Source organism: Saccostrea echinata, unplaced genomic scaffold, assembly GCF_033153115.1.
Source record: "Saccostrea echinata isolate AGI-Se365-2 ecotype Australia unplaced genomic scaffold, CSIRO_AGI_Sech_v1 ptg000054l, whole genome shotgun sequence".
In the NCBI taxonomy this organism is placed as follows: Eukaryota; Metazoa; Mollusca; class Bivalvia; order Ostreida; family Ostreidae; genus Saccostrea; species Saccostrea echinata.
Window position 1 is genome coordinate 12,845,099 of NW_026889803.1, and position 130,321 is coordinate 12,975,419.

At 32.1% G+C, this 130,321-nt stretch overlaps 4 protein-coding genes across 4 annotated transcripts; 2 read left to right on the forward strand and 2 right to left on the reverse strand.

Moving 5' to 3' along the window:
• Positions 1-20,387: 20,387 nt before the first annotated feature.
• LOC133205545 (probable G-protein coupled receptor CG31760) lies at positions 20,388-64,255 on the forward strand. Its single transcript, XM_061341383.1, has 14 exons — positions 20,388-20,555; positions 22,616-23,312; positions 45,786-45,969; positions 53,684-53,807; positions 54,092-54,241; positions 54,602-54,802; positions 55,323-55,391; positions 55,883-55,992; positions 57,283-57,428; positions 57,708-57,776; positions 59,240-59,378; positions 61,655-61,766; positions 62,651-62,854; positions 63,863-64,255. Exons 1-14 carry the CDS (start codon positions 20,550-20,552, stop codon positions 64,070-64,072), a joined length of 2,421 nt encoding a protein of 806 aa, XP_061197367.1. The 5' UTR covers positions 20,388-20,549; the 3' UTR covers positions 64,073-64,255.
• Positions 64,256-72,937: 8,682 nt separating this feature from the next.
• LOC133205951 (palmitoyltransferase ZDHHC3-like) lies at positions 72,938-86,104 on the reverse strand. The gene is made up of 7 exons (XM_061341850.1): positions 86,018-86,104; positions 83,083-83,431; positions 82,599-82,723; positions 82,187-82,283; positions 81,804-81,885; positions 81,468-81,598; positions 72,938-75,226 (listed from the first exon to the last, which is right to left on the reverse strand). The coding sequence occupies exons 1-7, from the start codon at positions 86,038-86,040 to the stop codon at positions 75,071-75,073; spliced, it is 963 nt and encodes a 320-aa protein (XP_061197834.1). The 5' UTR covers positions 86,041-86,104; the 3' UTR covers positions 72,938-75,070.
• Positions 86,105-86,370: 266 nt separating this feature from the next.
• Positions 86,371-99,682, forward strand: LOC133205430 (exosome complex component RRP42-like). The gene is made up of 10 exons (XM_061341248.1): positions 86,371-86,501; positions 88,742-88,843; positions 90,065-90,159; positions 93,219-93,384; positions 93,500-93,570; positions 93,686-93,806; positions 93,906-93,964; positions 95,944-96,040; positions 97,371-97,520; positions 99,446-99,682. Exons 1-9 carry the CDS (start codon positions 86,445-86,447, stop codon positions 97,473-97,475), a joined length of 873 nt encoding a protein of 290 aa, XP_061197232.1. The 5' UTR covers positions 86,371-86,444; the 3' UTR covers positions 97,476-97,520; positions 99,446-99,682.
• A 7,206-nt stretch (positions 99,683-106,888) lies between these two features.
• LOC133204629 (GTP-binding protein Di-Ras1-like) lies at positions 106,889-107,813 on the reverse strand. Its single transcript, XM_061340381.1, has 3 exons — positions 107,672-107,813; positions 107,373-107,546; positions 106,889-107,235 (listed from the first exon to the last, which is right to left on the reverse strand). The coding sequence occupies exons 1-3, from the start codon at positions 107,811-107,813 to the stop codon at positions 106,889-106,891; spliced, it is 663 nt and encodes a 220-aa protein (XP_061196365.1).
• Between the last annotated feature and the right edge of the window lie 22,508 nt (positions 107,814-130,321).

The following is a 130,321-nucleotide window of genomic DNA, read 5'->3' on the forward strand; positions in this document are numbered from 1 at the left end:
TATTTTACACATATATAAGGAATTTCTTATGTTTTTAAATGACTTTGACCTTGACCTATATTTCAAGGTCAAAGTCAAATATGCGATGCCGTTGGTCCCATGTCTCTAGGATACACCGTTTTAAAGAAAAAGTTCATTAAATGTAAGCAGCAAAAACTTTCAGGGGCAGTAACTCATACAAGGGACCAAAGAATGCTTTTGCAATGATAGAATGAAGAGAGTACTAAATGAGTCGAAGACACTGATGAAGGCTTGGAATCTTTACGTTTTACGGTTTCGGAGGAGTAGCGATAACAAGGTTTTATTGCAAAAGGGGTGACAACTTTTGAATGGGTCAAGCTTTGGGGACAAGAATGAAATCCTTAAAATAGTTTTAGAAGGACATATTATAGATGCAAAGATATTCAGTATATGTCGAAAGGTTTTCTACAGAATCTCTGACAAAAAAGCAAAATCAGCAAAAACTACCATACATGTTTTCAAAGAGAGAGAAGTCATTAGCAACTGAAAAAAAGAGAAAAACAAAGAAAAAAAATTAACTGCCTCCAGCAGGATTCGAACCCCAGACAGTGGGACAAAGTTTGGATCGGTCATATCTTTGCAATAAATGCACGCATCAAAATATTGAATACATATTTAGAATTCTTGTAAGACACTTTATAAACCCTGTAAATCCTAAAGAAAAATATTGAAAAACAAAAAAGTTAAAAAAAATTGAAGTTTTTGAATTCACTTCCGTTTGCAACCGGAAGTGCCGACGACGAAAAATAAAGGTCGTTCCCCATATTGGAATTTAATGTTCTATCTATTCATTGGGTTTCATTTTCATATCTTTAGCCGTTCTCGAGAAAAATCTGGACAAAATGCCATTTAAAAAATACAAATTTCCCCAAAAATCGCGAACGGAAGTGAATTTTGAAAAAATGAAAAACACGTCTGGAGATATTTACATGATGCATCTTCCCTGAAAAAATCTCTGAAATCTGCTTACTCACAGCTGAGATATCGCCATAACTATGAAAAAAAGAATAATAATAATAATAGAAAACAGACGGAAAACAAAAAGGTCTTCCGAAGGAAGTCGGAAGACCTTGATAATAAGAAACAGAGTAAAAACAATATGTTCCCAAACTTCGTTTGGGGAACATAAATATTTATTGCACATACGGTGAGAAAAAAATCCACATATCCATAAAAGGTAATACTTTTTTTTTTAAACTATTTGCCAAAACCATTAGTCTGCTTAATTCGAACAGGCTAAATATGTGATTTATTATAACTCTAATGTTGTTATAGGTTTCATGCCTGCCCCCTTTTTAAAATCCTATTTCTCAATATATACTCTTTAATGTAATTACTCAAAATTATTATTCTCAAGGTACTTTTTTTTCTATAGAATTCATTTAAATTCGTACAAAAACTAGATCAAAGCATCTTTAGATGAGATAGAATTTAATCAAACTCTTTGAATAAAATTTAAAGGGGGAATCCATACTTCCATTTAAATTTAATAATATTTTTTATTTATTTATTCATTTTGATTTTGGGTGCAAAAAGTACAGACTGAAGCCGCCATTTGACAGAAGCGTTTATTGAGTAGAAATAGGCAAACAGAGATGTATTATTTACAAAAACTTATCTCAATATACCCATTCCTTACTTTCAAGTGTCAAACTCTTTAGGACATTTTTTTCAATTAGAAACTTGATAAATTTAAACAATAAATATGGAAGAGGAATATTATGGCACCGGTTCTGGACCAATAATAGACCATTATTTTCTATCTACTTTAGTATGAAGAAAAACTGCTCAAACTAGCTGTTTAAACAAAGATTTTTTTTTATAAAGCACATTTAGTCTATTATTTGTCTCTGAAATATTTCATGTGTTTAGTATAAAATTTTGCATACATTAGTTCCAATGGCCGTTTCTACACATCTAAACGGTTGCAGTATCCATTGTTTTGTAAAAAAAAAAAATGATTTGTTTCAAATAACTCGAACATCTATTATATCAGTTCATTTAAATGTTCAAGAAAATATTTTATAGAAAAACGAAAAAAAAAACTTTTACCGAAGATGTTAACTGTTGGAGATACGACTCAAGTTGAAAAGCAGAATTCAACATTTCTTAGATAATCAGTTTATTTATTTCTTGCAGAGTGAACAATAATTCAAAGAAAAAGCTGAACATAAAAGTGATCAATTTCACACGTCCTATGAACAATACAAATAATGAGCAGGGCAAAACCAGACTCCTGGAAAATCACAAGTAGGATACGGTTCTTAAGAGGAGTAAGCATCCCATTACGACCACTGACACTCGTTGTGTGTCATCTGAATTGATCACGTAAACGAAGTAACTCGTAGTCAAAATTGATATACAAGGACCAAACACTTGGTATGACACATATTAGTCAAAATTCGACCAACAATAGCTTGTACTCGTACTTGCAGTTAAGGTCATTATAATGATCACAGACTTTTGCAAAATCTTTATTTTAAAAGAGATTCTGAAGCCCAAATATCATCAAATTATATTTCAGTAGCCTGTCTAAACTTTTGAAACTGAATGTACTCAAAACATCCTCTGATGTACCGAATCAGTTGGAAGAAAAAGGACTACTTGCAAGGGATAATGGAATATAACTACTTGAATAAGGGAAAAATAAGGGAAAATTAAAGCCTGTGTAATCTGTTTGTTTAGTTGTTAGTTTCTCGTTAGCGTTTATATTCAGTTCAACGTCAAACTATGAAACATAAGTGACAGACTCTGTGTTTTTTAATTTTGAGTTCACAAGGATTTTGTTTTTTGAGTCGACATATAAATGAAACATGAAAATTGTTAATTGATAAAAACTTCTTCAAGTCAGTTTAAAACTTTTATCGGATTGAACTCTAGAGCAAGAGTTTTCTTTTCATATAGAAGTTTTTAAATAAAGTCTGCTTTATAAAAATTCAAAAACGACTGTTACAGGACAATTTTTGCCCATTGGAATTCCAACAGGTCATTCGAAGAACTAGTCTAAAAAAATAATTGAATATTGTCAAAGAGGAACTCTGGCATCTTTTATAAATATCAATTTTGTAGTACCCGTGTGAAGAATCAGAATAATATTTACATAGTAATTTTAAAGATTACAAATCACAGTATGTAAAAGTTCCCGAGTACCTTTACTCGATTGAAAAAGCAGTTGCCTATGATGTCAAAATGCGTGGTCTTTAGTTAATCGCGAAGAAGGGTTATAAAGAGTTGGACAAAATGATTTCAAATGTTCTCAAATTTCTTTGGATTTTTTTTTTTTTGAGAATCTACATTTGATTCGTACCACTTCTTGAATATGTTATTGCACTGTAGGTCTAAAGTTTCTCCTTCACAGCACTTAAGTAGTTAGTAGTAAAGATAGCGGTTTAGTAAAAAAAAAAAATAACATTTTAGGAATCGTGCGAAAATAACCACGGTTTTACTATAGGCAGACAAAAGCTGATGGATATTTGAAATTCAGTAATCAGAAAATTATATTTTGTTGAACTAGAAAAATTAAATGTCGAAGAATTTATGGTCTTCTCTGTTCTCAAGAAGTTGTGGTGTAACACATAATAAATAATTATTTCAAATATTTGCTCCAATAAGCTAATGTGGACCAAAAAACAACAACAACAACAAACAAACAAAAAACAAAAACAAACAACAAACAAACAACAACAGCAACAAAACAACACAAAAAGAATTGTCATAAAATTTCAGAATTCGGAGCCTTGTTCATCCATTTTTCGCTTACCTAAACCAAATGCATCTCTTTACTACATATACAATTACATTTATAGTCTCCCATATCATATACCGGGTATTAATTTTTGGATTTTATGTGCATACCTTTAACACTGCATTGACTTAGATAATGATTGATCACGAAAAGGAGAGCAGACCACGAATTACTGTATAATTTTCAAAATCAAATGAAATGAAAAAAGTAAAAATAACGTGTGATCGATCTAAAAAAATATTAAAAACAATACAAATTAGTGTACCAGGCGTAAAAAACGGACCCCCGGGAATTTCCAGAAGTGGGATCAAGCGTCTAGGAGGAGTAAACATCCACTGTTGACCGGTCATACGAGCTGTGAAAAATGACAAAATCGTTCAAGATTCTTGAGCAGAATCAAAGCTTTGTTTTTTTACTCACTGCCTCTCATGGACGGCACAAACCGACACTAAATTATGTATAGTTAATGACCTGTTCAAAAGCCTTCATGTAGTAAATTTCTGTTTTATTCAATACCAATGATTTAATTAATCACAGCATCAAAACTGCATGCTTTTGTAACTAACTGTATTAAAAACGATAAAAAAGAATTCTTTCTATAGATGCAAAAGCGTGTTCTCTTCAGTGAAACATATTATTATTGAATAATGCACAGTGGCGTGTTTGAAAGTTCATTTCTCTTTCCCTTCCTATAAATTGAATAGAAATTTATATGATTCGTAGGTTTTCCCTACTGGTTTGCCATTTGAGGACAAATGCCGTGATTCCAATGATCTATGACTAAGTATAGGAATTTTGTCTCGAAATAAAACTGTCCGAGAGACAGAAGACGGGAACGCTAAATGGCTTCTTCCTTTCTGCTTAAAGAGATTTATGTAGTTATATCCACAGTGGAGGGTCAGCACCAAAAGTCAAACGTTTCCGGTAGGCATCCAATCAGAGCTTTTCTCCTGACTTGAATGTAATATTCAAGGCTGAATAATTTTTTTTTTAGGATAAGCTATATGATTGTGCAAAAAAGGGTAGAACTTCCGTTCCGTTATTGTTTCGCTCGCAATTATCACAGAATAATCATGAGTCACAATCGCTTTGCTAATTGTTGTTATCTGTCGACAGGAAATAATAATTACAAAGTTTATTTCTTTGCGGTTAATATTAGGTGTCTGTAATGGCCATGTTAAAATATGGTAAAATTACTTTTATATATTCCCTTTGATTTCAGGAAACATGCTTCGTTGTTTCTGATTGGATTGTGATAATAAAGGTAGCTATATTATTGCTAAATTTCAAGGTTGCATAATATTCAGGCTTATTTTACCTAAGGCTTTGTAAACCATAAGTTCGTTTTTTCAAATGTTTTCTTTTTTTGTGCCATGAAAAATTAAGAAAATGTCAGAGTCTGTGCATGTTAAGAAGATCCATATATATTAGAAATTAATGTCAAATTTTTTTGTTGGCTTTAATTTTGTAATGAGGGACCTTGTTTGCATTGGTGGCACCTCACATCTTGGAAAAAACCAAGAGGATTAAAACCGAACACGATTTTTAAATAGAAGAGAGTTAATTTTTCCCGCCATATTTGTCTTCTCTAGATCGTACTTCTTCAGCCCCTATATAAGCCTTAGCTTTGTTCACGATTTAATGTTTTTCGTTTCACAGACTTCACCTGAGCGGACGTCTCTTTTATTGTCATTGTGGATAGACTTGGGTGGGACAAAAATGATTTCTGTGTGTCTCTGCCACGTCAGGAAAAAATTACCGAAGATATTCGATATCATTTGACAGGTCAATCCATTTTAAAGCGTAATATACATAAATGCACGTCCAAAACACAAAGGACAATATAAAGTATAAACATGTATTAAGCGCAGCAGCAACCGCTTAAAAGCAACCAGGTGTAACGAAAGGGAATGGTTTATATATCCCAGTGCTGATATGCACTGTAGGAGATAGGAAAACTAATATGATGTATGTCTATTTTCGAGTCGTGTTCAGTTTTAAATGATGTATATTTTGTGTTTCAAAACAAAAAATACATTTTTAAATGTAAAATTCAGCCGCAGTTGACCGAAACGGAAATGATCATTTCGACTCCCTCCGTAATGCATAACGATGTAACACTTCAAATCTAGTATACTGAATCTAAGAAAGCTTGAATATTCCCTAATAGTTTTACCTTAAAAAAAATACACTTAACACAAAGTATCCATGCATGGCGAAGGACAAGCACATTAGTACACAGTTTAAAATCATCAAAGACTGTAGATATAAAGAAAACAATATCAAATTATATCTTCAAATATTCACAATGATTAAAGTTACTGTTTCATAAATAATAAAGCACATCAAATAAATCACACTGGAAAATGCCTTGACTCTAGAATCTTAAGGACATAAAAACATATTTTAAAAGCATTATTAGTGCAATATTTCAGGTCGTAGTATTCCATTACGTTCTTTTAAACAACACCTACATATACTTATTCGGGTACTTAAATTCTTATTAAAAAAAGATAAGGTAAAAAAGTCATTTAAACACAAATGTATAAGAAACAAAACATTGAAAAAAAAATGGATACAATCATTCAGTTTTGAAGTTTATATATAATGGCCCGTCAACCAAATTCGTTTTTGAATGAAGTTTCATTGTAGTAGCAATACTACTTTTTTGAACCGGAAGTCCTAGTCTAAAAGAAAGATGGGGTATTTAACAAAATAATCCTATATAAGTGTAATTGGAAGTGATCTGTAATTGCTTATTTTTTAAAAACTACATGTAAATGCAATTAAATTAATTACACTGCAAAATGGCACGTAATTCCAATTACATTTCAATTTTCATCTGCTAATTAATAGTCTGATCTTACAATTAATCGAAATTTCAGTGTAGAATCAAAATCTTATTTTTTAAAAAAACAAACAAACTCTAGTTTCCTTTAATTGCACAGTTTACTTTATTAATATGCATATATTTTAACATAAATTAATGTTATTGTAAACAAAAATAAAATATACTTTTCAAGAATAAACATGTGTTTAACAGTGATTAATCCGTATCTGTTTGTTAAAACAAATAATTACTGACACGGGATTACATGGATGACCATTTAATGCACTCTAGAGATTCATGGGCGGTGGTAATTAATAGTTCTCTAAATAAACACAAGTAGAAACATTCATAGACTATAATATTGTATTTTTTGTATCATCTATTACTAAAACACATGCAAATAAATGGTAAACTACTGGAAATAATCTATCGTAATACAAACGAAAAATCAGAGTTCTTTAGGCTCTTGTTAAGAAACCGAAAGAAATAAATATCGGTGGTTTATAAGAAATTTGAGTCCATAAAATATCCAAAAGGGTAACAAAGTTATACTGCTGTTATTTGTGTATTTTCTTACGCCTTAATCAATGACGATGGACATGAAGACTTTCATCATTTAAATTGAAAATACATCTAACAATGGTAAATAAGAAACGACTCTCAAGAATTACAGTTGCTTGATTCTAGTGTGGATTATTTGGTTTGAAACCCACCTTATTAGTAAAATATTCCATAAGTGGTGCGGATCTAAATTCGGAAAATGCAAACCCTTTCATTACTAACCTTTTAAGTGCAAAAGAATAGACGTGTGCATTCACAACAAAATTCAATCTGATCATTCTTCTGTATAGTATGAATGTCATGTTTGAAACCCAACCTTACATGACCAAATGTATTCCTAGATGCTGTATTTATGGAACTTTGGTTGTTGTTCGGTTTTGTTGACGATGATGAGTGCTTGAAAACAGATATACTAACAATTATCCGATTACCAAACCGGAAACTATGCATCATCCGAAAGTATCAATAGTGAATTGCATCTCTAGATACAAATACGAAGGTTCATGATGCACATGCTAGTACTAGTAACTTAGGAATAGCAGCAAAAACATCTCTGATCACTCACCCAAAAAAGGGCATTTAGGATCCGAATCGTAATTGATAGTATGCATATTTCGTACCCTTATCAATACAAATATCATTGACATGGAAATCAAAACCAGTTGGGATTGGGTCTGAAAATTCATCGCAAAATGAAAGTCACTTAAAGCATCCAAAAACATAACAACTTTATCATCATTTTTCCTGAGCAAAATTATAATGCATGACCTCAAAAAATGTAGATTGTGTTCCAAGAACACTTTTACATGGAAGCAAACACGTCTGAGCCAATCATCTCAAACTCAAAACTTACTGCGTGTCACAAGATATTGTGCATCATATGCATCAATACCACTAAAAATGTCGATCAAGATCTGGAAGTTTAACAGGGAGACGAAAATAACAGTACAATATAAAAGGGTTTGTAAGAAAATTGGGAAAGAAACTAAATTTAGATATACAGTCAAAGTCATTATATTTTTTATTTCATAAATCTTTTGGGATTTTGATGAATTGTATCCCTCAGTTTCATCAGATTTCTTTTATGGATTTGCAATATTACAATAATGTTCTCTGAAACTCATTCAAAATTCCTGAAAATATACATAGATTGCATTTTCTAAACAAGGAGATGGGTGAACATATCGTACAGAAAGCCTATAGCTTCAGAAATATAAAAATCATTTCAATTTGTGAATTTAGTATTTAGAGTAAAGTTCTAATTATTGAAATTTATGAAATTATAATAAACATATCTTTTCTGAGGAAAATTTTCTCGGAAAAAAATTATTCTTTTATTAAAAACATAATGTGGTATTCGTGGGGTTCGAACTCTAACAATAAAAATCCTGAGTATCATTTTCTTTCGAGACTAGCACGCTAACAACTAGACTACACAAGTCCTGATGAATACTGGCATTTAAATCATGTTTGTGATATGACCCTTGACTTAATGGACTTCAAGTATTTCTCGAAAAGATGCGAAAGTATATTTTTAATGTATAGTGGGTCTTTGCTCCATGTTTTTGGAAACCAAAAAATGTTTATTTTTATGCAAACTTTGAGGATTAACCTTAAAAAAAAAATTGGAGCGAAGACCCACTCATAACGAAAAATAGTGTTATAGTGTGAGAAAATGACTCTTTTTGCCCTCTTTAGTGTGTGTATAATATTTCATAAGCAAATAATTTCAAATTTTGTGAGATTTTTGCAATTTGTAGAGATTTTACATAAAGTATATTTTAATGTTAGATGAAATATCAAGGAAATTTTTGATATAATTTAAATTTAATTTTTCACCTTCATGTTTGTCACACTATAGGCTTTTCGCTCGTCATATTCACCCATCTTCTTTTAACAATTATTAATAAAAGGCTCACAAAACCTTTAGTATTAGTCGTTAACAAGTACTATTTAATGACTTTCTCTCGATTTTATTTAGTCAAAAGTATATTAGTGTCTGTTTGAATCCCTGATCTGACACTTTTTAGTAAGAGTAAAGAATTTCTTTTAAGAATGGTTTTCTGCTATATCTTTATCCTAAATATAGTGTATAGTGAACTTATATACATGTGTATTTGTGATTTTTGTTGTTGTTTCAATTACAAAGTTCAACATCAGTTCCTTCCAGAACTCTGCACTTTCTTTTGAATTATATAATGTTATGTTATGCACTTTTGCGCTGAGATGCTAATTTCAATCGATTTCATTGTGCAGTACATTTTAACCATAATTTCCCCATAGAAATATCAACATTTAAGGAGATCCACTCCTATAATGCAACTTTTTGCTGAATTTATATCCTTCTTTTTAATCCTATGATATTATTTAAGCATTTCTTGGGGGAAATTTTCTTTTTAATGGTGTAATACCCTCCGTACGGTTCCGTTTGTCATGTCAAAGAGTCAATGAACTCTCCTAGAAGTGAAATTATTTCTTATTGATTGATTTAATATTTAATCCTTTTTTCCCGTACGTTTTGACACCTAGCTAAAAAATTTACCTTTTTTTCCTTATTAATTAAAAGTATGCAAAATTAAAGACTGCATGACTCATGTAATAGTACAAGATGACGTCTAATTGATCAAGATATTGTCTTTAAACTGTTTAAATGATTATTATTTTTTTATTAATATTAATAGTTATATAGGGATTTCAACTCATTAAATTTTTTATATACTTTTTTGTGCGCACTGGTTTGAATGAAATTGAATGAATTTAATTCTTACCCTAGAGTCAATTCTTCGCACCAAGCTAATAGGTTCGTAACTATGTTAATGCTTGATTTCCAATGCCAGTTTAATTTTTTGGTATCTTTATATAACATTTAGTGTATCGGAGATAACTCAAAACGGAAGTCGCTTCGGCACATTTTTCAATATTCTTATTTGTTACGGATTCTAACTCAGGAGTCTCAAAAAGTGCCGTTATGCAGATAACCGCATATATCACCCTACAGGGATGAGAACACATTTTGGTCTATTTATTCACCACTGCTGGTTACATAATGAAACTATTATACAAATTTAATCACCTATTGTTTTTTTTCTGGTATTTGTAACAGTGATGGTCATGGCACACTCACTTGGAGCATTACTCTTTCGATGCGTCTTCAAGAGGTTCGTAAATTGGACGCAGCCATCCTAGAAATTAGATTCCAAATGCCGATTTCAATTTTCTTTAGGACTAAGCTGAAACAAATCGATGTTGTGCGTAAAGAAAGCATATTCCTGCAAGAAAACCATATGTTTGAAACGTCTATTTTACAGACAATGTCAAAGCACTGAAAGGACTCTTTTCTAATTTGATGAAAATGCTTTATTATAATGTACATGTATTACTTATAATCGCTTAGCTACTAGGGCACCCTTAATCTGAGTGCCTCACATCTTCCCTTAAACTATAAAAAATCTTTTGATATCAATCATTTCTAGACGCAGTGATAAAGCTGTAAACTTTGATGTTATAGGTGTAAAAATACTCATCTTTTCCCAAGAAATTTCGAGTGTCCATTATCATAATAACCATATAGCCATCGACCAAACCTATGAAATTCAACTTCCTTGGTGTTATATCTTTCCAGTTTTAAGTTACAGAAATGTTAGACAGAATGCAATGAATTCAGGTATCACTTTGCATATATGTACGAAAAATATGCCCGTAACTCATTGCGCTTATCGGTATGGAACTGCTGAAAATAATTTGTTAAATGCATGAAGTTATTCCCAATAGGAATAAAAGTTATTACCACATATACCGATTTTTTTCTTTTTAAAACCAGCTGATATCTATCTTACAAACGAATTACTTTTATTCAAGATTTTTAAGTAAGTTACTTGTAATTGATGAAAAATGGGACAAGGGATGTGTATGTGAATTGCAATTGGTGTTGTTTTACACAGTTAATATTTTTATGGCGACGACCTACTTTAGTTTGATTTTTTTTTTTTGGTTTCTTTTGCTGTTTCTTGCATTTGATTAACTCTTCTGTTAATATACTAAATTCCTTTAAGCAAAATATATTGGAGCCTGTTGAAATGCAATTATATAACGTAAAATAAAAAACCTTAAGTTGCATTTAAATGTTACTTTCCTGCTAACCTAATTCTTCGAGCTGTGTCTTCAATATTGACAGTTAAAGAAAGCTAGTATTGCATCCTACAGGCAAATATGAAAATGCCTCAAGTTGTTTAAAATTATTAGATACATACCTGATATTTTACCTAATTAAATCTGGTTATTCACAGCTTCTAGTTCTCAACCTTGGCTTTCATAGAAGAATGCACACCGGCGTTGCATCCAGTAAGACTCAGTACAACAAGCAGAGAGAGGTAAAAAGAACAAGGCGACCTTATATTAAATTTTTATTGATTTAAATGAGAAAAAAATTAAAGGAGTGCACCAAATTGCATAATATCTTGATAATGAACATGGAAATATTTCCGGTGTTGGTCGAAAACAAGGGCAAATTTGTGAGTTAAATAAAAATGAAGAATGATTTTTCTATTACTATTGAAGACCGTGCTTCTTCTTTTTATACATTAAATCTTCAGGCCGTAGAGATTCTGTTCAATGGGATCCTCAAACAACGCTTATCACAAATAAAATAAAAGTTTTCTGGAAACACTGTAGAGTTATCTTTTCACTTCAATATACCGTAAAATCACGTATTTTCGTGGGGTCAAATTTTCATGTTAAGTGGAAAAACTAAGGGTTCGAAGGGAATTTGATTACGTAGATGAAGAATTGTTGAGTAGTTATGTATATGGCATTTTACATTTCATGGTGCACATGAATTCGTGGGTCTCTTCGTGCCTCGAAAACAACGAAAATTAGACCCCCTGAAAATTAGTGATTTCACAGAATATCGCTGATAGGTTTTATTTCAAACTAAAGAGCCAGAAAAGAATGACGACAAAAGTTGATGGTGAAATTATTCCGTTTTTCAGTTGGATTGTCCTGCACCAGTGTGCCATGCTAGTAAAATTTTTTCATCTAAATGAAACTTAGTAAGAGAAAAATGGTGTATCGAAAAATATATTTGGACGTAATATATTAACCCTGGTGACGTAAAAGAACAAAACAAAGCAAAGATAGTCCTGTATGAAAAGAAAATATTAGATTATCTTTTATATCACTGTGAGAATTATTTGGAATTCTCCAGAGATATTGTGACGCAAAGTTGCGATTTGATTGCTTGTAAAATGTAGAGAAATAGGTTCGTTGATTTGATAAAGTTGACATTAGAACAAAGATTACGTCACGGATGGAAATGATGAAAAATGTAAGTACGTTTTTTTCCTGTCAGTTTAGTTCCTGTTATATTTTACATTAAGATATTGCTATTAAAAATTTATAATTTTTTGACTGAGACTGTAAAGTATTAAAACTTTTGAATTTGGTTTCAAGAATTAGGGGAGGAGCTGGGGGAATGGGTTGTATTTTTAGCAATTCTAGAAGTCAGATATTCTTCTTCTTCTGGCATGTATGCAGAAATGTAGTCATAATACCGATAATAATAGAAATTTGACAAAAGGTCATTACGGCAAGCACCTTATATGGGAATCAAATATTTAAGAAATCAATCTCCAATGATTTAACAATCACCTCTGTAATCTGCATCATAACGCCGAGTATATAATGATATTTACCTGATAATTCATCGATATATTTATTGGGAATCAAAAGAGATCAAAAGTATAACAAATCAGTCACATCAACTGTTCATGCCGTAAAATTATTAGGTGCTCGGAATTTTGTTGTGAGGACGTGTCTGACAAATTCAGCAGAATTAATATTTTTGCAAATTACTGATAATTTTGTAGCAATTGTTTGATCTTTAATTCAAGATCAACGCTAAGTCATAATTCCAGGAAAATTTAAAGTTTAAAAGTTAAAAGCGTATAAAATTGACATGGCCCTGCTGTTCTGAAGATTATTTTCCTGTACACATACATTATGTAAAATTTGGATGTCTGATTTCGGTCAAACTTAACACCAGTGCTCATAAGCTTAAAAAATCATTCCACACAACTTTAATATGTTTTGCTTATGAATATGATTAAGTGTGGTTTTGCCACTCTTCAAAAGATTTCTTCCTACATGTATATATTCCCCTGTAAAACTCCAATCCCCTATTGTAGCCTCAACCTATTCCTGAAAGCCCTCATTTGAACAATTAAACTTGAACCTACACTACCTGAGGATGCCTTACACTATACCATATTTGGGGATGTAAATCAAATGTGGATCCTCAAAAACTCCAAAGAAATTTTAGAAAATTTAAAACCATAAAGTTTTTCAAAAGTCAGTAACATCAAAACGTATGACTTTTTCTACACTTTATACAACCATTCCGCACGATAAATTAAAGTGCAGACTTTTTTATAGCATAGACAAGTGCTTTCTCAATAAAAATGGATTCTCATATCTTGTGATTGGTAATCTACAAAATTATTTTGTTAAAAAATCATTCTGTCTATACATTCAAGTACTCTGAAGTTGATATTAAAAAGATGCTGGAGTTCCTCTTTGACAATATCTTTGTATAGTTTTTGAAGACCAGGTCCCCAACAGTATGTTGGAATTTCGAAGGGGCACTAATTGGGCTCCTTCATTAGCCGAACTGTTTTCATATTCCTATGAAGCCGTTTTCAAAAGTTTTCTACATAAGAAGAAGAAAACACTTGCTGTGGCCTTCATCTCAACATTCAGATATATCAATGTCTTATCAATTATCAATGGTTACCTCCATTCATACGTCGACTTAATATATCCTGGTGAATCCGAAATAAAAGACAACAAAGAGTCTCAACATATGTTTCATATTTGGATGTTTTACTGACTTTAAAAGGTATGGACCAATTAACAACAAAACTGTATGACAAACGAGATGACTTCAGCATTTCCATAGTCAACTTTCCTTATTTATGCAGCAATATTCCACTATCACCTACATATGGTGTTCAGTTCTCCTAACTTATTCGATACTCAAGAGCATGCTCTGAGTACGACCAACTTTTAAACCGAGACAGGTTACTGTCAAATAGATTGATGTTACAGGGATTTCAACACCTCGTCTAAAGTCATCATTTCATTAACTCTATTCTATGATCGTTAGAATGGCGTTTTTAGCAAATACAACCTATCATTGGGTCGTATTTGGACTGACATATTTTATACCAACTGTTAGGCCTTTTTTTAATACTGAATTTGACTACCTGGTCAAATACATAGGGATCACGGCGGGTGTGACCGGTCGACAGGGGATGCTTACTCCTCCTAGGCACCTGATTTCACCTTTAAAATTTCCAGGGGTCCATGTTTTATGCATGTTTAAAGATTTTCCTAATAAAAAAATACAGTATACAACAGTTTACTATAGTTTTAAAGTTTTTACTTTGCATGTAGTAAATGAAAGTATTTTTACTATGAATTCTTGTTATATTTTATTTTCTCCAAGTCTTATATGCAATTTTTATATTATGAATAAATATTTCTCGTATATCAAATTATTTCTGAAATTCACATCATTGGTGTGTGATTAAAGATGTCTAGATCTCAAAAAGTTCAAAAGTAAAGTTTCACAGTAAATCAAAGTATCATTGTTTTTTATAGTTAACTATAGTGAATTTTTGTTAGGATTATAGATGGAGATCAATCACGGTTCGTTATTGTCACCTATTTCACGACAAATATTGACTTTGATGTTCGGAAGAATTTTACATATTTTCCTTTAATTTCCAATATGTAACTTTGATCTCTTGTTGTGGCCCCTCCTACTCCTAAGGACCATCTGATGTGATCAAACTTGAATCTACTCAACCTGAGGATACCTCCATATGTATGTATTAGGGATGTCAACGAGTACCCGGTTAACCGGGTACTCGATCGAACGTCCGAGTATCGAATACTAAAATTGGTACTCGGTTACTCGGACGTATTTTTTTTCATGTTTCAAAGTGCATAAATTTATTAAAAACTTATCAAGAATTGTGATTTGAATATGCATTGTCTATGTCTACACAGTAATTAGCGTCACCTGTTAATACCCATTATCGCCTGTGGCTGTGTACGTGTATATACAGTGATTACCAAGACCAATCACTGGACACCGTCCACAGCTGTTTTTACCTCTTGTGGCCCTAATTTTTGGAAGTCTTTAATTATTTGATTTCAATGAACATCGTTTAATTATGGTCTATTAATTATCCTTAGAATATTTTTAAAATTAGCATACGGTATACAGAAATCGGACATACATACAAATACAGCTACAAATTCAACATGTTCACAAGTGAAGAAATATTTAAAAATAACCGTAGATTTAAAAAATGATAAAAGTTAGCTGTACATAGTAAATTTAGCAATCTAATTAAAATTAGATCTTTGATCCGCTCCAACACAAAGTAGCGATCTATTTGGAGCAGATGAAAGATCTAATTTTAATTAGATTGTAAATTTAGTGTATAAAGGGGGGGGGGGCATATATTTAAGAAATCACTGTATTATTTGTTGGGTAACGTCAACGGCAATTGGAAACGTGGAATAATTTAACGGTTGAAATTTTGTTAATATCGGGAAATCAACATGCTTAACTTTCAGAGTTATCACAGAGAAAACTTTGGGAAATGTAAACAATATACGACTCGCGAGCACGACAACGTCTTTTCCCAAAGATATTCTCTTTCGCTAGTCTAATCATTACAAAGTTGCGTCTTTCTCTTCCGTTGATCAAATTGTCTGGCTAAACAAGAAATATTATTGGTATTTTAATTGCCAATTGACTTTTGTGTTTGTTTGATACATAATTTAAGTACCAAAAAAATTATTTTCGTTGAGCTCGATGTTTATGTATATGCATTATAAACAAAAGTAAACATCGATGGGATAAATAGGTTTCAATGAAATCAACAAACTTTTAGATGTATACACACTTTTTCCGATTACCCGGGTACTCGATCGGAAAATCGTCCGAGTAACCGATTATCAAATATTGACCAATTTGACATCCCTAGTATGTATGTATTAAGATTTTTCTTATAAGATTCCTACATGTATATAAAAGTTTAATTTATTGTGGTCCCCCTTACCTCCCCCCCATATTGGCCTTATTTTGAACAAACTTAAATCTGCACTACCTGGGGATGCGTCCATTTCAATATGACGTCACCATAAACCGGTGAAGGGCTTCAAATTTTGACCTTTACTCGGCACTCAGGGCCATTGAGCAGTGAGGGTTCTTTATCGTGCCACCGGGACGCCTACCGTGACGTAGGGCCTTGGTTTTTAAGGTCTTATCAGAAGGACCACCAATTTTCACTTCAAAATGCCAAGCGCTTGGCGAAGGAACAGTTGCTACCTATTTTTTTTATCGATCAGTCGCGGCCATGATTTGTACACAAGACCTTCCGATTACAGAACGAGCGCTCTAACGACTGAGCTACCGTGATGGCCGAGTTTGGTTGAAATTGGCTCAGTGATTCTTGAGAAGTCGAAAATGTGAAAAGTTTACAGGCAGACGGACGGACCCCGGACAAAATATGATCAGAAAAGCTCACTTTCCAGCCCAGGTCAAGTCAAGTAAATTTTATTTATAGTCGGCATGTATATACAGTATAACAGAATAACATGAGCTTTGATAGCTCTTTTACCGACTTTAACAATTTACACAAAGATAAAAGTTCGTAAAAATATACATAGTAAGTAAAAAAGCATAATTTAATTGGACAATAAGAAATAAGCACATATACTAGCAATTGCAAAAATAAAAAAGAGCAGCATAAATTATAATGCACATGTATGACTATCACAAGCAAGAAGCAAGAAAGCACAATACAGTACAAACATTTACTGTCACTGATCAAGCTAATGGAAGGAATAAAACTAAAATAAGCAAAGGAGCACAAATAATACTTCACATATATGACTATCACAAGTAAGGACAATCACAAAGCACATTTACTAGCACTGACAGAAGAGAAAATTGAAAAAACAAGGAAAGCAACATAGATAGTAATTATACATATGACTAGCACACATATGGACAATCTTAGAACAGGAAAATAAAACAAAACAAAATATAAAACAAATTCATATTAGAAATAAAAAGGTACACCACAGAACACTTAGAAAGGCTTCTCAGACATAGGCAGCATGGACTGGTGTTTACATTAACTACATTTACATGTCTGATTTCCACACCAAGTAGATATATAGTTTTTAAATAAATTAAAGGATGTTGTGTTTCGAATATCATTATATTAGGAAGAGTATTCCATATCCTTGCTGCCTCATATCTGAAAGAACCTTTTCCATACATGTACCTTGCAGTTTTGGGTTTAGGGATATCTGCGGCTTTAGAATACCTAAAATTATATGAATTTTCTCTAATTATAACCAGATCTTAGAGAAAGACTGGACTCTTTTTATTAATAATTTTAAATGTTTCTAATGCCAGCAATCTCATTCTTCTAGTCTTTAGAGATGGCAATTTGGATCTTTCCAATAGTTGTTCATATGGACTTTTATAGTCATTATAAGTAAAATGCAACGCTCTTAACTGAATTTTCTCAATTTTTGAGTATTTTTCTCACTACATAAATGCCAAGTCAGGGGGCAAATAACTAAAATTCGACATAATAGAACTATGATATATGGTGAGCTTTCCCAATCTATTCAAGTATTTCCCAATCCGTTTCAAAACATTTAGTTGTCTTGCTGCCTTCTTACACATCTCTGAGATACGAGTATTAAAATTTAGTTTAAACTAGAAATGAGTAACATATACCGTATACAGGGTTATTTTCGACCTTTAACATTTGCAAACAATTTTGCCCCATTTTAAATTCGCCTAGTCACAGTTCTGCTTAAGACATTATATTGTTTTTTTTTCTAAATTCGTCACGTTTTAAATTCGCCCAACTCAGAGGAAGGGCGAAAATAAAACGGGGCGAAATTTCCCGTATACAGTAAAGTATATGTTTAATATATTTTATGCTCGTTTTTATTTTTAAAGGAGGGGCATATTGATTTGTACCAATAACATGCTCGGTTTGTCGGTTCTAGACCAAGTGTTGTCCAGTCAATATCTTGAGAAACCTTTGCTTGACAAACATCAGACTTAAAACACTGCTTCCATATAAATAACCCTTACTGATTTTGAGGTCAAAGGTCCATGGTTACGGGTCAAACTTTTCAAGATCTATGAATTAAGTCATTAAGTCATTAAAATGACTGATTTGAAACTTGGCACATTGGTTCCCTTTACAAAGTAAATGACCCTAATTGATTCTGAGATCACAAGGTGGAAGGTAAATGGGTCAAACTACTTTTAACATAAGAAAATATATTATTCATCAATATCTTAAGTCCGCTTAATATCCTGAGAACAATTTGCTTAGCAGACATCAAACTTGGTATACTGGTACCCTCTCAGAAATAAATTATCGGATAGAAATCAAACAATATTTGCCTCTAACTAGTACATAACCCATTTTCAACTATCATTACAGATGTTGTTCTTTTTTTAATCTTGCCACTAGGCGGACATATATGTTTCGAAAACATTTCTTGTTTAAAAATGCATATATATGTCATGGTTTAAATACTTTTTTCATATATATGTATGATTCTTTCGGCATAATTTTAATACATGAAAATCGACATAATTATGTTCAAACACATATTACAAACGTAGAAATAAACGTTTTTCAGTGATAATGGTGCAATGAACATTTACTCTGCAGGCATATTCCATTATGCCCGCTAAAGTGTTTCATAAGAACATGTTCACCAAAACGACGTTGTTTAATTTTTTTATGTTTCCATACCCCCACATTCCCCCCTCGATCAAAGATCATACCGGGTATGATATAAAGAATCCAGGATATGCAATGTTTAATATTAGTTGCATTTCTAGAAATATGAATGTAACTTTGGCTTATAGAATGATGATACTATGGATATACAACCATAAACATATGCTCGTTTTTTTGTATTATACACATGTTTCAATTGTACCTGTGTATGCTACTTGTGACCTTTCGTAGGATTAATTTTGTTTTTGTTTTTAAATTGAATTTACATTTACCACAGTGTACACAATAATAAATAACTTATAGCTATATTTGACAGTTCTAAACAAGGGAACTATTATTCGGTAGACAGTAATATATAATGCTCTTGCTGAAAGTTGAAACTTGTTCAACATCACCCCAACAAAAGTACTATAGTATCCTATAGTTTGCTTTATCAAACTAAATACTTTTATTAACTATAATGAATACTATGGAACGTTGATATATACTATTAATAGTATAAATGTTGATACTTTGATTAACCATAGTTAAAACGTGAATGTAAGAATTTTGATACTTTGATTAATATAGTAAAAAAAAACCTTTGATACTTTGATTAACTTTAGTTTACATTTGGATACTTTAATTAACTATAGTAAGAACGTTGATACTTTTATTAACTATAGAAAAAACTTTGATAAGTTGATTAACTATAGTAAACATTTGGTAACTATAATAAAAACGTTGATATTATAGAAGGGTACTCGATACTTTGATTTACTCTTGTAAAATCTTTGATACTTTGGTTTACTACAATTAGATATAACAGCAGAGTTTAATTCAATAAACTGTAATATTTTTCGCTAGAGCAAGCAGTTAGATAACAAACGTATGATGCATTTGAACTAGCAGTGAGGCAAGGCTGTGTTGACGAAATATTTTCAGCATAATATTAATTTTTTTTCCAGAAATAAAGCATTAAAGAAATGTATTCCATATACAAATTGCAAAGCACTAAGAAAATTAAAATTTTGAAATGTAGAACTTCTTACCTCAGAAAACCTTTTCTCAGGAACGTCTGAAAAGAGTCTAATATGAGAAAAAATAATTCGATTTGACTTGCCTGAAATTCAATAGGGAAATATGACAATCACTTCATATAAATAATAATCATAAAGTTATTTGAAGAACTCCAACATAATTATATATTTAGAAACCAGTGTTTGATGGTATGTAATTGTTGAATATTTAGACAGCGGAAATTTCAGCTTGGGACCGGTGAAGAGGTGTATCGATTAGCACTACTCACTAAAACTCTTACCGACAAGTCCCTGCCATTCACTTTGTTGCATCGAATGTTGCTAGAAAGAGCGGGCCTTACAATTTGTCTATTTTCTTGTTAAAACCGCGAAAACATTTCCCAATTACTGTAGAATAACGATGCTTCAGTATTCATTTCTGCACTTTCTTCGTCTGAAATCGGCGCTCTGGAATTAGGTCTTAATGCATTTTTTATATGAAGGACTATAAGACGCTTGGACAATGTGGTTGATCAATGCAGGTATGTCTTTCCTATAATTTCAAATAAATCTCTCTTACTGTCAACTTTTTCACAAGTTATATTACGACTTTTAAAAAATAAAATCAGTTCAGTTCTAAAAACGTGAAATTTTAAGTATTTCACTGATCAGGCGAAGTTCGAGGTTGCAAATTCAAATCAATTTAAAGAGCCACCAATAGCAAATCTTTTTGATGTTATAGATTACAGTGTTTAATTATTCAATACTCTCTATTCTTTCATGTCCTTTCTTTGATCTTCATTGTCTATTGATATGTAAATGTAATTAATTCAATCTTTTTTTAAATTATAATTTTAAAACTGAATTTGAGATGTAAATCATCAGAATTTTGTTAAAATTCATTCAAAATACAAAGATTAGTAATCGCTATTCGTTGTTGGGATAAATTAATTCGAGGGAAAGAAAAAAAGCCACAAGACATAGGAAAAAAATGTAAAATTGGCTGAGTTGTTAGTTGACTAAAAATACCACTTTCAAGATGATGTTAGAAACTGCACTTTGTGATGAAGATGTCTTTATCAAAAAGAATGTTCTGTATAATGAATGTTTTGTTTTCTTCAGGATCTCTAAATTAATATACGATAATCTTTGTTTTACATAAGTGTAAATGGCAAAAACTGTTAAAATAGGAGAAAAAAATCTTGAAAATGTTCCGATAAAATCTAAATAATCTGAATAATTTTGTTTGCATTCTTTCATGGAAATGGTCGTGTCTTACTAATTTTTCATTCACTTCTTGATGTACACCCCGATTGATTGAATTTTTACGATTGATATAAATATTCATTTTCAAAAGAAGATTAATAATCTGTCGGAGATCATTTTGATATCCTAATTGACGGCCTTGTACTGGTACGACTGATTTATTGGTATTTGGTGCGGACCACCGTATTGGAGCATGATGTATTGATAATTGATTGCTCTGTTTGTCAGAAATGTGCAAAAAAGCAATAATTTTTACTCTTGCCTGACTTGACAACAAACATAATTTTAAACTCGTGGTGTTCATCAGACAATTTAGCTTGCATTATATCTAATAACAAATGACGCTTGTTTGGCTTAAGCTGTTCGATCTATTCATACCTATACACGAAGCCTCTATCAATTTGTGATCAAGAACTGTAAATCCGATTCTTTTTTCTTTTTACATACATGCATTCTTTTATGCCCTTTCATGCGAACTGTTGGTTAGGTTTCTGATTAAAAAAAAGGCTTACATAGATTGTGAGGAAAAAAAAAACAGGAAGACGAATGCAGTTTTGCCTGTTATTGGTTGGAATCTCATTAGGCCCCTACCCTTGATACAGGAGGGGACAATAGGTTTCCTCCCTGTGTCTCTCAGTAAGACTGCCCCGTTCGGTGTGTGGATTATTTTTCACACGCTTGCAGATATTGAGCTGTTTTTTTGGTATGCGAGTGTACTATGTTGAATGCTTTTGGGGGACCAGACTACACATGCTGAATTTAAGTATCATTAATTTTCGATGGGATCAAACTTCGTGGTTTCGACTAAAAAAAAATACAATTTTGTTGACATATGTAAATTCGCGGACAGCTACGCTCCGTTATATTATAAGTTAAAATCGTTGTTTACCTAACTTCGAGGTCTGGCTCAACTGCGAATGCAATGCTTATTAGTGTTCAACGATTGTATAATGTATTGTTTATGAAACATTCTCAGAATGCTTGATTAACAAGCACATCCACAATTACAGAAACATACATGTAATCTGCATCGCTGCCAAAAAAAAAAAAAAGAAGGAAATATATATATAAATTTCATTACATTTCATTAAAATTCATTTTTGAAACTGTGTCCAAAAGTCCTTTTTAATTCTGTATGTTTTATCAAAAGATTTTATTGCAACACACAGGTGTTGCAGGAATGTTAATTTCAATTATACAAATTTTCATGAATAAAATTAAATGTCACATTGATATGTCAAACAAACTGGTAAACTTCTCTGTTATTTTTTTTAAATTTTAAAACACTTATAAAAACGAAGTAAAAATGAGTCCAGAAATCTTTTCATATTTTCAGAAAATCACACCTGGATTTCATGGATTACCTGTCTGTAATGTACATTCCATGAGAATGAGTTTTACAGAGCTGCACAGCATTGGAAGTGTTTATCATTGCTTATATTTTTTCTCATCGTTATCGTACGTTGTTTCCTTTATGTTTAACTACAGTGCCGAATCACCCCCACCTTTTATTAATTTTTCAAACATATCTAAGACTGTGCCACAAACCCCAAATACCTCGATATCTTCCGACATTGACGTTGTGGCGGAATTTTTGAAAATCGTGGCACAATTTGAACAAAATAAAGAAAATTGCAAAGCTGGGCAATACGATTTAGGGGAAGGAGTGATAAAGCAATACGGAAAGAACAGGTTCAAACAACAAGCTTTAGTAGCAGTTAACAGAGCGAACCTTTTAACACGATTGTGGAAAGAAGCCGAACCGGAAGTGCTGAATTCGGAATACCTCTTTTTCACTCAAGTTCGTAATTTTGTTGAGGGGGATGATGAAATTTTTGCGGCTGGGAATTGCTATGACTACATGGAATTTAAGGACTATTATCTATTTTGTCCGTATGCTTACCGAATGGAAGACGGTAGAATTAATGTGAAGGATCTTTCCGTGGAGTACGACTACTTAGGAAATACTTCCGAGTTTTTCTATTCCGCTAAAGTAAATGCAGGAAAGCTAGAGAATTTCAATTTCACGAACGGTAAGTCAGCATGCTTATTTTTCACTCTTTATACAGCTTAAAAAAAATGTTGTGTGTTTGTTTTGTATGTTGTTTAACGTACCTCTCGAGAATTTTTCACTCATGTGGAGACGCCACCAATTGCCGGTGGAGAGCTGCAAATTTTGTCCTATACTCGGCACTTACGGCCATTGAGCAGTGAGGGATCTTTTTCGTTCTAGCACCTACTGCGACACGGGACCTCGGTTTATACGGTCTCATCCGAAGGACTGTCTCCACGTCCCACAGTGGGATTCGAACCCGCGACGTAAGGATTGTTAATTGTAATAAACCCTGAGATATTACTTTTGAGGTTATATGTAACCAGGCATTTTCTATATCACTCTGATTTGGTAACGGTACTTTTTTTAGTTCTAAACGCTTGCAGATATTGAGCTGATTTTTGGTATGTGACTTTACCTTGATGTGCTATAGATCAAGTTTGCATTTCGTTCCGCTTCACTGTTTTTGATGGATTTATGGCATTTTTAATCTTTAACGGGAACCAGATAACTTGCCGGTAGGAGACTAGTATTGCTAATGCAATACTCTCAGAATGCTTGTTGTTTATAGAATATTGTACAATGTGCAGTATTTTTTGTATATTATGTTTTGGGATGAAAAAGATACTACTGTTTCCTTATGATCACACCTTTATCAGGAATTTTTTGAATTCTAACAACATGTTGGTTTACGTTTGGTATTTTAGTGTGCTTGTGTAAATATAAAATTTAATCCGTACAATTTAGTACAGTTGCAAAAGTTTACAATATTTTTTCTCGCATTAGATTAAATATCAGTATTCATTTTGACATGTGCTTGGTATTTCATTTACTTGAGGTCGAAATAATGCACATATACGGATAGAATTTATGGATTGGCATTATTTCTGTGAAGATAATATTATTCATTGCGTTTATCTCTCTTTTAGTTCCATGCAATTTGACCGATGTCAATGTAAGGGGTCTATTTTTATCACTTCGAAGCAAGGCCTAATGTATATTTTAAGCTCTGACAGGATCAACATAGTTTTTTTAAAATCTTATCTGATGTAAAAGATGATGTCGAACCCAACTGCGGTTCAAAAGTTGAGTGATTAGAATAGTGGGTGTTCGCGCTAACTTATGGATCTTGGCGAATCCAACACCTTTGCTAGCGTTAGCATACTTACTCGGGGAATAATACAGAATGGTGCAAATGTTTTGACATTTTTGGATTCCCCACATTTTTCTGGAGTTGTTAGATAATTTTCTTGTCGCCAGTGAATCTCCTTAACCCTCACAACTTTATCTAAACTCAGTTCTGTGCAATGGATAGAAACCGATTGAAAGTGATTGTTTATGAAGTGAAAGAAAATGATTCATATCAAAAGTCAAATTCGCCACCAATGAAATTAAAGTTGCACATTCAAATAAAGAATGTATTTTACTTCCTATTACAACTTCAACTACAGAGGACAAAACAATTTTTCATGTTAAAACGTAGGTGTAGCATTAAACGTAACAATTCTGATAGAGAGTCGTTTTTACAAACAAATTCACCCTCAAGGTAGCAGTACCCATGAAAAAGTCACAGATAAGATAAATTTCATATCCAAATGAGTCTGAAAATGTTTTTTTAAAAGGACCACAATATACTATTATGTTCTTTATAAGAGAAAATAATGTCTCTCTCAAACCATGTGTTGGTTGAGACAGTGGAGATCCACACGACTGTTTAGTTTACTCGGGAAGGAGGACAGAGATCAGAATTACAATTTCCCAGGGCACACCTACTAGTTCCGCCCCATATTTTCGGTAGTTATATATTTTGGATATATATCTGAGCGAGACACTCTGGTATTGTTACCCCCCCCCCCCCCCTCCCCCAAGTTTTTGGTTTTTGATTTATTGCTCGAGCAAGGAAAAATTATATGATCCATTTTCTTCAAAATGCCAGTATCATAATCTCTTTCAGTCTTAAGTTTCTTCACCTGCACAACTCAAATCTGTTTTTTTTTTCATATCGAGAGCTTTTAGATTACTTAATCTTTTTGTTATTGTACAAGAGGATGCCCAGTAGTGGTTCTTCACAGAATTTATGTAAAAAAAGGTTGTAAAACGCGGGAAGATTTCATATATATGTCCTTGCTCACTTCGTGTTTATTAATCAGAAATAAGTGACGCTGGCAAGTTTCTAAATTTGGAACTTAATTAGATATAATAAATTGCAATTTTTGTCAAGGTCAAATGGATTTTGTTCTTTAAGAACAAAAATTCAGACATTAATAACTTACTTGAATTGATCATGGTTTCACCCTAAATCATATGGAAGGAAATCCACATTTTTTGAAATTAAAAATTGCATTGTATTTTGGACAAAAATGCATAAAAGTACAGGATCAATCCTTAAGAATCGTGAAAGAACTGTTTATTACTACAGATGCACAATTTAGACCAGTCTTAATCATAATCAAATGATGCCCGTGTGTCGTATAAACCATGATCGTCATTTCAAAATCTTTACAAATCTCCTGTTTTAAAGTTCCCAGTGTCAGGTTTTTTTTTCTATCTTCAGCCGTCCGTCGTGCATCTTTTGTTGAGTATTAACAATTTACCTCTTACACGTACCTTTTATCTACTAGTCAATGTGAACCAAACCTGTTTCAGGGCACTACATTTTCAAAATAGAATGTGAACTAATTATAAATAGTTCTTGTTTCGTCATAACCTCTTTGGCACATGGTTTTGCCATCGTAAGAATTCATACTTTTTCTTTAAAGACATAAATAAAAAACATTGAATAAATTCACATCATGTAACAATTATACAGAATGTTAATGAATATACAAATGTACCGCTACGGTAGCTCAATCAGTAGAGCGGTCTATCCGTAGGCGGAAGCTCAATGATCCTGAGTGCCAGGTAAAGGTCTAAATTTGAAACCCTTCACTGGTATCGGGAATTGAAGCTTCACCAGTCAGTACATTTGGGACAGAGATAGCTCCTCAGTAAAGAGGTTTTAAAATGTATACAAAGGTACATATTCATGCATCGTCGGATACCCACAGGTGATCTCGTCTTTTACTCATCACCCGTGGGCAAACTCGCCGAAAAACCGTCGTGTGTTAAATTAATATGCGAGGGCTATTTGACTGGCTGCTCCACAGAGTCGCGATGGCAAATCAGCAAATTAAAGTTTACATTACGTATGTATGTTCGGCAAAGACAAAAACTTTTTCGTATTTAACACAAAGATTGCAATTAAATCCACTCACCGGTGCATTTCGCAGTTTGAGAAGGGTAGTCTTATTTGATGCAATTGACCTGCACGCTTTGTCTTTAATCGTTTTAAAATAAAATTTGCACCTTTTAACGAGCTTCAAGATATTAAGCATAAATAGCAACTAATAAACGTATTTTCAAAATTGAAGAGTTCCAATTTTCTGATTGGTTGTCTATAATCAACGAATTAGCATATTTTACGACGATATTTCGGCGAGTTGGCCCACGAGTGATTAATAAAAGACGAGATCACCCGTGGGTATCCGACGATGATATTCATGTCACAAAGAAGTAAAACGTAATAAGAAATATTCTTCTCAAGAACACATAAACCACAAAATGTCAATTTATGTGCAAGCATTCTCATGTAATATGGATCCAAATTTGTTCAAGTCATCCGTTAATATTGGTGGTGCTTGCTTGTTTCGGGTCATTTTGATGTTCACGTTTTTTTATTTAGCAGTGTTTAGACAAAATAACAGAGTCAAAAAAATGCTGCTTGATATACATATACTGGTTAAAACACAAGATGTCTTGAAAAGTCCTAAATGAAAAATATCAAAGTTAACTCTCATGCTTTTTCAAACAAAAGAGGGGGGATTCTTTTATATAGCTAACACGAAAGCTTATCGTTACTTGTATATAGCTTACACTTAAGTTAGCGTCACTTTTCTTCACTTTTTAGCCCCATCAGCAGAACTTGATTAAGCATTTTAGGGCATTATCTATAGTCACTGTGACTTTTTGTGTGTGCTTATAACTGAGGTTTACAAATAAATGATTGTAGTACACTGTATTGACACAAAATCTTAAATTACACCAAGCAGCAATTATAAAATAATTATATTCTTTACATGTTTATGTTTGTAAGCGTGAGCATCAATTTCTAATGTAAATCTTATACGGTAAAAATTTTGATGCACAAGATGCGCATTTCGACAAATTATGTCTCTTCAGTGATGCTCATGCCAAAACGTTGGAAATCCGAAATATTTAAATAAAAAATCTTTAAAGAGCTAAAAAAAAAATGATGGAAACAAAATCAAACAATTATGTCTGACAATTTGCGGCCAAAAAATGTTTAAGATGTCGCCATGCACAATTGAATCCATGTATTCTCTTGTAATTCAAACAATAATGTACTTTTTTTTACACTCGTACAATTTAATTTATTGATTACTCCAATCGAGAGAAACGACCGATCCTTGTTACATGTATATCTAGAAATTGATTCTGTAGACAACAAATTGTCGTTTATGGCGGGAAACTTTCTAATCTCAACGTCTTTGAAGCCACCATAAAAGGCAATGCTGGTGAAATTCACACAGTTCAGTTGTTTTATAAGCCATACTTAATGGTAGGTATAATCCTTGCATGGAGTAGCACCGGTTATGAATACTGTCAAAGGCAGTCAATGGCCTTGTCGCATAATAGAAGTCTATAAAATGATCAGAGAAAAAGTGAGTACAACCATCCAATAAAATGATTAATGTAACAATATGTTACGCTTCAAAATGATTATTGTATTTAACCGTAAGCTTTATTCAGTTCAGAGACCTTGCACGTTGTGTATATGCCAATAACAATCCTTAATAATTATGAAATACTCTTTTATTCACTAAGATCTATATTAATATATCTTTACACCTGGAGCAGAGAAGCTGACTCAATAGCTTTACCGCAGCAATTAGCTAATTCGTCACTTATATTTAAACCTTGAAATAGGAATATCTTTCTCCCCCTGTTTTATTAAACATAGCTAGCATTCTTTTAGAGAGAACAGTTATGCACAAATGAAGTAATTACATTGTTTCATGTGAAAACCAAAATTTCAAATGATTTTTTAAGACTGTTTCTGAAAAAAACTAATTCATGGATGGATGCACAATAATGGCGTCTCCATTAGTTGCTCTGTCGTAGTCTAACTTACTTTTGGTTGATTGATAGTGTTGAGATGGCTGCTTGCTGGTATTCAGCATTCCTTGGTGGTGTAATTTTAAGAATGAACCAGAGACTTGATACAAAAATATTCCTCTATTGATTTTGCATTAGGTGTTTAATGTTACAGCCTGTTTGCACTCTACGATCTAATGTGAGCTTAGCGAAACTAATTAAGCGTTTTTCCTTCATGACTTGAAACAATCCTTACAAGATTTTATATATGAAATAAATAAGTCTATTTTCATTGCGTCATTAATTATGTAGCAATACTCATTCAAGCACAATGCTTCTAGGCAAAGTTGCACCTAAAATGGATCAATCCAACAACAGGATATAGAGAGAGTCAGACAGATCGTCCTCAACATTGCTTCTTCTAATCTTTGTATACAATTTCTTCGTGTCTGAAACCTTTTGTGACAGGCATAAAACCATAATTCCCAAAAGCTTTAAGAAGTCTTTCGAGATATATTATACACCATGGTATAATGATTTTCTCGTTATGATCAAAAGAATGGGTCAAAATGTTCACAGATCTTGTATTGTCCCAGGAAGGATTTAGAAGCTATTCAGTGTATCATCTGTTTCAGGAGAAATCACCTTCTTTGATACTATCATTAAAAAGTGACATTGAAGTGATCCGATTAGCGAAATAATTTTCTTCAAATAGGTCAATTAGTTTGTACTTATAAAAAAATGTTTTTGCGAATCAACTGCAACTTTTTAAAGATTTTGTTAGCCTCAAAAATGAAATTTTCATATTGTGAGTTTCTGCAACAATTAAAAGAAAACAAATTTTGCCATGCAATTATGTTTATTTGTGACGACAAAACAGAAAAAAAAGATGTTATAGCAATTAATATTTCATTCAAATTCAATAAAAAGTGTATCATTCGTTTATAGACTAATGTAGACATTTCATGAAGCAAAAATATCCATCCTTAACTTCATTTTATGCTCATAAAACAAAAAGAGTTTATATGTTTTCAAGACAAATTCGGTTTTCTCCAATTAAGTCAGCTCTTTTTTTGTATATATATTTTCACGGATCTTTTATCAAAATAAAAATAGATTTAGTGTTTTTCCTCAAATATAGAGATAGCTTTTAGTTAATGACAAGAAATATATGTGTTTTTGTTTTATAAAATACAGCTACAGTGGTTTACAAGTTTTTTAGAGAATAAATGAATTTTAGGATTGGACCCTAGATAGTGAGTACTATTTGTTGTAAACTATGGAAAGATTTAGTCTCTTTTCAATCTATATCTCTTATTTATTCAGATGAGATGTGCACTATGCATTTAAACCTTATTTTATTTTTGTCCTAAGTATCAGTAATAGCCATATAATTTTTAACAATGAATGAAAGAAGAAAATACATGTAGTCGAGATAAAATATTCCAGTTAATAAAACCCGCAGATTGGAAAGCATGAGTTCAAATTACGTGCTGACAAAGGACTAAGGCAAGTACAATTCCATATGGGCTTCTAAATTTTGCTGAATATATGATTTTTAAGAATGCAGTATATACTAGTTTGGATGTACAACTGGATATTTTGTTCTAGATTAAATTGCAATTTATTAGCATTTTTACAGAAAATCGAAAAAGAAGATATTAAAAAAAACCACGTTCATTAACAAAATGAAAAATGTCCATTTTTTTTGTTTACTAAAGGTACTGCCACATGTAATATCTTTAGATTAATATCTTTCATAAGAGCCAAACTTCTATCTTCTTAACTGTTTGCCTGCTGTCTATTTGTGACGAGATATAGACCTTAAAGGTCTATCAATCATACAGTTACAAGATGACCAATGTGAACCTCCTAGCAGGCAGTACATGTTGGATATTAATGCCAGTAATATCAAGAACTGCTGCTGACAAGGTCATTGATTCCGAACAACTCAATTAAAAAAACCATAAATCATTAGGTATATTTTTAGTCTAATATTCTCATTTTCTATTTAGATTTCATCGATTATGCAAACATTGCGCATCTAGTGAGAAGCTAAATATTTAATTATACCTACATAACCTCTGATAGACAACAATTTTGATTTCCTGTCCACTCTCAGAATTGATTTAGCTTCATTTATTTTTTATTAAATGTATGCGGCACTCCTATTTATGAAAAGGGGGAAGATAACGATCATAGTTCAAAGTTTATAGATCCTATAAACTATATGAATCGCGAAACAGGACAAAATCTCGGACCCCTGAAAACATCAGATACTAGTATATGATCAGGTGCTTAGGGGAAGTAAGCATCCCCTGTCCACTGGACAAACCCACCGTGAACTATGCTTATCAGGCAAACGGATTATTACGTATTATTAGGTAAACGTAATCAAAATTAGTGTTCAAACAATGGCCTAGCAATTGGTTTGAAATACATGTATGTCAGTCAAAATACGACCAAACGATAGGTTGTCCATGTGTTTGAAAACTAAGTCATTATAACGATTACAAAATTTGGGAAATGATGACTTTAAACGAGATTGTTAAAATCCCTGTATCATTAATAATTTATCAGTAGGCTGCTTCAGTTTTTAAATTGATCATACTCAGAAAATGCTTCTACATACCAATAATTTGCTAGGCATAAAAACCATGCACAGCGGATATAAAATAATGCAAGAAAAATAAGGGAAAGTTGAAAGAAAAGGTGAAGACATCCCTTTTGTCGTTCTTGCTTCTTGGTTTGTCATTATCGTCTATAGTCAGTAAAACATCTGAATATGAAACATATGTGATAAACTTTCTGGAGCTTTTAATTTCGAGTTTTTCAGGGTATATGGAGTCGACGTATAAATAAAAAAGCATAATAATAATGAAAAATAATTGCAAAAAATGAATAATGTTAATTGATAAAGCGTTGTTGATATATGTAAATGTCGAATTGAAGACCAGAGAGAGATTTATCTTCTCATGGATAAGCTCTTGAATAATATCTGCTTCATGAAAATATAGAAAAAACATGACTGCTAATAAAGTAGCACAATTTGTGCATGAACATTGGAAATACAACAGATTATTGGAACACCTCGTCACCAAAGACTACACATATGTATTTCCACTAAGGGCCCGTAACTTTGAAGTAAAAGTTGCGCGTCTTTCGGACGAGATCTTAAAAACCGAGGCCCCCTGTCAGGTTGTTTTGGCACGATAAAGATCCCTAAATGCTCTATGGCCCCCGAGTGCCTGATAAAGGTCTAAATTTGAAGCTCTTCACCAGTATATGGTGACATCTCCATTTAAGTGAAAAATTCTCGAATGTGACGAAAAAACAGCATACAATCAATTAATCAATCCAATGAGGAACTCCAATATCTTTTTGATATCAACCTGATATTTCCTGTTCTTAGAATCAGAAATGCTTTTTTACGAAGTAATTTTGTATTTGACGTTTCGATGCTATTGATTTTGAAAAAAAAAATGTGATTTGAAATTTTCTTTAAGTTCATTGGATTTTTTTTTTGAGAATCCACATTTGTTTTATACAATTTTTTTGAATATGTTTTAGCAAGTACGTCTGTGGTTTCTCCTTCAGAGCAGTTTATATTTTCATGATGAATAAAGAAAGAGACCTGGTAGAACTATTTCTGGACCTTACAATTTATCTGTGTTTATTAAGAATTTTATGAAGTTTCGAAATCAAGAATATGCACGGAAAGCAAATTCACTACCGTTGAATAGGATATTAAAGTATTTAAAACTGAAAAGTGATTATCAACCTTTGAAAGGAACTGTAAAAATAAGATGGATTATCAGCTGTGAATCAAAGTCAAGTTGTTCTAAAAAGCAGTTGTAATAATGAACCTTACAATCTGAGACAGGTATTGTTACGGGCTATATCAGCTTGAAACATTAATAGATCATATGTAATTCTTTCTGTCTATGCAAAGGAGGACGATAAACTTTCATATATTTCTAAAACTCTTTATCCATTTTGTCAAAGTCTCGAGGCCTTTCCTTTCATGTATAGCCTATTGTCAGACATACTTGAAGGATTTCATAATAAAAATGAAGGTCTGTTACTATTTGAAAGATTAGGGCTTCCTAAATTTTGGACCTTTTTAGGTGATTGCTTCCAGTAGTCATTTTCAAACATATTTACGTCAGCAGCAGTGATGTGTTCAGCAGGACTATTGATATAAGAAAAAAGGAAGAAGAGAAGAACAACACTTTGGAGGATTTGTTTTAAATTGCACAGTAGAGTTGGTTTAAAATTGAAAAGTCAATAGGAAATGCAGCGTGTAAACTTGAACTTAATTCTCTGATGCAAGAATGAACTTTTTAAAAATTAATTATTATTATTAATTATAAAAATTTAACTAATGTTAACATTATCTATACCTATAGTTAAGGACCTGATTATTATCTTGGTAATACTTGATGTTCTAAGAGTCTGTCATCGCAAACCTTCAATAATCACAATTTCAGCGTATTGAAGAACTTGCAATAGCTTTTTAAAAGTTTCAAAGGAAAAAAGTATTGTGTTTTGCGAATTTGATGCAGACCTAGTTGTTGTATAACTCAAGATAAAGTAAAATGACGCCAAACCCATTTATACTAAATATTATATTAATGTTTGTCGGTATTTTCCGTGTACATACTTAAAAAATATTTACAATATAAAAATTATGCACATGTGACAGAAAAGCATGTTTTATAAGACAAATGAGCGAGTGTTTGGTGTACATAAGAAATTCTTACTGTGAGATGTCTTTGTTGTAAAGAAATTTTCATGAATTCCCTAAATTTTTGTTCGTTGAAAGATCCCTGTGATACTCAATTTTCTCTATACTCTAGAAACCTTATTCTTCTATTGAACCTCTTTTAATGAATTTGACTTAGTTAGATTATAGAATAGAACAAAGAATTTCTTGTATAATCACTCCATCTAATTGAAATCGTCATAATGACATAATCCAATACGATTAGCTATTAAGAATCTTGATTTTGTAAACGTTCCTTGTCCTTTAATGTGAAATTGAAAGAAAAGGTGAAAGCTTCCAATGAAAGACACGTAGCTACTTAATCTTGACTTCCCCTGACCACATTGTAATTGGGAATCGGAAAAAAATGTAGAAAAGTGGGAAACTAGATGAACGAGGGAATAGAAAATTCATATCGTGTTAACATCAGATTTTTTGATACACCAAAATTTTTCCCTCCAAGCGCCAGATAATTTTAAAACAATCTCAGTTCCACCATGTCTGTTCCTTTAAAGAGCGCGTTAATGTTGCTTGGGTCTGCAGTATTAGTTTGCACCATTCACATGGTATTTAATAATTCAACATATTATACTTATAGCCACTAACAGATATAGGTAGGCATATGTTTAACAGTTAAGTTGATTGATCGTACAGTGATATAGCTCACCGGTGTAATAATTAAGTAAATATAGCAATAGTATTTATTTTTATATTTGACTTTTGTTTTTTGAACAAAAAACATTCATCAATGAACTTTTTTTTCATTCAACTCGCCTTTTTATGACGATTTGCTTTGATATATGTGCACTACAATCAGTTAATCATAGTTTTAAAGTGTCACTGACATTTTTTAATATCGTTAAAGACTGTTTCATGAATATTCTTGAAGCACTGGCTATTATTTTATTTACACTTTTTTCTATGATTTGTATTCTTACAATTTTTTTTTAAAACCCAGATTATCAATTTATTTAAAATTGTACAAATACGCAGATGACATTTATAGTCAATTGCATGTACATGTGGATGAAAATATTGTAAATTGTTACAAAAGTATCATTAAAATTTTACAGCGATGTGTGAGTATATAAGGAAAAAGGTTATTACAAAGAAAAGTTGATTGATATTGCTGGCAATTTCACAATATAGTCTAAAGCATTAATGGTCATTATTGTGGCGGGCGTCCTGTTATGAACTCCAGATGACTGTGGGAAAGCGAACGGGATGAATTTTCTAATTGTAATATGGTCCTCGATTTAACAAATTTTACTTTTTTTCTGACTGAACTTTTATATTTAAGGATATCCGATTCTTAGCCAGGAAGGATAACTCTTAAAATTATTATTTGATTTAAAAAGTCTCAAAATAAAGCTTGAAATTGAAATGTTTTTGTGCAACAATTTTCATTCCATATATCTCATTATGATTTATGGTTCTTTGAAGTCTAAGAAACTGTGTTTGAAAAAATGAAAAAAAAAAACTAAAATGTCGTAGAAGTATGAAGAACATGCAACTTTTTCCGAATGCCTGGATACCTTAAGGTTTTTTTTTTAAATTCTAAAATGTATTTTTTGATCAATTTGCAATTGGAAGATGCATAGCTAATGCTTTCATTCGCGTTTCCTGAAAATATATTTGAGATTTGATAATTTTCCCTACATAATAAGATTAACTTTAATGATGAACTTTGAAGAAATACCATAGGCAAATGCATTTAACTTTATGAATTCAGAGAGATTTTTGTTAGCATTTTCAATATTAACTGCTGAATTTCAGAACCTGAGGATCGGACTACCTTAAAATATACAACAAAATCATAAAACTTACACATGTGAAATTGAACTTTAACAACATAAAGGAGAAAGGAAAAAAGGCAACAAAAAGAAAAATAAATAAAAATAACGAGGTGAAATGTCATCTTCAAATACAGATGGCAATACGACATCAAAATTTCCCTGTGATGTATGATTCAATTTTAAAAACATCATTTCACGAGTACAGAAAACAGATTCCAAACATAGCTACATGTCTAACATTGTCTACCTACATAAACAGCACTTTGATGGAAATATGTGCGTTCTCAAAGATACTTCAAGATGTTTTAAAACGTATTCGTGTCAATTACTAAGCAATACATTGTCTGCTTACAAGTGATGCCTTGATTATCATAGATACGGACGGATGTCAACAGGGGCCCCCAAAGCGAGGAAGTATTTTACTTAAGCATAGATCGATAACTGTAATGTTTAAGGGAGGTTAATTTTTCATGACGTGATCAATATCTGTAATAGATCTGTGATATCTTTGGATTTTGTTCTTTTTTTTCCCTAAGTATTCTACAGTTCAGAATATAGACAATACTATTTTCATTCTCTCAGAATCTTTTAAAAAAAAACCTCTAATGACACTTTCAGTTGGAATGCTTATAAGTATTCTATTGGTTTCTTTTGTCCGAAAAACTTGTATGTATCCTATTTAGATACGGAAACAATCTTAAATCTAAAATAATAATCATAAATTTAAAAAATGAAATTCCATAAAATGCTCATTTAAAAAAAAGAACCATCGTATTCTTTTTTCTTATCCCAATTCAATATTCTCTACACTTCGTTATTTCTACAAAATAGATCATATATCTTAGAGCCATATCAAATCTCATATTTACAATAACGATATCTCTAAAGAATTCTAGTTTATGTCAAAAAAAAAAAAAAAAAAAAAAAAAAAAAAAAATAGAAATGATTTATTTATGTCAAAAAAGCAGACTCCACAAATAATTTCTTCAACTATCAAGAATGTAAAGTTGTGAAGTCATGAAATAATCATATAGTATGGAGGACAATCACAATTTTCTTTCAAAAAGTAATAGTGCACTCTCATAATTAATAGAAAAAGCATGTTAGATAATGAACATTACCTTGAATGTTGAACATTAGGTCGTGTAATTTATCGTAAGTATCAGAACTTCAAAATTCAATAAAGAACATGCATGTTTCATACTAATGTTCGACAAGTGTGATGAATGACATTATCATTGTTAAATATAACCGTTTTTGAAAAGTACCAAGAGCTGATGGGACGTCATTACACTTTTCAATGTCATCCACAGTTTTTTCTCTATGTTAAACTAGTTAGAGACTCAAAATTATTATTGTTACTTATATTTCAGATTATCGTAATTTTTTTAATTTGTTTCAATATGATGAAGAAGTCAAAAAGAGGTAGATGATAAAGGACATAAAGTAAGAGTAAGGGGAAAAATCCTAAAGGAGAAGAATATATGATCAGAATATAATGGGAGTATTGACGTCTTTCCATTGAGTGTCAACGACTTTGGGGGATAAACGAGGTCTCCCTTGACCTCCGCGATTGATCACAACACCATGTCCAGTATCTAAAGAAGATTAGGTGACGAAGAAAAAGAATAGTGGGATGCCTACAGACAGCCACAAAAGAAACACTAATAGGATTTTGTCTGAAGTGATGCTGGATATACCAGAATTGTAAATTAATCTAAGAATTTTGCACCTATTTTAGGTTCTTTTGCTGTTCTCCTGAATCTCGACCATAAATTTTTTTGTGACAAAACACTACATACAATAATGACAATGTACCAAATTAGGTTCTAAACGATAAAAGGAAAAGACTAAAGAAAAAAAAAATAAGACTGAAAATCTTTGGCACTAGATGCTTTTATTATGTAGTTTGTTAAAGTAATTGAAAATAAGTACATTTATTACATTTTCAACAGTGAAATATTGTGATTTATTTATTAAATAAAAGTGAGATTTTGTCACTGTGTGAAAGAATATCAAAGTGATATTTTGTCACTGTGTGAAAGAATATCAGAAGTGCTGCAAAACTCGAGATTTTCCTTCCCTTTACGAGGAATGTAAAAACACTCCCTGGTCTGTTATAAGATAGGGAGAGTAAATAAATCATTCTGACAGAGAATAAAACTACCAAAGTTTCTCCAAATGTGTTGTTTATGCGATGCTATGACGTCTCAACTATGACTTCACAGCCTATGTCAGACAGAGGCAAAGTGAAAATGAAAGAAAATGTAAAAAAAAAAAAAAAAAAAAAAAAAAAAACAGAAAATTTGATGTTTAGTAATTTCATATGGAAAAGAGTACCGTGTGTGCCTATGAGACATGAATTTACATTAAATACAGTCGTTTTGTCTTTTTCTGCGTCATTGGAATTTTTTTTAATTTCGAAATTTTTGCATTAGCCTCCTGTATATTTATGTTTTTGAAAAATATCCTACAATTACCTGCTAGTTATTTATATAAAAAAGTACTTTACGACCTCGTCCAATCTTTAACAAGATTTTGAATTTATTCTTTGCTGATGTCATCGATTTATTTTGGCTTTGATTCTATGTATGCCGAACTTAGAAGTGGCATCACCAAACTCTAAGGCTTAAGTACGCTTTGAATCATACTTCTTATAATTATTTTAAAAAGTTTGTTAGACTTGCTTGCAGGATGGTTCGAATTATCGGATTAAAGAGGCGACATTGTGTAATTAGATTTGCAATTATGCATATAATTTGTGTATTGTTGTCATTCTGGTAAATGCTAGGTATTATAGTGATGTGTCTCGTCAGGCACTTATTTAAAAACATATAGCGATAAATTTCATATTAAGTGGCCTATTCAAGTATATTACATGGGTTCCAGCTACATTTATTTTTTGTGACTTTAGTGAGTGGCTAAACCTCCAAAAGTAATCAATCTACAGTACCAGTGACTAAAAAAGAAAGCCCTTAAGGGTTCTGATAATCAATTTTATTTCATTATTTTATTTGTTATTTGGAACTTCTACAATTTTTAATTTCTACTGCATTGATTGCAAATGGTAGTCGACGTACTTGAAATCATGAACAAAATACAAATTACCATTAGAAACTAGTGCTAGTCACTGAAAGAGTAAGTTCTTAGAATCCCAAACATATAAAAATATGAATTTGGGACACGAAGTGTCAAGAAAAAGAGAAAAGTTAATCCCCAAAGGGTAATACAATATTGCTTTACCTTGAGATTTTAACACATTAAGGAGGAGGAAGTGTAAACGAGAATATTGCCTGTAGAGAGATTAGGCACCTTATTTAAAGAAAGGGCGAGGAAAATGCCAGAAAAATCAGGAAAGAGTGTCTGTAGTGAAGACAGATTCAATCTAGACCTGACAACTTCAGTTATTATTACTTGAAGTGCACTTGAAAACATTGTTGGCCGGTATTTTCAATTGCAAGCACTGTAATCTTGAATATTAACATTAAAATCTGCTTCTGTTTGTTTCTTGCTCTTTAGAAATATGAAGATAACGAACAGTAATCAAGCTTAGAAGTCCATTGTGGAGCAGAGCAAACACAGATCTCTAAATATAACAGAGGTGGGATCCGGTGACATGGAGGAGTAAGCATCTCCTGTCCTGTCCTGACCGGTCACACCCGCCTTGTGTTTTTAAGTCTTAACTAGCTTTCTTCAAAGCTTTTCAATCATACTTGGGAAGCGTTTCAGTCATACTTGGGCAAACCAATTAGATACGATAACAATTTATTAGGAGACCGGGCGGGTGTCGAACGATACATAACCAATCTAAACACAAGTTTCTGGAGAACATATATACAACCATATGAAAATAATAATAATTATAAAATTTGTACTAATATAGTACTTCTTATCATTTTCTTTTTTCCCTATGTACGTATTGGGGTTAATTCTTTACTCTTATTTATGTGACCATTCCGCTACATAATATTCTTTATATAAATCTATCTAAATATGTTTAACAGGCAATAATGAGAATTTAAGCATACTTTGCTTACTAACTTTGCAACTGAACCCAAATTGCATTTTATTTCCGTTTAATACACATAGTATTCTTTCTTGCATTATTATTTAATCAAATAATTTGTTAAATACAAATATATACAACGAATTCTTGATAGGCAAAACTTAACAAAGGAGAGTAATGGAATCTTGAATCCGCCTTCTAATTTGTTAATTTATATATTAAATCTCGAATTTAGAATTTCGAATGTTGAATGAGCCTTCCGAACTTTCATATTTTTCACACATTCCGGCTTGTCGTATGTTATCAAACAAAAAACAAGAAGTCTTGTTTATCTTTACGAAAAATAAAGCTTGTGCTTGATATTGGCAAAACAGCATAGTTTATCTGGAAAGGCCTCTTTCGCAATATAGGCTTCAATATTTATCTCGGAAGATTTTCTTGTAAAATTGTAACTTACTATTTCAAGAACAACAAAAAAATGAAGGTTTATTTTCTTCTGTTATTCATATTTGGGCTGCAAAAACATTATAGAAACCCTGATTAAAGCAAATTACACTTATCGTCTTTCTTGTCCTTCTGTACAAAAATTAATTTTAAGATTTAATAACGTGCAGAATTATCATGATACCACATTTTACAGCAAAATAAAATTCTCAAAAATAATGGTTATATTGCTTTAATCATGTTAATCATGTTATATTTTTACCTGAATAATTTTATGATCTGATTTCAATAAATCGGTAAATTTTCCGTAAAAATCTTCCTCTCTCTATATATATTTTATAATGAATATCATTTGTCCCTGATAAGAGTCGAGTTGATTCAATCCAGTATCTGATCCGATTCCTCTTCATTTCGAAAAATATGCAATGTATTTTTTTTTAAAAGAAACACACTCACAACACCGTCACACCGTTTGTACTAATTGTATTTCATGTTCAGTCATGAAAAGATTCTCATAAAGAATTTCGTGAAATATGTGGAGATAACAAACAGTTTTCGAGTTCAAAAGTCCATTAAACATTACAAAATAGGAGCAGAGCAAACACGGACCTCTAAGACATCAGAGGTGGGATCAGGTGCCATGGAGGAGTAAGCATTCCCTGCCGACCGGTCACACCCAAAAGAGCCATTCTATTTTATGATGTTGATAATCAAGTGTTACTAAAACTTTGCTATTTTCAAGTCATAGCACATATCAATCAAAACTGTCCTTCCTCTGTTTCCATAGCAACGACGGCCATTTTGAATGTTGCAAGCACGACTACACTTGGTGATAATTATTATCACGAGGTTTCATTAAGATTGTCCAAGACATCTGCCAGAATCCTTGTGGACAAAATTAAGTGGAACAATATGCCCCCGCCTTCGTTCTGGGTTCGTAAAATTCTAGTAAAGGTTAATTACTTTTTGCAACTTTTAAGTGACAATTTACAAATTGCTTCTATTTTTGTTCTTCAAAGTGCATTATATATAATCTCTATTCGTCATATCTTCTATTTATCTATTTACAATAGAATAGGCCAGCTAGTAGCAATATTTATTGTCAACACTTTCTATCACATAAAAATTCCAGATAGACTGAGCAAAGACACTAATTCAAAAATAATATTCTTTTCCCAATTTTATTCAATTACTAAAATTGCTCAACGGAACTTACAGATTACTTTTATAGATATATCCGAATGCTCTAAAGGCTTTTATCAATCCCCATACTTATAGATATTGCTTGAGCTATGTTTTGTTAAATCTTGATAGGATTCACATCTCATATATAAGAATACGTGAAGGTTGCTAGATTTAATGCAAAGGTACATGTACTATACTTCCTTTAAAGAGAAGACAGTGGTTGCCTCTCATCATTAAATAAAAAACACCACCATACAAATTAATGGATGTCTTTTAGATAAACGTCAAATTATGACCAAAGGAAATTCATTCCTCATATCTCCCCTCAGATTCGAGATCCTCCAGAGGAATTAATTGCTTATAATATTTTAACCGAGATTTTAAAAAAAAAACATGTGGGATTTTACTACTAGATTAATGAAGTCACTGACCATGTTTTAAAGGTAAAGTATTAAGGATAAAGTTTACTTTGTTAAAGTGCAAGGATATATGTCAACCAAACCCGTCCCGAAATTCGTAGTTTTAATATATTCAATAAATTTTTTTATTATTTTTCCTTGTGAAATATTCTAGCAACATATGTCATGATATTATACAGAAAATTTGAGAAAATATCAACTTCAAATCCTTTGTGTCTAAGCCCCTTTAAGGGATTGTCTCGTGGCTTCACAAACTTGGTCAGTTGCAACTTTCTAACACTAGCCACTTCGTAACTAGGCACATGTCATCTACCGTAAGACCTCTTTTTGTCTCTTAACGAAAGACTTCTAAAGAATACAAAGAATACGAATAACAAGATATCTACTTATCACACCGCCAACCCCAAACTGTACACAAAATGTACACAGTAAAACTGGCCATTCCACCACATAGATATTCTTGATATAAATCTATTATTTCATTTGACAGGTTATAATAAGAATTTAAGCATATTTTGCTCAACAAAACATTCACTTATATTTCGTTTTGATACATATAACATTTTTTCTTGCATTATTATTTAATCAAATGACCTATTAATTACAAATATAAACAACGATTTCTTGAAAGTCAAAACTTAGCAAATGTGAGTAATGGAATCTTGAATCCGCCCTCTGATTGATTTATTAAGATATTGAATCTCGAAATTCGAATTTCTAGTCTCGTGTTTCAAATTTTGTATTTAGAATCTCGAATGTCGAAAGAGCCTTCCGGGCTTTCGTAGTAAAAAGATAGAGAAGTTCCTTAAGAATTGTTATCAATAGATCTTACTTTACTTTTCCATTCTAAGATGGCAAATGTAGGTCATTGTTACATCGAGACATTAGTGCATCCTATTCCGGAAGCTTTTCAAGATTACAAATTTAAGAGAATATAAATCACCTTTTTACATGGAACTTAATGAGTGTTGGTCACGACTTCTTGTTGCGTAACGACATAATTTAAATGATATCATTATAAGCACTTTCATCGACATAATTTGACTGATGCCATTACAAGGACCAAGGACCCTTGAAGTCGTTCTTACAAAGACGCAATCAAAATTAATGGATATCTCTTTTATAAAGGTGATACTCATTACAAGTGGGATATACATACATACATACATACATATATATATATATATATATATATATATATATATATATATATATATATATATATATATATATATATATATATATATATATATATATATATATTCATTAAAGTTTATACATTTGCATGGAGGAGTAAGCATCCCCTGTAGACCGGTAACACCCATCGTGAGTCCTTTGTCTCCATCGGTTAAACAGTGTATTCTATGGACAATTCGGTATACAGATATAAAAATAATGGACTGCCAATGTGTAATGAATTCATCGTCAACATTTGACCAAATGACAGGTTGTTATTACAAACAATGTCAAAATATCGACCAAAGAAGTTGTGAAATGTTGATTTAAAACGAGATTGTTGATATTCTTGAAATATCAAATTATCTGACAGTATCCTGCCTCGGTTGAGGAATTGTTCGTACATGTTCTTGCATATCAAATCAACAGGGGGACGTAAATACCATAAGCAGATGAGAAAGATATATTGCTATATGAGTAAGGGTATATAAAAGTTTTTGAATAAATTCTGCTTTATGTGAATGCAAAAGCAGGTCTGCTAATAAAGGGGCACAATTATAATTAGTTGAAAGGAATTTCAACAGATTGTTGAAATACCTGATCTCCAAAGACTATACATATTATCAATGACGAACTCTGACATCTTTTAATATCAACTTCATGCTCCTTGTGTGTGGAATCAGAGTGGTTTTTATCAAAGTAAGATTGCAGATGACCAATAACAAGATACGGAAATTTCTCAGTTCCATTTTTCTGAAGAAGCAGTTGTCTATGATACTAAAAAGCCTGGTTTTTAATTTATGAAAGAAATGGTTGTGCAAAGTGTTGAATAATCACACGTTTCGGTGATTCTTAATTTTGCAATTTTTTTCATTTCAAATTTTCAAAATTATATAAAAATTCTTAGTTTTTTTTTGTATCTACATTTGATTAACACCACTTCTCAAATGTGTTGTTGCACAGTATTGCTGAAGTTTCTCCTTCAAAGCTGTTAATATTTCCATGGGGAGTGGAAAATTTTCTAGATCCCGTTATGTATATTTGTTTGTAAGGATTTATTTGTTTGGAGGTTTTGGAATCAAGTATAGGTATTATACATGTAATACAAACTCAATTAGGTTGTTGGAAATATATTTAAAATATTTAAAGCTGACAAATGATTTTAAAGAAATCATATTACAGTTTAATAATTACTAATATATTCTTCTTTTTTTATTTCGGTATAGAAATACTATTACTTTGTATTTATTTCATTCAAATTAACATTTTCAATTTTATTTGAAATTTATATTTTAAATCTACTATTTAAAAAACCATGAACCAGGTAAGAATGGTGAAACACTGCACGACATCTCAGGATCTGTCAATATTCTGAACAAATTTAAAATTTGATACTGAAAACAAAAAAAAAAAAAATACTGTAGTTTGCTCCTCTAGTGATTTATTACTTTTGAAATACACTTGCTTAAACAATATTTAAACTTTTCCACCTTCATTGAAAACAATAAGATCTGTGCACTGAAATAAAAAAAAAATCTGAAAAATAGCTGCGGATGTTTGCATGTCATTTTTCTTTCCACGCGTTTGTTTTAAATTGTTTTAGAAACCAAATGTCAAGTAAGATATATTTACATTATTTCATAATTTGAGTAATTTCACATAAACGTCAATTCTAAATGAAAATATGCCAAAAGGATAGGTTTAAAAAATTCGAGTAATTTATTTTGTTTTTTAAGATGATAAATGTTGGAGTTCATTAAAGACAGTGCTACTGTTGATTACGATTTTGCATACTTAGTACGAGGTAACAACATGTCTATTATGATCATGCTTTATTCAGGATTCAAATTTCAGACCTGCTTAAATGAATGGAAGTTTTGTATAGTCAGTAAATACCGGTAATAATAAAAAATATTCAAGGTAAAAGTCTTATCTTAGTTCCTTAAATTGTAAAACATTTGTCCAAATTATTGAAGTTTTCATACACGTGTACATCAAAATAGGTAAACGACATTGTGTGTTGTTTTACTTGTATCTTGCAGAAGTAAATCCATGTACACCAAGTATTGCATTTACATGTATTTCCTATTTCACGAAATATCAATATACTAGACTTAACAAAATTTTAGTAGTATATTTTTACGTTTTCTCACCTCAGTCACAATACATGTGCCTGTTATACAAAGGTGGTTAAAATAAATTTACATACTGTAATGCCGTTGTGGATTGAATCAATCAACACAAGTGAATCTACATGAGCAGTATATAGAAACTGTTACGTTTTGTTACACTTAAATTTTAAGTACTAAACAGTTGGTAATGCAAGTTTTGCTTTTTCCTCTTTTTCATAAGGTTAAAGTACTGGTAACTTTGAGGGAAATTATACACAGGCGTGAATGGTTTGAAAATTACTTAGTAGTTATTAGCTTCAGGAGAAGGAAATTTAACTGGAGCAATTTGAATGTCTAGCAATTCATCAGAGTGTTGTTGTACTAATAGATGGATTTGTGAGAGAAATTCCAATAAAAGCTGTATCTTGACAAGATAATGGACTAAAATGAACTCCAACAGTTTTCAAGCCAAGAATCTTTTATAAAGAGACGTGCTTCGGAAAAGAAGATTCCTGATCTTTTTGAATTCCAATTAACTATTTCCAAGTTTTTTTTTTTTACGACAGCTGACTTAAACATTATTTAAATGCTAAATAACAGTTACATACAGTAATGAAAATAGATTTTCCCCCTAAAAATGCTGTCCCTTTAAAATCTAAATTGATAAATGTTGGCAAAATCAATTCCTTAAAAAAAAAAAAAAAAAAAAAAACTCGATGTTTTTATCAGTACTAGTACATTATACGCCACCTATAGGTTTGTAGTTTTTTGTAGAATTCTCATATATTCGAACAGTTGTATTATGCCATACAATGATGATACGAAATACTAACGAGATAATTCAGTGATCGCAATAAATTGAAAAAAAGTAGCAAAGAATTTTAGAAAATTTCTGATGGATTTTTTAAAAAAAAAATTTTACAAATGCGAAAATATTTTTGATAATGCATTATTTTACAATACATGTATCTTGTCGGGGTACATGCGAACTTAAAATTGTCAGTTATTCATCCAAGGAAAGTAAAATAGAATTATTATTGAAGAGGATTATTTATTAAGATGAGTAGTTTGTTCTAGCCACGAGTCTGTTATACATTTAGAAGACGTGTATACGTACTGAAATTCATGTTTAAGATAGTCAACGAATTCATATTAAAAGTATCTTTAACGCAATAACCGTTATTACAAGAAAAAAAATTCTCCTAGGACTTGGTTAATTAAAAGTAATTTTGATTCTTCATCACTTTTTGTGTAACTGAAGAAGGTTTTATTGGGTATATTACATGAAAATGCTGAAAACAATTGTGTTTTTTATCATAAAAAAATGCTGATCACCAACTGAGGTCATAACATAAAAGAAATGGTTAGTATGATTGTTTCCTTTTATTTATCTCTAGGGACAGCACAGCCAAGATATAACCAAAGTATGCATGGTGACGTCATTAACGACAGTGTCATCACTGTGACATATGAAAATGGTCATTGGAGCAAGCCATACTTTGACTGCGGTGGTGGCGACATCTGGATGATGACCTATACTGTTCCTTTCTTTGGGTACAAAAATGGGACATTTAAATTCAAGTAAGTGTAAATGAAAAAGAAATACAAGATTTTTTGATTTGATTGTATTCAAAATATTTTGTTGATAATTTGACAGTATTTGAAGGGTTTTGATAGATTTGAGACTTTATGACCAAAAACGGACTCGCTTCCAGTCCTTATTGAATATGTTTAACTCAAACACATTGTATAATTATACCCTACACTGAAACTCAATTCCAGTTGCATGATTTTATTTGAAAAAACTTCATTAGTATTTCAAAAAATATTAGAATAATTTTTTTAATACATAATATCGATCGATTTTAGCTTGCTTTTGGAAAGACATGTAGCATGGGGCGTGGACAGGAAAGAACCCTGTCCCCTCCCCACTTTATTCCAAGATTAATTTTTTTTTTTAATTTAGTTTGGAAATTTTCATTGAAAGGCCAGCAACACCCCCAATACATTTTATGTTTTAGGACGGTATAATCCTGTCATGTTATTGTGTCCATTATTTTTTAACCCCACCGAATAGGTTTTACGTGTCTGGACATTTTTTTTTTTTGCTTGTCAAATTTTTTCTCGTTTTTTCTCCCCCTTTGAAAAACGATGCTGCCTGTATGTTTAGAGAATTTAAAATTGCAAATTATTTGGGATTTTTTTCCATAGCAAAACGGCAAATAAGACACGCAAGCTTTCTACAATAGAACAGACTTATACATAATTATCAACAATTACTAATCGCATCCTGATATTTAAGGCTCAGTAACGCGATTATTTTTGCAGACCATGAGAGTTCCTATACCATAAACATCAGAGATGAATTTCTCTGATATCATCAAGGAAGTCAGATACGAAATAAAAAGCAGCGGGAAAACATTGGGTGTTAATGATTCTGTCGGGGTCTGGTGACCTTAAGACGAAATCATTCCATGGCTGTATCGTCCAATGCTATCGATTTTATCATTAGTCACTGAGTTATGCAGCTGTACATGTATATGTAGGAGTGCATTAATGACCGGTTTCTTTTCTCTCTTTTTTGGTACGTAATTTGGGTATAACAGTACAGTATACGTACCAAGCATTTGAATAAGAATGAAAAAAAACTTCACACCCCAATAATTATTTAAGGTCAACGTTTTACAATAATTTGTTTTATAATTGTCACGTTATTTCCTGAAAAGTCTTGAATCACTAAGCTTTGTCCTACGTAGCAAAGCGTTTAATTAGAGCCTTCGGTCATTGACGGGAAAAAGCACCTCTGTAAGAGTTTTATTAGTCAGGAACTGTCGGGAGATGGAAGCAATCCTGTCATGTATAATTAAAATGATTGAACTAATAACACGATTTAATAGGGTTTATTTATACAAATAAAATTTTTATTTTTTCTGTTCAAAATGAAATGTTGAAGGTTGTTAGCCTTTAAACTTAATTCCGAGAAGATATTCTCAACTTCAAGCTGTAAAATAGATTTAAAAAACTAAATGGTTCTGTGTTTCTATAGGTCTATTTGCTGGTCATGCCATCCTCAGATGAGACTGTCTATTTATATCCTTTAAAAAAAAGAACGAAGAAGATGAAAAACAATCAAACAATTAATGACATGCCTTAAAACACAAAAATCGAGAATAAAGTTTTAACCTCTCTCCCTTTTACACAGTTTGGAACTGAATTGGAATTCTTGAATTCCAAAGAAAGTTTTAACTTAAAAAGTTCTTGACACCAAATTAAAGGCTCTCGACGAACGGATTTTCTACTAGAGGGAAAAATCCTTTTACTAAAGTTATACTGTACTATTACTAGTCTCACAAGTGTGAAATCCAAATTTGGATCTTTAGAGAGTTCGTTGCAAATATGAATATCCGATCGAGTTAAAGTTTTCTTGTAATTACACATAACACAGAATTTAAAGCAACAATAATGATATAATCTTTGTATTCTGGCTATCTATTTCAAATCATTACTTTAAAAGACATTTAGCTAATTCTGATCAACAATCTCAATTTTAATTGATAGATATGCTTTTACTTGAAAGATTTATTTTTGTGGAGAGGGGATTTATGATGAAGAAAAATTGCATCTATCAATCATTTGATGAATATACAAGCAGTTGCCCATGTATCACTCCTTTCTACAAGAGATCCTCCAAGACACAGAGAATCCCTAAAGACTTTTCATATATTTTCTTCTTTAAATATAAGGCAGATTAAGTTTGGGTATAGGGAGAAATTGATGCTGTTTTTCGCTTATTTTTATCGCTTTCATTTTCTCTCAAATAATTGTTTCAATTCCAGTCTCGAAGATTCTTTGAATTTATCACGATCCCCTTCTTCCTGTCAAGTAAATGAGAGAATTTTCTGTCATAAATTCGAGAATCGATATCACAACACCTCTGGATTAGTGCTTACAAATAATAGAGCAACTAAATAGACACCAGACTTGTCGAAAATAAAGAACTTCATTTTCATCTGGAATTGTCATCGAAATTGATTGATGTGGGTTTACCGAGGCATTAATATGTTGTTTAAACCGTCTCAAATTAGTTAGTGTTTAGTCTCCGTAGCACTTTGTCAATAAAAAGTTAAAAACTGTATATAATTCCTGGCAAAAAACAAACTAACTGCTAAAGTAACCTATTGTTTAATAATTATCGTGTACTATTGTTAATCAAAATTCCTCAGTTTTCTTTTATCCATTTTATTTTTTTTTTTTTGTTTGTTATGAAGGAAGGTTTAAAATTAATTCCCATAGCAAGTTAAACTTTTTAAAATAAGAAATTCGAGTTGCTATTAAATTTCATTTATTAAAGTTTTCATTTTTAAGGCATTAAACACTAATTTCTGTTTTAACCGTTATTGATTTAAAATTCGGGAAATGTTATTGCTTCAGAACTTAAGATAGTTTCCCAGTAAAGTGTCAAATTATTATAGTAAGGCAAAGTATTTTAGAATTATTAACCTCCTAATTTTATATTGTAAACTATAGATCATTTGAGAATTTTTTAGTTGTATATACTGTTGACCTTTTTATTTTTTACACAAGCATGTTGTTGTCAGTCTGTCATTTATAAATGGCTGAACCTAAGCAATAAGATAAACTCAGTCTACAATTAGTTTTTCGTTTAATTTCTTCTTATTCTCTTTTCCTTGACTGATATTGTCATTGTTTTTATTGGCCCTCGAACTGAATATTATAAATTTGATTTCAAATTGGTCTCATTTAAAAAAACAACTGCAATGTTTCAAATCTAACTTTATTGAAGATGTAATTTTAAAAGATGTTAAAAAGAGAATATTATGACCTCAATCTTAGCATGTCCAAAGATAGTCTAATCTAATCATGTAATAAAGTAAAACATTCTGGCCTTTAACAAACTAAAATATGATTCTATAGTGATTTTTTTTAAAATTCAAAACATTGCTAATTATTTCCCTAAGCAGTTGTCCTTTGTTTTCCCCTGAGTTGCACTTAGGATTTTAAGTGTCTGAACAGTACTCTTCAAAGCTGTTTTTAAAAATTTTTTTCTATCGAATTGGACAGGAAGTGGTTTTTCAAGGTTCTAGGTATTGTCTATTACTAATCAATATCATCCACTAAATATTTTCTCCATTATTTCTTCATCAGAACTTTTCTACACTTAATACAACCATTCCTCACGATAAATTAAAAACTAGGCTTAATGATGTCATAGACAACTGCTTCTGCTATGAGAATGGAACTGAGAAATTTTTGTATCTTGTTATTGGTCATCAACAAAATTACTTTGTTCAAAATTACTCTGAATCTACACAAAAGTACTCTGAAGTTATTATTGAAAGGATGCTGGAGTTCCTCATACACGACATTTATGTAGTGTTCAGAGACCAGGTCTTCCAAATAAACTGTTGGAATTTCGATTGGAACCAATTGTGCTCATTTATTGCCGACCTGTTTGTATATTACTATGAAGCAGAATTCATTCAGAAACTTCTATGTGAGAAGAAAATACTTGCTGTAGCCTTCAACTCGACAATCAGATATATCGACGACGTTTTATCAATTAACAATAGTTACTTCCATTCATGAATCGACTCGATATATCCCAGCGAACTCGAAATAATACACCAAAGAGTCGACCACATCTGTTTCATATTATGACGTTTTAGCGACTATAGACGATAAGGGCTAACTAACAATTAATTTGTATGAAAAACGAGATGACATCAGCTTTTCCATCGCAAATTTCCTTATTTTTTGTAGTGATATTCCCCTATCTCCTGTATATGGTTCCAAACTTTTCGATACTCAAGAGCATGTTTTGAGTACAATCAATTTTTATACCGAGGCAGGCTACTGACAGATAAGTAATGTTACAGGGATTTCAACAATCTTGTTCAAAGTCAGCATTTCGTACATTCTTTGGTCGTTATAATGACCTTGTTCACAAATATAAACTATAATTGGGTTTTATTTTGACTGACGTGTTTCATACCTTTGTTTTTATACTAAATTTGACTACGGAGCATTCCGTCATTACATAGGGCTCATGGCAGGTGATACCGGTCGACAGGGGATACTTACTACTAGAGATTGTTCTTTCTGACGTATCCGTATACGTATCCGTATACGTATCGAGGTGAGGGAGGCATCTCGATCCCGATGTCTAAACTATTTACTATAATTTCCATCGTTATTTGTTTAGTTTTAGAGCAGTCCCATTCATTTAAGAATAGCATATGCTATTTTTTTTCTAATAAAAAATGTATTAAGCTGCTGTAAACGTCTATCATTTCGCTGGAAAATTTCTTAAAAAATAAATGTATTTGTTTTCATTATATTATTTAAAACTTTAATTGCAATTTTGTTTAAAAACATTTATCGGGATCCCCCTCTCTCTCCTTTAACATCAGGCATTTTATTGATTGATGCAATTTTGTTTAAAAACATTTATCGGGATCCCCCCCTCTCTCTCCTTTAACATCAGGCATTTTATTGATTGATTCTGTAATTTACATTAGATGACATAAAATTAACCCCCCACCCCCGCCAACTCACACACACACACACACACAGTAAAATGCAAAAGACGTTGTATCCACACAATCAATAAAACCATGTAGCTGTTTTCTAAAGAGAATTAGATTCCAGACCCTTACCAGTATATGCTTAAAAATGTCAGTTCATCCCCCCCCCCCCTCTTCCCGGGGGGGGGGGGGGTTGAACTGGCATTTTTAAGCATATACTTTCATAGCGTCTGTTAACTTTCTTCATTCTTTTTTTTTTTTAATGAACTAATTGACAAATACCTGTATATCTCCCCTTCCTCTCCCGAGTTGAAATTGCTACTTTCGTGCCTATTCTCATACGGCTTGATTTTGCTTTATATTTTGTCCTTTCAGCAGTATAAACTTGAAAAGACTTCCTGGCGACAAAAAAATAGGTAATGAAATGAAACTGCAATGGTTAAATTTGATTTTCCCTTTTAGTTCTCTTGTTGTCGTACATGCGTATTATAATTCATGGTTTCATATAGAAACTGTTTCAGAATAGGGTATTCATTATCTTAACTCTCTTTTTATAAGAAAGAAAAGAATTATTAGGCTAGAAATACCAGAACAATAGATTTATCTATTTCTTCTATGCTACCTTGTCCATCCAGGTGATTTTTATTTATTTATTCATTTATTTTTATTTATTTATTTATGCATTTTGGCCCAAAAGTGTGAGTCAATTCAACACGCAGTTTACAGAATTGAAGAGAAGAGGCTGCTTCAACGTAGCAGAAAAATAAAAAAAACACAGAATAAAGGTTAAAATTTATACAAAACATTTAACTGATAAAATGTCAGCATTTTTTCAGAGTTTTGATCCCTCTTGTACACAAAGAATTACAGTCATCTTGATTTCAATAAATAAATCATTAAGTAAACTTTAATCAACATGAATATAAAGTAATGTATAAGACATAAAAAATTTTCTCCTTTTATCGACAATTGTTAATTCATCCCCGACAAAAACTGCGTGTAATTGCCTCACTTTCGGAAATGGTAGTCTTCCTCAAGCTCTCTGGAATATTGGATACGGCTATAACCTAACAATTTAGGGAATTTAGGGTCTTCAAACCACCCCAGAATTGCCAGCTTTCCAAAGCTTTTCTGAAGAACTATGTCCATCGAATATAATCAAATGATATACAGAATTTTGATAATGATAATAAGAAAATAAGGATGGAAGTTTTCAGTGACACCCCCCCCCCCCCCCCACACACACACAGAGTATGCAATATGGTCAAGTTAATCTTTCACAGTTAATGTATCCGTAATTATTTTTGTGGAAAAGAGAAACTCAGGACTTAATATCCATACCCCCCCCCCCCCCACACACACATTCCCAGTAATAGGTTTTTTAAAGGTTTGATTAATTTCTACACCTTTTATTGTCAAAGTTTTGCAAAGGTGACTTGGTATTTTTTGGTTTCTCCATGCCTTGGCCCAGCTTCCACCTTCTCCACTTTGTTAATCAATTTTAAGTGTCTGCTTGATGTATACAAACTTATACTCATCTAGAATGTTTGATCTCTGGCAACTCGTACAGTTAAACTTTGTTAACTGAAATCCTTGGATATATCGAAGTTTGAATTGGTCCAATCAAGTTGAGATAACGAGTGTTGACTGTATGCATTATGGGGAATATGTCTTGTACTGGTAAAGGTTACTTCGAGAATGAAACAATAATATATCCTGATATTGAGAGAGAGAGAGAGAGAGAGAGAAGGGGGAAGTCCCTTTTTGAACCTTTTTTTATTTTTAAACAAATGAATAAAAATATACTTACTTTTTTACTAATTTTATTTTTTTTTAAAAATCCTTCCATAAAATGATAGGTGTGAACAGCAACTTGATACGCTTTAGTAGAAATATTACTATATATCTTATTTTCCAATGAATGAGGTTAAAATCAAACAAGAAACGATGGAAATGTTACCCAACGGATAAATCATCGGGATCGAGATGCCTCTCTCACCTCGATACGTATACGGATACGTATACGGATACGTCAGATAGAACAATCTCTACTAGGCACCCGATCCCACCTCTGGAATTTCCAGGGGTCCGTGTTTTTATACCCTGTTCACAAATTTGCATTGTTTATAGATTTTTTTTTTAAATCGATCACTGTTTGCAATCCTCTTCCATCAAGGTAATGTATGGAGCAATAATACAATAGATTACGTACTTTCATCCACTTTATATACGAATAATTTATACAGATATGAATATAAACAATAAGCTGTCTTTATTTATGCAGGAAATAACGCGGTTGAAATCATTGCAGGGAAAAAAAAATTACATAACCCGCTTTCGCGGGTTTTGTATTTTTTCTACAATGGCACAATCGGTATCTTTGCATTAACAATCCAAGAAAACATTTAATTGTTTAATGATCTTTGTCAATCAGTACATGACTTATTATTAGTCATGAACTTATTGAAAATTAAGGATTGCTAATTGATCAAAGATACTATCTAAACAAAAGAAGTCTTTTTATTTTGACTTAAATGAAGGTATACCACTAAAAAGAAATGGTTTGTTACCTGGTTTACCTTAGGAATTACTTAAGCGTCCAAAGCGTTTTTAGGTTTCTGTCCTGTTTTGTCAATGACATGGAAGAAAATCTTAATAGTATGATTTATAGAAATAATATTGCATTCCTGATATGTAAGGCAACATAAGGCTTAATTTTGTTACTATGCATGATTTAATCCTTTATGCAGAGGCACCAGTGGGATAGATATCGCTCTGGACAAGGTAGATATAGACCAATGTCCTCAACCGGAAGATGCCACAGAACCCAATGTTTTTGCAGGATCTGCAAGATGTAAACCAGAAACAACTAAGGTGACAGCAATTTTTTATCGTCAAATTAATGAAGTACAAGTACAAAAAAAATATTCAAATTTAGAAGTCTAATGGATATGACTAAATAAAGAGGAATTGAGAAATCTCTGACATGTCTAGCTGTGCGTTTTAGCAGAGCACTTATAATTAAGTGCTGTTTTTATGATACTTCAACAAGATTTTAAAACATTAAGTGAATCTGAAATCAGATAGATCATAGTGTGATATAAAGTATGTAAACACATGATGATCATGATTTGATCAATTGATTTCTTTTTTTACAGTGTGAGCCATTACGTGGTTTGGGATTCAAAAGAGGATCGTATAAGTGCGTCTGTAAAGACGGGTTTTATTTTCCGTTCTATGATCAGGGACATTTAGAGAAATACTTTAATGGGTCAGAAATAGAAAATGAATATGAAAAGAAAATGAAGGTAACTAAGAGCAGATGTAAAGAGATTTGTACGTCCATTAGAGTTTACTGATCAACAGCATTTGTAAATTAAAATATTCTAATGCAGTTTATTTAGATGATAAATTTACAAGGGTTCGTGTTTGTTGTTTGTAAAAACCCTTGATGATCTGTTGATTTTAAAAACACACACTAGCACCCAAACACATGCACCCACTTAAAAAGAAGAGAGAGAGAGAGGGGGGGGGGGGAAAGAGAGATTTCAAGGGCCATGAGATTTATTGAAGAGTTGTATTGCATTTGTATATGCCTACACAAACACATGCAGTTCTCAATTTATCTGCAAGTGCATGTGCACTTACTTATTACATCAATTTTCTAGGGTGTCGAGAACAAATATGATGACCTGTATTCTTTCCAATGCTTCATGTGTGAACCCGGATGTATAACATGTGATGACCCCAGTCCATGCGTGCTCACGCTTAATTGGATCATGCGCAGTATTCTCTTGGCTATTTCCATTCTCATTCTTTGTGGCATTCCACTTCTAGTCTGGTTCACCGTCCAATACAGAGATGTCAAGGTTATAATGGAACAGTAATTTGCTTATTGATATTTGGAAAGTCAGTAATTTTAAAATATATTTCTTGAAAAAAAAATAACATTCTGGCAAGAGCAATGCAAATCTTCTAAATTTAAAAAATGCAAAATATACATGATTCTTGTACCTGGTGGGAAAACGGTTATTCGTCTTCATATAAAATGGAAATAAATCCATTGTTAAATTGAAACTTAATATTCCTCATATTCTTTTCTTTTAAAGTTTTTTTTTCTGTACATTTAAACGAGGAAGAAAAAATATCGTGCTGAGTGGGGTTATAAAAAATTGCATTCTCTGAAGAAACATGAATTGTTTTACGGGATTTATTGTTTAATTGGAAATCATATAATTTAATAATTAGTTTGACTACTCAACCTTGGCCTATCAATCAGCATGCGAAGCTAACCCTATCATTTAATCAACAATATCGAAGTTATGGACTGAAACACGTGTCCTTTCAACATATGATGTTATTTCAATGTGACAAATATTTTCATTACAGGTTTTGAAAGCAGCAAGTCCAGTTTTGATGCGAATTATTCTTCTTGGTGCATTCTTTTTATATTGTCCGGTATGTTATTAATTATTAATGTTTTTTTTTTATTTATTTATTTTTGCTAAAACATACCAAGTACTAAACTGTCTGCTTATTTAAGTAATTTGGTGATCTGTCTAATCAATGTCTGCTTGATATTTCCTTGTAGTACTAATATGTCATAATTTGGCTTAAGAGGATAAAGACTTCCTCAGGGTTTACGAGTCGTTTTAGTACTTACTAGAGTAGAAGTAATATTACGAATTATATGATAACAAAGCTTTGTAAATGTTTCTTTGATATGTTTCATGTCGAATGCCATCATTAACAGAAGTATCAACCTACTTTCCCTAATTGTTCGGTATAAAAAAAATCAAATTGTATTTCATTAATAGATTATAACCTACAGAATTCTTTCAGAAAATAAAATGCAATTAGTCTTCGAGAAACCCTGAATATCCTTGGCCGTGGGCCGATTTTCTAGATTTTTAGCTGTGCATATAGTATTAAAGTCTATTATTTTACAGTTAATTGTAGGGTACTTCGAGGCAAGCGTCTTCACGTGCATTCTCCGATTCTGGTTCCGTGAAATAGGATTTTCCATCTCCTACGGGGCGCTATTATTAAAAACATGGAGGTAACCCGCTATTTTTCTTTCCAAATGAAGCTCCCTAACCTTTGTTATAGTATTTATTTTTGTCTCACTAAAAGTGAGATAGAGATGCCTCTTAGTTATAATCAAAGAGGAAGGGAGAGGAATATTGAGTGGAAATTCAATATGGCATTGAATCGGTTCTGTCGTCTGTTGAAACCAAACGTCTGGAATCAGTTAAATATTTCTATGTTGAGCTTTTCTGTCACGTACATTCTTCTGAAATTTGACAATACAAATTGCTAAATTATACGAGGGGAAAATGTGTAATAAAGAAAGTTTCATTTACTCATTACGTACAAACCATTTTGAAAAAAAATAACCTTCTATATTGTTTATTCCACTAGTTTATTTAAAACTAGTAACTTCTTTGTGATCTAATTATATTGAAAGTTTAAACAAAAATTAGACAATACAATGAACTAGTGTATTAGTAGCAGACATTTTAACATTATTGAATTATTATATGTTTTTATACAAATATTTTTCGGTTAAAACGATAAATTAGCTACCTGAGGAGTAGACTATATTGAATTTTGTACATGAGAGTTGCTGAAGCATCATATCAACCAAAAACAGAAACACATTGTATTTGTATCGTAAATTTTATGATCGTTATAATGACCTTGTTAGCAAGTACAGCCTATCACTGGGTCGTATTTTGACATATATTTCATACGAATTGTTAGGCCTTTGTTTTTATACTTAATTTGATTGCGGGTTATTCCGGCTACCTGATCAATACATAAGGCTCACGGTGGGTGTGACCAGTCGACAGGGGATGTTTTTTGTCTCCTAGGTACCTGATCCCACCTCTGGAATTTCAAGGAGTCCGTGTTTTTATGCCTTGTTCACAGATTTGTATTATTTGTAATTTTTTTTTTTTGGATGGGGGGAGGGGGGGGGGGTCGATCACTGTTGGTTATCTCCACCTTTATCATTTTATTATATGATTCAATGATGAAGACTTATTCAGAATATTGTGCAATCTTTCTTGGTTGTTTATGTATGCTTAAGTCTAAGGAAAACGCTTTGAGATACTAGTAAAAATCATAATAATTAAAGCAGATAAATTTTGGAAGTTCCTCATATATTTTTGGTCCAATTGTAGAAAAAAAATTATATTAATATGGAAAGACATGTGCAGATGAATATAATTTTTAAAGATTCTTAGTATGTGGGAATTCGGTCAATCAGACAGCTAGGAATCATTTAATCATAAAATTTAGTTTGTCCTTTCAAATTATCTTTGAATAATCTTTTTTTTCTTTACAGAATATCTGTTGTATTCAGAGTACGATCAGCTCAAAGAGTGAAAATTTCAGATGGGGACCTCATAAAAAGATTACTGTTAATCACTTTAGTCTGTGCTGCTTATTTAACAGCAAGAACCATTGCAGGAACTCCAAGAGTTGTAGAAGGTAAACAAATGGTTAAAGTATAAAAAATAATTCGACCAATTAAGTTCCTTCTTTAATCTTTATCTATTTAAAATCTAAATATTTATCTAATTTTATTTACAAAAGCATACATTTTATGACAAAAAGATACATGTTTTCCTCGTTTTATAACAGAGAAAATTGTTTTCTATGAGAATATCGCATTAGAGAAGAGAATGAACCATAGAACTACAAATGTACTTTATTTTTTTTACTGTACAGGTATTTGAATAAAAAAATCATCTCTTTGATTCTTTGCAGGAAAGCATGTTAATGGCTTAAAAACGTATCAATGTTCCTCTGACTGGTGGGATCATTCCGCCGCTATTGGTATGTATTGTCCATTACAACAGTAATGGAGAATACTTCTTATTGCTTTATAATGATATGATGATGTCACAATGTACTTTCAAGTATTTAAAAGCTTGTTTTAACTAAGTTTTTAAAAAAGATTAATGTTATGCGTTTGAACATTTTTTATGTGGAGGGTATGTTGCTGCAAGTTGTACAGATATAGACTGTATGATAGTTCTATGTAATTGAACACAAACATAAATTTACATGACCATCAAATGAACATGTCGGAGAATACTCAGCTTGTAAGATTTACATGCACTCAACATGTCAAATTCATCTTAGGCTGGTGCTTTGTTTGCATTAACGGACCAATGCAAACTGGTTGTGATGAGAAATAAAACTGAAAAGGGATTTCAAGTCAAAGTTACCACGTCGATTAGTTAAAAAGCTGACCGCGAAAGGGTTTTGCTGTAATGATTTGCATCTAAGCTTTAAATACACTTTTCTACGTCAATAAAAAGTTGTATATGGCAGGAATTTTCCATTACCTTACAGTCATTTATTTTAAATCGATACTTTGAGATGTTCCTAGTTTATACCATAACTTGATGTATCAAAATTGTTACTAGTTGAATCATCTAGTAGACACAAGACACCCCTATTGTCACTTTGCTAAACTATACATTATGTTATTTTGTGAATTTCCACTTAAGTATTTTTAAAATTTTATTCTTTGTTTTTTTTTTTAACTCTGTTGATCGATAAGAATGTAAACTGAGTCAAAGTTTTATTGCATACAGATCATTGTAAATGGTAGTTGCTTTAGCCCTAGACTTGAGATGTCATCTACTATAGTATTTCACTTCAGCTAAAATAAGTTGTATATTTTTTTTTTTTTTAGAATATCGTTCCCAATAGGCATTGTGTTTCTTAAAACAACACACATAATATGTTTCATTTAAGATGAACACATAGTTGTTCGAATGCTTAACCACATGGACATAAACCTTTGCATAACAAGCATCCCATCCTTGATGGCATATTCAGATGTCTTTTAATAACTAGTTCACATGATTCATACTAGTATATTGCCGAAAGCGAGTATCTTACGATTCGAAAATTACAAACCTGAAATTGACAACGCTAAAGTTGCTTATGTGTCTTTTAGTAGTCAGAGGAAAAAATGTTACGTTATGAAATAAACTATTTAAAGAGATAGTTTAATTTATTCCCTCTGCGCTGGAATGCTTAAGTGCCCTCATAAAACGGTAGCACCGTATTACTGGTAGTTAATGCAGAAACATTTCAAAAGTGAAGTACACTATATATCTTATCTATTATCTTTCCTATGATAATTGTTAAGAAATTAATCTTTGGTCTATAAGCTTAAGTATCCAACTAAGTGCTTTATCCATTTAGGAGAATTATGGTTTAGTCTGACATAATGCCGCTTAGAATAGAATACAAGGGATTTTACTGTTTTTACTGTCTTGCAGCGGAGTTACTTTTTCTTTTATGGGGCGTTCGATTGTGTATCGTGGTGAGAAAGGCACCATCAGAGTTCAATGAGAGCAGATTCATCAGTTGGGCCATATACAACGAGACCCTGCTTTCGTTATTTCTTAATGTTTCTATGTAAGAATATAAAATCTTCTTTTAAGTTCTTTAGATTTTTTTTTCTGATTACTATTTGTCCTTCGTCTAGCTGTCACATGATATCATCGTTTTACATTCTTTGCTTCTCTGAAATCATCAGGTCAAATGTCAATGGGTAATGGGGATTAACAATTATTGTTCAAACAAGATATAAAATAATTAGTACAAAAATTAGACAATTCATGGTAACATTTCTATTTGTTATGTAAATTAAGCTTTTAAGGCCATGACGTGCACCTCTTCCCCCTCCCCGGACAAGAGTGACGCTGTGTCATCAAATGTTAGGCAAAAGAATGTGCGCAATAAAAATCTTCACGTCATGAAATCAATACACTAACTCATATTTCCGATTCATATTTGGTTATATTCTTACAAAATATTCCATAGGGCCATGTTTGATCACAGGAATGGTCAACTTTTGTGTAAGGGATTAAACAAAAAATAATAATAATCGGAAAATACATTTTTCATGACATTTTGTCAAAATAATTTTCATCATGTACATGTGTAGGTTCCATTTTGTGTAATGTATCACCATTGGAATATGAGTCGGCGGTCATAATGGGAACAAATTAAATTTATTTAGATTACATGTACCATCATCAAAAGTGTAGCTCTTTCTTTTAGAAAAACCTCTCAAAAAAAGAACGCTACTGTAATCCCTCTTGGGTTTTGGAAACCATTTTAAATCTAACTCTACTGTAGTCCCTCTTAGATCATGAAAACCAGAGTTTATAATTATTGACCTACAATTGGAAAAACTTTCATTTATGTTAAAAAAGGATTGGGCATCAGAGGTACAATAAGATTTTTAAAAAGGAATATGAGGAACGAACGTTCTAGTAAGAATAACAAGGTTTCGTTTTATTTCTAAACTAATCATTCTTGCATAAGAAGAAAATGACTCATTTGAAATCTCGTGGCCTATTGACCTCTTGCTCAGTCAAAGAATACTTGCATTCGTATGATAGGGTCTATAATGCATTTCTCTTTGATGTTTAACAACGACTCGTGGCATTAAAATGATTGAGTGATTGATTGTGTGTTGTTTTACGTCCCATTCGAGAATTTTTCACTTATATAGAAACGTCACCATATACCATTGAAGGGCTTCAAATTTAGACCTTTACTCGGCACTCATGGCCATTGAACAGTGAGGTATCTTTATCGTGTCAACGTCTGTCGTGACATGGGACCTCGGTTTTTAAGGTCTCGTCCGAAAGACCCGCAACTTTCACTTCAAAGTGCAGAGAGCTTGGCGAAGGAACAGTTACTATCCATTTTTTATCGACTTTGGTCAGTCGCGTCCGAGATTCCAACTCACGACCTTCCGATCACGGAGCGAGCGCTCTACCGACTGAGCTACCGTGACGGTTGACATTAAAATGAATGTAATATATCATTTGGCAGATGGATCCGCACCAACTAATAGAATATTTGTTAACATTGATAACACTTATACATGTCCAGCGATTAGTAAGAATTATAAAAAACGTATCTTAGTATAAAACTTGTGGTAACTTACTGGTGATAAATACATGTACATGTATATTGCCAATTAATAATATAATATAATATTGCACTAATGGTGATCTTTCAACTGCAATATTAACAAACACAAAAACGTCCAACAATGATACGAACTCTTTCTTTTACTGGAAGCGACGTCATTTATTAAAGAAATAATTCTTTTTGTAAAAAAAAAAGTACAGATTCGTCAAATTATGATTAAAGATAGAAATATATTTTTAATGGATGCAAAACCCTAAAATGAAGCTATATGATATCATTAGTGGAGATTATTATTAATGGTTACTACAGAGTCATATTTTACCATTCACAGAGTTATGAACTGCTTCATTAGATGAGGAATTATAATAAGTGGTTGGTGTGGTGCTAGCTGAAAATTTTATCATTAGAGAGTACAAATTTGCTCATTTACAGTATCGTGTCATTGGTGGGTGATAACTTTATTAATAATTGGAACAAGGCTTGTCGTTTATATCAGAAGCATGATGTATTATAAGTACATGTCATTTATTAAGCAAAATATATGAAAACCTCTTTACTAGTACTTAAATATAAAAGCTTGTTTGATTTTCATAAAAGGTGTATATAACAAGTCTTTCTTTTTTTCAATTTACGACTATTGACCACATTACGTTTTTACATACGTTCAGATTGCATGTCAATAAAAATCAAAAAGAAAAAAGTATAACGAAATGCAAAATTAATTACATAATATGTTTTTATAGGATTTTCCTGCAGGATCCCTTTCCTGCCAACCCTGATTTAATGTATTTAGTGATCTTTATCCACACACAATTAACCACGACAGTTACTCTCACATTTTTGTTTGGGAGTAAGGTAAGACTAGATTATGCTATTAATTTGATTGACATTTTTGTGTAATTAATAAGGACACACGCAACGTAGTTTTGAGCTGTATTTACTCATTCCCTGTATAATTTAAAAATTTCAATAATTGATACACTTTTGTGTGGCTAATATTATTCCTAATGTTTAAGTACACCTCTTCTAAATCAAATTGTAAAGAAAAATCACAAACAACTATATTTCTGTTAATTTTTTGTCGAAAAATACAAGGATTTTTATCATTTGATATCTTTTCAAAATCCCTGGTAATGTATGCTAATTTTTTGTCTACGAACTTGTAATGGTACTATAATTTAAAATTAAGAATATCTTGAAAAATTATCAGTAGGTATGTACGTTGTAAGGTTTGTGTATATGTACGTTGCGTATGTCCTTAACTTCACTTTTTCAATATATCGATTACATTGTATATGATAGACCTTGTCTCTCCCTCTATACGAATTTTTGTTAAAAAAAAAAGCAATGAAGAATGAGTTTGATGTTTAATGGAAATTCCTGAAACTTTTCGCCAAAAAAAAAGATTCCTATTATTTTCGCTGGTGGTGCATTTGTTTTTGTATGAATGTGGAAATGCTACAGCTAAATAAATTATTTGTTTGCAAAATTTTAATCTAAAAGTGCTTCACAAATTAAAGTATAATTGAGCTTCATATACTAGGATCGTCAAAAACAGTTTTACCATGTTTAAAAACACGATGATATTTGACTGCAAATAATACTCTTCAAAAGTCAAATACAAGAAAGACATTCAAGTCTATTTCCATTATCCAAACTTGTATGTGTTCTATATGAAAAAATTATCTACTTCCACAATTTTTATCATATATTTCTTTCACCAATTTTTTTTTTTGCAGATGTATCTAGTGTATAAATATAGAGAAAAGGGTGAAAGTAATGGTACTCACACGACCATGTTGAACAAAGGTTCAAAGTCAACGTTCAACGCCAAACAATCTGTAAACATGGGTAGTGCCCATTCCAATAATGTAAACTGCTACACATATACAGACAGACATGATGACACTGAATGTGACAGTCTGCTGGAAAAAGATATACAAGTAAGTAAAGGATATTCGTAGTAGCTTATTTTTTATACTGCTTCTTTAGTTATCACTGAAAACATACACATTTGTGGATTAGGAATAAGTCCTTTTACTAGTAGCGCACCAACGCGCAATCAAGGTTTGGGTCGATGATGCAATAATGCGATGACGATGGCGCTGCCATGGTTTTAATTTTGAATATGACGGGTGGGAGTAAATAAAAAATTTAGAACATGACAAAATTTTGTACTTACTCCCACCCAGTAAATTCAAGATTTAGAAGATGACAGTGCGATTGCAAGACGGAGCGATAGCTCGACGACACCATAATACGATGGTGATGGTGCGAGGACGATGAAGCGAGGTTTGGCATCGCTCTGTTGCGTTTCATTTCATCGTCATAACATTTATAGCGTCATCGCGCCATCTCACCGGCAGGTCATCGCCATTGCACCACCGTTCCATCGATCCAGTTGTCGATGTGCAATAGTGCAATGGTGAACTACCTGGCCCTATCCGGATTTCATACAATGTACATATATATTGTGCCCTTTTTCATTTTCTTAAATTGTAATTGATGTAAGCAAGAAAAGGGAGATACACAGGGAAAAGGTTTGTAATTTTTTTCAGTCTTAGATTTGCAGGAATGTTTTCGATTGGTCCTGGAAGAAACATTCTATAAATCTCTGCGTTAACATAAAAGTCAAAATTTAGCGGTAAACTGGGAAAACACTGTCGTAAATGTACGAAAATTTAGTATAATGGGTAGACCCCATCCCAAACTTCCAGGATTTCAATAAGTAAACAATAGTGTATTGAAGAGACACTTGATCTGGAGACAACATGGGCTAAAAAGTAATGTTGTATGAGTATTTTAAATTTACTTGAATCTCAGACCTATAGTGTTCCGTTATTTAATGCCTTACATTAATTCTATGAATTGATAGTGTGTTTTTTTTCATTTCTTAGAAATTCACAAATTACATTTATACAAATAAGCTTGTTTTTCAATATTTTTCCCAGGAGGAATTTCGACGTCTTTACACACAGTTAGAAACACTAAAACAGCGAAATATGAAGATAGGAAACCGTCACTTACAACACAAACTGTCGGCCATGACGGAGGCGGCCCAAAAAGAATCTCCGAAAACCTCCCCCACGTCCTCGCCTCTGTTGAATGGCAAACGAGTCATCATCAATCTGGACTTGTTCAAAGAGTCTTCGCCATTATGACGAAATCAATCCAATGGATGGATTAATTTGTGTTTCATTTCTTTTTGTCTTTTTGTCAACTTTACACAAGCGACATAATGTTATTTATGTCTTTGTTTTAACATAATTATATTTCATATTACGACAAAATCATAATTTTTTCGCACAAGTTTTTTTTGAATGCCTTATATGATGTTTTGTCGTCTTCACGGGATTTTTTATTCACTTTTTATAAATTTTATTTGAATTGTTAGATAAGAATCATCTCAATTTTTTGTATATCATTTTAAAACTTTAAATCTTTGTGAACTGGGTATTCTTCGTAAATAATGTGTTCTGAAAAACTCTGAATTCGTGATGTCTTTGATGGGCTTTAAGTTATCATAATTCATCAAAAAATATCTTGCGCAGAGTCGTAGCATAGTATTGTACATGATTTTACTTTCATTTCATTGCTCGAGGTTTACATGAATCAGGGAAATGAATGTTCGTTTTAAATTGTAATCGATTTACCTGTTATAAAATGTTGTTCTTGCCAATTCAATCGAATGGTGCCATAAATGGCAAAAGTATTAGGTAATGACTGCACATGTTTCTGACTGCACGTGATACTGACTTATAGTTTTTGAGTAACTCGGCAGAATTAATGAAAGTAGAGGGGCCAAATACTTAAAATAGATTTCAGAAAATAATGAATGTTATATTATATTTGAATGTTATTATATATTATTATGAAGATCGAACTACAGTTTTGGCCCCATTATTAATGTGAAAATTGATACTAGTATGAATTGGAGACTACGTGTGAATGCCTAGTGTTTCTGAATGCATGCTTTGTTAACAATGTTTTAACTATGGTGTATAGAATCAAAATGGAATTGGCAATAAACTTGAATTAAAGTATTAAAGTACATGTATATATTGTTTAGCTTTTCTAAATAAATAAAGGCAGTTTTGTCCGGGAAAGTAATTAGATATACAAATGTTATACATATGTAATACTTCTTCAAAGCCAAAAGTATTGAAATGCTAAAATTGTCAATGGCCCAAAACTAGTGATAGTTTCCTTTGAGGGTTTGCGTTACCTTTCCAAGTTAAATTTGAAAAAAACGGAGCGTAGACCCTAGCAAAACATCGTTCACAAAGCTGAGCAGAGGTACTTTTTAAAGAATTTGAGCCTGTGATGGGTCTCATGAAACATTCTTTTAAATTGTGTGGTTATCCCTCAATTTTAACAATTGAAAGTAAACTTAACATTTGGTCATATAAGATGTTTCAACAATATACACATTCATGAAATCTTTTACAGTGACATACGAAGATAGCGAACAGTGATCAGTTCAAAGTCAAAGGTCCATTTAAACAAGCCATGGAGGAGTAGGCATCCCCTGCTGACCAATCACACCCGCCGTGTGCTCCTTGTCATGGTCAAGAAAGCAGAAAAATCCTTAGACATAATGGCCTAATCAGTTGTATGAAAGATGTCTGTCAACATTGACCATCGATAGATTGTATTTGCAGACAAGGCGATTGTGTCGACCAGAGAATTTGCGAAATGTTGACTTTAAAGGAGATTGTTGATATCCTTGCATCATCAACTCATTTGTCAATCTAGCCTGCCTCGTTTTAGAAATTATTAGTCATGCGTATCGAATCAACCGGGAGACCTAAACTCACCGTAGGTGATAATGATGTATTGCAACATGAATAAGGGAAATTGATGATAAAAAAGTTAGTCATCAGTTTATAATAAAATTTAATTGTCAGTTTGTCATCAATGTCTTTCTCTGGTAAAATACAAATATGAAACAGATGTGTCAGACTCGGTGGTGTCTTTTAATTCAAGTTCAATGGGATATATGAAATAAACGTAGGAATGAAACTGAATATTATTAATTAATAAAAAGTCGATATATCTAAATGTAGAATTTAAGGTCACAACAAAAGACTTCTTGTTTTTCTGAAGAAGTTTTTGAATAAATTATGCTTCATATGAATACAAAAACATGTCTGCTAATTACAGGGTACAATTAGTACCCATTAGAATTCCAACAGATTGTTGGAAAACCTGGTCTCCGAAAACCACATACATATTATGTATGTATACATATTACATGTATGTATATGTATATTATGTAAATCTTGTCCATGAAAAACTCAAGCATCTTTTTTAAAATCACCTTCGGAGTACCTGTGTAGAATATCAGAATGTTTTTTAAACAAAAGATGACGAATGACTGACAAGGTTCTAGTATGCAAATTTACAAATTCCATTTTTATTGAAGAAACATCTGATGTGAAAAAAGTATGGCCTTTAATTTATCGTTGGGAATAGCTGTATAAAGAATTGAAAAGCCGTACGTTTTGATGCTATTGATTTTGGTAAAATTTTAAATTTCTAAGTTTTTTGGAGTTTTTAAGAATTCACATCTGATTAACATAAGTGCATCAATTCTCGAATATGTTGTTGTACAGTACCCCTGAAGTTTCACAACTGTTAATATTTTTGTGAGGAGTAATGATCGAAAAAGGGTTGGTGGAACATTTGCTAGAATCTGCTGTGTATCTTTGTAAGGATTTTTATGAAGCTTAGGAATTAAGTATACAGTGTAGGTATGGTAATTCAAATTCAATTTGGATATTGGGAATATTTATTTTTTAAAGTGGTCTATGGTTTTGTGTAAAAGTTCCTCCTTAGAAAGGGAACTTCGGGTACAAGTTGGATTACAACATGTAGAATTAAGTCCAAGGTCCTCAAAAATTCAATTGTAATAAAGAGCCTTACAAAGAAAGATTATGTTGTTACCTGCTTTGTCTATGGGGGCCGTTTTGGTATTTACTGCCATTAAGTGTACACCTATTCGAATAGGTGATATCACCTATTCAATTGGTGATATCACCTTTTTGAATTGGTGATATCACCCATTGAGCTTTTGAAATGGGGATATCACCCATTCGAATAGGTGATATCACCCATTTGAATAGGTGATATCACCTATTTGATTTGAATTGGTGAATAGATGATATCACCTTTTCGAATAGGACTAAGGTGATATCATAAATACCAAAACAGCGCCTCATATTTGTCAGATGTGACCAGTACAGATCGTGTAATGTATATTTTTTTTTTCATTTCTGAATTATCGAAGACAAAAAGATAAACGGTTTTCATATTTTTCGGTCCTTCGGATGAGACCGTATAAATTGGCACGGAAAAGATCCCTCAATGCTCAATGGTCCTGAGTGCCTAGTAAAGGTCTAAATTTGCAGCCCTCCACAGGCAAGTGGTGGCGTCTCCATATGAATGAAAAATTCTCGATAGGGACGTTAAACAACAAACACAACGTTTCAACATCCATCTTATACTTTTAATACATTCTGCCAAAGTTGAAGGTCTATTTCAGCATCCATCATATACTTTTAATACATGTACATGTACATTCTGCCAAAGTGTGAAGGTCTTTTTTCATATTTGACCGACCCGTCTGGCATAATCTTCGACAGAATCCATAATATTTACGAAATTTTGACGCTAGTTGAAAGACGGAGAATCCCTAAAATTTGGTACTTTTAAAATAAGTGATTTAAGATAGCCATTGTTAACTGTACTCACGTCACCAGTGATGACCTGTCCAGTAGGACTATAGTTGATGGGAGAAGAACATGAACTCGTAGGAGGATTATGTGTCAGATGTTCAATATCTTTGGCACTGTAGATTTTTTTTTTGTAATTAAAAAATTTGGAAGTAATTGTCGATGAATATTTGTAAGAAATACAATATGTAGGCCTCAATTTGAATTATGTGGGAATACAAGTATGGACCCTTTTGTGATCAAGAATATTATTAATGTTAAAGAACAGACGGATTTCTTGAGAATTCTTGTCTTCCGCAAAAATTTCTATGATTGGCAATAGCCATAATGACAGAATCCAGCATGTACTCTGGTAATGATGAATGCAACTATGTACTTTCTTTGGCCTTTTCAAATATACCTTTAAAAAGTTCATAGGAACAGAGTAAAGTTTGGTGCGGATATGATATAGACCGTGGAGGGATCGACATTAACGGTTGTCCGATTGCCCGGGACAAGTAAATTCTCAGTTCGGGCAAGTGAAATTGTCGACGTACTTGTCCGATCGGGCAAGTTAATTTCTCTCATACAAATGTACATATTTATTTAGTTTACATTATTTATAAATAACACAATAAATTGAACGCTTGATATCCACACGCACCTGGATGACAAGGAATGTTTTTGCATTCGGAATTCCTTGGTAGCGTTTCTGGGTTATACCGTTCATTTAAAAATCGGGTTCGTTATTTTCTTTCGTAGTAAATACGCTCTACGTCTAACAAAATTTTGTTAACTTCTTATTAGGAAATTAGATTATTTATTCACGCACAGAATATAAGTACAGTGTAACACGATGTATCCTGATCAAGATAAGATGTATGTTTCGTAGCAACTATCTTCCTTTAGCGTTGCTTCACAGTTATCTCCGGAAATTTTTTTAAAAATATGAATTTTATGAAAAGGAAACGGAAGGATATTGCTGCATGAAATTGTGTGTTAAAAGGTTAAATTCACAAGTACAGTGGTATATATTTATGTACAGATGCAGCATCAATTTTTTTTCAGGTAGCTCAACTTGCCAAATTGACAGAAGTGTATTCGGTCACATTTTTTGTTATAATAACATTTACAGTAATTAATAATTTTCTTCTTTCAAAAGTCGGCTTGGCCAAGATCAGGTGCCCATGTTGGTTGCAGATTAACAAAAAAAATGAAGTCAAATGAAATGTATTACAAGTATGTTCTATGTAACACTACATCCTTTTGGCAGATTGTCTTAAATTTTTGTCCATTTCTGTCGAGCGGTTAAAAAGATTTCACTCTTACTATAGCAGAAACCCAAGTGGGCTACGGACTATACATATTCAGGCATAACATTTATCTTTATCATATTCAACTTAACAAAAAAGTATAATTCAAATACAAACTCTTCACAAAATATTGTCTGAGCAAAAAAATCACATAATTCATTTCCATTTAAATGTTACCGTATATAGAGGACATGGGTAAATTTGTTAATCTTTGAGAGTTTTTCTACTCTTAATATTTGGACATTTGAAATAAAAATACATTAAAGTACTTTCAATTTTTCTAAAGATACTGTATATGGGGATGAAAATTTCAAACATATTTGGTAATACTCAGAGAAAAACTGTGTCAGATATTTTTTGATTGACTATTTTGAGACCTTGGGCTACGGACTATACATAATAGTATTTTCATTTAATGAGAGACCATAGAAAAATAGTTGCTTTTTTTAGTAAATATTTGTTAAAATTATCATCGTGTTTGATAAATCCTTTCATTTGGATATTAAATCAATTTATACAAAATCCTGTGAAATTTAACAAAATAAAACAAAATCTTTGTATAAATTCACAATAAGAGTAAACTATAAATAGTCAGAACAAAATAATACATGTCAGAATTACATGTAATTGGTGATTTGATAATAAAATATTGTTTAAAACCATCTAAAGACCAAGATTGAGCTTTAATTTAGCATCTAAGAAGGATGAATTTCATGTGAGCATGGGGGCTACGGACTATACCGTTAGATGTCTCTATTGTGGACAACCAACTTAAAGAAAATATAATTGTTTAACTCAATTTTGGGCAATTTTTTTATTAATTGGTTTTCTATAACAGTGCACACCACTTAGTTGGAGTATTTATAATACCATACTTAAAAATCGATTGTTTAAAGTAATATTTACTTTCAATTCCAAATGAAAATCCAGTTCAACTAATCAAAGCATAATTGGTGTTCAAACTATAATGAATAAAAGCAACAGGAGCTGAAATTAAATCAATTTAAGGCATGATGTGTGTGTGGTGGTGGTGGTGGTGGGGGGGGGGTGTTACGGACTATATTGCTTCATATTTTCTTCGATTTAATGTAATGCATATAACTCAAGATGGTCATTCAAAATTGTATCAGTATATAATTTTTCATAATCATATGGTGTAATTAAAAAAAAATTGCAAACATGATTGACCATTTGAAGTAAAAAACATAATAGTACAATATTTACCCATAAAGAATCAATGCTTTTTTTTTAAATTAACAATTCAGTGACAATTAGATTGGGTGGCGTAATTATAAGAGTGAAGGCCTCACTTTGTACTAAATTGCAAAGTAAGGAGTTGATCCTTATGTTTTGGGATCAAATCCCACAATGGGATGTTAAGACTGGTCGATGAGAACTAATAAACCATTGAATCCCCATTTTGCAGTAGATACAAGTAGGAAAAAAAATCTCTTGCTAATCCAGAAGTACGGTTATATGCATGGTCCGTAAATTTGCTAAATTTATTTGTAGAGTCCGTAGCCCTTTTGTAAGTAGGATTTGTGTGGCTAAATATTCTTTTAAAAATATTCCAATGCTAATCATTGCAAATGGATTGATACTATGTATCACAAGAAGGAAAACTTTACCATGTATAATTAGAAATATGTTGTGATCACAAACATAAAAGGACAGACTACAGAAGCAAGCCATAAGTTGAAAAATGTTAATTTTCAGATATTTATTTTTAATTACAGTGGTATTTGAATTTTAAAACATTGCAATTGTTCTAATAAACATATTTTTGTATTGTAGTTATTGTATCAATAATGTATATGACTTTTTCTGGAAGTTATTATATTGGGGCTACGGACTATACAGGGCTACGGACTCCAATCATTCTTCTATAACTTCTTTTGGTGTTAGCGCAAAACCTATTCATTACTGTTTTTTACTTTACTGGTAACTGTGAAAATATTAAACAAGAGCATGATTAATTCTACATTCTTTTGTTGAACACAAGCTATAATGAAATATGGGGCTACGGACTATACAAAATATGAGACCAGTATGGAAAATAAAATATAAAATGCGCACACATTTTACAATATAACTACTATAATTTTCTCATAGTACTTTTTTTCTCAAGTTAAATAAAAATTTTTAAACATAATATATTTGCTCTTTTTTTAATAGAAATCATGCATTTATTCAAACATTGATCAATCTTAAATTACATATGTATATAACAAAGGTATATCTGCACACATTTATTCATAATTTTCACAATTTTTATCCTTTTTCTTTTCTGTAAAAAATAAACTTAACCAGAATGAATTCTCTATAATAAAGTACATTTATTTTGGAATGTTTCATTCAAAATAATTTTAATTAACCATTATTTAAAATGTAAAAAATCAAGTGCAACAGCATAACGCTTCAAAAGTTATGAATCTTTGACTTTATTCTGTTGTTTTTCAAAAATGCAGATACTATATATATGATATTATATACCAATGGAAAGCTCTCATTCTGATCTTTGCAATGCAACAAAAGACATTTAGATTAGATGTAACTAAAAAGAGTTACCTCTATATAACATCATTTAGTTGGGAATGGGCAGCTGATTTTGGCCAAGCCGAAAATGGAATGGTCAGAATTTAAAATGCTTGTAAAGAAGCTGCTGGCCTCCGCTGTTGATTTGAAATTTATACCCCTAGATATTATTTCATTTAGGGAACCCTTGGTTTCAACGAATTTAGTCCATAAAGGAAACATTCTACTCTGTAAACAACATAAGAATATTTGCTGTTCTGGTCTTCCCACGTTTTGGTATAGAAACCTTGTTCAGTGATATTAGTAATAAATAAGTAATTTGTAATCAAAATATCACGTTTTGCAGTTTTTGGCAAAACAATAAGAAATAGAAGACATGGTGTCCGGAAAAGGAACCATCATAATCTCTAATTGAAACTTTATATTCATTCAATTTTTTGTATGAATTGTCGGATTTATACCAAAACTGGTTATCTGATGACTGCACATCGACATACATTCAATATTCCAAAGGATGATCCAAGGAACGCCATACAAACTTACAGAGTTAGTGTCCCTTATAGTCTCAAGAGTGTGGCGCCTTTTTACATGTATACTGGGCGACGCTTCAGTCAATATATATTCGTTATTCTGTGTGCTACTCACAATTGCAAAAGTACTGAATGACAAGCATTCTCCTTTTACGCATGATATATCAAATGTACATATCGAAATCAAGGCATAAGTATGATTTTACAAGACAAAGTTCATAAACAAAATTCATCAACAATATCCATAAACAATCCAATGCTGCGCCACACACAATAAGTACAAGATAATGATAAAATTTTGTAGACTCTAGTCTTGTTTCAAAGCTGTGTAAGAGTCAACAAATAAGCAATATTCATTGTGTAGTCTCAAACGACAAGTCTCTGATGATACTGTAGTTCACTGGTTAGTAATAGTGGACGAAAACATTTGCACATAATTTTTTTCGTAGTTTTACAATTGTGTATCTTTATGTTTTCTATATGTACTTGTACTAAGTTTTCTTGAAATCAAACCAAACCTGTAGGAGGTCAGAGTAGCAATTTGAAAGAGTTTTGCACATTATTCTATTGTTAGTTATAACTTTGGTAATACTTTCACTGAAATTAAAACTAAATTGAATTTTGTGTCCTGTTGCTACGTAGTTAATGTGTATCAAGTAATTTTTTTAAGAAATGCACAAAATCTGAACAAGGAGAAAAGTTTTCAAACAATATCACGTAATTATCTATTTTTACTGAAAATAACATAAATGTTCATCATAAATCCAAATGATGTATTTTGAAGAAGTCTACTTATGTCTGAAGTTTTTATTAATAAGACCAAAACTGCAGACCTGCATTTCAAAAAGGCATTTACAGACAGCTAGATGGATGACAGCAACTTCCCAAACATATAACCTCACAAGTATGCTAAAAAAATAATTCAAGCTGTCTAATACTTTAATGTATATTTAATAAATTAACAAGTTAATTTCACATCACATCAACTTCAATGTTTCAACAGAGACAGCAGTTTTTTTAATATAACAGAAGAATAATTCATGATACACACCACTTATTACATATGACCTGTGCAGTAATATAAACTAATGTAGTGTCTGTGTATATATTTGATGCTCTTTAACTCAGATCTGTTTAATTTTCATGTCTTCTCCTCAAAACAAGTAATCTAGTCAAGCAAACAAACATAAAATTAAGATTATAAACTTATGTTAATTAAGAAAATCAAGTATTAGTAAAATCCAATTCATGTCACATTACACATAACTACAACATTTATAATCTACAATGTGTCTGTGGTATATATTACAAAGAAAAACTCAAATGTATATCTTAACCTGTCACATCTTTAGCTTTTGAAAGGAGTAGCTTTAACATTAGTTAGTGTTGATCTGCATGGATTTGCAGAGAAATGTTCCTGATATATCATTTCTTTTGTCCTTTCATTATATAAGTAAAACTGATTAAGTACATGTAGATATGGAATACAGTTGTACATACCATATAGACCTAAATGTGTGCATATCAAGGATTATTTTAATGATCAGCATTAAAAGAGTAAGTAAATTTTCATGCAAATCCCAATGCTACATATAAACTTAGCAGTTGAGTTGAAACATTTTGGCCCTTTGTTCTCAATTTTCAATGTAAAATCCTAAAAGATCAAATACATACATGTATTACATATAAAACTTCCTATCTTCAATAAAATTGATTAAATAGGATGTTCCTCAGGTTCTAAAAATCAGCAGTTAGGTATGGTAACTATAACTGCTCATAAAAAATGTCACTGAATTCATAGAGTAATGTGAATATACCCATGATCATATCATATAGGGAAAATTATCAAATCTCATTTTTTCAGGAAACGTAAATAAAAGCACCAATTGTGCATTTTCTAATTGAAATTTTATCAATATAAGTATATTTTGGGATTTAAAAAAACCTATAGGTATCCATGCATTCTGGAAAATTTCATGTCTCTTATACTTGTGCGTTATTTCAGTTTTAATAAATTCAATTGTAATATAAAACATTGTGTAAAATTCCAAGATATCACAGATCATTTTCAATTTCACTTCATGCTAATAAACATTGCTGTCTAAGGCAAAATTAAAGGAAATTCGATTGGAGTTCTCTGAACACACATTTTTGGGGCTCGAAGTCTTCTTAAACTTGTTTCTTAGACTTCAAAGAATATTGAATCAAACTAAGATGCATGAAATGAAAATTGTTGCACATCGTCAAAAAATTTTAATTTCAAGATTCATTTTGAAACTTCCTCAATTGAATGGTGATTTTAAGTTATTGTTCCTGGTTGAGCAGCAGGTATCCTTAACTGAGAGCAAAAATTTGAGCTACCTTTGAAGGTAAAACTAAATTTTACCATACATCATTTTTTTTTTAAAATATACTCTGTGAAAAAAAAAAAACAAGGGTAACTATGCATATCTTATTTAATACTGCATCAATATGTTTAAAATTAGATGCTTTTTATAACCTCTACAAAATAAATACTATGGATTCGTTTTTATTTTTGGGAGTTGGAGCAACCAAAGTTTTACTCGTTTGTGGGGATATAATTTTGTGGGTAACTTGTATATTCAGAAGACTGAATGAGTCAATACTTTGAAAATGTTTGTTCATGGGAATGTAAATTTGTACAAAATCTGTGACATTGATCTGCCAAGAACAATGACGGTTCCACAGTAATGCAGGCACAGATTTATTTGCTACAGTCTAATTGTATCTACAAATTCATGTCCCACTGCCTCGATCTGTCTAAAACCTTTGGGAATTTAAGACAATATGCAGCATAAATGTATTGCACCAACATTCAAAATAAAGAGTGAGGTGCTGGGAGATAATTTACATAACAAGATTATTTTGGAATATTTCATTCAGTCAATATATGGTACATGAGTCATGACATGAGTCATCAAAATTAATATGGCAACATAAATATAACCCATAACAATAAAAAATACAAAAATATAAAAATTAAAATAGGACATAGAAAACGTTTGTTTGTAGATTATCTTGATCGATTTGATATGCCACTCCTTTGGTTACACACAATGTAGGTGTGGTGTGGAATATGCAAACTTTGGTGTGCTGAAGGGAGAAAACCATTTCCATGTAAAGGGGTGGCCAAAAGTGGCTTTCAGGCTTAGCCAATAACCTTTCTTTTGATGAGATGTCTCATTCTTTATACTTTCAATTCCCTGTAAAGAACAAGTGATAAAGAACATTTACAGCTCTGTCTAGTGACATTAAATGGGTGAAAAATTGAAATAATAGTGAATCTTTGATAAAACCCACATGTCCATAATTGCATACAAATGTACATCAAGAAGAAATTTTGCTGAAGGATATTTGAAATGATCAATAACTCTGATCTTAAGAGCAGAAAGGTCAATTCAATACTTGGGAGCAATTATGGACAATCTTGTATTTCTTTGCAAGTTTCAGTTTCTTACTATTTTAGAATCATTAAAAAAAAACTATCAATCCCAAAAAAATTAATTTACATGTATTTTATCAAGAAATATGAAAAAAGAGAAAGATTTAGAGTCATGGAAGTCTTACTACAAAAGCTCATTTGCATTTGTGTCTGAGTTCAATCGGATATTAAAAAAACTGAGGTAAAACACTACAGAATAACATGGAACCACTTGTTTGCACTACAAAAACATGGGTCATATCCTTGAAACAATTTCTTTACACACAGACTGCAGGGAACAAAGCAATCAAAATATTTACACACTTCCCATGAACTTGAAAACGATTCTTTTTGGATTAGTGAAAACTGATCATTTTTAGTTCACTGAGTGAAAGATAACTGATTTTTTAAGAGTTAAACAATGAAAATGTTAACCTTTTCAAATTGTGGCAAAAAAGAAATTAAATTTATTTCATAAAATTAACATCTTTCAAGAATTAGGTTCTGATTCTATTACCGGGTATGCAAAATATTTCCTTTCAGGAAATTCTAAATTAAACTGAATAAGTTCCAAATGAGCACACTTATCCAAAAACTATTTACCCAAAGACTATAAATTTATTCTGACATTTTTTTTTTTTCAAAAACAAAAAGAAGAATAAATAATAAAACAAGATGTGTTTGTGAAACACTATGCCCCCGTATGGTAGCTTATGTCGAAGGTTAAAGTTTCTCAAATGCAAGTCAAAATCCAGGCCAAAAGATAAAAAATGTTGATACCCAAAGAAAGATCTTGTCTCGAGGAAAACACCTGTGAAATTTGAAAGACCTAGATACAACTGTTCAAAAGTTATGGTGAAGGTTAAAGTTTTTTAAATAAAAGTCTAACGTCAAGGTCAAGGTCAAAGTGGTTGGTATCCAAAGGAAGATCTCGTCACAAGGATTACATATGTGAAGTATGAAAGCCCTAGCACCAACCATTCAAAAGTTATGGCCAAGGTTAAAGTTTTTCAAAAGTAGGTCAAACTCCTAGGTCAAGGTCAAAAGGTCAAAGTGGTTGGTATTCAAAGGAAGGTCTTGTCACAAGGATTACATATGTGAAGTATGAAAGCCCTAGCTCCAACCATTCAAAAGTTATGGCCAAGGTTAAAGTTTTTTCAAACGTAGGTCAAACTCCTAAGTCAAGGTCAAAAGGGTCAAAGTGGTTGATATCCAGAGGAAGGTCTTGTCACAAGGAATACACATGTGAAGTTTGAAACCCTAAGCACCAACTGTTCAAAAGTTATGGCCAAGGTTAAAGTTTTTCAAAAGTAGGTCAAAGTCCAAGGTCAAGGTCAAAAGGTCAAAGTGGTTGGTATCCAAAAGAAGGCCTTGTCACAAAGAATACACATGTGAAGTTTGAAACCCCAAGCTCCAACTGTTCAGAAGTTATGGCCAAGGTTAAAGTCTCATAAAATTTTGCAAAAGTGGGTCAAACTCCAAGGTCAAGGTCAAAAGGTCAAATATGATGGTACCCAAAGAAAGGTCTTGTCACAAGGAATACACATGTGAAATATGAAAGTCATAGCTCCAACCAATCAAAAGTTATGGGCAAGGTTAAAGTTGACAACAGACAGACAGACAAACAGACAAACAAACAGACAAACAGACAGACAGGACAAAAACAATATACCCCCGGGATCTTTCGATTCGGGGGCATAATAAATAAACATGAGGCCCATGGGCCACATTGCTCACCTGAGCACTTTGGCTAGGAAAAAGTATCAGTACAGTATTGAAAAGTTTAAATATGAATGTGGTTCCGACATTTGATCTTCTATTGTGGCCTTACCCTACCTTCAGGGACATGATTGGAACACATCTGACACTACTCTACCTGAGGATGCTTCTGAATTAGTAAGACTGGGTTCAATGTTCTTGAGAAGAATTTTTTTTTCTTATGTATTCCTATGTAAAACTTTGACCCCCATTGTGGCCCCACCCTACCCAAAGGGGTCATGATTTGAACAAACCTAAATCTACACTACCTGAGGATGCTTCTATATCAATATGACTACACAAGATTTTGCTGTTCTTGAGAAGAAAATTTTCAAGATTTTTTCCTATTTCTATGTAAAACTTTGATCCCCAATTGTGGCTCCAGCTTAACCCCGGCAGTCATGATTTGAACAAACCTAAATCTACTATACCTGAGGATGCTTCCATAATTATATGACTAATCATGGCTTTGCTGTTCTTGAAAGGAAAATTTTCAAGTTTTTTCCTATATATTCCTACGTAAAACTTGGATCCCCATTGGGCGCCCCACCCTACACCCAGGGGTAATGATTTGAACAAATCTAAATCTAAACTAACTAAGGATGCTTCCATATAAATATGATTACATGTACACAAGACTTCGCTATTCTTGAGAAGAAAAATTTTCAAGATTTTTTCCTATGTATTACTGTATAAAACTTTCACTCCCCATTGTGGCCCCACCTTACCCCTGGGGTTCAAGATTTGTATAAATTTGAATCTACACTATATAAAGAAGGTTTAACATAAGTTTCAACTTTTTTGGCCCAGCAGTTCTTGAGAAGATTTTTAAAGGATACCACCAAATGTTCACTATTTCTTAATTATCTCCCCTAGAGAGAGGGAGTAGCCCTTCATTGGAACAAACTTGAATCCCCTTCACCCAAGGATACTGTGCCAAGTTTGGTTGAAATTGGTCCAGTGGTTCTGGAGAAGAAGATGAAAATGTGAAAAATTTACAATGACGGCAACGGACAAATTTCGATCAGAAAAGCTTACTTGAGCTTTCACTTCAAGTGAGCTAATAAACAAGAGGCCCAAGGGCGTTAACGGTCACCTGAGTATACTGTATAGTGGGCTTTCTTGGCTGGTGAAAAATTTGGCATTTTGCCTGCTCAAAGGTATGCCAATAATTTTGGTGTAATTTATTTTAGCGGACACAGGGTTTCAACTTTTTGCAGATGAACACTAAGAAGAGTACGGAATATTTTAGCGATTAAAATTTTAGCGGGCTACTATCTAAATGCCAAAATTAGCACCCTGCTTAAATAACCACTAAACAGTAATACAACACTGTAAAGGATCAATAGAAGTATAAAATAAAATAAAAACAGACAGTCAAAGATACATTGCAAAAAATCAAAAGAAATATGATGATCAAATCGTAAGTCTAGTACTCAGTCATAAATCATATTAAGCAGATCTATTTACGTGCCTGTACTTGCCAATGCAAATACACAAGTGCATTTCCACTATATAACAATAGTGCACTGCCAAACACCAGAACTTCTAACCCAGAGATCAAAAATTTCACAATTTTATGGAAAAGGCATCCTTGCACATCATAAATATGCAGTTAGTTTGTCTACTAAAAACCTAGAAGCAGAGAAGAAGATTTTTAAAGAATTAATGCATTTTCAATAACCCAGGGTCCATGAATTTTGAAAGAGACACCCTTGCTTTTCAAAACCATGCACTTAGTTTATCTGCTTAATACCAAGGAGCAGAGAAGATTTTCAAAGAAATAATGCATTTTTTACAATATGATAAATAGAGCCCCATCCTACATATATGTAACACCAGAACCCCTGATCCAAAGGCCATAAAATTTTTCAATATAGGAAGAGGCAATCTTACCCATCATATCCATGCAATTAGCATGATTAGCTTCCTTAATACCCAGGAACAAAGAAAGAAGTTTTTTTTCTAATAATGTATTTTCATTATATAACCAAAAAAGTCCCCCCCCCTTCCCTGAACACCAAACCCTGGGGCCAAGAAATTCACAATTTTGGAAAAGGCATCCTTGCTCATCATGACCATGCACTTATTATTTTTTTTCCTTTATACCTAGGAGCAGAGAAGAGGATTATGAAAGAAATATGCATTTTTGCTCTATAATCAATAAAGCCTCCACCCACCAGAACCCCTGACCCTGGAGCCATGAAAATCTTAATTTTAGAAGAGGTGTTCTTGCTTATAATAACTATGCAATTAGTTTACCAAGGATCAGAGAAGAAGATTTTCAATGAAATAATACATTTTCCCTATATACCGGTAATTCATATAGCCCCCCTCCTCCCTAAACCCCTTACTATGGGGCTTTGAAATTTACAATTTTGGAAAAAGCATCCTTAGTTATCATAACCATTCACTTTTTTTTCTCCTAATACCAGAGCAGAGAAGGACATTTTCAAAGAATTAATGCAACTTCACTATGTAACCAATAAAGCAGCCCCATCCCCAGCCACCATAACCCCTGACCCTGGGACGACAAATTGCACCATATAGGAAGAGTCACCATTCCTCATCATGACCATGTACCTACAAGTAGTTTATCTGCTAAATATACAGGGGAGAGAAGATTTTTGAAGAATTAATTCATTTTCAGATAGTAATAGGTCACCTGACTCAGGTAAAAATAAAAATAAAATAATAAATTAAATCTGACAGGTCTTGAAGTGCAAGTTTATTTGGTCTTTTTTAAATCATGCACACTCAAGGCTCTACATTTTTTCTCACCATGAACATGATTTTGTAATTTGTTAAAAAATTACAATACTTGGAATTAAATTCCCTAAAACCTATATATCAGTGCTTTCAAAGAAGTAGTTGCAGTTCTTTTGTTATGTTCCCCAAAGATGTAGCAGTTTAAAGTTAAAGTAAATGATCAATTTTTTAAAACAGATACAGAGATTTTTCAATGTTTTTAGTTGGATATGGAAATTATTTTATGAGTAGGACAGGATTTTTATATTTCATGAGTGCAAAGCAACAAAGAAAATACAAAAAAAAATGTGCATGTATATTGTGCCAGTATTAGTCAAGTGGCTAAGCAGGTTGACCATTATACATTGTGATGTTTTTTTATTACCTAGGTTTGAATCCTAGAATAGCTGGTATAAACTAACATGCATTTTTTCATAATTAGGGAAGCTGACATTTGAGATTTTCATTTCAAAGAGGCATGTTTGTTAAAAAACCAATTTTGGTTGATTTTTGTTATTGTTTAGTAGTGGCCCAGATCTGACTTCAAACGACTAAATTGAAGTGACTCAAATGTGTAGGAGGTAGCACCAGAAGATAGTTATAGGACACAGTTTTATTTACTGAAGAAAAAAAATACACACAGTAATTGTCTACATCTTTCAAAAATACTGTTCAAGGTGCTTTATTGTACATACATGTATATAATGTTTTTTTATTGTTCTTTGCTAACTTCCTTCTCATATTATATGGATGCAGTGGCATCTATACAGTATAAACAAGTCTAATAAAGTCCATCAACAGATTGCCTGGCTTTGGTAATTTTTGATAAAAAAATCTATGCATAAAAATAAAATATTGTTTTTTGCCCAAATAAGAATGGGCCCTTCTTGTAAAAAAGATTATATGTAGCTTTATCTATATTTAGAGATAACCTTTCAAGTGCTGTAGGTATCTAAATTTCCTTTTCAATATAGGGAATAATCGCATGTTTCTGCAACACCCTCTTTTAAACACTTGCTAATATTAATAATAAATTGTTCAATCTTCTTTTTCAGTATAGTGTTTGTATATACATGTTAGGGCCATCATCATAATCACAATTGTATGTTTCTGCATTTCCCATCAAACATGTGTTTTATCTTTTCTTTTTGGCACATGTGACAACATAAAGTGGGGTTGCAGATTTGGCAATATACAATGAGCATTTCTTTTCTCAGATGATTCACAGATATGATTATATCAATGTCATATTCTGCATTTTCTCTTTTGCTTCCAGACTAAGCTAGGCTTGGTACATTACCTTTGCCAGTTTATGATTCATTATATTTTTAGGGTTTATGAGATTGATCACTGTCTGTTATATTTACCTTTTACATGAGATACTGAATAATAAAGGGTTTATAAAAAATATTAATTAGGTTTATTTCACGTCTTCTCAATTAAAGTTACTTAATGGATGTAGCAATTGTATGCTGACATTTTATTCAAACCACAGTCAGCAGTTTTAGAAACATTACCGTTTCATCCGAACAAATGGCTGACACCTGTGTGCCACACATAATGGCTGTGAAGATTCCAAACAGTAGAGCTTCAAAAATGAGGAATATAAGAAAAACTGTTGTAGCTGGTGGTGAAACTCCTGAGCAGGCTGAAAAAAAAAAACCCCAATTATTTAGCATTAAAAATGAAATGCTTTATCAAATGAATTTCAAAGTCTCTCCTTTTTATCATTTCTGTCATTCTAACCTTCAATTCTACTGAGGATGTTGATTTCATATTCAGAATATTTATGAATCTCAAAATGAAAATGATTAAAAATGTAATAAATTAAATGAAGTTTATTTCCCACTTACTTTTCCACTCTCTTCCAACACAGGTGATAAAATGGTGAATGGACATATACAGAGCATGACATGATATTATACATATATACATCTGAAAGAAAAAAAAACACCTTGATTTTTACTTAAGTATTTTTTATTGGTTGAAAAAAGGGGGTGAGGTTATTCTCTGCTAATCAATTGATTATTGTTCTAATAGCCCAGGTTCCCAGGTATTAGATAACATTTTATCTAAGATATGATACTAAGAATAGAGTACTACACTACAATTGCCAACTAGTCTTTTTTTTTTCCCCTGTGCACTCTAAGTTCTCAAGAACTTAGAAAGGTTCAATACAAATTTCTGCATTTTAAAAATAAAATAAAAAAAGATTCAGAGAATTCTTTTAACTCACTGTGAATAAAACGAAGAATTTTTGGTTGCTTTCCCCAACACAGTTATTAACCCAGGGACAGTGGTGGTCCATCTTCTTCACACATCTTTGACACACACTGAAAATTCATGAACATGTTAATAAATGATCTGTTTAAATGTCTGCCGATTTCAGTACTATTTCAACTTATCAAACATGCCACTTCTTTCTTTGAAAAAAAAAATCAAAATATAGTTCTGTTCAATCCTACTGATCATGTGTGTATTTTCGTAATGCAAATCAAATGCAGATACTGGGTACTAAAAAATATTGTGTATTAATATAGATGACCATTAATTAAATTTTTTTTTTCTTCATGTGATAACCATGAAGTTATGTACATTATTTTCTACTACAAAAAGAATTTTCTTCTTTTTTATTAAATTGTACTCACCTGCAATGATGAGCCCTGTCTGGTTTTATGGAGACACATTTGGGACACTTAAATACAACTTGCCCATCAGCTAACCCCATCCGCTTGATGTTTTCCTGAGTTGCATTTCCCTTAGGTACAGCACCCTAAAAACATTACCCAATTTCCAACAATTATATACAAAAGATGAGACAGTAAAAATAAAATTTTAAATTTCATTCAGTAAGAAAAAAAAACCTCAAAAAACAAGAACAACAAAAAAGTAGCTATGTTTCATATATTGTACATATTCTAGAGGCATACATCTTAATCCAGCCTTATGTAATTATGATTTTTTTTTTTTGCATTGGATGAAAGGATGCATTTATCTGTCTGCCAGTATACTCAAAAGTATCATTTTTGTTCTCCTTAACCCTAAGTAAAACCAACATAACCAAATGCTCTTCAACATTTTAAATAAAAGTAAACAAGAAATTTGTGCATCTTGAGAAAATATAAGACTTACAGGATCTGTTAACATACATCTCAGATGTGAGGCAACAGCCAAAAAGGCAAAGAACTGGAATATGATGCCATTAATCAAACTCCAGGTTGTATTAGGATTGTGGAGCAGCATGACGAAGTTAACAACGTAAAGAGCATAAAGGACAAGCAGCCAGGTGAAAACGGCACACACCCATCCACAAATGTCCTTGACACACCATAAATGTGGGCTGGTCATGAGCCAAGCAAGACCCAGCTTTCTACATAAGGGACCCAGATCTATAGTTGTGACCCCATCTTCCACTGGACCTTTGTGCCTAGACTTCAGTGTCTTTATGATAGGTCCTTTCGGTTCCTCTTCATCAGTGCGTCTAAAATTAGAAAAAAGAACTATTGATTCAATTTGATCACAATTAGGTCATTGTACATGTACCTAGTTTCTGAAAAAAAAATTTATGCATCATAGGATATTGAGATTACATATGCTAGTTACTGTAATTTTAATCTATTCTACCTTTTAAACAGAAAGCAGGAAATTTGTTACACAGGTGTAACTTACAATCATAAATTTGAGGTCTTTTTTTTTGTATCATGACTTTAAATTCTGTCAGATCTGATCACATAATAAATAAAACCCACCAAAATAATTAAAAGAACAAATCTGGATTCAACTTTGAATTGCTAAATGCATGTATCTTAAAAGTTGCAAAAATACAGAAAAAACAACTTTCCCATCAAAGGCCATTGTTAGCCCTGGAAAAGTGTGAAAATGTGTCATGATACAGCTGTTCACAATTTTGTTTTATTGTTTACCTCTACAGTAATTGAAAATATAAAATGAATATCTCAAAACTGCTAATCAAAGTTTATTACTGGTGGTTTCAAAATCTCAACATTGCAGGGCTTTCAATAAGGGGCATCAGGAGGCAATTTATCACCATTTCAATGATCAGACTCAGCACTTCAAATTTCACAATTGGCAAAATGAACTATTGGAAGTAATTCAAAAACAGCTTCTTCAAATGAATAAATTCACCTTTTCACTTATAAATTATTGAAATTATTCAAAATTATTTTTTGCCATTTGGAACAATAATTTTTTGTTAGGTCTTACATAAATTTCTCAAACAAAGCAATAAAATTAAAAAATTAACTTTTACTGTATCACGATTCACACCAGATGAAACACATGATACAATATGTGTATTTTGAGCCCTTGTGATTAATATAATCCATGTACATGTATCACTGTATACCTCTAACAAGCACATATAAATAGATATTGATAGAATCTGTTTCTAAGTTTTCTTTGCAATGCTTTTCAGGATGAAAGTTGCTTGTGTTTTAGATCCCGATTGAATTTCAAAAATGGTGTTTATTGAAAATGATAATTTTATCAGTTTATCACACAATTTAACAATTCTTTTTCATATTATTTTTTTAAATATTATTTTATGTTATGAGGAACTCTAAGCAATTTATTTTGTTGTAAAACATATTAATAAAATTAATTTCTTATGACTTTTATCACAAAAGGTGTATGATAAAGTCATCATGGATTAGTATTCCATTGAAATTAGGCATAAAACATGGCAATTTATTCTTTTTTTCAAATTTAACTTTGTTTTTGTATAATATATTCAGTGATTCATTTTGAAAATGGTTATCATGGGTCCAAAGGACCCCTCTTAATGACAACAATGAGTCCCGTGCCAAAATCAATGCACCCAAATCCAAGGGTACCGTATATTAGATGTAACAGAGGAAATTCTGGTGAAATAAAAAAGGGTATTGCACGAAAGTGCAAAAGTTTTATTGTAGTTGTGAGTGATTTATATTTTTACTATCAATTGTCCAAGTAAGAGTACATGATTTTGTGTCATAAAAATAACATATTGTCCACTGTACACTTTGGTTCTATTTTTAGATCGTACATACGATCTCACACATGGTATGAGTCATAAAATGCACAGAAGCAGAATGAATTAAAAAAAAGTTTAAGAAGTAATGACAAATAGTCAGAAATAAAAATGATTAAATTTTATACTTCTTAGCTTGTAAGGAAAAAACGAAAAGAAAAAAAAACAATGATACAGGTTACAGCTTAAATACAAAGGTATGGTATTCGCTTCAGAAACGTTCCATGGCATAGACATAATCAGTGATAATCGAACTATGCTATCTAACTTTCAAATATGCTTTTAACTGCAGTTGTGAAATCTGACCTGTTGTTGGCAACCTTATACCTGTTAAAATCGTTCATGCATATCGCTTAGCACGTGGATATGATACACTCGATCAAGTTTTGAATTAGATTATACCTAATTAATTTAAAATAGTATATGTCCTTCTATAAATTTATTGCGTCCATTGGGATGCACATTTATTGAAATAATGCGTCCTGAGCAAAATTTGTGCGTAATTTACGCAGGACGCACACCAAAATGAATCACTGTATATTGGTCATTTAAAATTTCAGTTTACAGACAATAAATAATTAAAAATCATTAGGGTTCTCTAAGGTTAGGAGTTCTCTGTTTAGTAGTACCCGTATTGTATCACTCACATTTTGCAAGCATTTCTACAATTAAATGATAATCACAAGCATTCGTTTATGTAAGAATTTTTTTAAGCCATAGTATATTAATAACACAATGTATCTAGCTCCGAATTACATGGAGTAACCCCCTTCCCCACTTCAAAAGTATCGCAGTAATTATTTACACAAGTTTTCAAAGAATATGCACTGGCAAAGGGGTACTACTAATACTACTAAACATACATTGTGTTATTATTATAGTATGGGTTACAAAAAACGAGTGCTTCTGATTATCATTTAATCGTAGAAATGCTTGCAAAATGTTAGTGATACAATACAGATTCGAGAAAATTCTGACATTTGCTTTGATATGTTAATCTGTTTTTCAGCAAATCGTAAATAATAAAATTGCATTTACTTGTATTGATCCTCGTCATTCATAATCGTCTTTGATATATGAACCAAATAGTCTAAAAAATGATGTTTAGCAACAAGTCATCACTGTCATGTTCTCTCTCCTTCGATAAAAATGTAAAGTGTCCTAAAAATTATATTCGGATAAAAATGGAAACACAACAATAAATAAATGAAATTGGAAATAATGCTGTCATCTGTTTTTAAAATCTTTGGTAAATTTCGTATAAGACTTAATTTCATTTATAATACTCTTCGGTAAGATTTTAACCAAATGAATGCTAATAATTGCAACTGTAAAAAACGGGAACAAAAATAACTCATTTTGAAACCGATTCCTTAAATACAAATTTTGATGACGTATTTAACACTTCCTGTTGAATTATTGCAGGGAAACACGAGTTCTCAAAAACATTTCGTTTAAATTTGAGATGGCAGAGGTTGACTTGAGTGATGCTGAGAAAATATACATTATACATGGCGTCCAAGTGATTATTTTAGATCTGATATTAGTAAAATTTATGTCTGACACTCATAAGATACATGTATTTACATTTGCATATGTTTTCCCTTGTAATATGTTGACGGTGCGACCGTTAGGGCGAGCGCAGATACTGAAAAGATACCTTTTCAGTTTTGATTTAGATCGGGCTCTTCAAACCGCACGTGACATTTGGCACGTCTAGACTCTGACATCACATGACGTCGTATGTAAGTTGTATTACCAAAACAAAGTCTGAACAGTGCTAATTTTAATAAAGGACGTTTAATTTACTGTTTAATATCTGCTATTAATATATCCATTAAATCAATGAGTTTATATTTTTTTCTTTTTGGAACTTCTTGGAACCGCTAGAACGTAGTTTGCGGCGAGATGCAATTCGCAAAGCATTATGGGACCACAGGTTACTGCAGAAAAAATTCATTTGGATCAATGTGCAAAGTCCGAATTTTCTCTTTGCCCAGGTTGCTTTATGAGCTCACAGTGACAAGCAGACCTTCGTACTGCTCACTGCACTCGCTATAACACATATTGAGCTATTTAACAGGTTGAGCACAATTCCTTTTTTCAGTAATTGTTACACTAAAAGGGAATTGTTCTTCTTTTCAGTAAAAAAACATTACTGTGTACGGTAGCCCGAATCCGTTTATTAGATAAAAAGTGCATGAAAAATACGATGTGATGTGTTTAAACTCGATTAAACCTGCAGCCTCACTGACAAAAAATTTCGGTCCTTTAGTGCTGCGAAAGGAGTAACGCGAGATTTAATCGTACGACATCATGAGTATTCTTCCAACCGATATGAATATTTCCCTTATAAGTATATTATTATTTGTTCAAAAATGGAAAAATTCATAGCTTGGTTTTCTGGAGGTGACATCTTTTTGAACATGCATTGGAATTTAAACTCACATGCAGCAGAAATCAACGACCTTTACTTTAATTTTCCCTGTCGATAAATGATACGAAAAATATGGAATCTTATAAGGGCATTTATTCTAAAACCATCTTTGAATGACTATCTTTTAAAATTTAATATTTTGAATTATTATTTTCATCCGTAAAAGAAGCTGTGGTATTAAAAATTATATTTACGATGTCTGAGAAAGAAATGATATAAAATTAAATGAGAATGAATAATTTCATGAACGAGTTAGCAAGTGCTAAACGTATTCAACAATCCTCACAATTTTAACACAGATAAGCTTCCGTAAGAAATCTATATCATAGAAACATTTCATCACTCTTTTTGCAGCGATAAATATTGTAGTTTTAAGCGTACACACACTTAATAGACTATAAATATTTAGAGGATGTGAAAATATTCTTGCACTTAATCTTTTATTCAAAGCAAACATGAGAATAGAGGGTAAACAAGTGAAAATTCCCGTATACAGTAATGTTTTTTAATTACTGAAAAGAGTATATCCCTATAAATGTTTTAAAATGATACTATATTTCTTAAAAATTGACATAAATTGCAAATGTTTTCCTCTATGTATCACTATTTGAACCATCTGTATTAAACCTGTTTAAGGTATCATTTTCAAACATTTTCAAGATATAAATACAGTTTGGTATGTGATCAAATCTACCATAAAGCACTTTGGGCTTTATGGGATTTGATCACATGACCAACCTATACAGTCAAGCCTTGTTATCTTGAACTCAATGGGACAGAGAAATAACTTTAAGATATCCAAGGATTTAAGATATCAGAGGTCAAATACTTAAAGAATAAGTGGTTTGGACTTCCAAATCACTTCGACATATCCATGGTATTCGAGATATCACTGTTCGAGATATCGAAGTTCAACTGTATTTATATTCCAATAAATGTTTTAAAATGATACCTTATTTCTTCAGTACAGCAGAGATAATTTTTTTTTTTCACTTTTGCGTCCACTGTGCAGTAAAGGTGTCATTAAATGTCACCAGTTCCCATTGTCTTTTTAATGTGTTTAAGCATGTGTTTTTGCAGCTGTTATGTTGAATTATTGGCATACTTATTTTGAGAGTATTTTTCAGAGATAATTGTTAAGCTGTGAATTGATTTAAACATATTTATTGTTTTTTAATTACATTATGATACACAGAAGGATCAGAAACAAATTCTGTCAACTAACAAGTCCTTTTCCTGTTAAGCTATACAGTAGTAATTCATCAGACCAACTTTTTACTGGCACATGATGATTTATTTTTTTTGTGTTTTACTTTGTATGAAAGGACAACTGTCGAGAAGATGGGAGAGGATGTGAAGATTACAGACACATTGAATTAGAAACTGGACTGCTTTCCAATACAACAGGATCTGCACGTGTCAGACTGGTATGATACTAGTAATATATTGTAATTAATTTATTTAATCCTGTATAGTGTTATTTTTTTTGCCATACATAATATAAAATAACAGAACAGAACTACATATTACATAAACTGTATTATTATTATTCAGAATGATGCAGCCAATGTGATTGATAGAGAGCATGTCACATGCAGGGAGACAATTCCTGATGTCTCCCTCACATGCAGGGTGACAATAAAATTTCACAAGCAAGAGAACTCTGATACTTAATATATTAGTTAATTAATATGTAGAATCCATAAACAATAAAGAGCTAGGTTCACTTTATCTATAACATGGCCCTGCCCATATACCAATTAACTGATCAAGTCCCAATGTCCCGGCCATTTCAAATATCAATAAAAAGAAGGGACTTACAGTGCTTTCATTTCCCATAAAAAAGGTTTCCTCTGAGAGTCTAGATATTGAAAAACAGGCTTTGTGAAATTGCAATATTCTTGAATTTTGAAGATGGATGTATTTGAGTACCTTCAGCAAAGAATTAAAATATGAGCTCACATACCACTTGATTCCAAAAATATGACATGGATATATCTTTAGAAACAGTTCTTTCAATATATAATTGAACATTTTGGATCAGAGGTTGAGGTTTCTGTAAAATATTGAAAAACAGCTGAAATTTTTGGCCATTTTGAAGAATTTTTTCTAGAGGATAATGACACAATTCATGATGTCATAATACCTGGACTAGAGAAAAAAAAAAATCATTTTTAATAGATATGCAGTCACCAAGGGTCCAAGTAAAATTACATATATATTTTTAACTGAAACTGAGCAGTTTTAATTTTTCAGAAATTCACAGGGCCAAAAAAGGCATTAAGTGAACCTTGTTCTTTTTATGTTGATGTCAGTGTTGTCTGTTGACATACCTGGTATTTCGAAAGTATTTGGTATCAAAGCAGTATGTGGGAAAGAGAACCCAAGAGATTTTCCCAAAATTTAATGTAGTAGGTGTATAAATCATACAATTCCAAATATATTGACTTATTTAATAAAATTATTTTTAAAACTTACTCTAGAGTTATTTTCAAGCATGACATTAATTACTTTATACTTTTAAAACCCATAATCCTTGGTGACATAAAAAATTATTAGGTATGAGTAAGATTGTTATCCTCGGACACAAACACCCTTGGGTTACAACCCTGCTCAGGCCTGATAATATTATATGATGTCTGTTTTAGGCAAATACAGATATTCTTGCTGGAGTTAAAGCTGAACTCGATAAACCTTCACCAGACAAGCCAAATAAAGGGAGGCTTGAGTTTTTTGTTGACTGGTAAGAATAAGGCCCGTTGAAAGGGAAAATAGACAATAACATATAAAACAAACAAAATAACAGAAAATCAGAAAAAAAATACATAGTTCTTAAGAAACCTTTTTTTTTCTAAATAAAAAATTTACAACATAAAATACTTTTTAGCTCACCTGAGCTGAAAGCTCAAGTGAGCTTTTCTGATCACATTTTGTCCGTAGTCCGTCTGTCCGTCTGTCCGTCCGTCCGTCCGTCCGTCTGTAAACTTTTCACATTTTCGACTTCTTCTCCAGAACCACTGGGCCATTTTCAACCAAACTTGCCACAAAGCATCCTTGGGTGAAGGGGGTTCAAGTTTGTTCAAATGAAGGGCCATGCCCTCTTCCAAGGGGAGATAATTAAGAATAAGTGAAAATTTGTTGTCTTTTTTTAAAAATCTTCTTCTCAAGAACCATTGGGCCAGAGAAGTTGAAACTTATGGGAAACCTTCATTACATAGTGTAAATTCAAGTTTGTTCAAATCATGACCCCCAGGGGTCGGGTGGGGCCACAATGGGGGATCAAAGTTTTACATAGGAATATATTGGAAAATTCTTTAAAAATCTTCTTCTCAAGAACAACGAAGCCACAATTAGTCATATTGATACGAAATCATCCTCAGGTAGTGTAGATTCAAGTTTGTTCAAATCATGACCCCCGGGGGTAGGGTGGGGCCACAATGCGGGATCAAAGTTTTACATAGGAATATATAGGAAAATTCTTTAAAAATCTTCTTCTCAAGAACAACAAAGCCACAATTAGTCATATTGATATGGAATCATCCTCAGGTAGTGTAGATTCAAGTTTGTCCAAATCATGATGCCCGGGGGTAGGGTGGGGCCACAATGGGGGATCAAAGTTTTACATAGGAATATATAGGAAAATTCTTTAAAAATTTTCTTCTCAAGAACAACAAAGCCACAATTAGTCATATTGATACGAAATCATCCTCAGGTAGTGTAGATTTGATTTTGTTCAAATCAAGACCCCCGGGGGTAGGGTGGGGCCACAATGCGGGATCAAAGTTTTACATAGGAATATATAGGAAAATTCTTTAAAAATCTTCTTCTCAAGAACAACAAAGCCACAATTAGTCATATTGATATGGAATCATCCTCAGGTAGTGTAGATTCAAGTTTGTTCAAATCATGACCCCCGGGGGTAGGTTGGGGCCACAATAGGGGATCAAAGTTTTACATAGGAATATATAGGAAAATTCTTTAAAAATTTTCTTCTCAAGAACAACAAAGCCACAATTAGTCATTTTGATATGGAATCATCCTCAGGTAATGTAGATTCAAGTTTGTTCAAATCATGACCCCCGGGGGTAGGGTGGGGCCACAATGGGGGATCAAAGTTTTTTATAGGAATACATAGGAAAATTCTTTAAAAATCTTCTTCTCAAGAACAGCAAAGCCACAATTAGTCATATTGATATGAAATCATCCTCAGGTAGTGTAGATTTAAGTTTGTTCAAATCATGACCCCCGGGGGTAGGGTCGGGCCACAATAGGGGATCAAAGTTTTACATAGGAATATATTGGAAAATTCTTTAAAAATCTTCTTCTCAAGAACAACAAAGCCACAATTAGTCATTTTGATATGGAATCATCCTCAGGTAATGTAGATTCAAGTTTGTTCAAATCATGACCCCCGGGGGTAGGGTGGGGCCACAATGGGGGATCAAAGTTTTACATAGGAATACATAGGAAAATTCTTTAAAAATCTTCTTCTCAAGAACAGCAAAGCCACAATTAGTCATATTGATATGAAATCATCCTCAGGTAGTGTAGATTTAAGTTTGTTCAAATCATGACCCCCGGGGGTAGGGTCGGGCCACAATAGGGGATCAAAGTTTTACATAGGAATATATTGGAAAATTCTTTAAAAATCTTCTTCTCAAGAACAACAAAGCCACAATTAGTCATTTTGATATGGAATCATCCTCAGGTAATGTAGATTCAAGTTTGTTCAAATCATGACCCCCGGGGGTAGGATGGAGCCACAATGGGGGATCAAAGTTTTACATAGGAATACATAGGAAAATTCTTTAAAAATCTCCTTCTCAAGAACAACAAAGCCACAATTAGTCATATTGATATGAAATCATCCTCAGGTAGTGTAGATTTAAGTTTGTTCAAATCATGACCCCCGGGGGTAGGGTGGGGCCACAATAGGGGATCAAAGTTTTACATAGGAATATATAGGAAAATTCTTTAAAAATTTTCTTCTCAAGAACAACAAAGCCACAATTAGTCATATTGATATGGAATCATCCTTAGGTAGTGTAGATTCAAATTTGTTGAAATCAAGATCCCCGGGGGTAGGGTGGGTCCACAATGGGGGATCAAAGTTTTACATAGGAATAAATAGGAAAAATCTTTTAAAATCTTTTCAAGAACAGGAAAGCCGTGATTAGTCATTTTGATATTGAAGCATCCCCAAGTATTGTAGATTCAAGTTTGTTCAAGGCATCCTCCAGTAGTAGTGGTGGGGCCATAATCGGGGATCAAAGTTTAACAAAAGAATATATATAAGAAATATCTTAAAAAATCTTCTTCTCAAGAACAACAAAGCCATAATTAGTCATATTGATATGGAAGCATCCTTAGGTAGTGTATATTCAAGTTTGTTCAAATCTTGAACCCCCCCCCCCCCTTCGTACCCCCCAGGGTAGGATGGCAAACATCTTTAAAATTCCGTTTCAAGAACAGCAAAACCATGATTAGTTATATGAATATAGAAGCATCCTCAGAAAGTTTAGATTCAATTTCATTCAAAACATGGCAACTGGGGATAGGTTATGCCTAGAACAGTTGATCAAAGCTTTACGTATGAATATATAGAAGAAGAAATCTGCTGACAAAGAACAGCAGGGCCATATTGACTCAGGTGAGCGTTGTGGCCCATGGGCCTCTTGTATTATTTATCATACATACTTGTAATACAGTATCCACAGTATAAAAATTCATTATGAAGGTAGATTGTTTTTAAAAAATGGTCAATTTTTCTGGGACAAGATATAAATTTCAAATGTTTTTCAGTTCAGCAAATGCCACCCCTGTGTTTGAGGGAAGAGGGGGAGAGGAATTGGCAGCAGAAATTGGAAACATTCTGACCAGAACATATGACTGTCCTAGTTGCTTTGATTTGGAAGCATTGTGCATCATTCCAGAGGAACAGTGCTGGGTTTTATATGTAGATGTTCTTGTAAGTTCATAATAATAATAAAGTTTTTGTAGTGTTTGCTATTTATACAAATAGTTTTGTATTCCATTATTCTATGACATTTATGTTTGATAGTAAAGGAATTCTATACTTTCAGTTGCTAGAATGTGGAGGAAACTTGTTTGATGTTGCATCAGTTGCAGTAAAGGCAGCCCTCTACAACACTAGGTAAAGCTATTAATTTATGTGATGCATTGATCCAATTCTTTAAAAACAACCTGTTGTTATATAATTAAAATGTAAATTTTACTTCTTAGTCTAAGTGTTTTAACTTTTTATCCAGAATTCCAAAAGTGACAGTCAGTAGAGATGAAGGTCTGGTAGAACTGGAAATTTCTGATGATCCATATGATGTACAGAGGGTTGAGGTGCAATCAGCTCCATGCATTGTCACAGTTTGTAAGGTAAATTCATGTTAAATACTTAAACATGTATCAGTTTTGTTTTGACATCTACAATATGTGTGATAAATTGTTAATTAAAACTCAGGTTGTTTTTCACAGATTGGCCACTCCCATATCGTTGATGCCAGCCTAAAGGAAGAAGCCTGTTGCTTAGCCAGGTATCAGTTCTTTTCATAATCACCCTATTTTTTGTTCCTTGTTTTCCCCATCCTTATGTCTGACAGTCCATTATTTTGCCTCTCTGTAACTCTGGTTTCAAGATGAAAAGTCTGAAAGGACTTCAGCTTTTGCTATGTAATTTTATGTATTTTCCTATGACTTGAAAATCAACAAATTTTGGTACATAGCATCAATGGGAAATGGTGAAGAACAAAAAAATTGTGAATTTCATGATCTCTGTCTCCCTGGGGCCTGAAGGTTGTGGCCAACCATCATAATTAATGCAATTTTCAAAAATCTTCCTTACTCCTGGACAACTAGCATCTAACTACTTACAAGATTATAATTGGCAGTGATTAAGGCTTTTACCAAAATTTATGTCCACTGGATTCAGACCTTCACAGTGTGGGGCTTAGTTGGTCATATATTGAAAACACATTACATCTTTGAATATCTTCACTTCTCATGAGCATTAAGCATAAAATATTTTTTCATTATAAATAAACACTAGTCATCTGTGGAATCATGAAATTCATGGCCCCTGGGCCCATAGTTAAAGCCAGCCCAACCATTGGGCTAAGTTGATTGTATATTGAATATACAGTATACCTTTGAAAAACCTCTTCTTTACTCATGGACATCTAGCAGGCAAACTGTTTGCATGGTTGTAATGAGTACATAACCCACAATCATGAAATGTTTTGCTTCTTGGTCCAGTGTTCAACATCTAGCAATCAAACTGTTTGGATGATAAGAATGAGTTAGTATTTAAAGATAGATTTTGAAATGTCCACAGTTCAAGAGGCCCTAGAGTCAGGCTTAGTCAAACTTGTTTATCGAAAATGCTTGTACTTTTGAGACTCTCCCTCTTCAATTTACTTATGTGCACCAAACCATTTGTATGTATGATTCTTAGCAGTTACCTCTCTGCCAAAATTAAAATATGTACATGTATGTCTCCTTGGTCTTGGCACAAAAATATCTTTTTAAGTCTTCTATCAAATTGAAATTTTTTTATTTTATTTAAAAATTTTAGACATTAGAACTGAACTGTTTGCATGACCACATTAAGCTGCTACATGTACTAGATGCTGTCATAAGACAGCAATACCAGCATGCAAGTGTTTGCTTCTACATGTATGCTAGCTCCCTTGTACCTAGGTAGTAAAGGAGCTACAGAAGTTATTCTATAACTTTTGTAAAATATGTATACATGTATCAAATTGAGCATAAAATGTACAGGTGAGCATATGACCATGGGCCTCTTATGTAAGTATTTCAAATAATAAATTCATTTCCAATCTGATATTAAAGATTGTGAGGAAGTAAATTCAGATTTTAAAAGAGGATGTTTCAGAAAAATGTTTTTCTGTAAAGAGAAAAAAAGAAAGAGAGAGAGAAAAAAATGGCCTAAATTAGAACTATGAAATGTTGTTTATCAACACAGGCACTTGTTTCTCTAATAAATTTCTAATGCATAGTATAATAATAATACATGTTATTATATACTATGGGTTAAAAAATTTATTACAGAAACAAGTGCCAGTGTTTATCAAACCCCGTCTGGTCCCAGGTTGAAAATAAAAATTTTGAAACCTTATTGCACATATGCAGAACACCCCCATTCATCTTACAAATAAAGATGAAATACATACTGCTTAAAATGTAGGGGGAGTTGTGGAAATGGTTTTTGAAGGGAAAAGCATCATTTTTTGACCCCATTTTGCCCCCATGACAAAATTCAAAATTCTGTAACCCTGTTGCACATCTACAGGACACCACATATCATCTTCCTTATTGCATCATATTCCAAAAAATGAATTGGTTATTGCTTTAATAAAGTAAAAGAGGACTTTGAAGACAGATGGATGGACAGAGCAGGAAAACAACAATATACTTGAAATTTTCTTTATAAAATGCAGGTATAATTAACCCTGTACTAAAATTGCAAAAAATCCTGACCCCTATTTACTTTTAGATTAACAATGGGTGTAACAGAGAGGGGTACCGTGACAGGACTCAGGAAAGATGGGAGTGGAAGTCTGGACCCTGCCAGTGTGGAGGATATGATGCAGGTATAAATTACCATATCTAAAAGAAATCATGGTCAGTTGGTCATTTTAAATCATGATTATCTTGTTTACTGAAGGCATTAAGCCATGAAATCATGGGTAAACTGACATTGCTAATGCTGATCTTTCAGAATACATAAATCTGGAAATTTTTACTGTCAAGAAATTTTAAGGAACTTTTGCATGTATACTTACATTCCCAAGAATATTTTTCTTTTAAAAATATCTGCAAAAAATAACTAATTATTTATATTTTTGTGATTTTTTTTCTCTTGATTGTGAATGTCTTTTATTGAGGACCACCTAAGTGAAGAGGATTTATATGTTATTCTTGATTATAAATTTCGTACAAATTTTTGGCTCGACTGGTCAAAGTATTGTGTCCATCATATGCCCATCTGTCTGTAAACAATTCTTCAATACACTACTCTTCCTATATAGTTAAAGTCTGATTTTAATATAACTTGGTACACAGGTATATTACAGAAAAATGCATAAAATAATATATTTTTATTCTTTCTGATTTCGATGAACATTGTTGCCATGATTACTAAAAAATTGAATTTTTGTGAATTTCATTGAATACCCTACTATCTGTACAGTTTTAGTTAGATTTCAGTAGGACTTGGTTTACAAGTAGACTAAAATAATTAAGATACATAATTCTATTTATCAGTGTTTGATTACTAATAAAAGAAATTTCTGTAATATGAAGATGATTTAGTATATTATTTTTTTTCTTAATTCTGATGAAAGGCATTGCAATGGTTACCAAACTAGAGAAATTGAATTCAATAAAACTTTGTGCACAAACTAAATGATCATAATTCCTATTTATTGGTGTTGCCATAAGCTACTAGGCTTCAAGTCAGGGTGCTGCTTTTTTCTCATCAGTACAAACTAGTACACCTACAGTCTACTCCAACTAGTAAGAGCCTCAGTTAACGTCCCTATGCTCCTTATGTACCTCGCGGCGCCAAGTTAAAAGTATCTCGCCGTGAACCTCTAGCATGCTGGAGTAACCTACAGTCTAGTCAAAGACTTCTGGTTATAATGTCTGAATCAATAATCTTGGATCAAATATATTCTTTTAAACTCAAATGAACCAGAATGTTTTTATCTTTAATCAATGATTTTTATCAGAACTAAAAGTTCATTTAATTGATACATAATTTTAACCTGTAAATAATTTTTTTTTTTTTTGAATTTCAAAATTTAAAAGTATAAAAATTAATATTTAGCATATTTGGACCAAAAATTGCAACAAAAAAATTGATGTAACAATCTCCAAATTTGCAGTACTTTAATTGTACATGTTTAATTTAAATTTTAGACAGGAAAAAGAGTTGGTGAACTTCTAAATAAAAGTTTGATGGAATCACTATTAGAAGAAGAAAGACAAGGCTCAAAGAGAAAACCTATTGGATTTCTGAAATAAAAGTCTGAAATAGTGTGATTAGAGGTGATGCAAATAACAACACAGGTAGATATGAGTTTTTTCTTTTTATTTATTTTCTTCTTCAAAGTACAAAGATATATGATTAAAGATACATTTAGAGTATTTTTCTATCCATTTGCTTACACTTTTATTCTCACATTTATCCATTTTTGAAGTGAAAGCTTACTTAATTGTTTGATATATTCTAGAGTACTATTTATACATGTACTGATCTGATATACATATATTTAGGATGATAATCTGATATTTTTTTATAACCAGTTAGTCCAAATTTTTCTGACCGAGTAACCGGTTGACTGATATAACTTGTTTGTAATATTATCATGAATTATTCAACATATTTTCTTACAAAGCAATTTGTAAACATAAAAAAGTACTAAACAACGATAATCGTTATTCTTTCCCTTTAAAACAGAGTGAAAAAGGATATTACATGAAAGTTTATTTTGCTATTTACTGCAAACAGAGTCACTTATATTCACATCAATTTCTCTTCTCCACTGCTATTATTACTTTTTCAAAAATGATTCATTGGCCACTGATGATGACTGGTAACTTCGAAAGTTATTATCAAGAAATCACTCTGATGAGATGTTTCAGGAATCGCAAGATACTTTACTGATAAAATAAAAATTTGTGGAAATTATGCTTTTTTATCCTCTCACCACTGAATGGGGGGAAGGGTTCTGGTCACAGGCATAAACTAGTTCTTCTTAAGTATTGATAATCTGTCGATGTCAGAATAAATTTCGTTGAATTAATTGCAGAATAAAAGTTTTGCAGTTATATATATATATATATATATATATATATATATATATATATATATATATATATATATATATATAATAAGGATATCAACATTTGGCAAGTTCTATGGTCAATACAATGACCTTTTTAGCAAATACAATCTATCATTAAGTCGAATGCTGACTGACATTTTTCATACTAATTATTAGGCCATTATTAATGCACTGATGTGTCTGGATTTTTTCATTTGCCCGATCGTGACAAGGAGAACACGGCGGATATGACCGGTCAACAGAGAGGCTTACTCCTCCATGGCACCTGATCCCACCTCCTATGTTTAAGAAGTCTATGTTTGCTCTGCTCCCAATTTGTATTGTTTCAAAGGACTTTTAAGCTTGATTAATGTTCGTTATTCTCCATATTTCATATATATATATATATATATATATATATATATATATATATATATATATATATATTATATAAATAGTGCACGTTTTTGAGGGTAACAGTTGAAATTGACACCCCAAGGAAAACCATTGTCAACCGACGCGTCAGCGGAGGTTGACAATGGTTTTCCGAGGGGTGTCAATTTCAACTGTTACCCTCAAAAACGTGCACTATTTATTTTATTATACTGAATGTCTTATTGATTTCGGATGTCATTAAAAAATTCGGAGATCGTCGTTAACTTCACGCTTAGAAAGCTTTCAAACTCCCAATTTCTATTTTTCTCAATAGGAAAGCTTCGTAAATAATTTACCAACCTCTTTATTATTTGTTTGCTACTCAAAAAGTCCTTTATCACCTAAAGTTTGCACTCGCAAGGATGTTTCGTCTGTCGTTTGTCTTTTTCAAGTAAGCCACATCGGACGCAAGCTTTTATTGACGTCGTTTGTTCGGCTTCTTTCAAACGCACAACCGACGTTTTGAGAATTCTACGGTGAACCGTACGCGCATGATTTGAACGCATGTGATATTTTCGTAATGTTACCCGTTGTCAAGTGTGTTGCTAACGCTGAGGGTAATATTACGGATTGTTAAATGTGTCTAAACCAATCAGATTTTAGTATTTAACATGAAAGTATAATAAATATATATATATATATATATATATATATATATATATATATATATATATATATATATATATATATATATATATATATATATATATATATCATTTTGAATATTAACAGATGTGATCTTTGAGGTCTGAGGTGGAGGAAGCATTTCAAGGAGACATAAGCATGGATCATAATCAGAAGACAGAAAGTGGAAAATGAAACGAATAAAGTGTGACATTAATAAGTGTATTTACTGTTTAGTGCATTGTGACATCAAGTTGCACAATAAGGGCTGTTGATGCAATTATATTGACTTGTTTGTTGTTTATATCTTTATATCATGAAATAAATTGAAAATGATCCAATTCATTTTCTCATGTCAAATATTTTTATAGTCCACAATGAAAATAAATAACTTTTGAATTGTCAGGAGACACTCGGCAAGCCTAGAGTCCATTGACAATTAAAAATATAAGGGAACTCGAGTTAAAACAAGTTAGCTCTGTATTGACCGTGTATTGATTTTCAAGTGACTGTGTATAAGTATTACACTCCCTTCATGTGACAGACTTCAACCAATTTAAAGCCAGGATTTCATCGAAAAATCATCAGAGGCGGGGTAAAAGCAATATCTAGTCCCATACTGTATTCTATTGTCTAGATCTTTAAAACATTAGGGAAGGGGAAAAATCATTAAGAGACATCAGTAGCAAGTAATAAGTCCAAGGGATATGGTTAATATATCAAGAATGACATTCAAACTGTGATCTGTAACTTTTAATCAAATGACTTATAAATATGCATGCAACACAAACTGGCAAAGATTTCATTTGAAGAGTTTAACACACCACAAGAGTTCAGAAAATAAAAATAAAGTGTGCTTTTAACATCTGAATGTTTTAGCTTTAATAGGTTCTAAGATAATTCAGAAAATTTTATCAACTTTGATAAATGTGGCTTTTTTTTTTGGTAAAAGAGATCTGACATTGTAAATTTCGTGGTCATCTCACCCCTGACAGTACTATGCCCAGAGTAATAATGTAACCTTCCAAACTTATCTAATTTTATTACTTTTTTTCCTTTAATACATCTGTCACTATCTAAAATGGACAAAAATAAGCGATCATTAAATCCTTAAAAAGTTTGTCATAGCTTTGGACACTTAGTGCATGAACTACTTTCGTGATTATTGTGAGCATTTAATAGCGATTCTCTGTAACCACTTAAACTTCTTTGCCACGCATGGTCACCGATTTTGATGAAACTTTGCACATTATTACAACTTGACACCAGAAACATATATCAAATAAAATTTCATTGCTATGTGTCTTGGTTGCCATGGTAACAGCCAGAAAATTTGGAAAAATTGAGATTTTCAGCTACTTTGAATCTTTATTAAGCCTTAATAAAGACTAAGAATAACAAACAAACAATTCTCACAAAAACCTGACACCTTGTTGCCACTAATGCTATAAAGAAACTATTTAGAATTTATCTCTAAGTAAGTGGTAACCATGGGTACATTTGGAATACATTTTAGATGCTGAAAAATGCAGAAAAACGCTCAATATTCACTAATGATAGGTGTTAAATGATCAAACTCAATCAACAACGTAAGAAAAAACAATTAAAATATTTGACCTTAAGTAATTAGGTATTGGCAATATTATTCTAAAAATAACTTTCATGGTTGCCATGGTAACACAGTGTTACCATGCAAAATGTGTTGCTAAGATTGGGTAAATGCTACTATCTTCAGGAAAAACAATAAATTTCATGACTGGCACGTATACATCCTTAGGACCTTGCAACACCGACAACATAAGAAAAAATGGTATTAATTGTTACTTTGCAGTGTAACCATGGAAACAATGTACCAGTTGTTTAAAGTGATATTTTTTTGCTGCATTAGGAATTTACTTACCTTTTATTCAAGAAACGTATTATTTGACTCACCTTGAATAGTACTTATCTGGTAGAACTAAAGTTGAATATCATATATTGATAACTTTTGTTGAAAAATACAACACTATTGCTATGGTAACCAAGAAGGGAAAATGTTCGATTTTGTGAATTTTATATCAATATTAAACCCTATGTGCCAGCTTTTTGCATCCAGTTAGAGATTAGGTGGCAGTCAAAATTGAAAGTCAGGTTAGTTGTTCATAATTATCAATCATAAAAGTTTTGGGAATGTACATACAAGGGTACGTATCCAAGGAAACAGAATATTTTTCAGATTTTTATGCATATTTTTTCGGCTTATTTCCATAGCAACGCTCTATTTAAAGAATTGAATTTGAGTTTTTTGAAATGTGAAAATTAGGGTCACATGAACGTCTTTAAAAATTGATCATTAGTTATATAAAAATATGCTTTTTAAAAAGATAGGATTAGATTTAAACACTAATAGAGTAAATTTAAAATCCCTTCTTGGTATTAAAACCATGGCAACCATTGCCAACCTATAAGAAATATCATATTTCTTCCTTGGTATATGTTACAAGGATCTTTTGTCTATTATTTGCTTGCATTTCAACCTATAATTTTTTTTTATTCTTAAGTGTTTGATTTTATAAAATTAAATGAGCAAAATTATTACTTTTGAATACTTTGTTTCCATAGTAACGTATGTAATAGTTGATTTACCAAACATGTTTATCATGCATTCGAGACATCTGGCCTACAACTTTCAGAAACAATCATTGCCACTTGTTTGCTTTGCTGCAAACGTTAACTGTGGGACTCTGAACATGTTGAAAAATGCCATTTTTCAAACTTTAGGACATGTTGCCATGGTAACCATACACGTAGCAACCAATTTCTGCCTGATTTGAGTTTATGGTATCAAAGACTTTTATCATAGAGAGTTTGGAGAAATTCTGAGACTATGCGTGCCACAGCTCCTATATAAAAGTTCAAATCGTTACAGAGAATGGCTCTTAATACCCTAAAAAAAAAAAAAGAAAGAAATTTGATTCAAAAGGAACTTTGCATCATATCGTTTTCTGTTCGGTATCCTCATATTTCATTAATCTTCAAAAAATTATTATTGTAAAATTTTAACATGGATTTTTGTAAGGTTGATTTGACTGCTGGTATTTCAGAGTTTTATACCAAAATGTTATTAATATCTTTCATTAGGTCACCTTAGTCACTCAGGTGACCTATTGCTATCTGTTTTCGTCCGTCAACATTTGAACATATTCACTTCTTCTCTGGAACCACTGAACCAATTCCAATCAGTTTTGGCATACAGCATATGAGTGAAAAACAAAATTTGTGAATGTCAAGGTCCCTGCCCCCCTGGGGCCTGAGGGTTGGGGCTAAAACTATCAAAATTAGTGCTATCTTTAAAAATCTTCTCCTTTACTCCTGACATCAAGCAGTTGAACTACGAGGCATTTCGAGATTTTTATATTCTCCTAACTTAAGGCATCTAAAGTCTATTGCTTAAGCTAATTGATTATATGGTTAAAACATTATGCAAAAATAAGCTGGTATGCAGAACAATACTGAACAAGAGGCCCATGGGCCTTGAATCGCTCTTCTGATAAACTGTACAACCTATCACTTCTATTTGAAGCCTCAAAGTATCCTGTATATTTACATAAACCCTTGAAATTCCAATTCACACTCTGAGAACCCAAGATGATTCTAAGCCAATTAGTACCTGAGAAATGGTCATGGTGACCTACTTATCACTTGTCATTCTCTGAGGACCCATCAACTAAGTTTGATGATTCTAAGCCAATTAATACCTTAAATATTTTTTAAAATTATAATCATAAAATTTTATAAGTAGGTCAAAGTGACCTACTTTTCAATTGTTTTACTTCAAGGACCCAAGATGCATCAACTGACAAAGTTTGATGATTCTAAGCCTATTAGTACCTGTAATGTTTAATTAAAGCCATAAATTTTCAAAAGTAGGTCACCGTGATCTACTTTACAGTTGCTGTACTCCGAGGACCAAAGATACATCAACTGACAAAGTTTGATGATTCTAGCCAATAAGTACCCAAAATATTTAATTACAGCCATAAATTTTCAAAAGTAGGTCACAGTGACCTACTTTTCAGTCAACCTACTCCGAGGACCAAAGATGCATCAACTGACAAATTTTGACGATTCTAAGCCAAATAATTCCTGAAAATATTAAATACAGCCATAAAATTTCAAAAGTAGGTCACCGTGACCTACTTTTCAGTTGTTGTACTCCGAGGACCCAAGACGCATCAACTGACAAAGTTTAATGATTCTAAGCCAATTAGTACCCGAAATATTTGATTAAAGCCATAAATTTTCAAAAGTAGGTCACCGTGACCTACTTTTCAGATGTTGTACTCCAAGGACCCATGACGCCTAAACTGACAAAGTTTTATGATTCTAAGCCAATTAGTACCCGAAATATTTAATTAAAGCCATAAATTTTCAAAAGTAGGTCACGGTGACCTACTTTTTAGTCGATCTACTCTGAAGACCCAAGATGCATCAACTGACAAAGTTTGATGATTCTAAGCCAATTAGTACCCGAAATATTTAATTATCGCCATAAATTTTCAAAAGTAGGTCACTGTGACCTACTTTTTAGTCGACCTACTCCGAAGACCTAAGATGCATCAACTGACAAAGTTTGATGATTCTAAGCCAATTAGTACCCGAAATATTTAATTAACGCCATAAATTTTCAAAAGTAGGTCACTGTGACCTACTTTTTAGTCGACCTACTCCGAAGACCCAAGATGCATCAACTGACAAAGTTTGATGATTCTAAGCCAATTAGTACCTGAAATATTTAATTATAGTCATATAAATTGAAAAGTAGGTCACGGTGACCTACTTTTCAGTTGACCTTTTTTGAGGACCCAAGATGCATCAACTTACAAAGTTTTATGATCATAGGACTTCAAATGTCCAAATTATGCCTCTAAAACGCTTTGAAATCGAATGCCTGCAAAGTTCAAAAAGTAGGTCACTGTGACCTACTTTTTAATAAATATGTTTTATGGCCCCAAGAGGCATCATCTTACAAGATTTAATGATTCTAAGCCTCCCCGTATTCGAATTAATGACCTTAATTGTTTTAAAAAAGATTAGCCATAAAATTCAAAAAGTAGGTCAAGGTGACCTACTTTTTAGTTGACGTACTTTGAGGACCCAAGATGCATCAACTGACAAAGTTTGATGATCATAGGCCTTAAATTGTTCAAAATATGCCTCTAAATCATTTTGAAAAAGAATGGCAGCAAAATTTAAAAAGTAGGTCATCGTGACCTACTTTTGAGTCAACATGATATGAGGTCCTTAGATGCACCAACTGACAAGATTTGATGATCCTAGTCCTAATAGTAAGCAAAATATCAACATTTTAATAAAATGTAATTTTTGGTCAACTTTGAAGTGACCTTGAAACCACGCCCTTTGCGCCAGGGTAAATCCCCGTGCAAATTTTAATCTTCAACATATCCTCATCCTTTTGTGTAAGTTTGGTGATAATCTGCCCAGTGGTTCTTGAGAAGAAGATTTTTTAGCAACCAGTACTTTTTTTCTATTTTCCTAATTATCTCCCCTTGTTAAAGGGTCACAACCCCAGTTTTAGTATAAAAGGGAGCCCTTGGGCCAAGGATACCCTGTGACAAATTTGACAATAATTGGCCAAGGGGTTCTTGAGTTATGGCCCATATTCTAAAAAGTTTACGCACACCGCACACCGCACAAATGGCCATAGCATTAGCTCTTTGAGCCTTTGGCTCAGAAGAGCTAACAAGGAAACATTGATGTAACCATCCATTGTCGCCCGGGAAATAAATAAAGTAAACAATGGAAATGAGTCTTGATCATCAAACCGCTTCGATATGTGTGAAAAAGGCATGCGTCTAAATGATGGAGACGATAGTCGAGAATATTTTGAAAACTTATAGTCGGATGAAAATCGAATAAAAACGATACTCTTTTAAACTTTATCAATTCCTCAAGTAAATATTGGCTGCATGAAATATAATTTGAAACCAGACACATGCATCACCTATTTTCAGAAATGTCTTTCACTTAAAGAATATAAAACACGAACTGTGTAAAGTACTTTTTTACGTTTTTATGCGATAAGTAAAATTCGATGTTCTAAAAAAAGGGACCTGTCGTTTTTTCGATAGTAAATGATAAGCAACTTTATATATTAAATATAAAAAGCATATATATTTTTACAGATTCACTTTATGGAAGTAAATATATTGTGTATCTCATAATTTATAAAGGGAAAGAACATTCTGATTAACAATCTTTTTAATGTTTAGAAAACCTTTAATTTTGAATAACTTCTCCCACCTCAATCCCCACTTAAACTTACATGTATAGAGCAGCCCGGTCCTCCGGGCTGCAATAATAAAGAAAAGATGACTAAGAAAAACACTTCAGTCTAATTTTTCCTCTACACTATATGTAACTTCAAGTCTTGTGATGTTAATTCAAGAGATGAAATCAAAAGTTTTGGTACTGGTTTGATATCTTTCCTCCGATTTACACCATTTTGCATTTGGAAAATATTCAGTCTTCATTTATGTTAACTTTTATTTGCTGGGTTTTTTCCTGGTCCATCAATTTAAAAGCAACATAATTACTGAAAAAGACGACCGGGAATTTTTCTTTCTTTCTTTTTTATTTTGTTTTGTTTGATTGTTTGGGTTTTTTTTTTTTTTTAATTTTGTTTTAGAAACCTTTTGCTCACGAAAGTTTACGAGACTTTCCAGACGCAATCAAGTGTAAACGCGAAACTTACTCTGTAAGTAAAAAAGTTATGTTTATTATACTTTCATGTTCATCTACATTGTAACATCACTTTATCAGGAAAAAGAAACTCATTCAACACTCTCCGTGGTGTGTAAAACCTTTCATAATTGATTTTCAATACAAAGCTACATGCACATATATATTTGAGTGCAATATATGAACTTTCCCTGTCTAAAAATTTTTTTTTTTCTGCAAATTTGGTTCATACTTGGAGGAATCATAATTATTAAGCATTTGTATGCATTTAAAGGGAACATTGTATCAGTATCAAAGCAGATTACAATATCATAATATATCACAGAGATTTCCTAAAATTTTTCTCAGTCTCAGAAAATAGGAGGTCCTTCGAGGGCATCTGGTGACATGTTATATGAATGAAAAAAATCTTGCAAGAAATTTTAAACTACAAAAATCAATTATACTTTCTGAGATAATTTTTATTAATTTCAACTTTTCGTTGACTTTATTAGAAAAATTCACATGAAAATAATATATACAGAATTCTACTACATCGCAGGTTTTGAGGGGAAAAAAAACGCTAACACTTTAAAAAAAATTCTACTCAAAAAACTTGTAAGAAAAAAAGAAGAAGAATTTTTGAGCGTTGCATTCTTAAAATTAAGATTGATAAAATTCACAACAGCAAGCTTAAGACGTAAAAATAATCACTAACAGTGCCAGTAATAAAATTTTGCTACAGCAGAATGTATGCAAATTTACAATTTATTTGTTTCATATTTTATAAACGCTAATTTCATCCTAGGGAATAACTACATTTTAATAACTTTAAGCTGGACATACATGTAAATATTTATTTTTAGTATAAAGTGAATACACAAGATTTTGCACGGAGGTTTTCTTAGCTTTAAAACAGGAACCAGTTATACTCTTAACTTTACATTTTGATATCTTTCTGTTTTTCTTCTTGAAATACAAATCATCCGACTTCACATAGTTTCTTAAGATAATTTGGAAAAGACATCTAATGTTACAGTTTAGTTTGGCGCTTGTTTCAGTGAAACAGAGCATTTCCTCGGTAACTGATTTCTTCAAAACTTCCTCTGTAGTTACTTGTCTAGCACTTGTCTTGTCTATCTTGTTTCCAACTAGAATAATTCTGCTGAAGTCTTTTCCTGGAATAAGAAAGACAGCGTTTTAGTATGATGTTCACTGCTTTTAATTGATTAATAAGTTTTAAATGTAGCATTGTTTAATAAATAAACTGATTTTTCTGTTTGTTTGTCACAGTTTAATTCGACCGCACATATACCTTTTATGTCTTTGACTTTTTGAACAAGTGTGTGGGCCTGATCAAAGGACTGAGGGTTATCTACTGCATACATTACAACAAAATAGTCTCCATTCCTAATACTGACGTCTCTCATGGCGGGAAACTCATTGCTGCCTGAAGTATCGATGATTTGAACTTGTTGAAATAAACCATCTGTAAAAATGACAAAAATGATTTAAAAAAATGATTTACATATTGGATTGTGAACAAAATGCCAAGATACTTTCAGAAATAATACATGTACCATAAACCATAATTCAAATACAATATATACTTACTAGGAAGGCAAATAGTTTCATTGTAAGAGTTTCCAAGAGTTGACTCAGTCACTTCTTGAAACGATCCGTACAGAAATTGTTTGATAATACTCGTTTTCCCTACACGCTCGGCTCCAAGAAATACAATACGTAGTTGCCTCATTTTATCTTGCTTGTAGAAAATTTCAATTGGGAGTATTGTTCAAGTTATGTTTTGGATTTTCAAAATTTTTCATTTATATATCATTTGAAATGAATGTTTTAATGTCAATCAAACTTACATGTTAATTTACGTCCTACGTAGATTACCTTTTACGGATTGGAAATACATGTATTTAAGCTTTATTAACGAATTATGGACAGGAAATAGGAATAGACAGACTTTCAAGTAAGAACGAAAGGAACTGATTGGTTATAAATGTTAATGTAAACATTTGCTTAGATCTCCCTATAGACAATTAACGAAATTATCTGTAATGCAACATTTGGTGCTGAAAACAGTTCTTGAGCCATGTTTTCGCCAACTTTGTTTTTTTTTTCTCATGTATACAAACATAAATGAAAAAAAAAATTCTACTTTAAGATTCAATCAAATGCTATTTTATATCAAAAATTGATCATCTTGATAAAGGTCATGGAAAGCGTATAGGGATACAAGGTTCAATAATGAACAATATTTTGAAAATATACATCGAATAAAAATAAAATTGTCATGATAGAGAAAGTATGAAATTATATACGTGATATTTTCAGTTCCTTTACCTTACCTGAGAAGTTCATAAAAATTCTTACTAACATTTTAGCCTTCATTCTTTTAAGATCCAAATAAAGAAAATAAAATAATTTGGTGTATTAGGTCCCCTTTGTGTCACCAAATTATTTAAAGAATTATGAACAATATTCACGACATTACCACGAACATAATTGTGCCTCTAAGACATATTTAACTAAATACACAATTTGTCTCAGTTTTATTGTAAATATTCAATATTTTTTACATGCAAATTTGATCTTCATTATAATGTAAAATATAAATACATGGTTTAAAGTCAAGGATGAAAAACCTTTTATATGTACCTTTTCTGTGTTGTAGCTTCCATCCATCTACATGTGTATTGTCTATCGACAAGTTTCATTTGCAAATAAGTTCACTATAATGACAATAGAATTTGCAGAATGCTGTCTTTAAGAGATACTGTATACAGGGTTATTTTCGCCCCGTGCTTTTTTCACCCTTTCACACTTGCAAACAATTTTGCCCCGTTTTAAATTCGCACAGTCAAAGTTCTGTTTAATTTAAGAAACTATACTGTGATCTTTGAGTTCGCCCTGTTTTAAATTCGCCCACGTATGAGTAGGGCGAAAGGGGCGAAAATAAAACGGGGGCGAAATTTTCCCTGTATACAGTAGTTAAAAACCATGTAACATCAAATCATTTGTCAATGGCCTGTCTCTTAAACATAAAACATTTTCAGATCAGACTTAAACAGCGTATGCAGGTGATTGAGGAATATTACTTCATAAATGGAGAAAGGTGACAATGGAAAACTTGGAGTCATAAGTATGACATGACATATGAGTTGACATATGAATTAAAATAACTATTGCTAATCGATGAATCGTCGTCGATATATCGAAATGTTGAATTGAAAGCCACAGCAAGAGTTCTGTCGCATTTAGAAGTTTTTAAATAAATATGATTCATAAGAATATTATAACAGGTTGACTTAGGTTGACGGGTAAACCTAAACTTAACAGGTTAACGGTGCATAGTAAGTGTTTTATTGACCTTAAGTTGAGAGTATGATACAGTCACATATCATAAGCTATGATTTTTCCAAGTATGATCGTCCAACGTTTCTCAGTTAAATTACGTGTTACCTTGACCTTCGAATAACCTTGGTTTATATGTTCACGAAACATATCAACGTTTGCCAGTATCGGAATCAAAATGACGAATTAATTTTTATTTCAAAATTTAGAATTTGGGTTCAATTATTAGACTAACAAAGAAACAGAAAAAAAACTGCCTAAATCGTCAAACCTACGTGCATAGATGTAACCAATTACTTTTAAGACTATTTTTGAAAGTAAAAATATCATAACACCGTGACTATATATATTATATAACATACTAGTTTTTAGAGACAAACTGGAAAACGCACGGGGAATTCCAAGGTTATTTAATAAACAAACGTGTTCAAACAATTCAATTAACTTTACTTCATCAGGAATGATTTATTATTAGAAAATGACATAGAATTTATTAACCAACTTACTACTAGTACCAACAGCATGGGAATGAGGGTGATAACGAGGGTGATTAATATTGCTACAACTAAGCACATCAACAACTTGCTTTGATTTCAGTGTTATGCAGTGGAAAATTCAATCATATTACAAGCCTTCGCAAAGATGTTCAGAATTAATGTTTGAAAAGTTATTGAGCTTCCAAGTAACCTTTAAAATCTTTGATTTGTACTTGTACAAATCGTTGTTTTTTTGTTTTTGTTTTTGTTTTTTTTTTTTTTTTGCTTTCATTAAAGTATGCTTAATACTTTTTTTTACATATTTAACTTAAAACCTCTTTAAAGTTGACCAATTCAATGTTACCTTTATCAATTATTTTTAAAGTGGGATCTACTGTGCAATGGGCCCATTTTTCAATCACAAGTAATTGTAACATGTATTATTTTCATGAAATTATAAGTATTGAAAATTGCCTTTCAATTACAGTTCAACTGTATCTTTTTATTTCATGAAATCATAATTTTTAATGAATCTGTCGCAAATTAAATTCAGTGACAGATGATTTATTCTTTTAAAGGATGACTGCACTTAAGGACATGCCAAATTTACGACAAAATGAACTTTCAAAACAAGCATTTTTCTTTTAATTGCAGGAATGGTCATCATCTAGTCTACAACTTTACTAAATTACATTAAATAGAAGTATGTATTTAGGAAGTACGAATATGTTTTCAGTCGGGGCCATCACAATTTCTTGAATCTCCGTACGATAATGAGGACGCCCACTTTTTTTTACTGACTTTATACATGGTCAGCACGTGTTTGTCTATTGTTCTTCTTTTAACTGTAGCTGTATATTTTCATTACTAATGTCGTATCAAACGGAGATTAAAAGACAAACATGTTGTTAATTTCGCTTTGAAACCTCTGTAAATTGTGTACTTGTGCCATACAGAATAAAAAGGGAATGGGAAATAGTGGTCTCGTATTTTTTTAATACGTCATTGTTATTTTTCTAGTCTAATTTTCGACCCATTCTTACAATGTTAGCTCAACCTCTCATGCTACGTTATGTTCAATCAAGGGCAGGTAAGTGTAAATTCTCTATATTTGAAAAGAGTAAGTACAGAAAACATAAAATCATTTTATTGTATTACAGTCTAAAATCATTTTTACTTTTAAACAAGATACTTTCATAAATATATAAAAATGAAATGAGTTAGATTTAAAAGCAACAGAAGCGATAGAAAAAGACCCCAAACCCCGGCGTTCAGTGCATGCAGTCATCCTCTTTAAAAAAAATTCTTGAAATCAAAATTTTCCCTCATCTTACCATTTTGAAAAATGTTTATCAAGGGTGCTTGATAAAAACGTTAAATGTTTTTTAATGGAACACATTTTACTTGACACTAAGATTTTCACAGTAAACTTGAAATTCAACGTTTATGAACATGATGAATTAAAATGCATCTGAAAAGGGGTATAAGTGGATGTAAAATATTTGTTGTCTGCAAACAACACAGTACAGACAAGTTTCCTAGGGCTGGTTTTCAGAGAAAAAATCTGTATCATATGACAATTCAAGCAGTAAATGTACTGTGCAATCAACATTGTTTATAGGGGACCAATGTTCGTGGGTCACCCTTGCTCACGAATTTACACCCCCATGAACGTTTATTTCGAATATTGATTCATTTAATCTTTCGTATTTAAATGAGTTACCCACAAAATTACGTCCCAAAGAGCAATTAAAATTTTGCCCACGAACATTGACCTCCACAAATTAAAATGATTCCACAGTAAATTTCAGGGAACATGTCAGGAAAAATGAAATTACCAGGTACCATAATCTGACTTTAGGTTAAGGTACAATAAATTGTATTTTCAAATATTCTATTGTTATATTTGCATAAAATGTAATATATAATATAATTCATTACTTTAGCTAAGACAGTAATTGTATTTAAATTTTTTATTTCTCTAAATGAAAATACTAGTAATGGTAATCGTAAGATAAAATCGAATGTAATTGTTATTTAATGCATTAATTACCATTCAAAGTAATTGACAAGGTCTGGTTATAATACTAGTATAAATTATGAAGAAGTTTTGAAAGATAATCGACAAAACTTTGCCTAATTTTATGAATATTTCATTTTCAATAATTTGTTATATCCAATGCGTTAAGCCTAGTATAGGCCATTTATTTAGTGAACGCATTTAAGTGCTTTTTACAAGCCATTATCAATTAAAGACTGATTAGCTAATGAATCATTAAATACTTGAAAATTCATTACACTTTTTTATCTTGTACGAATGCCCCCTAATACATTGGACCCACTTCCGGGAAGTCTGCTTTGCAGGAGTGTAAACAGTGTTTGAATGACCGAACAAAATCTTAAATAAATCGGGGGAAGTGGTTGATAGTGAGCGAAATTCAACTATCTTTGGTCCAGGCACGTACATTGTTTTCAAAGTTCGGGGGAGGACGCAACATAAAAAAGAGGAAAAAAGCATTTCTTCGTTATTTTATATTTTATCATCTAGAATTAACGTTTTAAATTCATTTTGTAGAAAACTATAATAATGTCTAATGTGGCAGTATTTATGCAAATTGCAAGTTAAAGTCGTAACAAGCATACGAATCAAAAAAGTGTTTATAATGTCTAGAATCTTTAAAAGAATCTTTATGTAATTAATTAATAATCTATAATAATATTAATTATTCCATTCATCGTAAACCGTGACATATATGGCGATCAAATGTTTTGCAATGTCATCACTCGTGAAGGTTTCACTCGTGGTGCCCTAAACCTGCTGTTGTTATATTCTTTGCATTTCTTTCTCTCCTCTTCGTCATCGTCATCATCACGTTTCCCTAACACAGCCCAAATTTTTTTGCAACAGAAACTCAGTAGGCCTATTGTTACGACAGACACCCCTCCCAGAACTCCGTAAAGGCTATACCGGTACCAAGTAGGGGCGTTCGATGGAAAGACTGAAAAATGGAGAGAAAAATAGGTAAACATTTGGAATTATACTTTTATAAAAAAAATATATATAATGTTTGAATGGCACTAAAGGTCTATAATTTGTGCAATAAATTATTTCAGAAAAGATCTATATAGATGCTAAGCATAATTAAAAAGTTAAATTAAGTTTGATAAAGTCCAAAGAGAAAAAAAAATCAACAATTGCAAATATTTAAGCTAAGTATTTAAAGGTTTAGCTTAGTATAAATTTATTTACTTTATGCCTGCTTAGTCAATTGTAAATTAATTACTCAATTTGCAGTTGATTATAGTATTTAATAGCATAAAAACTATAAGGAAAACAAAAAGCAAGATTGACTTACTACTCGGTGATTTCTTCTCTTTCTCTGGTGCCTTGCCAAACGTTGATATTTTAGTTGTGAACTTTGTTGTTTCCATACTTGAAAAGCATGGAATAGTTGTTTGTTGGGCTGATTGGATAGTTGTTGCTATTGTTGTTGGCCTTGTTGATTGTTCGAAAGATTGTAGCTTGATACTTGAGGCAGTTGATGATGTTGGCCTCGTTGATTTCTCTGTATGTGTGCTTGTTGTTGAGTGGTCTGTAAAGGTCACAGTTGGCGTTTTCGTTTTTGATGTTTTTGACATTGTTGTTCTTGGAGTTGTTCCTGTTCAAAACTACATTTTTTTATTAAACGTTCTTTATCGAGAGTCATTTTCGATGGGTCGCTATGCTACAAACAAGGTATATTTAGATAAAAAAGTATTGAAAAGGTAAAAGGAAAAATTGCGTACGTATAGCTGTAAGACAGTCCTCATCCTCTTCGCCGTCATTGTCGTTGTCTGGAACGATGCAACGACATTAAAGCAATTCATAAATAAATACATATAGTAAATATTCTTTTGAATCTATTCGAAAAACAGACAAAAAGTGTATTTCACCTTTGTTGTCGTAACAGATTTCTTCGTCGATATCTCCATCACAATCATTATCTAACCCATCTCCAATAGCCATTTGTTTTTGTTGACATACCTTGAAATATATATATATATATATATATATATATAGTTACTGATATAAGTGTATCCTGTAGATTCCTAAATATACGCGAGGAATTAATTATCGCATAATTTCGCGAGAAATACAACTCGCGAAATAAAATTACTCGCTTTTATTTTTATGGTGCTAAGATCCATGCAAAATCCCTTGATCAACCGTCCACTCGCGAATTATTGTTCTCGCTATTTGACGTTAGTCATTTCGCGATAATAATAACTCGCGAAAAATAAAGAATCTACAGTTTATGTTTACTGAATAACAATTGGTACAATGTAGTTTACTAAATTCACATTGCATGATGCTTATTCTTACTTCATTTATAGGTGCAAATCTTTGGCCAACAGGGAAGCAATATGACTCAAGAAAAGCTCCTCCATACAAAATTCCACTAAATTTGGCTATAATTGAGGAGTGTTTTAAAATGTGACTTCCAGGCGGTATTTCTATGTAACCTGCAGAGAAATTTTCATGGTGAACTAGATCTTTTATCTGCGAAATAAGTACCGGTTTTCCATCAAGAACGAGTCCTGCTTTATCCTTTGTTTCTATAACAAAAACAAATACTGTGGAAAATTCTTCATTTCTTGATGAAACAGGAGTCGCAAAAGAATAAAAACTGTTAAACTGCTCTCTTGGTGGAATTAAAGTCATGGCCGGATCCCCTGAACTGCCTTTCCCTGGACTTGGAACATACAGAACAGACAATATTGGTTTATTAGACGTTACAACGGAGAATCCATGTATCCTTGTTTCTTTGAAATGACCAGATTTCTGTAAACTGTATTTGTTATTGTTAATTAGGAGATCAGTGTCGTCTTCACTGGCAAGGAAACGAAGGAAATTGTTATCTGTTTTGGGAATTGGATTAATGTAGAATGTTTTCCCCCAAACACTTACGGGAGGTATGTGTTCTTCAATATGATCCCTCGATGTTCCAGAACCAACACTTGTTACCGTGCTTCCCCCGAAAACGGACACTGGTGAACTGGAGTGTATAAAGGTACCCGTCAAGTCTCCATCTGTCACGATCTGTAGTGTTTCAAATCGACTGATGGTCGTATTTATCCAATCACCCCCATGGTATTTCTTACTGTCCACCTCAACCTCTACATTCATTTTCTCTGGAAGCCTGAGTGTTAAACTGGTATTATTCTGAATACCTACCACTAGAATCGAAGATTTGTAGTAATTCTCTAAATGACCGTTATTTTTGTAAGCAGGAACAAAGTATTTTGTACCCACAACATCCACTGGTAGCGCCATGAAACCGTCTGTCGACCTATCGGCAACATTCAACCCAAAAACTATAATTTCTTTGCTTCCGACAACTTGGATCCCTTTATTACTACGAGTATTTCCAAATAATCTTAGTTCTTTTGGAAGTTGCACATGCTCTACTTTATTTTGACTGACGGTTATATTTTTGGGATTGTTTCCAGCGTTTGGGGTGAATATTTCTACATTCACTGGTGTTGAAGAAGACGTGCTTATAAACAGGTGAACTGGTTTGTTTGAGACTCCTCCCGTGTAAGTTCTTGCTTCCATGTATCCTATGATAAACTCTTTTCCTTGATTGTCTGGAATTTCCCTTCCTTTAAAATTTGGTAGATAAGTATTACAATATGAAATCAAAGTCAATTCATATTCGGAAATAAGATAGGTAAGGTGAATCACGACTGAATTTGAACTATAATTTATCCGAACTTTGAAATTAGATCGGTTATCTTAATAAAAATAACAATTTAAAAAAATACCAATTACGTGTCTCATCGCCGCTATTAATATAGCAATAAACATGGTTACTTGCATCTTTTTACATAACCTACAACGATTAAAAAAGACCATATATCTACATGTATTCGGATTCTATCTCATTATCAACCATTACCAGTTCATAATAAATGTTGACTAATTCCCTTAAATTTTCTATTGATATAAAGTTATTTTTATTGCATAGCTTTTTGTTCATGAAAGATATATTCCCATATTGTTCTTTTTGGGAAGAATGTAACAATATTCATGCACTAGCAAATCATGAACTAAAAGGATATGACTTAGTTTGTAATTACGTATGTGTGTATTAGTAACTTAATTATTTTGGACATCATAGTGGTATCGTTGCCCTTAAAATGGTTCATATGAATATATATTTAAAAGTTTTAAGATAATTTTCAATATATGTTTATTCTATCTCGGGGCATGTGGATGTTTTCCTTGCAGTCTCTGGAAACAATCAGGGATAAAATATTTAATTACAATTGTTTTTTTTTAATAATGATACTTTATAGTTCTTTTCCTAAGATTTTTTTTAAGTTATAGATCTCGTCTTACCTTAAGTCAATATACTCTCTTAAATGTTTCCTGTCAAATGAAGAACTTTCTATCGGATGTTGAGCTTTATGGGACAACCTTTTGGGGTTATCAAACATACCAATCGTTAAACAGCAGATTGAAAGACCACTATTATATTGGTCAACATATACATTTTAGGATTTAAAAAAACAATAGATATCATGACATCTGAAAATAATTTCACGATTTGATATTTAATATGTTGTTGTTGTTTAGTTTTTACTTCAAATTTTATATAATATGTTGTGTAAAATCAAATGATATCACAACAAGATATCACATACCACTTCGAATTTCATTTCATACTAATAGGCTTTGGTATATAGGGCAAGATTATGGGGAACTTGATTTCTTTGAGAATGAAAATTTTTGTCCATAAGAGGCACAAATCAACTTTTTATTACTTCAAAGCTCCTTGGATAATATTAAGAAGCATGAAATAAAAAGAAAATGAACGAAAAGATTTCGCTTTCAAGCTTTATTTTGATAAAAGTAGAATATTAACTTAAAACACTCAATGCGGTAAACAGTCAAATATCTACTCAAGGGACATTCATTTATTTTACATAAAGAAGACTGTTTCAATCAATAAACTTAATGAAGGGGGGTCTTTGTCAATTGTACATGTAGACTAAATTTTTCTTTCTCAATTAAACTGCTTAATAATTCTTGTTGTATGAAACTGTTCATAGACTTACAGGTAAAATGCATATGTATTTTGAAGGATTGAATTTCTATGTATGTGTTTTATTCGTTGTGAAAATATATTGAAGTTGAAATATACTTGTCATTAAAGATTTCTTATATCATTCCTTTCTTATTTGGCTTCATGGATAAAAAGTATTTAAGGTAATTGAATTATGAATATGATTTATTACTTTTGAAAGATAGCAGAAAAAAGTTTTATCCCACTACGTTTGTAAGCACCAGCGTTGCCTCGTAAAAGAAAAACTCCACGGAGACAGAAATTTGGACGTCGTTTACATGTACAAACTAACAACTAATCTTTATGATAAAAGTGATGGCTTCAAATTTTCTATTGACCACCTCCCTTATTTATGTATTAAAAAGTCTGGACACTGTTCTATGTGAAACGTTAGTCTTTTTATATTTCATATGAGTACTTTATCGACTTTTGCAAATAAATGCAGTTTCTCACAAACACCTTTATCAGAGACCATTTTTATTTAGTTAAGTGTAGTGACAATAAAATGCTCTTCAAGAGAATTTAATTCTTTGTAAAACGGTAGAAAAAAAAACCCATCCTATTTTCAGTGATATGCAGCAACAGAATTGACTTCATGTATTAGACAGTGAAAAAATTAAACTCAATAACTTCTATATTAAGTATGATAAACTCTGTATGCTGATTTGCATTATTTATTGAACGTACATCGCATATCGTAGATCGAGCCTCAGTGCTAAGATATTTTCTCAAAGTTACCCAGTAAATTTACAATGTTCAATGCAGCTTTGTTTCGCCGCAGTTCTTTAAGTTACAGCTTGAATTAAATCGTTCGTCAAACCAGACAACTAACGAAAATTTTCGAGGAACACATGTCGCCTTCGGGTAATAGTATACAGCCATGGGCGGCGGAAAGGGTAAAAAAGGCGATGCAATAGTAACGATTAATTTTGCAAAAGAACTTGCTGAAATACAAAACAAACAGCTTAAAATTAAATCAACAGTTTCGATTGCAAAAAACATACTCTATTGCAAAACGAACGATCATCGATGCAAAACAACCAGTCGCTTAGTGAATTGACGCTAGATGGCGTGCAAAAAAAAGTCATAATCTGAATTATCGCTAGATGGCGCGAGAGTCTGTAAATTATGGAAAGCCATGTACATGTATACATATTATAATTTGAGTTTTTTAGTAGCGCAGAAAGTAGAAGAGAGGCTTTACATGTATTAAATATGGAGATAATGAACAGTATTCAAGCTCAAAAGTCTATTCAAACAATACAAATCAGAGGTGGGATCAGGTGCCATGGAGGAGTGCGCATCCCCTGTCGACTCGTCACAACTGCCTTCTCATGATAGGGAAAAAGCGAAAAAATCCGTCGACAGTTCAGTGTGTAAATAATGGCCTAACAATTAGTATGAAAAACATCAGTCAGCATTTGATTTAATGATAGATTGTGTTTGTTGACATGGTCATTGTATCGACCATAAAACTTGTGAAATGATGACTTTTAACGAGACTGTTGATATTCTTGTTTTATCAACTTGTTTGTCAAAAGCTTGCTTCGTTTTAGATATTTTTCGAACGTAGTGCTTGCTCTTGCGGATCGAATCAGCTGAGAGACATAAACCCCATATGTAAGTGATAAGGGTATATTGCTACATAATCACCGGGTAAGTAGACAATTCAGTGTGTAAATAATGACCTAACGTTGGTATGAAAAATATCAGTAAGCATTTGACTTAATGATAGATTGTATTTGCTTACAAGGTCATTGTATCGACCATAGAACTTGATGACTTTAAACGAGACTATTGAAATTCCTGTTTTGTCAACTTGTTTGTCATTAGCTTGCCTCGTTTTAAAAAATTGTTCATACGTAGAGTAAGTTCTTGCGTATCCTATCAACTGAGTGACATGAACTACATATGCAGGTCATAAGTTCTTGCGTATCCTATCAACTGAGTGACATGAACTACATATGCAGGTCATAAGGATATATCGCTACATAGTTATCACGTTTATCATAAAACTTGGTTGTTTCCAATTAAAGTCATTTTCTAGTAAAATATCCAGATATGAAACAGAAATGTCAGACTCTGTGGTATCTTTTATTTCAAGCTCAATGGGATATATCGAGTCGACATACGAACGGAAGTAACTATTGTTAATTGATAATAAGTCGTCGATATACTGTATCTAAATATCGAGTTGAAGGCCAGGGCAAGTGTTTACTTCTTCTCATGTATAAGTTTTTGATAAATTCTGCTTCATATGAATACAAAAAATGGTCTGCTAATAACAGGGCGCAATTGGTACCCTTGGGAATTCAGACTGATTGCTGGAAGACCCAGTCTCCAAAACTACATAGATATTGTCAATCAAAACTCAAGCATCTTTTTAATGTCAACTTCAGAGTACTTACGTGTACAATCAGAATGTCTGTAAATAAAAATAATGTTGCAAATGAACAATGACAAGGTAAGTAAATTGACGAGTTCCATTTTTATTGAAAAAGCAGTTGTCAATGATCTCAAAAAGCCTGGAATTTAATTTATTCTAAGTGCCTGAATGATATGTTCACTTGAATGGAAGTCATGTGCAAGTTCCTTGGAAATTTTAAGTATTCACATCTGATTTACACCACTTCTAGAAAAAACATGTATTGCTGTGAAGTACTCTTGAAGTTTCTAATTCACTGTAGTTAATATTTTAATGAGGAGTAAAGAAAAGGGCTTGGTAGAACATTTAATTACTGGAACCCGCTATGTATCTTTGTTTGTAAGGATTTTTATGATGTTTAGGAATCCAGTATTGGTATGGCAATGCAAATTCATTTTGATTGTTGGGAATATCGAAATTATCTAAAACTTACATATGATTTTGAAGAATTTCCTCCTTGGAAAGGGGGCTATGGGTATATGCTGGACTACCACATGCAGAATTAAATCACAGTTCCTCTAAAGTACAATTAAAATACTGAGCCTTACAAACAAAGACAATGTTTTACGTGCTTTGTCAGCTGGGACCAGTACACACTGATCGTTTAATATATCTGATTCTTTTATTCACTTCTGAATTATTGAACACAGATGGATAGATGTTTTTCATAGTGCCCCTCACTCGCTAAATGCGAGATTTTAACATCCATCTGATACATTTAATCCATTCTGACAATGTGTCAATGTCTTCTTTTTCATGTTTGACCCATCGCCTGGCATAACTTCCACAGAATTCATAATATTTATGACATTATGACGCCAGTTGAAAGATCGGGGTTCCCTAATTTTACGCCCTTTTAAAATAATAATGCATACATTGTACAGTAAAGGAGAAAGCAAACGCAAATTTGAAGTAAAGACGCACCTTGTTGGTACACCTCAGTTCAATAGCTGCAAAGATATAAAAAAATATATAGGGATATTGGAAAAACAAGGCTGTTTAGGTTTTTAATTATCGAGATTCAGTCTATTTATATACAAATACATGTATACTGTTTTTTTAAAATGGAAAATTAGACAATTTCGATCCTGGATTAACCCCCCCCCCTTTTCCACATATTATCTTATTTGATAATTGATGACAGCTGAATTTGGTTGATTTGGAAGTTCTTGTTATGATAAGCCACAGGTGCTATTGGACATGAACCCAACATAACTCCCCTAAACATATACATAAACTGGCCCAGTGGATTTTTATACGTTTTGTTTCTGTATCATTTATTCTTCTGGAACATTACTTATGTGTTCAATACAAAAAATAAAAATAGAATAAATATTTCATTTTAAAAATCATACTCAAATCCTCATAAAATATGGTAACGCGACTATGAATTTTTTTAATATAAAACTTTATTGTATCTTGTGGGCATTTAAGCATGTTGCATAATGCAACATAATAAATTTTGCATTTCACAAGGTGACAAATCACAAGTCTACGAATTATAAGGTTGTTCATGAACACGGTCTTCTTTTACATTTTGCACAGGATAGTTAAAATAAACAAGTTGCAATGATTTAAAATTTACAATCTACACATTAAGCTTTACGTGTGTTAAGAAATTACAATGTTGAACCTTTTTTCCATAATTTAAAGACTCGCGCGCCATCAAAGTTGATTCGGATTATGTCTTTTTTTACACGCCATCTAGTGTCAATTCAGTAAACGACTGTAAACGACGGTTTTGTATCGGTAATCGTTCGTTTTGCAATTGAGTCTGTTGATTTTGCAATAAAGTCTGTTGATTTTATTTAAGCTGTTTGTCTTGTTTTTCAGTATGTTTTTACAAATTAATTGACATTGTGTAATTATGTGCTTTTGTAAGTACTTCGCGTATAGTTATCCATGTAATTGAAAAATGTATATCGTTTCTATAGCATTTTTCTTCGCATCATGTATGAAAGCCTTTTGCAGAAGAGCGACTTCGACAAATTCATGCATACCATAGAACACTCATGTTAATTTTTACACTTTTAAATATGCAAAAGAGAAAATCTCAGCTGCTATAATATTGAGGTTGATATTATTTGTCTAATTACAGTGTATATGTATATGAATATATGTATCAGATACAGATCAAATACAGATGTTTCTGAATGATCTGAATTTTTGTTAACTAGAGAGTTTTATGATTATTTTACACTCAGGTAAATTAATTGATGTACAACGTACTGCATATAGTTTTAGTTTAACTCTCTCTCTCTCTCTCTCTCTCTCTCTCTCTCCAATATAATTACTAGATTGAATAAATGCCAAAATAAAAAGTCTACATTATCTAGAAATTAGAACCGTTATTACATTCATAACATATTACACAGCTGGGGAACTTTCAGTCGAGATTCGTATGATTGGCACGGATCGGCTTTATAAATGTGACAGTGATGAAAGTCTTAATATTTATTGTCATTTAGGGATAAGAGAGAAATACGCGTCCTTAAATTAATCATATTTTAAAATGCAAGCTTATATCTTTGTTCAAAACCCCCGTTCACTATCTGATATTGGAATAAAGGGCATCTAACTTACGGATCGATAGATAAATACATGAATATTACGAAGTTCTTTTTTCTCTATTTTTTTATATAGCAATTCAAACATTTGATTTTCAGAGTACAGGTAACCATATATCATTAAAAAGACCCAGAATTTGATGTCAAAGAAATAGATCTAAAACTATGCGAATTAATTCCACTTCGATACAAAACCAATTTTCAGCGCTGTTGCAACTTATTAAGTGATTGCAGAATGTTCAATATTAAAAATCCCTGTCAATTTCTTAGTTCCTTATAAACACATAACAAGGCCTGATTCTGTAATCTGCCTGTCCTTTCATCATATGCCCTTTTTCATGACTCATTGGAAAAAAGAGGTTTGGTTATGACCGCTTTTCTTTGGCAGTTTGTTTTTCTCTTACAAAATGCAACAGACGGTTAATCAAAGACCTGCGACTAATCACTTATGTGTAATGTTTACCTTAAATAGATGAATTAAAATGTGTGGTTACAATGCATGAAATGGACCACTTCTAAATTATTTTAGTTCATGTCACCGTAATTTTTAAATGTTTTTGGTTTTCACATCATGGTGAGATCACCCTGTCAATGTTATTTAAGATGAAAAAAGGTAAAGAGAACGAACAGTGATCGATCTGAAAAAAAAAAAAAAACTACAAACAATACACATATGAGAATAGGGCATAACCATGGACCCCTGGAAATTCCAGAGGTGGGATCAGGTGCCTAGGATGAGTAAGCATCCCCTGTTGACCAGTCGCACCCACCGTGAGCCCTATGTATTGATCAAGAAGTAGACTGAACATTCCGTAGTCAAATTTAGTACAAAAACAAAGGCCTAACAATTGGTATAAATCTAGTCAGCCAAACTACGACCCAGTGATAGGTTGTATTTCCTAACAAGGTCGTTATAACGACCATAGAATATACGGAATGCTGACTTTAAACGAGGTTGTTTAAATCCCTGCAACATCAGCCTATGTGTGAGTAACCTGTATCAGCTTAAAACTCAGAGCATACTCTTGAGTAGCGAGTAAGTTGGGAGACATAAACACCATATGCAGGTGATAGCGGAATATTACTACATATTGACTACATGTGTATTTTGTAAATATGTTATCTGGTATCTTTTGATATATGTATGTTCAGTGACATGATCTTATACTTACATCCACTTATGCAATATTGTTTTTCTTAAATTCTAGGGAGATCCCACTGTCTGTTTCATGTCATGCTCAATAAGAAGGAATGTATTACTGTGGAATCTCCCTATTATTTGTACTTATAGTTTGTTAGGATCGTCATTAATTAATGACAAATGAATATTCATCAAAGCTTCTTTTTTTTTTTTTTTTTAAAAGTAAAAATTAACAAAGCTGCGGGTCTAAGATGGAACTGGAATAAATATGTTTTGGATTGTATATACATTACTTGCAAATCAAAAGATAAATGGAGAGCATGAAATTATTTAAGTTTGTCAAAGTGGCTTCGCTTGGTGCACGAGTACGCGTCTTAAGATTGTTAAATAATTAGTTGACGTGATAGTGACCTAGCATCCTTTTGTATTTGCTCCAATTTTCAGGTTTCCAGAATTACTCATTTTCAAAAGATAATTTATATATCCACTTTTTAATCAAATTTGAAAGAATAATACTTTTCTCTTTGTTTATCGGAAAAGACCAGTAGGTTTACTTTTATAAGTAATCTCTACACGCTGTTAAAAATACTGCAAAGAAGATAAAGATTTAATTTAATTAAACCTGAAGATATAGATAAAAAATGTTTTAAAACTACTTTATTTTAATGATTTTTTTTTTTACCTGCGATCGTCAGATACTAGGCTTTATATCCCTTACACTTCTGTTCTACAACAAGGTCATTTCAGTCAGACAGTCACGTTTTACGATTTACATCATTTACATTTTTTAAACAAATTTCAAAAGATTACACCATATCACAGAAAACTCCGTACAAAATAGACATTATAAGACGTAAGTTGAAAGGAATATGCATCACTTAGTTATTTACTAAGTTTGGTGTGCAGGTATGTTTAAAATAAATCAATAAATTGTACAACCTTTCATTGCATTGCAGTGTATTGCAATGGAATGCGTTGAAATGAGCTAAACATCAATGGACTAAAACTGGCCATTCAAAATAAAGTTTCTAAATTATCTTTCCATATGATCAAAATTAGGATTATTTTTACCTTCTACTAAAAATTTACAAATTCCCTGTTTCAGAAAGTTTTTACGCTAATCATAAGGGAATCTTTCAAGTATTTCAAGAAATTTTTGTTCTAAAGTTAATTTAGATCAGTTCGAATTTTTCGTAATCAGTTGATCACTATATCATGATGCAGATGACAGAGACTATCATGAGAGTTTGTGGTCTTGATTTTTCATTGAACCATCACTTCTGTCTTAGTTTGCAAAATATTAAGTTTCTAACAAAAGCGACCGATGCAGAGCAGTGGAAAGAAATAAACTTACATAATCTTTTAGTTGAACTAATTAAAATACATATTTTCGACCAATTCACCTTCAATGACATGCTTTTGAGCAAATGATTCCTGCTTTGCGAATGGTTATTCGATAAAACAGTGGAAAGACATTTCTGATTGAACTAGTATTGTACAACGTACCATCACCGGGGAAAACAGATGTAAAACTTACCGGAAACAATGAACCAAAGCAATGCTAACGATGGAAACAGTTTGGTAAGGTGAATTCATTACAACGAAGCTTAGGCTTAAAGTGATCAAAACATAGTTAAGAAATGTAGTTAACTTATAAATAATAAAATATAACAATGGAGATTAGCACAATGAATGTAAGTGGAAAAATGGCCATTATACATCTATGTACTGGTTATGAGGACAATAGCAAGTTTATTGTTTCCAGAGATAACAAGCAACTATTTCCCGATGCGCAGTCGAGAGAAAGTTGCTGTCGAAATAAAGTAGCTTATACTGAGTAAATAGTAATTAGCATTATTATAGACTTAACAGGTGTTTGATTTGTAGTTGCATTGACATTTATTTTATGAACAATTTAAAGTTTAAAGACTTGTCACTGGCAATATGTCTTTATCACTAGCATTCACTAGCACCAAAGGGAAGGTATAAATCATGATGAAGTCGAAATTTTTTCGATGAAAGTATGTCGATTTCATTTTTCATTGTACCCATTTTGACTATGCGAATGAGTTTCCAACAAAAGCAGCAAGTGCAGAGCAGTGAAAAGAAATAAACGTTAAATGACCGCATGCTTTAGTTGTCGGGGATTGTGCGACCAGTTTACCAAATGAATTCAATGATATATTCAACAGGCTTTATAATGAAAGTATGAATAATACTGATTTTCATCAATTGACGAATTCCTGGTTTTGGAATGAGTATTCGACAAAATTGACAATTGCAAAACATTGGAAAGAATTAAATCATCTTCGACTTTTAATTCAATCAGCAGCGTGTGGCCATAGAGTGCACAGTAACTAGGTTAAGTTATATTAAATGTTTGGATGATTGATTGATCGATTGTATGTTGTTTAACGTCCCATTCGAGAATTTTTCACTCATATAGAGACGTCACCATACCGGTGAAGGGCTTCAAATTTTGACCTTTACTCGACACTTAGGGCCATTGAGCAGTAAGGGATCTTTATCGTGCCAACGCCTGCCCTGACACGGGGCCTCGGTTTTTAAGGTCACATCCGAAGGACCCGCAACTTTCTTTCAAAGTGCCGAGCGCATGGCGAAGGAACAGTTGCTACCCATTTTTTATCGACTTAGGTCTGTCGCGGCCGAGATTCGAACTCACGACCTCCCGATCACGGAGCGAACGCTCTGCTGACAGAGCTACCGTGAACGGTGAATGTTTGGATGAAGATTAATGCCAAAAGTCAGTCTTGAAAATCATTACAAAAAGTGCATCATTTGACCATAAACCAAGGTTATCTATTGAAGTTAGACGCCACGTTCCTCAGTAAATATAATTTTACCCAAGAATTTGTCATTTAAGCATTGCTACTTTAACAAGTTTACTCACAAAAAGCTGAGATTCATTACCAGACAATTTCGCAAGATACCAGAGGACGGTGTTTTCTGTATAATCCTACTGGAAATCACTTGAATTGCCAATTTTATAATTTTTGGCATACTTCTTTATTCAGACAGTTTGAAAACAGTTTAGAAATCACAAGATGATGACAATAATTAGTATTGTTATATATTATGGAGAGATACAACACATATTTTCGAGGAACGTGCATGTCGTCTGAGCTTAAATACACTAGTTTACAGAATCCCTAAAAAGAAAGCGAATATCGCATTTAATATTTTTGGAACATTTAACATGGCATCACAATCATTACAAAAAAAGCATCATTTGACCAAAAACCAAGGTTATTTGAATACAATATTTTTGAATTGAATTGAACATATTTTATTGACAAAGTCAAAAGGATAAGACACAAGCTCTTTAACTAAGATAATCTTATACAAAATTTTACAAAATTGCCATAATACAAGTACCTGTACAAGTATTTGGTTCTATTACAAATATTTACAAAAATAGTGCCAAAAACTGAAAATCCTTGATATGCAAAATATAATTCTTTATAAAAACTAAGATCTTTAGGAAAACTACCACATTTGTTTAACAGAAGCTTGGATAACTGTAAAAAGTTCCACATCTTATTGATCAGAGAATGAATCATTTTTATTATTTAATCCTTCAATTGAAAACAACTATCATGTATGAGATTTTTTAGCACCTTTAGCTCATAGCAACAGCCAATCATTACAAAAAGTACATCATTTGACCATAAAACATATTATTTGAATACACTATTTTCGTGGTTTGCAGAATCAATTAATTGAAAACAAATACATGTATCGCATTTACGATTCTTTTTTTTTGGGGGGGGGGGGGAGGGGGGACATTTAACATGGCTTCAGACAATCATTATACGAAAATTGCATCATTTATCCGTTAACCGCTTGAAGCTTATTTGAATACAATATTTTCACGATTTGCAGAATCCCTCAATAGATATGCATTTTTTTTTTGTTGCACATTTATTTTAATTATAGTATAATATTCAATTTGACAGACACTCGCTAAAAAATACAAATTTGGAGCAGAGCAAACACGGACCTGTAAAAACATCAGAGGTGCAATGGAGAAGTAAACATTCCCTGTCGACCCGCCACACCCGCCGTGTGCTACTTGTCATGATCGGGCAAACGGAAAAATCCTCAGACAATTCATTGTGAAAATAATGGCCTAACAATCTGTATGAAAAACGCCAGTCAACATTCGACTTAATGTTAGATTGTATTTCCTGACAAGGTCATTGTATCGACCATAGAATTTGCGGAATGTTGACTTAGAACGAGACTGTTGATATTCTTGTTTCATCAACTTACTGTCATTAAATAGCCTCGTTTTAGAAATTGTTCGTACGTAGAGCAGGGATGGGGTAATGGTAATGTGTAATGGTAATTGACAGTAATTAATTACAAATTTCAATGTAATTGAAAGTAATGTGTAATTGGCCCAATTTTCAATTACATGTAATTGTAATTTAATTAATTACTTTTGAGAAAAGCATGTAATTCAGAATTACTTTTCAATTACATTCAATTACACAGGTGTTTAATACTTGAGAAATAGCCCCCCCCCCCTTTTTTTTCAAATCCCAAACACTTTATTCAAGAAAGGTTAACTGATTTTTAGGACAAAATGTTCTATAATATATTTTAAAAAATATGTATTTTCTTTATTTAGTGAATTGCTGTTTCCTCTTTCAAATGCATTTTCTTCAAAACTTTTTAATATTATTTATCTCCTTGTTTATAAATATATTAAATAAAATTAGTAATAATTTCAATTAAGTTGTTATGAATTGACACTTAAAATATCTAGCCCAATGGCTTCGAATCCTTTGTTTGCCATACCTACAGCTTGTGTAAGTAGTGATTAACAGGTGCTAATTAGTGCCCTAGGGTTATGTACATATTGACACTTAATTTTAACAGAGATTTTACACACATTTTGACCTTACCTATTGGTAGTTTTATACACATACATTGACTATGTCTTCCCACAAATCTTTTTTAAAATATATAATTTGGTGTTATAACACCAATTTTTCTATTTTAATAAAAAATTGTGGGAAGACAGTAGTTTAACACACAGTATGTCAAATACTGTAACATTTTGAGATGTATAGCTTAGGATGATGAAAAAAGCAAAGGAAACGAGACAAAATGCATCCATTGTTTTGCATAAATATATCAGAAAGCTTAAAAACGGACACATGAATTAATGGAAAACAGCATCCAGGTCCTGTAAAAGGACTGTGTCTCAGTTGAAAAATTGGCTCTTTTTTTTCCCCAAAATGCAGGTAACAATTCCCAACTGATGACCAAACTAAGAGACTTAGTTTCAATTTTTTGATGCTGTTTATATAAAGAAATAACGTGTTTTGAAATTTTCATCATTTTTAGATATGTATATGGGGAACAAATCTACTATTTAAATCTTTAATCAACTAATAAATATGTCAACAACATTTCCCAATTTTGCCACTTTTTCGATTAAAAATTCACAAAAGGGTACAGGATCCTGTACCAAAAAGGGTAATTAAGCCCTGGAACTTGCTATTAGTAAGTATTTATGTATTCCTGTCACAAATGCCCCAGTGTAAAATATCTTCATTGTGGCAGAAAAATCTTTAAACCTGATAGATGTAGGTTAGGGGACACAATATTTTAAAATTTCATTAACATCTACACAATGTTTACTTAATATAAAAAATAGTAACTGAAACTATATGAATATAAATGAACGTTCATGACTATTTATCATTTTTATATGTTTTTCTTAATGTAATTTGTAATTTAATTAATTACATTTGCAAAGGAATTGTAATTTAATTAATTACATTTCAAAATCCTTGTAATGGTAATGGTAATTTAATTGAAGGTTTTGGGCAAGTAATTGTAATTTAATTAATTACTTTCCTATGTAATTGACCCCATCCCTGACGTAGAGCATGCTCTTGTGTATCGAATCAACTTTGAGGCATAAACTCCATATGCAGGTGATAATGGTATATTACTACATAAATAAGGGAAGTTGTCAATTGGAAAGTTGAAGTCATCACGTTTATCATAAAGTTTTGTTGTTAGGTTACCATTAACGTTTTTTTTTTTTCTAGTAAAATATCCAAATATGAAACAGATATGTCAGACTCTGTGTATCTTTTATTTCGAGTTCAAAGGGATATATCGAATCAACGTAGGAATTAATGAAAATGAATATTGTTAATAATATTGATAAAACGTCATCGATACCGGTATATCTAAATGTTGAATTGAAAGCCACAGCAAGAGACTTCTTAGAAGTTGTTAAATAAATTCTGGTTATTCCGACATATTGCTGGAAATTCGATCCCCATATATCTATATAAGTTTTTTCCTTGGTAATTTTTATTAACGTTTTAACTACCATGAACGCAGTGTGAACGTACGTAGTTCTTGAGTTGTGTGTAACTTAAGTAAGAAATGTATGAGGCGCCGTTTTGGTATTTACTGCCAAAAAGTGATATCACCTATTCGAATAGGTGATACCACCTATTCAGTTGGTGATATCACCTATTCGAATAAGTGATATCACCTATTCAGCTTCTGAATAGGTGATATCACCTATTCGAATAGGTGATATCACCTATTCGAATAGTCGAATAGGTGATATCACTTTTTGGCAGTAAATACCAAAACGGCGCCTCATAGAAATGCCTTAATTTTCTATATAGATAGCATGCACCAAATTACAGTTAAAATCCGTGCAAAACGGAACATTGTTGGGCTGTAATAAATTGCGATTCTCAGGAGCTTACGGGGAAGACGCCCCTCCCCTTTGACTCTGCCCTGAACCCTCGTCGTTTTTTTAATCATTGTTTATCACAAAAGAATATGCCACTGACTGATTATCTAAACTTTACGATAGTGAACTGTCCAAAAGTGCGGGACAGAATAGCATTTTTGTCATTTTAAATGGTCTTGGTTTTTAATAGTTTTGTTTTGTTAAAATGCCGCTTTGAAAGGTACATTGACCATGTAGAGGGTGCGCACGACCCACTGCAGAATTGTTATGTAAACTTTAAAATAAAAATTTGGGATTTCAATGCATAAAACAAGTCAAAGTAAATTGAATTTTGTGATGTAACTAAACGACTGATGTCATTTTCTTATATCGTTATAGTGTTGGTTATAAGAATTGAGTAAGAAAAAAATGTAAATTCCCAAA

Bases quoted from the DNA above. Each gene is read 5' to 3' on its own strand.
- LOC133205545 (XM_061341383.1), top strand. The intron at 45,970-53,683 runs GTAAGTGTAAAT...TCCTTTATGCAG, and splicing joins AATGGGACATTTAAATTCAA to AGGCACCAGTGGGATAGATA. The intron at 55,392-55,882 runs GTATGTTATTAA...ATTATTTTACAG, and splicing joins CATTCTTTTTATATTGTCCG to TTAATTGTAGGGTACTTCGA.
- LOC133205951 (XM_061341850.1), bottom strand. From the start codon at position 86,040: ATGAATGACGAGGATCAATACAA. The intron at 82,724-83,082 runs GTAAGTCTTATA...TAATGTTTTTAG, and splicing joins GATGTATGTTAACAGATCCT to GGTGCTGTACCTAAGGGAAA. The intron at 75,227-81,467 runs GTAATGTTTCTA...TGTTCTTTACAG, and splicing joins CCATTTGTTCGGATGAAACG to GGAATTGAAAGTATAAAGAA.
- LOC133205430 (XM_061341248.1), top strand. From the start codon at position 86,445: ATGGCAGAGGTTGACTTGAGTGATGCTGAGAAAATATACATTATACAT. The intron at 86,502-88,741 runs GTGATTATTTTA...TTTGTATGAAAG, and splicing joins ACATTATACATGGCGTCCAA to GACAACTGTCGAGAAGATGG. The intron at 88,844-90,064 runs GTATGATACTAG...TGTCTGTTTTAG, and splicing joins GATCTGCACGTGTCAGACTG to GCAAATACAGATATTCTTGC.
- LOC133204629 (XM_061340381.1), bottom strand. From the start codon at position 107,813: ATGAGGCAACTACGTATTGTATTTCTTGGAGCCGAGCGTGTAGGGAAA. The intron at 107,547-107,671 runs GTAAGTATATAT...TCATTTTTACAG, and splicing joins TGAAACTATTTGCCTTCCTA to ATGGTTTATTTCAACAAGTT. The intron at 107,236-107,372 runs GTATATGTGCGG...TTCTTATTCCAG, and splicing joins AAAAGTCAAAGACATAAAAG to GAAAAGACTTCAGCAGAATT.